This window comes from Daphnia pulicaria, chromosome 4 (assembly GCF_021234035.1).
Source record: "Daphnia pulicaria isolate SC F1-1A chromosome 4, SC_F0-13Bv2, whole genome shotgun sequence".
NCBI classification, from domain to species: domain Eukaryota; kingdom Metazoa; phylum Arthropoda; class Branchiopoda; order Diplostraca; family Daphniidae; genus Daphnia; species Daphnia pulicaria.
The window spans coordinates 9,477,350-9,596,176 of NC_060916.1; the positions used below are offsets into that span (position 1 = coordinate 9,477,350).

Here is a 118,827-nt window from a genome sequence, read left to right on the forward strand (position 1 = left end):
TCCGATTTCTGACATGCGTTGAAGCCATTCGTGACTCGCACATTTTACGTTCATCCCGTTTACATCACACTCACCACGGACTCTCCCTAAAGAGCAAGGATTCGTTGGCTGGTGTTCTATCGTCAACCAGTAACATCTCAAGTCATGGAACTCGGCTGTTAGTCATTTCGGGCGGCGATGGCTACGAGGACTTTCGCCACAGTGGGTTGTCTGATACTGTCGGCCGAGAAGACTCCACCAATCATCTTTTGCTGTGGCAAGTGTAAGAATTGTGCAAGTAATCCACAAAATGTTGCCATTCAATTACACTTGTGATATAACCAATATCCATACCCTATGTAACAGATCATCAGATTTGTATAACTATGTAACTTGGCTTGCGTTTGTTAGCCAGCAGCCAATTCTACTATTTAGAAATGGATCGAATATTGCACCGCTGTGTCAACTGTCGAGAACATAGACCTCTTTTAAAAATAGGAAAAGTTTGATCATTTTTCTTTCTTGTCTTTTATAATGTCTAGTCCATCGGGCATGTAATATAATCTAATCTAACTGATTCATGTTTCCAACCATGCAAATTCGTCGGTCGCTTTCAACTTTGTGCATTTCCCCTTATTCACTGATTCGTTTGCTGATTCATTCATGTACATCGTTTACTGTACTGTACAAGTATTTATATTTTGGTATTGTATGTCACCTTAATTCATATTCTCCGCCAAAAACTATTGTGTATCGATAAATCGATTAAAATTATACGTGGAAAAGCTATTAATGATCACATTTCAACAAACAACCAAAATCACATTCAATTAGTTCTTTGAAGTCCTTGATCCCAAAAGTATCCCCCAACATAGAAGCGAAGATGACTTGTAATCAAGTAAATCACACCTTAAACTCGGAAAGGTATTGGAGTAACTGTGATGATGGCGGAGGTGCGGCTCTTTCAGTCAGTCAGTCGTTTCGGGCAGCATTATTGAGTTTCATCTCGACTGTGTAGAGACCTTCTTCACCGGATTGTGAAAATCTAGACATATGTGAAAATCCGGAACGTTTCCTGTATGTAACAGAAAAAATACAGCGACTGAGAATGAATTTTCCAAGTCCAAAGTGCTACCACCCTCGAAGCTAGCGTTGGTAAGCTTTATGGCTACTGCCAAGCGTTAGACGTTTTAAAATGATCACCTTAGACTGTAAAGCAGAACAGACCCACAAACATGTAGTAGTAGTATACACACGGGGCAACCACACCTCTTTTATGCCCCTCGAAGAAAAACAAATAAATAAATAACCGAAAATGAAAATTTTCGTCGGGAAAAAATCCGTTGGCCCCGGATAGAAAGTTGGAAACACAGCTAAGAATAAGCTATTGCTAAATAAAGAAAAGACAACATATACTACTAGCTAGTTGCAGCAGGTTCTATTCCCTTTGCTGTGTGTCTGCTCTGCTCTCGACCATCCATCGGTGAAAGGGAACACACACAGAACTGGCGGTGCACTGCGTCGTGGTATTCCTATACGCCAGTGGGATTCTTTGTGTTGACGAGTGATCTATGTCAGAAACCTCCTCCGGACTTGATACAATTCTGTAAAAACGACATGCCACGGCCCACGCAAGAGTCTAGAGAAGAGCCGGGTTCTCCAATAGGGAAAACGGTGCGCGAGTTCAAGGGATTTTCGAAGGGAAGACGAGGGTATAAGAGAAGGGAGGATCCTGCCCGTCCACGTCAAGTGAATACAAAAAATACACCCAATGTTTGCCGCCGGATGTCTCTTCTCTGCCGTGGAGCTACAGCCGAGCGACCAACCTAAATATTTAGAGTATCCCACCGAAGGGCCAGCCGTGTCTGGTAACTATGACCGATGTTTGTTCCGCGCGTCATCGCGCCTACAGAGTATACCCTGCGTGTAGTTACGTTCTACCCGACATACCGATATACGTAGCAAAGCAGTCCCAAGTATTCCCCCTCCCCACCACCCCTATCAATAGTTGCATGCGGGAAACAAACGCCACCGTGGGTCGGTCTTTGAGGCCTTTAAGATTTTTTCGAAACTGTTCTATTTCAACCGGAAAATAACCAAAAGAATCCCAAGTTGTGGCTGTGGGTTAAGTGCGGCGGATCGGGGTTGTAAAGTTGGGCGTTGTGGTGGTAAAGTAGAGTACCGGTACCTTACTGTATACAATATTCAATTATTCATTGAGCATCATTAAAATATTAGGTTACAGGTTGGATTAGGAATTTAGGATTACTCTTTATTCATAGAACTCTGGATGCCGAAACTGCTGGAACCGTGCCACTTTACTACCCTCAGATCCATATTTTGCTCACAATTTTTCGTCCCAAGTTTTGAAACGACAAATAATCATTAATCTATGATGAATGAAATTGTATGTCGTTCACTACGTAAACTAACAAAATACTTGCAACCTTGACACCGTTCAAATTGGTTTGTTACCCAATCAAACGAGAGCCAGTCAAATCTGCCAGCGCAGCGCAGTAGGGTCTCTCAACATTTCCGCCGATAGCGATCGCATCCGCTCTGGAATCCCCCAGGAAATGATCCCTCAATGATTTCAGAAATGTAACGAAAAATAAAGGCGGACACCAAATTTCTGGTGATTTTATATTCAAATTCTAAACGTATGTCACACTGCGCACGCGCTTATTGTCGGTATGTGAAGTGCCAGTCGACTAGTAAGAATTTGTGACACGAAATTAAATTGTCTCTTGATGGACAGCATGGCATTATATTCGAACCTTGATTTTTTTTAATAGAAGAAATTACAATTATGGCACAGAAAGCATGAGAAAGATAATCTAAAAAAAAAGACTGGATGTGTAAGTTAGACTTGTTTGTGGCAGGCGACATGAAAGCACGACCAACAAAAGATTGATAGTGCGCGACAACACATTTTGAAAATCGCGTTTCATCTATGCACAATGCACTGTATATATCTAAGTTAATAATACAGGGTTACAAAAGATGATCAACCGTATCAAACACTCGAGGGAGTTGAGGGGCCAGCAGAGTCTTCGCCGTCCCGTTTCCCCAATATATTTCATTTTGATATCTGTCGGGACGAACACAAAGGAGAGAAATAGGGCTACACGGCAATTCAAATAACATGGTCAAAAGTATATCAACGTTTTTTTTTTTGTTTAGATATGCACACAATGTTCATAGATGGAAATGTCGATGCTGTGTTTTGTTTTTTTCTTTTTCACTGACTGGAGACAAGATGGCCACGATTGGAGTTATGCGACAATAAAATCTAATGTACACGTATTTGGTTTAGGGCATAGCGTATATAATCTGCAATCTTTTCCCTTATCTGTTTATTATTAATTTATCTGCTCCCTCCTCTTCTTGCGTCTTTCGTATATGCAACAATGTGACGTTCCAAAAAATAAGCCCCTATGGTCAATTTCAACTGGGCCAAGGAACGGGTTTTTTCATTCTGCCCACTGCTCGATTTTTACACAAAAAGGTGGTAGATTTTCAAAGCGCCAATCCATTTAGAACTGCGAAAATCTGGTGTAGTGTAGGTATGTACTTCCCACTTCTTCTCAGCCTCCCTCCCGGCCAGGTCGAATTTCAACCCAAAATCAACGATCGTTACGTGACTTGAAAAAAAAAAAAGATTTGGCGATGAACTGGCGGATGCGAAAAATCGCCAGCAAGCAGCAAGCTGCATGTGTGCAATAGTGTACACATTTTTGTTGTCTTATTTGCTTTTCGATGAAATAAATAGTGAGTTTCACAAGTGAGGATGATGATATATCTCTAACAAAACGTTTCGTCATCTTTTTCAGTTCAACTTTTGTCGTCATCTAACACGGTCTTTCCCGATGGAGTTGATTGCAAGAGGATGATGATATTATCCCACACGATCCAACGTCACGAGGCATGTCCTGACAAGGTCTCAAATTTACAATGGGGGGGGGGGGCAACATTCAATTGATTTGAGTGTGATCGAGTTGAGTTGTTGCTTGGCGCTGCCTACAAGACGAACGGTGGGTAGGACGTCACGAATGGTTTTCCTTTTGGTGTTGACAAAACAGAGACGAAACTGGCGGTATATAACGAGTGAACGCGTGCTGGACACACCACAACTGTAGGCGTGCCTCTCAAATTGTTTGTACACTATTTACAAGAAATGTTTGTTTTCTATCAGTTACGTATATACACGGATCGCCAAGTCTCAATCCAGAAAATGTGTAGCAAATCGGTGCCGCTGTAGAGTTTCCATGCTCGACTATAGCACGCCCTGGCAGCCCAGGCGCCCAGCCGGGCTCGACTCGTTGACGGCGACAGCCGGCTCGACGCATCTTCCAAAAATTGGCGACGTCAACTGACATTTCTTGCGTCAGAGGCTGCCAAAAGTGTGGAGTTCACTCACTTTAAGACATGGCGTCGAGCTGTTCGGCGAGTTCCGGGTGCGCCCGAATCTTCCTGTACCTGTGCCGTATTAGCCGGCTGTCGCTCTTCCTGTGCGGCAATCGCAAAGTTCGATCTTGGCGACCGCCGTCGGAGCCTCTACTTTTCGACGGATTCGAGATAACGGCGTCGGTCGCCGATCTATCTTCTAGGCTGCTCTTTTTCCCCCGGTGATTTTTCACTTTGTGTCTCTGCGGCTCCGCACTTGCGTCTTGATGCGTCGTCGTCGTCGTCGTCGTCGTCGTCGTCGTCGTCGTCGGTGTCGATTTCTTTGGATTTTTACCGGCAGCAGAGGCCGTTTGCGAGCTGCCGCTCTCTACCATCCACTTGACGGGCGGAGGATCGATTTCGAGACGGTTGACGGGACTGGGTCGGCTCTCGGCGGACGGGAGGTCGGACGAGGCGCTGCTGTTCTCGGTGGTCACTTTTTTTTTGTTGTTTCGACTTTTTTTCTCTCGATGCCGATCGGGTCGCTTCAGCTGGTTCCAGCCGGATTCCGTCGCCATATTGCTGCTGCTGCTGCTGCTGCCACTGCTGCTGCCACTGCTGCTGCTGCTGCCACTGCTTTCTCTGTGGCTCTTTCGGGCGTGCTGGCCGGGGTTTGGCCGGCATTGGCGCGGTCTGCGACATCGCTCCACGTTGCCTCCGCCTTGGGCAGGAGTCTCACTGGAAAGACAGGAACACTTATTTTTCCTCTTGGATTTCTCTTTGCTACTGGCTCGATTGGAGCTGGTCTCTTTTATGGACTGGTCAGACGACTTGGAGCAACGAGGAGCACAACCTGTTGGCTTAACGCTGTTCTTCGCAAAGGGAATCCTTTTGTTCAACTGTATCAGACTAGTTAGGTTCATCCCATCGGGCAATGAGATGTTGCGCACTGGGAAAAACAGAGCGTACTTCTCGTTGCTTCCCAGGGCCACGATCGAGCGCCCGTCACTGGCCGTCTCGCTCTTCAGCCGTAACCGGCACGGAGAGCCCGTGTTGCTGTTGAAGGCCATGTACAACGACTTCTCGGCCGTCGAGTGCTTGATCGACGTGTACGAGTTGTACCAGTTGCCCTCAATATGGTCCTGGAGGATGCAATCCGGCTCCAAATGCTCCTGCAAAAACCAATCAAACAAAAATCAAAACGTTATTTGACAATCGCAAAGATTCCAGCAGCTTCAATTCCATTCCATTCCATTCTAAGGCGACTCAACGTATTCAACGAAGAGTCAGCAGTGTAGTCAACATTAGTAAAAGGCATGACAAAACTGGCCGAATAAGAGGCCTTCTCTTAAGCACACACATTTCAAAAAAAAAAAGGAAAAAGAGGAAAAAAAAGGAAAAAAGGAAAAAGGGAAAAAGAAAGATATTGTCATCGTGCTGGTGCAACAGGTGCGGCGTAGATTCTTGAGACGAGCTCTCTCATCCGTCACTGTCACGACTGCTGAATACCAACTTGGGAGCAAGAGTCTACCTGTTTGCAGGCAGCTATCTGGTCTCTGATAATGACGTTGCCGCCAACAACTCGATTGCGGCTACCTCCTTTTTACATTTACCGGCCACCGCCACAGCAGCACCTCCAACCGATCAATTGCGCAGTCCCTCCTCTTTCTTCCATCCCTTCCCTTATCAAAACTTACTCTCCTCCTAATCCTGGCCCTTTTTTTTCTAACACTCTCCACTTTCCAATTAAACTTTCATAAATTAATATGCGAATACTTTATGGGCATTCCGTGATTTTTTCCCATTTCTATTATTCTCTTTCCCAATGCTATACGAGTACAGATGTCATCAGATTGACTCGCTTTGGTCATTCTATTATTTGAATCGACGATTTGCTAGAATTTTTGGCTTTTTTTTTTTTCATTATTGGCCGGTGATATGCGAATGCCATCGGGCTCAACAACACTCTTCATCGGAACAAGAAGAAGGGTGCCAAGAAAATCAATGGCACAAGTTGATTCGTTCATTACGCGTAGGGTGAAATCTACTGGTTCCATGTTTAGAAAAAGAAAAAAATATGCAAAATGAAATGCTAATCTATGTTTGCTAACGCAGCGAATTTTTGTTATCATTTTTTCTATCAAACAAGTGGTAAGTGGTCTTCTTCTGTTGGCTATACAAACACATGGATCGTATAATCTTCGAGCGAAATTTTACCACCCAATAGAGCTCCTCTGTACCAGCAGCAGTCGAGCTCTATAATTTACGCGAGGTTTTGTATAAATAAAGCAACACGGAGAAACGCCTTTTTCTAATATCCAAGACTTGAAGCTGCTGGAGAATGCATCGTGATGCTTTTATCAACATGGGATCAACAATCAAGCTATTTTTGAATTCTATTTATGTATAGCGTTCCAAGAATTTGTCATTCAATGTGTGTCTTATCTCAACTAATATCTTAACAGTAAAGATAAAAGCACACTCGTTCGGGCCATTCCAACAGGCTCGAACAATAAGTCAGAAACTTGTTTCAATTGCAGTCAAACTGTTCAGATATATAGTGTTGTTGCATTACATCTCCGTAAAGTTGACCTTTTAACACTATACAAAATCCTTGACATCTGGGCGTTTCTATAACACAACACAATTTTGAAGCGTTTAGACATGGGGAAAAATTTTAAAATAGAAATCGACTGGCTTCATAAAGCAATGCAAAAAGCTCGAGGTAAAAAAAAAGTATATTACAGATAATATTGCTATAGGTAGAAAATGGAAAACGCAGGCGTCATATATGGTATTACCATGAACGATGCCACCACCACATGCTAGATGTTTTCTTTTTTAAAATTAGATTAAACTCAACACGACAAAAATTCGGGTATGACAAAAATGAGCAAAAAATAAGCAATTCGGCTCACTAATCAAAATATCTCAGTTTAAAAAATAATTAATAATCATGTAATAAACTACAAGTAATTTATTAGGCTCCAAGAAAAAAAAACCCAGTGAAGTCATTAAAGCATAAAATAGCCTAGGAAAAGAGCACCTATACAAGTGTAAGCTAAAGCGCAGTGAGATGTTGCATTGTCCAAAACGTCAAGCGACCTACTCTTGATCTCTTACTCTATTCTACTATATTGCAGGATGGGGAACTGGCCACTCATCCATGTTACTATAGTCCATAGCCACAGGGTTCCGTTCATGAGTATAGTTTCTGTTGGCTCTTCTCTCGTCGTTAGTCCAATCAAAGAATGGAATGTAAATGTTCTTATTCCTTCACCGACTGCGACTACCCAACACGAAATCTCGTGATTATGCAACTACTACTTCTGGTTGTGATATTTTTATTTAGTCATACCGTTTTTAAAATTCGCGCCACTAAACGAAAAACGGAAAAAGTCCCCAAGAAAAAGAAATGAAAATAAAGGAATAAAAAGGAAAAAACATGGACAAAAATAACGAATATTGCTGAAAATAATTAATAATTTGTTGTGTAAGTGAACGCTAAGTGTAACATCTGTAAGTTAGCGCTGTAACGGTGGTGGTGGTGGTGGTGGGGGAATCGATAGTATTCCTAACTAAGATGAGAGAAAATGTTGGAAAAAAACGAAGACGCTAAACTGGATTGACTAGTGTGTGTGTGTGTGTGTGTGTGTAAGGCCGCCTGCGGGTCAAAAGAAAATCACCGAAAAAAGAGAATAGAATGCAAAGGGATGCATTGACCAAAGTTGACTGCCAACCAGTGCCAGCCAGCCAGCCAGCCAGCCAGCCAGCCCAGCCAGCTAGCGCTAGCTAGCCAGGCTAACGGAGAAGAGTTTTTTTGAAGCCAGCACGTTCCGAGTATACGAGAAAGCCAGCGGGTGCAATCCCGTCCAGCATCTCAAGTAGCTCTGAGACCGGCTTTGGGCTACAGACCACACAGGTTTGTCTGCTGCTCATATGCCTGGTATATATATCCACTATGCAGCCACTGTTACCCCAAAAGGGGACCAAGAGAACAACAACAACAAAAAATAAATAATAAATCAATGTGCCGTGCAACCAACCATTTTCTCTTCCTCCCTTCCACTTCGAAGTAAATAGAGCCTATATAAAGACGCGGATTTTACAAGGCTCTCCAGGCCCCTCCTCCTCCTCCTCCTCCTCCAAGAGAATAATAATGACAAAAGAGCATTTGATTGATTGTTGTAGACTGATGATTGGAAGGAACCAAGAAAAAGAAAAGAATCCGACTGCCAGCCATTGCAGCACGCTACAATGGTGTACACGGTATTCACTCAACCGAGTCAGGTACGGTCAGGTATGTACTATATCCACTGTATCTATACTGTGGAATAAACTCCAAAAGTGCTGTCTTTTTCTCGGATAACAATCAAGTCGCCAAATAAAGAAAGAAAGAAAGAAAGAAAGAAAGAAAGAAAGAAAGAAAGAAAGAAAGAAAGAAAGAAAGAAAGAATGAAATAAATAGAATTGAGCAGAAAAATGTACTTACAGAGCCGTAGAGTCTTCCGCATTCGTTGATGCACAGGTAGAGCCGAGATGCGATTCCTCGGATGTAGATCCTTCCAAAGCCGACTGCACTTTGTTTCAAAACAGCTAGAAAGAAAAGAAAAGAAAAGGTAAAAAATAATCATTGGAGATGTGTGTGTGTGTGCTAAGACATGGAATGTGGTCGGAAACTTTTTGGCTCGTGAGCAAGAGTTAATGCTGTGCTATGCTATGTTTGAGCAGTGTTTGAACGCGTTCATCTGGGTAATTCCCTATTGTCAAATTGTGTAAGCCATGTAAATGGTAACACATTGAAATGAAAGAGACGCGTCACACAGGTATATATATATAAAGGCAGCAACATGTCAACTCGATCCAGCCCAGCAGCTTGGCCGGCCATTTCTTTTTCTTTTTGAGAATGGAATGCCGATTCGGGTTGCATCGACTCTCTAGTTGGGAATCTATGAATGTGAGCTACGTGGGCCAGCGTAATCTAAAGACAAACGAGTTTTTCTAGAGTCACTTCAGTCCTCAGAGACTGGTAGCTAGCTAGCCCAGCACGACCGCTACAATTGTGTTCCATGAGACTCAGTTGAAATCGTAGAAGATCATCCAACGGTGCCAGCCCGTCAAGGGATCCTCAAGGGCTTCAACAACAACACCATTTTCGTTTTCTATGTGTGTACTTTCGATTCTCTGCTGGCCAGTCGCTTGGCTTTTGTTTTTTGTTTTTTTCAAATGGAAATAAACCAAGAGCTCGTTTCAATAGTTTCAGTTTGAGCTCAGGGAAAATATCAAACGAAAACGAAGAAAAGTTAAATAAATAAATAAAAAAAGGAAAAACTTGAAACGAAGAAAAGAAAAAGAAAAAAAAAAAAAAAAGAAGAAGAATTGTAGAGGGCAATATACAGCCAGGATTCTTCGAAACAATGAAGTCATCAATCGAATACACTCGACGTTGGCCATCAGTCGGACGCATCTACTGCTGGGCAACTGGAGTCTCTCGGAGTTGGAAGTTCTTTTTGAGGGGCCTGTCTGGTTTTCTTCTTCTTCTTCCTTCTTCTTCTTTTCTTTGCCTTTCTCTCCCTCTTCTGTTAGAGCGTGGCTAGTTGCGGCTGATTGAGCGCTTAGTCGTCTATGCTTCAACTTATGTTTGTGAGACATCAAAAGGAAAGAAAGAAAAAAAGAAAAGAAAATAGAAGCCTCTGGCACTCGAACACGACCTGCTATGCATTTCTAATGACCTTGTTTGCCTAACCTGCTGCTGCTCCTTGCTGCTGCTGGCCACCACCCCACCTACTACCCATTCCTCCCTCTTTTTCTAGAGGATTGAGGCACTAACAAACTCACAACCTCCTTGCCTTTCATCCCACAAAATTATGACAATTATATGTCTATCCTACATTCCTGGCGGTCAATTTTTTCAAGAGCTTATGCTGTATGCCATCCGCGTGTATAGCCGTGTAGAGCTGGTATGGGAAATCGAAAAGACAAGGTCTGATATATCTTGATTTAGAAATATCTATCATTGGGTTGAAACAAAACAAAACAAAACAAAACAAAAAAACGATGAATTACACCTAATCGGGTAAAAGACCAATTGAATATTTGCCAACTAAATAAAATAGTCCTTAACTTTTACACTATTCCTCGGCTAATCTGTCGTTATATCATCCTGTCCAGCCAAAATGGAATGAGCACTATGCTATACCGATGGCTACTAGCCGAATACTTGGGCTGAAATGGCTGAATAGTTCGTAACTAAGATGTATGATTTTAACTCTTAGCATGTGAAATGAAACGATTTGCTTTACAAAATGCCATATGTTTTCTCGATAATCTAATCTTTTCCGCATGGAAAGTGTTGAGCTGGTTTAATCAGTGCTTCAAGGAGATTTGAAGACGATAAAAAAAAACACAATCTACACGAAACCAATCCACCAAGACCAATCTTTATCGTCCACAGTTTGCTTAAAGAATCTTTCACCCAATCTTTTTGCTTATAAATGTTTGATAGGTTTCTCAGCCTTTTCATCCGTCTTGTGATTCAAAAATATATTTTACGACACATGATAATCAACTGCCGAACGTTTTGCTTCGAGGTCAATCAAAAAAAAGAAAAAGAAAAAGAAAAAAAGAAGAAAATTATCATCTAGATTTACATAAAGACGAGTTCTCCTGTTGTCTGTTAATCAGCTTGCACAACCCAACAACTCGCTTAATTTTCGAGAAAATGAACTCAGCCGAAATAGCCAAGTCTCCAGAGAGAGAGAGAGAGAGAGAGAGAGAGAGAGAGAGAGAGCTAAGGAGGTTCAGTTTCAGTTGGAAAATCAGACAATAGACATCGGATCCTGGAAGCCATATGAGAAAGCCAAAACCTTCCCCTGTACCGTAGCAGCTAGTAATCTTTTTTGTGTAGATAGCCGAGAACCCCTTCCCCTTTTAACACTCGTTCAATTCCGCTGCTCCCATTACGGCACTTCTTTTTCGATGGGCATATAGAATCGCACTCTCCGAGCGACGATCAAAACCTTCTATGTCCGCTGTTGAATAAGCTCCGTGTCAACCGAGAACGCCACTAGGTGTGGACTGCTCCTGTAATGGTGTACTACATCCAGCCGAACCTGACTCGACTTTCAGAGTTTCACGCCACATCTGGCCACAGCAGTACACAGTTCTTCTCCTTTCTTTTGAATGGTTAATCAATTTCCAATTCGTTTTCCGGTAGCGTGCATAATGAGCGAGTAACCACCATCGCGTGTGACGTAACAGAGTGGTCCCAATTAGTTTAATCTATTATTGCGCCAAAAAACAAAACAAAACAAAACAACTAGAAGAAGAAATCCGTGTAAAACGGCTAGTAAAATATACATGGCGGGCTGTTTGGCAGCTGGACGCTGGCCGGCGATGAGGTGTCAACACTTGAATTTGTGCGTCAAGTGACATGTAAAGGCTATTACGAGACAGCAGCCAAGATGAATCGTGCTGGGCAACCGTATGCTTTCAGCGTAAGAAAAAAAGAAGAAGAAAAAAAAAGTTATTTGAACTAACGCTGGAAATGGAACTGACGTGGCCCAGCACAAAGTGGAGAAAGGAGCCAAAAAGGAGAGAACTGACGAGATGGGAGGGGGCCGCCTGTGGATTGGATTGCCTGCTGGCTGCTCACCTGCCTACAAATGAAGATATTGCTGATGGTTGGACAAGATAAACTCAAAGCCGGTCTCGGCTCTTGCCCGCCAGACCTTGTTGTGGCGATAGAGACCTCGAGAGTATTTCTATATTTTTATATTACTATAGACCTTCCCATTCTTTCTCTTGATGCTGCCCTTTTTCTTTCTTACACACACACACACACACACACACACCAGCAGCCGTTGAATGCTCACCTAATGACCGGCTATATAGTCTTTTTTTTCTCTCTCTCTCTCTCTGTGCTATCAACAGTTTTATTCCACATTTTCTTCCGACATTCCTTTCGCCCTGAACTTTGCCAGCCAGCAGATGAAATCTCTATCATCGAAGCAAGTGCCACTGCCTGCACGTGACCAAAAGACTGGCGAGCTCGCAATAACCCTAACATGGCCACCCTCAAAGTTACAAGCACATCAGACAGTATGGAAAGAAGATCCATCAGCCAGATGCGATACGTTTCCCTTCACGTGTCTATGCGGATTAAAAAACACCTTTAGGAAAATAACCAAATAAAAAATATGTGTCGCTTTAAATTGTACCCCGTGTCCTTATAAGTTATTTGAAGTCAGCTTAAAGTCCAGAATCCCTCCCTCTCTCCCTCTTTTAAGGAAGCGTACATAAGAGAACTTGCAATTATAATAAATCAAAACGCATTCACCCTTGTCACAGATAGACAATCCTATGGGGTCGTAGCGTGGCTGTCTCCAACTGCTCAGGATAACCAAGAATTTCTTTGGCGTGTGACTTTTTAAGCCCCGTTCTATTTGAAATACTAACGTTCCGCTTCATCTGAGGCTAATCAAAACATTTAACTGGCTGCAACTTCTATTACCCGTATTGTACTGTACATAACACACAAAATCAGCGTCTTGTACATTTTAAAAACAGTATCTGTTACATTAATTTCTCTTTTTTTTTTTGGTTCAAACCAGAGTTGGTACTGGCCCTCGTTATGCATGTAAACTCGATAAGATCTAGTTGTGGCATTTCAAAAACAAACCGAAACTGCTGTCGCTCATATGGAAAAAAGGAAAATGGTATCCAAAATGATCTGAGGTCATACGGTAACGAATCCTGTTTTTTTCCTTCTTTTTGACCACCTGAGAAACGAGACGTAGAGAGACAACAATTTTTGTTCGACCTGTAATTGTCGCCGTGTGTTGCGCGGCCTCAACTCGTTTCTTGCCCTACGCGGGTTAATATTACTTCCGCAAAAATACGTAGGGAAAAATCAGCAAAATTTCTTCCTGCAGATCTTTGAGAAAATGATTTTAGTCGGTAGGTTAAAACTGGACGAAAACGGGACGAATGTGACAAAAAAAAAACATTTCTCCTACTAAAAACCAGTTTGAGTTTTCTCTGCAATTTATTCATTTGTTTTTCATCCACATGCCTGTGGTCACATTGAACTAACCATTTTTTTTCTCTGTTTCTCTTGCTATAATACATTTTGAATATATTATTTAAGTATGCACGGGGGAGCCAAGGCAGTTTCATTTAATTGCACCGAATCTTATTTTTTTTTTGGTTTATCCAGTTCTCCATTTATCTGTTACAAACTGCCATTTGAAAGATTTTGGGCAGGAAAAATTAAAAAAGAAACAAAATTTCGTTCCAGGACTTTCGAAATTGTAAGCCAAAGTTTCCGAAATTTCAGATTTCCTTGAAGTAATATGAGAAATTCCGGTAAAAATATCTAATTATTGTTGTTTTATCTCAGAAAAACAAATGAACAGCAGGTCAACTTCGATCACTTGCATAACATCCATCAACTCCATCCCGTTACATATTTGTATATGTTAATTGGAAAATAAGAAAAGAGAAAAAAAGAAAAGGTTTTCGATTCGAAAGCTGGCGAGGCATGCGAGCCCACTTAACTATAATACCCGTGAAAATGAAAACGAGACGAAAAACTATAGCCGAATGTGGAGTCGTGGTTCTGTGGCTCAGTTTCAACAAGATGAACACGGATTCTACGGATCATAAAAGACTTGATAAAAGAGCGATACGGGAATAATGGAATATATTTCCGAACGTGGGGAATTCGATGAAAGTAGATAAGATAAGATAAAAGAATGTCGGAGCCGATGCTCTTGAACACACCGAATGTTGTGTGTGTGTGTGTTCTTTTTCCTTCTTCTTTCAGGGGGTAAGAACTTAAATGTGTAGGAACCGTATGTGTTGTCGCCGCAAGCTTAGATATCCGCCTGAATATTTTCGGCGAAATTTTTCCGTCCTGTTGTTGCCAATACCATATTCGAATTTTCTCTACAGCTCTCTCCGCAGTTCTCAGGGGTGATTGGGAAAATGCGTTGTTGGAAATACGTATCTGAATTCTTCTTTGAAAAAAGACTTGCACCTGCAACTTTGCTTGCTTTGCTTCTTCGAAAAAAACAAACAAAATCAAATTTGTTTATTACCATGATGCAAAGCTTTTTGTTTCGAATGTAATTTATTTTTCATCTACGTTGACTATACCACATTTCGTCGAGTTTTTTTCAATTTTTTGGTTCACATGATACTGATCGGAATTCATAAGGAATTATTGGAATCAAGTCATGCTTATTGGAAGACCGGTGCACAACAGCATGTTCACGGTTGCATTGGGCACGGTCGGCCAATTTCATAATCGTCAACGACCATCAACCATCAACCATCACCAAGTTTAACAACTTGCATAACAATTGTATTCTTGGCGACTAAGTGAAACTGAATCAGCTATTGTGAAACGTGGTGAAACGGTCCGAGCGGAATGGCAAGTATGAGGCTGCTGACTATATGTTTGCGGTCGTATAGAATTAGTTAATAATGTTGTGTTATATTTATAGCTAGTAAAAGACTTGTGTCCGTCTGTCGTCTGAGATCTCCGATCCGAGAAAAGAACACGCCATAACTTTTGGGTGAACAAAGCAGCCAGAATTTCAGAGACTCTGGTAGATTGCGATATCACCAGTCACCAACAAAGGAGAGAAACATTCGAGCGATTGATCTATCGAAGATCGGGACGAGGCCTCCGTCGACTGATGGCCTTTTACACACAGCAGAGCGTGACCGGGACCGTTTGGGCCGAAACCTTCTGTTCAGCGAATTCACGATTTCCTTTCCATCTATAATTCTATATAGTCTACATATATAGACTCTGTTTAGACTATACAGTGGCAAGAAGAAGAAGACGATTAGAAAGCCGGTGGGGATCTCCGCATCAAGAGTGAATCAAATTTCGTCTTGCAAAGAGGACGTTTGGTCAGATTAAGTAGCGAGGAGAATGAGGCCAGCTTTTTTGGTTGAAGTTTGAATGTCAAAGTGGGCCATGAGCGGCAGCGGGCGAGAAGTGGGTGGTACGCGCGCGCGGACCACGGCTAGGAAAGAGAATGCTCCGAGATATATACACTACACTACATAAAGGAATGTGATGCTGCTGCCACGGCTGCTCCTGCTGCTGCTGCTGCCTCTTGTCACTATGCCGGCCAGTCGAAAATGTGGAAGACGAAGAAGACGATGATGAAGAATAAGAAGAAGAAGAAGAAGAAGAAGAAGAAGAAGAAGAAGAAGAAGAAGAAGAAGAAGAAGAAGAAGAAGAAGAAGAAGAAGAAGAAGAAGAAGAAGAAGAGGAAGAAGAAAAAAAAAGTGCAATTCATTGCTGTTGGAGAGTCGAACTGGCTTTTAGCGCGTCTGGAAAACCTTTTCGTGTTTTCTCCTTTCTTGCTCTTTTCCTTGCGGTAAACGATGTCTTACTCGGAGCCGAGAGTGGTGGTGGTGGTGCGGCCTTTTCCCTTCTTGGCTGATCTCCTCCCTGCTTTCACGACTGATGGTCTGACCATAACTGCCTTATCCCCTCTGGGGTCTTAGTCAATAAATAAAGACATTTCGACGAAAGTTAATGGGCACAAAAGAAGCGCGAGTTCTCCATTTACATGTTGAACAGTTGCAACCTTCATACCCTCAGCTCCGCCAATAAATTTCCTTTTACCTCTGCCTTTCTTTGTGTATGCCTGCCGAATAACACATTCCATTCCTTACGTAGTTCACCGTGGAAATTAAGAAATACTTCTTCTTTTTCTTTTTCTTCGTCTTCTTTTGCCAGTCGACCAGTCTTCGACAGATGTGGAAAAAAGAAAAAAAGAAAAAAAAAAAACTAACAAAAAAGAAATTCCTTTCATGGGCAGGTCAACTCAAAGTGATTTAACTGGGCTACGAGCTCCCAAAAGAATGCGTCCTTCTTTATTTTTTTCCCAACATTTCCCCCCCACTCTGTGGAGGAGAGTAGATATATAAGAAATCAGAGGCAGCCGCGTCCTCCATTATACAGCGCACGGCAGCTCACCTCTGTTTTATGTCTGATAGAAAAACACCGAGTCTCCTTGTTGTTGTTCCAAGATGTTTTCCCGACTCGTTGCCATTTCAAGTGATTAGTTTCTATAGGTTTCCATTCGGCGAGAATGCCTTACAGTGTGTTACGCAGTCGAGACATACCCCGACTATTCCTCCTTTCGTCGAATTGCATTTTCGTCGTGATCGATCAAGTCCCTTTTCAATCCACCATTGTGATTCCCACGTCTATCTGTGTGTTGGCTATTCTTTCATCAGCACTTCATTTTCTATTTGCTATAGATAGGGTGGCACGAAAAGGACAATGAAAAATTGCCTTCCTAGCCGAGCGGTTGTTTGTTTGTTTGTTTGTTTGTTTGTTTTTCATTTTCAGACAAACCCAAGCAGCATGCGTTGATTGTCTACAGCCTTGACCGGAATTCGGTTGCGTCGTAGCCTGTTGCACACGGATTGACGAGTTTTGAATTTTTTTTCTTTTTTTTCTTCTCCCGACCGTGTACAATTCTTTTCTCTCGACGGCATTCTCTTCTGACAATAATAGCTCACTGCTCACTCTATGAAACATAACCACAACGCTCGTAGTAGGTGAAATCAATTGTTTGTAACTCTAATGCGAATGTTGACGGGGAGAAAAATCAAAAGGAGTCCTCCCAATTACCCGTCGCTTGTTGACGTGTCGATCCGCACTTGCATTGAGCTGTATAATCCTCGCATGTTTGTGTCTAGCTAGACTGCCAGCACGCACACAACCAAAAGAAACATCTGTTTGTGTGCGTGTGCATAACTGCATATATACAACTTCATCTGTCCTGTCTAATCTGAAAATCAGTTCCCCCCCCCCCTTTTCTTTACACAAAAGTTCTATAGGCCGGGAAATCATTTATTCACCAGCCAACCAAACCGTGCGCTATCCATTTTCTCTCTCTTTTTTTTTCTTTCTCGCACATGCACAGCCAAATTATTCATTGAAGAAAAAACTCAAGTGTTCACGACTTGTGCGAGCTTCAAAGACGTCCTGAAAAGGAGCCCTTGGTGGCACACAAAGAGGGGGAAAAAAAACGATAACGAGCGAACCAATGCCATCAAGACAAACCGATTAGTAGCGCATCTTTCATTTCGCCTTGTGTGAATGAAGCACGTCGAAAGCTTGGCGAAGACAAGGCGATACCCAGTAGAGATAGCGACGCACGAAGACGGTGTGTTGGTCGCTGCTCACATGCATATCTGTACATGTCAAATCGTCTGCAGTAGACTTTCTCGCGGGCTCACGCTCGCTCACGCTCGTTGGCGTACGTAATAAAAGGCTTGCTACACTACGACTAGCGATTTCAATCAACAGGAACATTTTCCAGCTTTTGAACTCAAGTCGGACGATGGACGTCGGAGATAACAGCGCTCCCAGAAATAAGATCTTGAATGAAAAAACGACGAATGTGCGAGACACATTTGTGGACGATCAACGGCTGGTATAGGAAACAATGAAATGATCAAAATATCAAAAAAGGCTCAAGTGTCTCAGCCTGGGTTATTATTACTCCGGTAAATCAAAACTGACGTTGATGTCCTATGGTGAATGGAAGAAGAATAACAGTTGTGTACGCCCGACGTGTACGCCACTGTGTGTAACCTAACCTGCGTGTTCCAACTCCTCCACCCCCTCCTCTATAGTCTGTGCTGTTGGGCGCCCATTTGATATACAGTATAGTATAGTGGGAACCATCTGATCCGCTAGCGGACTCGTGCCTGATGGGGCCCGGCCCCATTGGAAGAGATGGGCGAGTCAACGCGCCGATCTAGCCCTGGCAGTGTTTATCCAGTGGGCTGAACAACTCTGCGCGCCTGTGTATTGTGAACAATATAATATCCCCTGTCCTGGGATTATCAAACGGCTGTTGGACATTATATACCCCGTTGGACGTCCGATGCCTCTCCACAAGTAGAGGGACACACACAAAAAGGGGAAGTTGCACACCCTGGATGTACATTGTACACACAATGCATTTCCAGGGGAGGGCTATAACATGGGGGGGGGGGGGGGGGCGGCGGCGGCGGCCGGGGCCGGCAGCCGGAGAGTTAAACTACAAGTACACACACACATACAGAGAGGGGGGGGGGGGGAGAAGGAAAAAAAAAGTAAAAAAAGAGAGGAAGTTGGGAACAGACGCCAGGTTATTCGATCCTTAGTAGACACACTCGCCTTGAGGACAATGCAAGAAAACGAAATACTCGGAGGGGGGAAGAAGAGGAAAAAAAAGAGAAAAACGGCTGTTGGATGAATCGCCGCACTGAAAGCCTCTCTCTCTCTCTGTCCTGGGCTTCCTTTTTTTATTTTTTTATTTATTTTTTTTCGCTTTGATTATATGCCCTGTAGGCCTGGAACATGTACTCACAGTATGGAGCTGCTCCCTCCAAACGTCTCTCCTGCGCTATACTCGCTCGTCCATTGTGATATCACAGAATGAAAGCACAGCGCGCTAAGTCTAATTACCCTAATTATTACAGCGGGATGTCCATCGATCAATTCAGACGGGGCCCGAAACTTTTTCTTTTCACCATGTCAACATGGATTTTTCTCTGGGACACAACAGCAACAACAACAAACAACAGCAGTAGCAGCAGCAGCAACATCACCTCTCTAAGCTGTGAAACCCAATCTAGACAGACAGCCCGCCCTTTTGTATGCGACGACGTTTCGGATAAAAGGTGGAAATCAGCCGGACAAGCGTTTATTGTTTGGTGGCCGCTTAGAGGGAGAGAAAAGAGAGAAAGAAAGAAAGATGCCGAATCATGACGATTAAGAGCCTATGGAGATTCTCATTGTAGCAGCTGCTCAAGTTGGACGATTCACGTTATTATTAATGATCGCGCCGTCTCTACTTCTCTCTCTCTCTCTATTTCCAGTCGATCAAAGAGCACGCCGCTGTTCAGCATCTACGATTATGCTAATATTTGAAAGAAAAGAAGAAAGAAAGAAAGAAAAAAAAGAAAGAAAAAAAGAGCTAGCCAAGTTGTTTTCTTTCTTCTCTTTTCGTCAAAGGGAAAGGGAGGGCGGATCGCTCCGATTAGGCGTGGCTTATAACGACGCATTCCAAATAACTCGCAGCAAGTCAACAATTTCCCATTGGGCTGCGTTTCGATGATTTAAATTAGAATTCTGGCCATAGGCCTACTTATAGTTCTAACAAAATTCGAACCTGTTTGTTTTTTTTTTTTTTTTTTTCTTGCCCCTGTTCTATTATATCCCTTTGATTGTGGGGGGTTCTTCTTCTGCCCACTCTTTATTTGTTGTCTTGCCACTCATCTTACACGTGTCAATTCACAGTCAGCGATCAGCAATGACATGGAATCTGTGTCAACACACACACGCACGCACGCACACAGAAAATGCGAACAAACGGCTGTCGACCCTTTTTCCTTTTTTTTCGGCTGTCGGCAGACGTCATAGACGCCGGTAATAGATAGGCCGGTAATCAATCAATCAAGAAAATCACGACGAAGCATTCATAAGTTAGGCCTATCGGGTGTCCAGAGGAAAAAAGTATAGACGAGTGGATCAAAGCTAGATTTACCGAAGGAAACCAAAAAAGGAAAAAAAAAAAAAAAAAAAAAACCCAAAAAAACCCCAAAAAATGTTCCAAGTCCAGCTTGCGAGTTGCGAGTGAGCTCAAGGTTGTCAATGCTCAATGGTGAGCAAAGCTGCAAACCCGTTGTAGTCAGCCGATCAAATCGTACGATCTCTCAAAGTTGAGCATTGGCCCGTCGTTTTTTGTTATTCGTGAGTTGTGTCTGCTTTGCATAGCTCTTGAATAGACGACAGCCCAATCAGTGTACTGGATGGAGCTGGACTGTTGTGTGGAGAGGCCAGCCAACGGTGCTGAGAGCTAGCTAGCTAGCTAGCTGCTAGCCCTATTCAATGCTGGGCACGAATGTTTTGACCGTAATCAGAGTGAAAATGACCTTTTCCCTTATTTGATCTAATATCCATAGGCGGATCTAGCACAGACATTAGAGATTTTCTTTCTGGCCAGCCGGCCAGGCCACTCTCTACTACTACTAGTCTACTAACTACGACTAACTACTACCAACTACTACTACTACGACTACTACTAAATATACAAACTGCCACACTGGGCAGTCACACTGACAGTAGCCTTTGATCGAAGCAAATGAGAAATGGAGAGGGGTAGCAGTACTCACAATAGAAACTCGAGTCCTGTCCTGTGGCGCTGACGGTGCCGTTGGGGAAACTTTGGATGTAGAGATTGTTTTTGCTCAAGAGTCGCAGGATCGATCCTTCCTCCGTCGCGCTGCTGCTGCCACTGCTGCTGCTCTCCTTGGACGGCGCTGCCGGTTTGTAGCCGCCGTAACCGTGGGCCACCAGCGAGGGGGCGACTTGTTGCTGCTGCTGCTGCTGCTGGGAGCGACTGGGATGCTGCTGCTGCTGCTGCTGGGACGCGCCACTGCTGGCAGAGCTGCCGGCCACCATATTGGCGGGCAGTTGGTGGTGGAAGATGGACACGGTCGCTGGCGGATCAGCCCTGCTGGAAGAGGAAATGTAATTGCCTGCTGGCGTTGACTGATCGGCGGCGGCGGTGGCGGAGGCGGCGGTGACGACGACGACGAGGGAGCCGAACAAAAGCGGAAGGGTCACGAGGAGGAGCGGGAGGATCCAGCGGCAGCAGCGACAGCGGAAGGTCCCGAGGCCACGGCTAGGGCCACGAATCATGACGGCCCCGCCCTCGGCGACCCCAACAGTCGATTTTTCGACGGCAGTTATGGCCGGGGACGAGCACCCACGCTGGAACGAGGCTGCTGGCCGGCCGTGCGAGATGACGGATTGAGCGATGATTTAGCACCCACCAACTAATCAAGTGTCTGGGCACTCAAGGGACTAGGCCGCTCCGCACAAGCTCTGTCTCTCTGTCTCTCCAACTGGGCGTCGCAAGTCACATGTAGAAAAGGACGCGCCGATGGGATATTCAATCGATCGCGATCAATCTTTCCTATTTAGCCGGCGACGGCGATCGTTTCAATTCGCTCATTACCAACCGATCGAAGCAGTTTTTTCTTGGATCAAACAAACAAACCCCCCCAAAAAAAAACAAGCTCGAAATAGCACTTCAGGGTATTTCGACAATCTTTTTTGATTAGTTTCTCTCGGCTCGATTCTTTTACTTTCAAAAAAGAAAGGATTTCCTTTAGATTCCGAATTTTATGGCTGCTTCGTCTTTTTCTTTTCTTCGGGAAGACCCGATGACGCGGGGCCAAGTCTACCGACTCTAATGGTCTGCGCCGCGCTCTTCTTCTCAGATTTCCCCCAAGTCGTTGGGGGTTTCACATGGACGTTTGCCGGAGAGAGAGACACGGACGGACGGACGGACGGACGGACGGACGGACGGATGCAAGTCACTTTGACGCAATTCCAAAGAGTCTCCGCTGTCGCACAATGTTCCCAGTTTCGATGATGGGCGAGAGAAGCTAAACGACACACACTCAGACACAGAGAAAGACACACACACACACAGAGAGAGAGAGAGAGAGAGTTGCAATGCGAGCCACCGTATAAACAAAAGGCCCGGGTTATTTTAGTAGTTGTTGTTTTTCTTTTCTTTTCTTTTCTTGTTTGATGGGGAAGGGGGGGGGGATTATTGGCCACTCTATAGAGGAGACGGGCACGAAGCGGCGAGCAAGAGGAGCTACCGCTGAGACGGTAGCTGAAGAGGAACGACAAAGGGCGGCGCAACTGCGTACGAGGGCGGATAACAAGTGGACGAGTGCGAATGCCTGCCGATGCTGACGCGGAGCAGCAGCAGAGAAGGCTGACCGCTGGCGGAGACGAGCGGCTGTTGCGATGAGCTGGACGGCGGCTGGAGGGACCTGGTTCGGCCCTCGCAGACTGGCAACTCGGCGGGAGTCAAGAGGCACGGCACGGCAATGGGACAAGGAGAGCGGCACGAGTGCAGACTCGGATTGGCTCGGCTCTGCTCCAGGGATAGGCGCCGGAAGAACCGGGACGTGCAGAAGGGCGACGGCAAATGAGCGAATGGGCCAACACTGCTGTGCATGGCTACACGCAAGCCCCACGACTTGGATCCAACTGCTGGTGGGCCCGCCGCTGCCGAGTTTGTGGAAGGCCGCAGTAGGAGTAGGCCAGCGACAACGTCACACGCTGATGAGGGCGACACTCGGCCAAGACGCGCTGCCGGTGCATTGGTCAACACCGACCGACCATTCAAATTCTCAACCGATCACATCCAACACAACGCGACATCGCACACGAAACACTGCCCATTCAAAGTCATTTCTTTTCTTTTCTTTTTTTTCTAGCGGGGGGGGGGGGGGGGGCTTCTCCTAAGAGGTGGAAATGGGTTCGAATGTTTGGTGGCTGTGGGAAACAGAAAGGGGATGGAAGGACAGTTAGTAATAAACCAGAGCGTTATTAGGCTATATCCAACACACCAAGAAAAAAGGCAAAAAAAAGAGAAAAAAAGAAAAAGAAAAGAGTTTTTGATTTTTCACGCAACAACTAGCAACTGTTTAAGGTATCCGTGGTTTGAACTGAGCACATCGCGGGATATCCTCCTCCTTTTGGTTGTCCTGATGACAGGCTGAGTGAATTGGACTCAACTGGCGAATTCACCTCTTTTCTAATTATTTTTCTGATTTTCTTTTCCTCTGCTGTTTAGCGGGACGACGAGGTTATTAAGACGGTGCACAAAACGGAGTGGCAACTTTTGGTAGATCCCATCTAGAGCGCTGCGGCACGACTACTGATTGTGTGTGCCAGTCGCTGTTGAAGAGGGCGCCCTCTGCAACACTGAGCCCGTCGGCCAGCAGATGGTGCAGAGTATTGGGTGGGAATTGAAGGGGGGGGGGGGGGGGGGAGCAAAAGAGGGAGGGCTGGAGAGGAGGGAGGAGGAGGGGGGGGGGGGCCGGCCGGATGGATGGACACACACACACACATACACAAGAGGGAGGGGTTAGCTAGCCGGAGAGAGAGACTCTCTCGACGCTGGGCGATTGTTTTCTATAACTGGGCAAGTTAGAGTCCAGTCTGCTGGGCTCTCCGAGTCTCTCGTCAGAAGGACAAGGACTTGAGGTGGGGTCCGGCAACATGGGCAAAGAAATGGACGGCGAGAGTCTACACCTGCGTTCAGAAACGAGTTGCTGGCCACGCGCTGGCCAGCGAGAGAGAGAGAAAAAAAAGGGCAATAGACAAGAACCCAAAACTCTGAGACAAATCAAAACGAAGAAAGTAGTATTATATAGTGTATTGTTTTCGAGAGTGAGAGAGAGAGAGAGAGAGAGAGATAGCCCACCGTGCCAGTCAGCTATAGCCTTGCTTTGCTACAGTCTCGCTCTTTTGTCAATCGCCTGTAAGACTTGCAGGTCACGTTTGTTGGCTTGTTTTTTCTCAGTCTGGCATTTACTTTTTTTTCCCCTTTTTCTTTCTTTCTCTTCTTCCTCTCTCCCTTTCTTTCCCTTTTCTTCTCTTCTTGATACATATTATACCTGTATTTTGCCAGTAACAAAAACAGAAATAAAAAATTACAAAAAAAAAAAAAAAAACAGTCACTTGGTAAATTTTGTAAGTCTGAATGTTTTCTTTTTTTTTCTTTTGACAAAAGAAGCCGTATTCATTGAAGCCGTCGGAACATTCTTTCTCGTCTGTCTGTCTGTGCTCGCGATTATTATGTCATGTAGTGAGCCTTACCGGGTATTTCTAATAACTTGACTGTTGTCTGAGCTCTGCATTTTTTTTGTTAAAAATTCAAATCCATTTTTGTTTTCCCGTCGTTTTCAGGGCCGTTTCTAGGCCCATTTCGCTGTCAAAATGGTCCAATCCATTTCGCCTTTTAGCCTCAGCAAAATGGACGGCTCGTGCCAAATTGGACGACGTGTCTACGAGCGTCAGGTTTTATCCGCTGCGAAGTGAACACATTTGAATGTCAACGCTCAGTTAAACAAGGGTAGACTACATGCAGCGCTGCTGTTATCACTTGTGAAATCTAGACATCGGTAATTGTACAAGCAGCTAGCTAGACGCAATGGGATATATAGTTGCCTACACACAGCAAGTATCACATTCATAGAGGGTACTAAACGAAGCTTTTAAAGTGTGCAGTTGTTGCAAACAGACAGCTGATAACGTAGACTCTTCACAAAGTGGTTCAAACGAGTCACACTCTCAATGGTCCATTATGTATACTCCATGTTACGTTTGCTCTACAGCGATCATCTCTGGCGATGCAAACCCATTTGAGAACACACAGAAACAAATCACGAAAAAATTGATCTCGCTACATATTTTAAAAAGTTAGATGACACATTGGGTTGTATTTTGAACTCTGCGTCCATCAGTTTCGATTGACTATTCAAAAATAAACAGTTATTTTGTTTTACTGGAACAGTTGACTTCTCGTTTGGTTGCGCAGTGAGATGTGTTTATGCTTTATGGTTTGAAATAATTCTAGAGAAAATTACTAGCTTCCTTGTAAGTATATATGCCATCAATAGTATTATGATTACTAGATTATTTCCGTAAATCGGATGAATAATTTCTGACAATGCAACTGTAATCTTTCCTTAAGTATTTTAATGCTGTTTCATGGAAAACATCAGTCAAAATCCAGAGACGAAAGGTTAATTTAATTACCTGTAGAGTTTTGAATGAAGGGTCCTCCAAAACGGGTTTTGCATAATTTGGAGGAAACTATTTTTTTTTTTTTTTTTTTTTTTTTTTTCAAAATTAAAAAATACTGAGCTTGAGCCGAGGGAATTCAAATTTGACTCATAATAGGATTTTGCACAAGAGTCAAAATCGCAAGCAGGAAAAGTTTATTGAAATTATTTTACGTGTGATTACGAGAATAAAATTTGCCGATGAATTCCTGAACTGAATTCTTCGACTGACGCACCAGAATTTTACGAATTGGAAACTATTTATTAAGAAATGGTTTACAGCGTAGGCTATATAGGCTGCGGATAGTCGTCTTTCTATTGTTTATCGATAATTCATCAGCTTCCACATATAAGAATTTGGTGTACACGTGCAGACTGCAGCCACACCGAGACGGTGGCACAAACCAGTTGACTTGATCTAGACTCGATTTTTTTGTTTAAAACATGCGTCCCAATTTGTTTGAAACCAGTGGAGAAAGAGTTGGCGTGCAGATGTTATTGTGTCGGCGGGATACCCGGCTGTGTTGGTGGTAGACGCTGTTGGCTTTGCGACGTCCGGCGTCGCCGAGGCGCGTCTTGTCGTCGCATTCGATCCAGACCGACCACCGCTTTTTAGAAACTTGGCTTACTTTGGGAGTTTCAGACCAAACAGACAATATCCATGTTTAGTCTGAACCTAGCCAGTCGAAAACACCACCAGCACCACCAGCACCACACGCGCTACAGATAGCAACTCTTTGAAAGATGCAATCGTTTTAGACGACGCTTAAAGATATCAGCTATATATACCGTAGTTTAGCGAATAACATTTATTGATTCTTTCCGGGTTCTTTCCAATTTTTCGTACATGTACGTACATATCTCCAAGTGTTATACAACCAATAGTTGATGGCGTACCGCGGGATCAGCGGATTGCGACCATCGGCCAATCTTCTCAAGTGAAAAAAAAACTAGAGACGTCGTTGGCAAAAGCCAAAAGGAAGCCAAGTTTTTTGGCGGATAAAATGGCCACGATATTCATCAATTGTAAGAGCTTTCGCTGATACGTCCTTCTTCTTTTGTTTTCTTCCCGTTTTTTTAATGGCCACGGATAAGGGTCGAACGAGCAGCAGACTGATGGCTTTGGTGGTTTGGGTTGCCAGCAACAGTTTCATCCATGGATGAAATGAGAATCATTGCCTTGCAGCGTTTCCAGCCTGTTTATTTGCCATCGGTTACTAGACGTTGATTGTTAAGTGGCTAATTGATGGTGAAATAACATCTGACCTGTCGCCTACTAGACGCGTAACACTAGCCCCTCTTACGTCACCCGGAGAAAACGTCTCAGAAATACACCTGAGCTTATTCGCGGTCTCGTATTCACTTTAGGAAATTTCCTAAACAGTTTTTAAATCAGCACTAGCTCTTGGTTTCCAGACTAGAGAGATGACTACATGATGAACTACAACTGATTGATTTCTTTTTTGAAACTTTCTTTCAAGTCATCTTCTTGGCTGTAATACAGCTAGTCATCGTCGTCGTCAAGTTTCCCTATGGCGGTGGCGGTGGTGGCGGGCGATTGGCATTGGAAAGGACTGTGCTGTGCAGCATTCAACTATTCAACTAGTGCTGCGTGTGCTGGCGAGGGGCCTCCAGGGCTGCTGTTGATATGAGCATATGAGCAACCTCAGACTCTGTTGGGTAATACACACAGGGGCAATTGAGCGTCGGATATCAAGCCAGCGACGCATTCTCTATGGAGTGAACCCAGTTGGGTTATATAGTAGTTCTATAGCCCAGGCAGAATCAAGGATCAAGCCGCGCGGAGAAATCAAAAACAGTCAAAAACATTACTGAGCCGAGGTCGTTAGATACAAAGGGGATTCGAATATCGCTAAGCGATAAATCATTGGCCTTTCAATTATATTGTCGGATGTATCAGCTATTTAAGGTAAACACGCGGTCTTTTGTGCACACGGCACTGCTGCTGGTCAGCGTCAACGCGACGATGACTGGCCGAGTCGGCCCGAGTGCGCGCCTCGCGCTCCTAGCGCCTTTTGCCATCCATCTTCGTCGATCGACGATTTTCAAATATTCTGCCATGACACATCAGCCATAAACACTCGTCTGGCGCAAACCATCACTGCCAGTAGTCTCAATTCGGAGGGCAAGGGCAACACAAGACCAACAGCCCTCCACGCTAACACAGACTTAGAATAAACAAACTTATAGCCAACGAAAACTGAGGCTCCTAAATTAATTGCTTAAATGGAACCGAATTTGGCAAGATTTTGGGGGAAATAATCAAATAATAAGTTAACGAACAATTAACCCTATGAGTCAAGAGTCAACATTCTCGTTAATTCAGCATGATTCATCGTGACTCTAACGATGATTTCCTGCTTTTTTAAATCGTTGCGGCAGTATCATAATTTGTTAAATAACGGAATCTTCGCACGTCTTCAGAAAAAACGCAGTCAGCAAAAAAATGTGTAGCTCTTTAGCTCACTTACCACCAACACGTCAATTTTGCAATGTAAAAAAAATTCAAATGAAACATCTATCAGCTTCAGTGATTAAGAAGATTTGAGAATCCCGCTTTTGTCCGCTGGTGGCGCTGGGAGAGCCGAATTCGCTCTTCGTTTTTCCAAAGAGACAAGTTAGATCAGTATAGCTCGCAGGCCATAAACATCTAGTGGACTTTGCGTAAGAAAATCGTAAACAATGGCGGTCTTTTTCCCCACCAAGAGATTTCCTTATTATCTTGCAAATCTCGGCTTTTGCCGACAGTTTAGTAATCCAAGTGGGCCCAGAATTAGAACAGGACTTCAGCTAAAAAAGATATTAACCTTGTCTGGGGCAACCATAGCCGGTGGTGCTTTATTATGGATAGCCTCTCGTGAATATCGTATGCCATCGGTTCACGCAGCTTCAACCAAAATGAGATCAAAGGTAATATAATTTAGTCAACACTTTAAATGTTTAAATTAGTTCTTGGTTAAATATCCAAGATTAATTGTTAGCTAGTCAGAGTAGTACCGTATTAAAATAACAATTGTCTATTTGTATTTTCCCTACACCAACTCTTTGAATGTAGTTTTAAGTAAAGTTTTGATCTCGCTGCTTAACCAACAAGTTTATTGCTTAAGGTCCACTTAAGCTAATGGCAAATTGCCGCATTCTAAGCACAGTGGAGAGAGTGGGTGTGTCCAGTCTCTTCAATAAGTAGAATATACTGTCAGTTACTTTGATTTTTTTCTAGTCCCCGAGCCGATTCTTTTGAATCAAAATTGATATGGAAATGTATGAAATGGAGTGAGGTCGACTGTGCGTGTTTTCCCTCGTTTCTTGTAGTGAATGTCACAGTGAAAATGCTACTATTTTTGGTCGTTAAGTTATTGGTTGTATTTCAGGTCCGTTTCCATGAATATTGGTTTTTAGAAATGCTGTGCTGGCTTATTTTAATCCTCTATCCATTTTTCGTTATCCCTATCAGCCAACAGCTGTGCACTGCAAGTGCATTGAAGCAAGGTAGCAGCTTCCGCATTCGCTCCGGTCTATGCCGACAATGGCGGATTGGGGAAACGAAAAGGTTCAAAAGGAATGAGAACAGCCGGTAGGGGCTTCCGACTTGTTCATATAAACGACCGGTCTGAGCAGAATGCCTTAATCGCAAAACCACATGGCTCGCATTTTCTCATTTCCCATTGTTTGTGCATTGTCCGGATCGACTTTTTTTTTTCTTCTTCCATCGGGTTCTCTCTCCTTAGTGGGTGGGTGTTTATAACTACCGTCTTTTGTATCGAAGTCGATGAGGGAGCTCTACGATGGAACTCGGATTATGATTGTGCCAGCGAAATTTGCTGAGCTTAGGGGTCCCAATTACGAAGAGCTTTCGACAGAATACATGTCCTATCGGTTGTGCCGAAAACAATGAAGGGGATAAAGACACAGCACCATGACAAACAAATCGCAATGGATTGGAAATAGTTTTTCTTTTTTTTTTCCTTTTTTTGTTCGAAAACAAAATCCTGCGCTTTGACCTGAACCTTCATTAACTCTTCAGTTTCCTAACGCTAGAGGAAAAGGTTTAAAAGTTTGTAGTACAGGTATCAGAATAAAAATGCACCTCAGAGGTAGGATTAAAAAAAAGCAAAAGAAACAAAAAAAAAACAAAGAAAAAACAAAGAATACATTGTAATTCAATGCCCATCATTAATGAGTGAGATATGCCTGCAGTGAACCAATTAACAATATTCGCAAAAATCGGCTGTCGGAACTTCTTCAAATTGTCGACTATACCATCGAATTTTGAATGTTCGGTAACATCTCCTGAAGCATGTTTTCAAGTATTTTTAACCTTGACTGGAATGTTGCTGGCATTTCCCATTTGAACGTCTGGTTTATTCTGATACAGAGGGCCGACCCTCAACTCTCACTGTCAACTGTAGTTGACGAGGCATTGCTTTCCCCATGGGAAGGGGGGTGGGGGGTGAGAGTGAGAGATTTGAGCTGTCACCGGTAGAAATATTAGAAGGAATGTATTTTTCCAAGTGCAGGAATACTTCCCACGTCTCTTGTATTCTTTCTTTCTTTTTTTTTTTTTTCATTTACATTTTTTTCTTTTTGGAAGAAGGAAATTAACACATCAGTTTCGGTGTCTTAAAAACGAACGAACCGATCGGCGCTTTGGGTAGTAGAGGACATTCCTTCTCATTCCCGGCAATTCGGTCTGAATGAATGAGGATAGGATGTCATGCTTAAATGACCAAAGGAAAAGAGTATATAAAAATAAATGCTTAGTCCCTTAGATCCCTCGGAATTGGAAAATAATAAAATACAAATTTTTGCTCTTTGAAAGGTTAGGTCGTCTTCACCCAGAGAGGCCTACAAAGCCCTTGTATATTTCGCTCTTTGGAAAAGCGAGAACATCGTTTAGAAATTATGGGAATCGGAATGTTGAAAGAAGGGCTCAACAGACAAAAAAAAAATGTTTTCTTTTTATTGAGCAATGGGAAAATCGGGGGGTTTTGAAAAACAGGTAAGGAACGTAGTTGACTTGTCTCGATTTAAGATATCAAGTTGTAAGGACAACGAAAGAATGCAACTTCAATATTGCACGGTAAGTTGATTTTTTACAGCCGTTCCTAATACAAGAGGAAAGCTTTAGCTGCTGGGCATCCCTAAATAAGCCCCTTTGCAAAGACTGATAAGATTTATTTATTCATCTAGATGTTGTGGTGTGAAAGCTTTAACACCAAGGTCAGCATCCTATTAGGTTACTTTAGCTTAGTGAAGATTGCGCGAGAACTTTCTCCTTTCGAATCTCAAATATTGTGTCAAGTTAATTTTCCAAACAGTTCATTCTAAAATTTCCAAATTGTAAAATACCGAAATTTTTCATTTTTTTAAATTAATTTAAAGAAATTTTTTTGTGTCTTTACCAGAAGTAGGTTTGTCGGAGTTGGAAATGAAAGGAAATGGCTTTTAAGTTACAAGAAAGATCCGGAATTTTTTCATAGATAGATAATCGCAATTTCTGGTCAGGTTAGTCCCCTCAATGACGAAGGATTTATAAATATCTTATCTCTTTATTGTTTGAAAGAGTTGCTTTCGGTCGATATAGAAAAAAACAGTGCATTGGATTTGCCGAATTTGCCAAATCCGGAGAAAAACATTATTTGGATTTGAATTTCATTGATTTGAAAACGCCTCCAAATCCTCCTTTTTTAAAGGAATGGTAAGAAAAAAGGAGGGAAAGGGAAAAGAAAAGGAGGATTTGTAGGCGTTTTCAAATCAATCAAATCCAAATATTTTTTTCTTTCTCTGGATTTGGCAAATCCGGCATGTCTAACACAACGGAAAGAGACAGCGTCTGAATGTGTTATTTCTATTCACAGGGATTGCACTTTTTTTTCCTGGTTCATTGCTGTCCTCCCAGATTGATTGCTCGAATGATTCCAATTAATTTTGTGTTTAAAGCTTGATTTTGTGTAAAATGTCAGATTTGAAACTGAGTTCCTAGTGGTGCAATAAGTTGCGGTTTTGAACTGAAATTAACGTATCGGTAACATAGGTATCGATAGTACGGCTTGGTTCATTTTATAAACTGTTTAGTGATTAAAGTAATACAATTAGATTAAAGAAAACCGCTCAACAGTAATGTCTTAATGACATCTCTTTTTCAAAATGACTTCGAGTTGTAGCGTAGCGCGTGTGAGATGAACATTTATTAAAGCTCTTCTCTCAAACTTCCGTACGAAAAAGGAGTAGTGAAAAATAAGATTCGACAATTATGCTTTGGAAAAATATATAAACACTTCTCCTAATAAATTGAACACTGAATTTATCTTTGCATAGGAAGTTTTTTTTTTTAAATCTTTGACATATCCTATTGACACTTTTAACTACAATCGACTACTATCATGACGAGTACATGTTAATTTTTTGCCTGTATCGATTAAATCTCTGAAAACATTTTTTTATTTATTAGGACGATCCAAAAATCGGAAGTGCAGCTGTTTTATCGCAACTGACTTCGCGTGAGCGTCGCTTCGTTCAGTTTGCTTCTAATGAATTTCGAGGACAGTTGTACATGACTCCTCAGGATTTTTTAGTTAGTACTTTTTTATATTAGGCCTATGTTTAAAATGGATTCTATGTGTAGTTTATTTTTAGGAGTCGGTCATCGAAGGAGAACCTCGACGTAAGTTGTTAAAAAACACGAAATAGTGGAGCAACTGAAGTGAATTAATTTGATACTCGACTATTTCATTATTTCAAAGCTCGTCTGAAACGAAGAAATTTGCAGGAACACAATTTACAAGCATTGCAGAAAGCAACACCTCCCTTGTCAAAAGGGAACTTTCGGACCTTTAGAGACCTTGGGGAACAAGGTAAATCACTAAAAGAAATTTTTAATTATACAGCAGATAAAACTATATTCAAATATTATATTTATAATTTAGGTTTGATATCCTACACTGGTAAATTTGAAAGACTCAATCAGATTTCTAGAAAAATTAATTTTTTATTACTGTTTTAATCTTGCATTCAGAATATTTATTTCTACTATCAATATTGACAAGTAAGTCGTACTATTGACTTTACAACAGAATTCCATTTTTACTGTTTGCTTAAAATATTTGCTGGTTGAATAGAACCAAAATCGGGATTTCACATAGCTTTCAACATGTTCGATACAGATGGAAATGCTCGAGTCGATAAACAAGAATTTATGGTGGTAAGTCTACAGCAACTTCTTTTGATAAACTTATCCATGCCGGGACAATGCTACATAGCTACTATTTTTAATTTGGTTTATAATTTTAAACTTCCACATTACTTTTATTAGTATTATTTTTTTTTTTAAATTTTATTAATTACATTAAATATTTTCAAAGATCTCTCGATCTTGTGTCTACTTCTGTTTTGTTGATGTAATAATTTGGCTCAAAATGAAAATTCCGTTCAAATATTTATTTTCCAAGCACCCGATTTATATAAAATTATGTTGCATGTCTATCTACTAAGTTTTTCTGTTGTAGTTCTTTGGTTTCGTCAACTATTTTGTTTCACATTTTGTTTAGTTGTTGGGTATACTCTGCCAAAAGATTTTTAAAGAAGATATCGTGCGAGGCATCGACCGGGATCTTGTAAGTATAAGACACTATTACCGGCGTACACATAATATAATACTTTCTTAATGTTTGAATCGACATTATTTCTTATTTCAATTAAGCATGACAAAGCATGATAAATATTTCCTTTATCAGGTTTATTTATACGTTTATTTATTTATTTATTTAATTCTGATATTAATATAAATATATATAGATATAAATCGTAATCTGCTACATATAGAAAGTGTAACCAGGAAATATATAATCTAAAATGCAATCTGATGCAGACAGTCTTCCTTTTATGCATCTTTACTGTTCATTTGGGACAACGTAGTTTTAAAATTTTAGAACGACTTTTTACAAATGATTAAATCAAGGCAAAGTAATATGCTTACAGATATCTATATTTTTTGGCTTATAGCAGTATCAACTCTGTAATATTTTCGCTTTTCTTGTATTAATGCTGTGATCAAATTTGGTTTCAGATCACCGGATTTTGCTGTTGTAAATTTTACTTTAGTAGCATTACTTTAGCGATGTCGCTTATTTCCGAATGTATTCTTTCTAATTGTAAAATTTTCCACATAAAAAATTCGTGATCCTGACCGTAACACAGAGAATATGTTCAACATAAATACAATAGAATTAATTTGATGGTGGTGCAATCTAGTAATTAATAAATGTAATGCTTATCGACATTTTAAACATTTTGTAATAATTAGCTGGAGCGGATTTTTAGTCATGCGTACCGCGATAGGCGTGGATTGCCTGTTGCGGCAGGCGACCCAAAAAGCAGTTCAAACGATTTGGTTGTGACGGCAGCCCAGCAGTCACCATCTGGGCAAAACTCCCCGGAAGGAGATGGCCTGCTTAAACGTAATGATTTGGATACAACTTTACTGCTCCATCTATTTGGTAAAGATGGAAACCTGAGTTTGAGTTTCGAGGAGTTTGCCCGGTTTATGCAGAATTTACAGACAGAAGTTCTCGAACTTGAATTTCAGGAATTCTCTAAAGGTGACGCTTTTGGTACTTTCATATTTTACACAATTAAATCCTGAATTTCTTTTGCAGGCTTAGGAACCATTACTGAACAGGATTTTGCTAAAATTTTACTTCGATACACTCAACTAGACACAGCCGCGTAAGTACACTTAGAGCACCGACGTAGGACTTAACATGATTGAAATCACCTGAAATGAGCTAAACGAATCCAAACTTGAAAATTAATTATAGTTTAACCAGTGTTGGATGATGTTCATTTTGTAAGTTTACATTGTTATTATTATGTGTGCTAGATATGACGAATTTCTGGAACGCTTAGTTCAAGGGGATCCTGAAGAAAAGGGAATAACCTTTCCGGAATTCCATGATTTCTGCACATTTCTTAACAACTTAGACGACTTCGCCATTGCAATGAAAATGTACACACTTGCTGATCGTCCGGTTTCGGAAAGTAGGACTGAAATGAAATATTGGTTAACATAATTTTCAAAAACTTAATTCATTTATTTTGAAACATTCCAATTGGTTATTGTAGGTGAATTCCAACGAGCCGTGAAAATTTGCACTGGTGCTTCATTAAGTGAGCATGTTGTACGGATCGTCTTTCTGATTTTCGACCAAGATGGTGATGGCAGATTATCGGATCGCGAGTTCATTGCGATAATGCGTGACCGAATTCATCGTGGATTACAGGTAAACGGAATGCCTCTAAACTCAGTTAACCCTTTATTAAACCGTAAACTTGTTTGCTTGTCGCAGTCACATACGCGTAACGAGGGATGGGACGCTTTCAAACACTGTGTCAAGCAGGAAATAAAATCCCTTAATTAAAATTTGAATTTGAAGATCGAACAAACAAAGGGAAAACAATTATTTCCTTGTTAGGAACGTTCGAATTGCTTTGCATATAATTTCACACTTTAGATTCATATTCTGTACATTTTTTAAACATCTACGTTAAATTATTGATGTGAAGCTTTTTCGATCCACATTCGTCTCTTTACTCCATTTCGAATCAATTTAAGATATTTTTATTTTAAGACTGTGTATTTAGTTATATGAATTTGTTTTGAGTTATAAGCACAGCCTTATTTGTAGGCACTGTAACAATTTACAAAAGTTGTGGTTTTATGAATTTCAATAAATGGTAATGCATAGTTAGAGAATACTTAAACAAATGATTTTCCTTTTGAATTTATTTCCTTGCTTGTAAATCAATCGAGTATGTACGCAGTACGAGGCGAAAGTACATAGTTGGCAGTGCTCAAATGAGGTAGTCTATTTTACATGTCAAACCAAAAGAACTAATACGGCAAACCTTCATCACGCATCATCATAATAATTCTTCATTACTATGAAAGTCATTCGGTCTTGTTAAAATTAGTCGTTTTTCAACAAATTTCACAATTACAAAGGCGGAAAAAACGGCGAATTTTTGAGATCACATGACAGTTCATTGAAAACACAATAATTACGACCCAGTCATTACAGTCAATTGCTCGAGCACCACATAGAAGTTATCCTTGGCTAATTATTTCTGCCAAACATTTCTTTCACATAACTTCCCATAGTTATTTTTATTAGACAAATGGTGAGCAAAACGATGTGAGGCACACGCCAGAAAAAAATAAATCAATCATCATCAAGTGAGGTGGGGAAAACGCGCTAAATCATTTTTGTACATTGCGTCCAATTTGCTGTACAATAGGTTTTCTTTTCCACACTTTCTGGAAACAAATTAATATTTCGAAAAGTGAATCTTCCTGAAATAAACGCGAGAATTGGCAGTAAAAATAAAGTTAAGAAAAATACACGAAAAAATGCTTTAAAAAAATAAGTCTCCCTTTTAAAGACTAACACATGAACACAAATCCGAGAGTCAAGGATATTATTTCGTCGAGTAACTTCACCAACGATTTTCTTCACACACATTCTAAACGCATCTAGTTGTTTTAAGATTGAATTGACTAGGTTACGAAAAAAAAAAAAAAATATTGATGGAAGTATTTGCTTCTAAAAGCCGGAAATTTAACGAATACGGATAGGCAGAAGATTGTACATGCACTCTCGAAAATCCAACAATCGCCAAATTTAAGATAAAGTTCAGTCAATCGTGGGCGTGTGTGATATTGGAAGAAAAAGAACGCCGATGAGGAAAAATTCGCCAAAATGATCAATCGACGATGTAGGCGAATTTTTGATCCGCGATAAATAAATGAAGGCAGAAAGGCTGGAATAACCCTGTTTTCCCTTATTATCTTTATCGGAAAAAGGCTCCTCAAAATTAGCATTAGAGTGTGCAAGCTGCGACGCTTCGGAAAATTTTGGATGTCTTTTGTCATTTGAGGGGACGTCAACGTCAGTGAAACAAAAAGTAATACCCAGATAAGTCAGATACATAATAACGGTAGCTTCAAAATCGGACACATTCATCTCTCGGGGGGGAAACGAAGATATAGTACAAGTAAAAGCGCTTGAGTTGACATGAAGTAAGAAAAAGAAAAACAGACTATCTTTTGCGACGGTGTTTCGATTCATTTTCTTTTGATATTGCTGGTCGGATCAACAATTTCTGCAATTCTATCTGAACAGCGCTACTTAGGTTGCGCACAGCAACCGTTTTATGCGTAACCACTTCTTCTTCCAGCACCCATTGATCAGGTAACCTGTGAATAATCAAACGCGGGATCATATTCACTGTTGAGACCCGTGGGCTAATATAAAAATTTTAGCCTAAACAAGAGGGTAAACTTACACATCTTCGGGAATCCATCGTAAGAGAACTCTTGATTTTCCATTTGCATCCAAGCGTCGGGCAATTATCTACAGAGTCAAAGAAAGCATAAGTTGAATGACAAATAGGAAGACTTGCGTCGTGTTTAATTCACCTGGCTGCGAACAATGAGATCATTGGTTATACAAGAAACACCAACTCGATTTTGGGTCACTTGGGAATTTATCAACTGATGACGTAAGCGTTCCATAACTCCGGAGTCGAAAAAGTCGAACAAACGAGCTAAAGAAATACAAGAGCAATTTGAAAAATACTTTTTTAACGACAACTGTTTTCTTCTTACGGACAAAGCACCTTTTAAGAGCTCCTTAACATAAAATATTAATAACTAAAAATATTCGGTGGGACTAAGTAGGAAAATAATACCTGGTGCAACTTTATTTCGACGGTGTTTGAGCTTCTTAGAATTGCGACGCATAATTTTAGCTGGGGCACTATCACGTTTGATACCATGACCATTACTGCTTTGACCAGCTTCCTGGTTGAAATGTGCATTGACGTGACGTTGAAGAGCAGCCTAACAAAATAGAAAAAGTAGAAAATGTCAATACTTTTGTTTACGGTGGACATGAAATGCGTATATTACCTGTGAATTAAACCGTTGCTCACATAAATCAACGATACAGCGAAATGGCTTGTGACCTCCGTGCAACAGGACATGCCTTTCAAGCCATGCTCTCGACGAAGAAGTTCTGCCCTGAACTTTGCAGCCTTCCCATTGGCAAGAATACAGTTCATCGCAACTTGTAACACCACCAGCAGTTTCTGCAGCAGCATCAGAGCCAGACAATAACGACAATGAAACTGGTCTTGCAGATTGAGAAACAACGTGAACATTTTGAATGTGCTCGAGAAGCGATTGGCCTGACGTCAGTCTGGATTTACAGTGCTGCCAAAGACACTGCAATACACTTACACCAATAGGCAGTGAGAGACCGTTTTTATGGCACGAAGTGACCTGATCGATCGGGAAACGAATCGGAACAGGCCCAGGGGCCTTAGCGGGGAAACCGCAATCAGGGGAGGGTCTAGTGGCAGGCACCGACCTTTCAAATCCTGTATTTTCCGGGAGAGACCGCGGGTTGAAAGAAACGTCGTCACTGTGGTGGTCCACCTGTGCAACAGAAACGATGGCTACTCGTGATGCTGGTAGACGCCAATTGGAATTGCTGAGACAAATTGGAAGTTTGACGTCCTTGTTATCTACATCTGAAAACCTAGTATAATTCCAATGCTGTTTCACTTGAGATGAGAAGAATTCCGTGATCTTCAACTGGCCACTTTTCTGTTGAAGGTGTTTAGCTAGTGGCCAGGATTGGCGCTGATTAGACGAATTCAGTTGCTTAAAACTTTGATTTTTCTCTTCACTTAAAGCATTGCTTCCATTTTTCCTCCATAGTAAAGCGAACCATTTCTGTTTAGCTGCCAAGTCGCCTACGTCTGTACTGGGTCTCTCTTTGATATTTGCAAATGAGTTGCAGTTGGAAATTGATTCTCCAGATGAATGACGGGCACGCTTGCCACGCTCTTGGGCATAAGGGCCATCTGACTTGTGATAACGAGACATTTCTGTCGACGTAGAATCGCTATGTCGGCGACACCTCTTTTGGCTAGTGATACAGGGAAATGGCGACAATACCGACACAGAGGTGCTCCCTAACTGCTTATCGTGAACACCGTTGAGACGACATTTCTTTTTTGAATCGGTTTTTTGTTCTTTTCGGGTCGAATTGATTGCTAAACAATGGTTGGTAGCACTATTGTCCAGCAATGTTGGACTGATTGGGCTTGATTGCGATGAAGAGGGTGAAGCGGGCGAAACTGGTTCTGTGATGTCACTGCTGCTACTCCAAGAAGACGCGTCAGAGCAAGTCAGAGATGCCACTCCACTGGAACATATGAAATTACAAAGACGTACACAAAATCATTAAAAAAATATCAATTTTCATGAACAAGCTTTCATTTTTCAATGGAATCAACATCGCACAATTCAACAATGACATTTTTGGTGGAAACAACGCCCCGGTGAAACAACGGAAATAACTGACATGAATATATCAAACTTGGCAAAATATGACCAACCGTGAAAAGAAAAGAATTGCAACCAAGCAAAATGAGACGAAAATTTATCCAAAACTAACCACTAAATTTGATTTCATCTTTTTTTTTAAGGTTTTTAACCAGTCTTTGTCCACATCGATAACGACCAAAACAATGATAAGCTGTTTAAATGAGTCTTTTTTGTCAGAACAAGATAAACTGTTTGTGTTTAAATATTTAAGCAAATTTACAAATAACTAATAATTTTTTTAACTATAATCGGCATGACTTTTACTGTTTGAATTCTGAAACTATTGATTGAAGAATTGGTCGATTTAACGATTTCTGATCGAACTTATTGAGAGCAAGAGAATTCAAATCATGTACATTTAGCAATGAAGAGAGATTATCTTTAATCCATTATTATTCAATTACATTGTGTATACTTAAGATTTTATAGGAATGTTACTAGTGAATAATATTAGCTGTGCCATACAGAATGCCAAATTTTATCATGCAATGATTCGAATTCAGTTCAGACACAAATGTCTACGTTAATATAGCCGAATTAATAAGAGGCGAAGCATTATTTTGGTTTGGGGCAGCGGGCATCTTAAACACGATAGCATTTTGCAAACGCGACAAAAAAAGAGTAAAAGAATCAGAAATAGAGGATGCTAAGAACAAAAGTTCCCCAGACAAACACCCTAACAAGCTAAAGACAAATCAATTCTCCAAGTATGGCATTCTATTCAAGATCAAACATTGGAACTAGTGGAATGCGAATGTGACACTAACCATAAAAAACGAATTAAAACGAAAATAGCTAATATTTTAAGAAAATGATGAAAAAAATTTACCAAATTTTCATTAACACTATATTGCACAGAATTGGGTACAATGTTGTAATTACAGAATTCATCTTCCAGTTATTGCAAAGAGAATTATTTCATTTGTGTTATTGTTACTTTCATTAATTATCTTTTAGATTTACTGACCTGTCTGAACTTTCTGAACTGTCGTATCTATCTGAGCGCCGACGTTTCTTTTCATCATTGACGAGAGCCGATGTTATGAGTGACCGACGTTGTTGACCATCAAAATGTTCGTTAACAGACATTTCTCGAGTTTCACCACCACTAGTCAGTCGGATTGCTTCATACGCCCGTGAATTGCTTCTAGCCTCATCGGCCATCTTACTCTTTTTCTTCTTGTCAGAATCCGCTGTTTTCTTTGTTGTAGAGGCCGCTTGGTTGTCTAACGGCACGTTGCCCGTTGCCACACCATCCATTATTCGACTGGGTGACGATGGATGCAAGCTGCCACAAGCAGGGGTTTTCACGTTAGTAGTAGAAGAACTTTCGTTTTCATCGTTGTCTTTAACTTTGGATTGATACGAAAGAGTCACAATCTTTGCTGATTCCAACGCTGAATCTGCCATCTTGAATGACGCTAGGAAAAATCCTCTACCACGACTACACAAACCAGTCCCTATTTGACACTTCAGACTACACACACACACACACACACGCGATTTAAGGGTACCTCGACTATCCACAATGCCCACCCCACACAGAGAAAAAACTCCCAGCGTAGAGCACTCTAGCGGTCGAAAAGCGAATATTTTTAATATCTCGTTTCGTTCCTAACTTTAAATTGATTTAGTGTAAAGAGGAATAAGAAAAAAAACTTTGTGTGTCCATAAATTTTGCATTTTTTTATTAAGTAACAAAAATAACAAAATACTATATTGCTGTGTTTGAGTTTCCTGCAACTTCAAGCGACTTCAAGGCATCTGAGAAACAGGACTCCTGGTGTTATGTTGATAATTCCTCATAGAGGGCCTTGCTATCTTCCGGCGCTACTGTCGGAAAAGTTTTCAAGTATTTCCAATTGTTGATGAATTGCCTAAATATTGAAAGATTGCAATCATTATGTAAATAGAAAAGAATCATACAGAATTACAGATCTTATAAAAACAAACTGACCGTTGAATGCGTCCAGACCTGTTCTGTATCTGTAATCTGTATCCATTGTTTTTCAATTGGTCTACTATATTTTGATGGCCTTAAAGTTCTCAGTACACACCAGGGTTGCACGCATCTATTTTTTTACACTCGACCAAGTATTTTACATGTCTGGAATAATGGGACATTTTGCCAGAAGCTGCCAGAACAAACCTGGTAAATTTGTTAACAAGAAAAACAAACAACCTAAGAAAAAACGCACAAGTTTTTTTCCTGTTTGGGGATGAAAATTAATGAAGATTAGAAAGAGAGCCCGACCATCTTTAATGTGAAAACATCCAAATATAAAACAAAAGGGTATTCTAAGGTGCAACATCATGGGTAGTGGTGGGCATCGACATTCGCAATTCGTAACAAGAAGCAAATATGTTACTAATTGCTGCTAATTGTGGAAAAAGTTGTTGAGAATTGTAAAATGGCAACGCAGAATAACCTAGGGACGATTTCTATCAAACACATTGCAGGGCCATGCGCTTTGTGGCCCGTAGCTGAAGTCAGCTTGAATAGTTAACCAGTTAACCAAACCCAACCACAGTTGTCTAAAAACTTGGACGGCCATTTTCTTGCCCCAGCCACGTTGCTTGAGCAATTGCCAGCGAAGAGAAGCGTTCTGATTGCTGATCGACGTGTTATGAGAATATAAAAATGTCGCGTTTCTATCAACGACCTGAAAATGCACTCAAAAGAGCAAATGGTCTGTATTTTGTTATTCACGAGTACTTTACTAATTACTACTCAAGTTGATTTCTTAAATGTTGTGTTCACCGGTTTATATCGCTCGCTTATTGACAAAATGCTGTTACTTCTGTTACAGAGTTCATTGAAGTGGGGAAACCTATTCGAGCCTTGGATGCCCTAGCTGAAGTTATTAAGAGCAAGAAATATCGGTCAACAACTTATTCAGAAAAAGTGCTAGAACCCATAATGATCAAATACTTGGAACTTTGTGTGGATTTGAAAAAGGCGTACATGGCTAAGGAAGGCTTGTTCCAATACCGTAACATGTGTCAATCTGTAAGGATTAACTTGTTTCATGTTTTCCTTCTTACAAACTCATGATGATTGTTGTTTATTTACAGGTAAATGTTGCATCATTAGAAAATGTTGTACGATTCTACCTTAATTTAGCTGAGGAAAAAACAGAAGCAGCACGTCAAGAATCCCATCAAGCTGTTGTGGATATTGATGATCTGGACAATGTTGCTACTCCTGAAAGTATACTTCTGAGGTAGTCAATTCATTGCATTTTTTTCTGGTTGATTATGTTATCATGATTTCTTTGTGCTCAGTGCTGTCAGTGGAGAAGATGCCCAAGACAGGTCTGACCGTGTGATTTTGACTCCATGGGTCAAATTTCTTTGGGAGTCATACAGACAGTGTTTAGAGTTGCTTCGAACTAATTCGAGGGTTGAGAAACTGTACCATGATACTGCTCAACATGCCTTCAAGTTTTGTCTGAAGTATGCTCGGAAAACCGAGTTTCGTAAGCTCTGCGAGAATCTAAGGTCTCATCTTGCTTTGATGGTAAGAAAATTATTTTTTAAATTATTATTTGTTTAGAAATGTGTTAAAAGACAATATTTATATCATAGGTGAAAGGAACCCCATCTGTAACTGCTGTTAATTTGAGTAATCCTGAGACTCAACAAATGAATTTGGAAACCAGACTCTTGCAACTTGATTTCGCCATTCAAATGGAGTTGTGGCAAGAAGCATATAAAGCCATTGAAGACATTCACGGATTAATGATATTGGCTAAGAAAATGCCCCGTCCTCAACAAATGGCTCAATACTATCAGAAAATTGCCCTCGTTTTCGGAAAGTCTGGAAATCATTTGTTCCACGCTGCAGCTCTGTTTCGGCTTTTCCAACTGTCACGGGACTTGAAAAAAAATATTACGACTGAAGAACTTCAAAAACTTGGATCGCGCGTACTTGTTGCAACTTTAGCAGTACCATTACCCTCTGCACACCCTGAATTTGATCGTTTCATTGAAACCGAGAAAAGTGCTATGGAAAAAACGCAAAAACTAGCTACTCTTCTTCATTTGAATCAGCCTCCTACACGTAATGGATTGATTAAAGATTTGGTTCGCCTTGGTGTGGTAGCTACTGCAATGCCTCAGTTGCAGCAGTTGTATCATTTCTTGGAGGTAGAGTTCGACCCATTACATTTATGTAACAAAGTCAAGAACATTCTAGCGTTTATGGCCGAAGTCGAAGAGACATCTTATTTGAACCAATATATTCATGCCTTGGAAGAAATCACGCTTACCAGATTGGTAAAGCAAATAGCCCAGCTCTACTCGACTATCCGATTCGAACGTTTGGTGCAATTGGCTCCCTTTGCATCTCCATTTGACTTGGAACGCATTGTTGTTAATGCAGTCCGTCATACCGATATGCAAATAAGGATTGATCACCGTAACAATTGTCTTCACTTCGGCACTGAATTATTTGAAGCTCAACGCGAAGATTTACCAGAAGGACCGACTCTACAGGTAGAAATGTTAAAAAGTCATGACCAATGAAATGTTAGCTTTATCTTTTTTTTTGTGTTTTTTTTAATTCTTTCTGATTTTATAACTTTTCTAGGCTATGCCTTCTGAACAGATACGTACGCATTTGATTACAATGTACTGCGTTCTCAACAAAGCGACAATTGCTGTTGTTGGTAATGCTCCTACTAAAGAAGAAAGACAGTTGAAAGTCCAGATCGCTGCACTTTATCATCAAAATAAAGTAATTATAACTCCATTCGTTACGTTGTTAGCAATTTGTTTAATGTGATTATTTTAGGCTAGAGACCACCACCAACTTCTTAGCCGTCAAAAGATTATTGAAGATCGCAAGGAATACCTTGAAAAATTGAATACTGAACGTGAAGAAGAAGAAGGTCGTCGTCAGGAGGAGCTGATAAGGCAGCAGTTGCTAGCAGAACAACGCCGTCTTGAAGCTGAGCGACAAGAACGAGAGAGGCTTCGTCAAGAAGCAGAACTTCGCCAAGTTCAAGCAAGGCATCTCAAAGAGAAGGTTGCTCAGTTTAGCCAAACAGCAATTGGGCAAAAAGTAATTCAACTTGCTTACCACCTGCTATGTGACGACATATTTTCATTTCATTATCTTTTTTGTAGGTTATTAAAAAAATGGAAGATGAAGATATATCAAAATTAGATCCAGACTTGATAATGGCGCGCCAATTGGAAGAATTGGAAAAAGAAAGAAAGGAATTACAAGTATGACATCTATTAATTAACCGTATTCGACACTTAAATGTTTATTGGTGGGTCTTCTGCAGACTAAGTTGAGGAGCCAGGAAAAAAAAATTGATCACTTGGAACGCGCCAAACGTATTGAAGAGATTCCTCTTTTGGAGAAATATCTAGCTGAACGTAAGGTCCAAGATAAATTGTTATGGAAACAGCAAGAAGAAGAAAGAATTGCCCAACTTCAAGAAGAACGCAAAGTGGCAATGTTACATCGTGACCGTTTGATGCGTATGCGAGTCGACAAAGAAAAGTTTATAGATAACTTGAAATCGGCTCGTAGAAGCGTTTTTAAAGAGAAATTGGCTGAATTTGAAACCATGTATGATACGGTGAGATCTGACCGTTTAAAACAACGCCGAGAACAGAGACGGGAACAGCGGCGCATTCAATGGATTAAAGGTTTGCATCTTTAAATTCGTTTCTTATAAAACAAAACTAAATCACATTGATAAATTAACAAACAAATCATTGCGGTATTAGAAAAAGAAGAAGCGGAACAAAGAAAGCGTGATGAAGAATTGAAAAGACAGAGAGAAGAAGCTGAGCGCATTGAACAAGAACGCCGCCAGGCAGAACTTGATGAACTTCGTAAACGACGTGAAGCTGCTGATCAAGTTTTGTTGAAGCAACGCGAACGCGAACGTGAAATAGAGGAAAAGCAAAAGCGGCGAGAAGAAGAGGAACGTGAACGGGAGCGTGAAGTCCGTGATAAAGAAAGAGAGGTAGATATTGCTGTGCACAAGTCCTGGTTTTTCCAATTTCCAGTTGGTAGCTTAGTATATTTTGATATATTTTTAACATTTCAGCATTAATATGCTAAAGTAAGAAATTCATATCTTTTTCTGTCTGACGAATTATGTTGAACAGCCTCGACAATTTTTATGTTAAAACTTGAATTGTAGGAATTTTCTTTGTTGTTTAGCATTTTTGCGTTTATAGGAACGAATTAACTTTTTTTTTTTGTGTGGAGTAGCATGTGAATCCATCGTTGAAAGAACGCCCTTCGGAATCTAGTTGGCGCAGAGGCCCAGCTGAAAATTCGGATGGGAGACAGGCAGAGCCCTACAAACCACCCAAAGAGGCGAAGTGGCGGAATAATCGGAGTGAAAAGTATTCTTCTCGTCCGGAAGCTGATGATGTTGAACGTCGTGATAGGGACGACAGAGATCGCCGAGAAGTTGAGGAACGTCGTGATCGTGAAGATCGTCAAGATTGGAGGAGTTCCAAGGAAGTGGAACGTCCTCGCGAGATTCGACAAGACAGAGGTGGGCGCGATTTCGCTGCTCTTAGAGATCCTGCTAGAAAAAATATGGACATGGATCGTCAACCGCAATTTCGAGATGAAGAAAAACCTCGTAGAGATGAACGCGAAATCCGTCGTGCAGCTCCACCATTCGCTTCTCGAGACGGCGAATCGAATTGGAGAGTTTCTCGTGGGCCGGTAGAACGTCAACCGGACAGAGGAGATCGCGATCGTCAACCGGACAGGGGAGATCGTGATCGTCAACTGCGATCTGATCGAGAGGATGTAAGTGGGCGTTCTTCACGCCCGGTTACTGATCGTGAAGATCGTGAGCGACCTTTAATTCGCTCAAACGATCGGGAACGCGAAAAGCCCAAAAGTAAGTCAATAATTTTTTTCTTTTCTCTTACACTATTAAATTTTACATTTATTATATCTAGTTGAACGAAAAGAGATCGACGACGAAGGATTTACTAAAGTGAGTAATCGACGATAAACTTTTCACAACAATTTTGATGTCTTCCTGAGGAAACTTGATAAAATTGGGAGTTTTTCGGTATTCAGTATATATTTTTTCTTCATTTCTGTTAGAATCTTAACATTAATCATCAGCTTTGCCTCAATCATTGGAACAGCCAAATGGTTATCGAATACACAAGTTTCCTCAGTTTTGCGTTTTATGTAGAATTCAATTTGTGTTCACAATGCAAAGGAAATTAAATAACGGTTCAAAAAATTACGTTTGTCAAAGTTTATGTCAGTACTGCTATGGCGACATATTTCATCCACATGGTTTACAGACTTCCCGCCACCCCCCAGCTTGGAGTTATTCTTGGTCGTCCTTGATTTTCTAAAATAGGAATCGAAACATGTGAACTGTGTAATGAACTAAAAGAAGGGTATGAAATTAAATTTATAACAGTTAATAGGGGTATCATGTTTTTTTTTCATGGCCTACTTAACATCCCGGTATTATAGCACGATAACGGATAGGTATAGGGACATTCCAAGCCAAAACGACAAAAACTTGCTGCGGCCACATCTCAAAATTATTATTTTTTTTAAATAATTCTTTAATATAGGCCAAAATAAGACTTTGCCGAAGTGTTTTGAAAAATAAGGGGATGGGCGTGGCATCGATTTTTATTTTAAGTACCCTGCTGATACCGTATTTATTTTAATTACATTTTTTGTATTTTAAACTAAAATAAAGGGGAAATTGTTGATCAGAATGTGTTAACGGAATGATAACCTAATTTTAGAAAAGATCGCGTAGGTATCGGACAATCCAGGTGGCAGCACCATCGATCTTTCCGAAAGCTAAAAACCCCCTTACTTTTTACTATGCGCTAGGTATGATGTCACAAGTTTTTTTGCAGTCTTTATTCGATTATTATACAGTCAGATATTGATATTCTAAGTATACTAAAGAAGTTAATCCCAACTTTAGTAGAAAATATTAAATTTAATGCAGAAAATCCAAAAAGTGTCAAATTTGCTTTTTTTTTGAAAATTCGCAGAAAGTGTTGACATTTTTTTTCTTGAAAATTGCACATTATATAGCTTAATATGCCCTCAACAACATACAAAATTTGGATGTGTATTATTTTTTGTTTTCGAGAAATCTTCCTTTTCCCATGACACTCTAAAATTGAATTTTTAATCAGAATTTTCGCTGCCCAAAATCAATCCAAAAATATGCGTATGGTTAAAGGATTGTCTAACACTTCATAGTAAACAAAATTTAAAAACAAAATAAGTGAAAAATAACAAAACCTTGCAATTATCGGTGTTTTAAATTTTTTCTAACTAAGTGAGGACCCCTGAAAACATCTTATTTAGAAAAAAATTAAGTACACCCATAATTGCTGGGTTTTATTTTTTTCACTTATTTGAGTTTTTTCTTTTTTAAAATTGTGTTTGCTTTGAAGTGTTAGATAACCCTTTAACCATTTAACCACCCCAAACCAGCATTTAAAATTTCTTCGGTTTTTGCCATGCCGACCTTAATCCTGTAAGCCACCTAGCGCTGGCGATAACAACATTTTCCCCCAAGAAATGTTTAGAAATTTATCCAGAATTTTAATCGTTAATATCTCGGCTTCAAAGCCGAGTGTTGAAAAAATATTAAATGGTTTGTTGAGATGGGCTATTCCGTCACTTGAAAACAATTAGATTATTTTAGGTGCAGAAGTTGATGAGATAACTGCTGCAAAAAAACAAAAAAAAGTCACAATTTTGGCTACCCTCCCCCCCCACGGTTTTTTTTTAAATATCTCTCAAATTAAAAAAAATAAACGATTGCGGTTTTTACCAATCAACTTAGCGAAAAATTTTGCACAAAAACCATATATTTGTTAATTTTTAGGACCCCTAGCGATGATTTCCGCAAAATCGAAAACCCGCAAACGGTCTGTTTGAGTGGCGGACGGCTTGTTAAAGTAAAATGTTTCACGGTTGACTTATTTATTTTTAGCATAGTTAGAAATTATCTGTAATATATAAAATAGTTTTTCCGAGGAACGGATAAAACTAGACAAGAAGATGAGGACTAGGCAATGTTGTGAAAGGCACAAGAAGGAGAAGAAAAATGAAAATTTCGAAAGGTCGAAACAAAAGAAATATTACGAAGGTTTTTTGGATCCCTCGATTGTCGGTTCGTTTTCATGGTTGCAATATTGACAAGAGATAATGTTATCGGTTACTGATATGAAAAATATATATATATATATTCGTCGAGTTGTTCCTGGCGTACCAAGGGATACAGTCAGAGGAGTTCCACAAAAGACTAGAAGTGCGTTACCTGCTATTCAAATCTTCGCACTGTCAAACTACGAACTAAGTTTTCTATTCGTTGGCAGACATCAAAATAATTTGTGAGTTATATTTTTGATAATTTTTAATTAAATACTATTAATTACATTTATCTTTGCTGTTTTACAAATTATGCATTCCAATTTATAAAATGTATTGAAATCACAATGACAAAGGCCCAGGAATTTCCCCGAGAGTGTTTTTAAAGTATAAAATTGTGAAGGCTTTTAACATAGGGGAGAGTTGTACTAGTTGGCCCTTTTTTTGTTTTTGAGCCCCCATTTCTTTATTTCACAATATTTTTTATCCCCGCTAGGCTTAAAAAAAGAGGAAAAAATTAGCTATCAAAAGTGTATTTTTAGTTTGTGACAATTTGCTTTGTTCAAATCCAAAAGCGCTTTGAAAATGAAGGAGGGTGGGTCGAATCGGGGGGCAACATGCTCATGTACGCGAGGTAGGACGGCCCATGTTATTCTTACGGGCTAAAAGAACATCTGGCGATGGCGTCATCAACTAAATTTTCCGAAAAATTTTCCCTCCCATGTCTAACTCAGCAACACAAGTTGCCCCGAGAAAAAGGTTTCTTTGTATTATTGCGTTTTCAAGTAACAATTTTATCAATAAAAATAAATAAAAATTGGTTTCTGAAAGAAGAAAGAATTTACTTTTAGAAACATATTTTTGATAAATTTTTAGCTAACTTGGGAAGTCCACAAAAGAAAAAAGAAAACGAAATAGACGACACGATTCAAGGGCCAAAAAAATATTTTAGATGGACTATTTCCGTAATTTTTTAAAAAAGATGCGCATTATTAAAAACTATAACTGGTAATTTTTAAAATGCAATCCCTCGATCGCGAGAGGACGAAAAACGGTTGGTGCTAAGTTACACACTACCTCAATTGCCCCGTTCTCCCCTATTTATTTGCATGCCCAATCCTTTATTATATCATATTGGGATTTCAAGGTCTCTTCAAGGATCTTGCGTTTAGGGTTGTCACTTTTAATTAGTCAGGACATATTTGATTTTTTGCAGAAATCACGAATAGGTATTTCAGACGGTCACAATGCACATATGAGAGGTTATGGAATTCCGACAGTTGATTAAGTTACTACTACTAGAAATTTACTGAAGTTACTTTTCAAGTTCAGCTTAGCTCCACTCAATTCTTGTCTACGTATGTTAAAAGTCCAAGTTTGAACAAAAAAACTTAGCTGAACTTTGACACTCACTAAGATAAACAGATTGCTCACTCTATTAAGCTAAAAACCTATTTTCCCCACCTTCAGATTTCAGTGCCCCTTATTTACTTTAGAATTTTCTTGATATTTTATAATAGCGGATGACAGACGAAGCTACGCTTTCCTGGCCTTCACTTTAGACCGGGGGACATACTGTAGGCCTTTTCATATAGTCTAGTGGCCGGCAATATGAAGCCCGAGGTGTAGAGAACTTGTTTGCTTCGTCTGTCATCCGCTAGGAACGCGAGGGAGAGTCATAAAAAATGGCGACTAGGCTGGGTGGGAAACTGGTCAAAATTACACTTTACTAGATTGGGAATAACTCGGCCAATCTTATTCGGAATGTAAATTCCTTTTGGATTGGTATTAAGGGATGGCCGAGCAAACTTTTGGTTGAATTTGTTTTTTTTTAAAGGTTAGCATTTACCCAAAAAGCGATGCCAAAGACCCCCTAAAATTGTTAAAATTTGAAAAACTCAAACTTTAACATTAAATATCTCCCGAACGGCAGGGAATATTTAAATTCTGCAAAAACAGGTGAATCCGGAATAAAAAACTGGATATGTCTGAATTATTTCAGATTTCTTGGTCCCATAGCGGAATGGGAAAAAAGTGGGGTCCATGGATTTGGTGCGGTTGAGTGGTGGATTGCTTGTTAAAACTAAAAGCGCTTTGAAAATGAAGGAGGGTTGGTCGAGTTGAGAGGACAAATGCTCGTGTACGCGGAGTAGAATGGCACAAGTTATCCTTATGGGTCAAAAGAACACCTCGCGATGGCGTTATGAACTAAGTTTTCCGAAAAATTTTCACTCCTATCTCTAAACCAACATTACAATTTTCCCCGAGAAAAGGTGTTTTTGTTAATGTAATGTTTCTTTCAACCAATAATATGGATTTAAATAAATTAAAATTATTTTCTGAAAATTTCCTTTTAGAAATGATTTTTTCTAAATTTTTAGGGTCCACATAAAAAAAAAATGGCAAAAAAATTATTTTATTTGCTGTTCCCATACTACTTGAATTATTTCAGTAATTTGTTTTTAAAGATGCGCATTAGTAAATACTATAACAGGTAATTTTTAAAATGTAATCCCTCGATCGCAAGATAACGAAAAATGTGGGTGCCAACTAGCACACTACTTAATAGACTCTTCCTTACTAAGCCACCTTAGAAAATAACATCGTGCAACCAAACAAAAATTCCAAAGTTATTTTTAAGAATAAAAATACCTGGTTTCCGATGTTGGACAACACGAAAAAACAGCTCCACTTGGTGGCAGAGTGTGGGATTGGTTAACTAGATAGCCAGGATACGCATCATGCACTAGGACTATATTTCAATATTTTTGTACTGAAAAATGAGGATTTGGATGTACATTTTTATGAAACAATTTCAAGAACATATTTGATTAACTAATATTTTCCGGTTGAATAGCATAATGGATTTCGTGAGCAACTATCCTTCTATAACCGGAGAAGAAGATTCGTCGTTTGTGAGCACCCATTCAACACTGCATGATTATGATAAACAAATAACAGCAAGAAGTATACCAAATCAAAGCTGTTTTGAAGATCAGCATGGTTTTTTATTGAAAAACGAATCTGAAGAAGAGGGTAAGAAAGTTATTTTATCCGCAATTTTAAGCAGTTCACCACTAAAAAAGACCAAAAGTGGGGGTTTTATTTTGAGAAAACAAGCGCTGCACGTTAAAAAAACTAATTGAAAAACACGATTGATGCAAAAATTGATGCTGTGAGTCCTGTAGTTTAGAATGTATTTGTAAAAAAAGAAGAGTAGAAAATCCGAGCAAATTTTTTAAAATAAGTTTTTTGGGACAACTCCCAAAAATACTATTTGTGAGAGATTAAAACCATTCCCCATCTATTCAGACATTTTTACCGTTTTGTTTATTTGACTTATAAGCCTAATTGGGTTAGTCTTGATCTTGTACGCATTATCCTGTACGTGTACAGTCTAAACCGTGTGCTCTACCGTGTATTCGCATTTTCTCAACTCGATCCGCTAGGGGAGGGGCTTAGGACCGTTTGTACACGATTTAGACCTATCAGACGACAGCAGAAGCTGTCAATTGTTTTACTCATTGCCTCGTATTCTATTTTAGAATATTCACATCGATTTCGATTATTAACTTGATTTTGGAAAATCTATTATATTTATTCGAATTGTTATATTTTTAGGTAAATATTCGTTTAAAATTACATGAGTATCCACGAATATTTATGTCGATATGCCAGTCAAATTTGACTAGAAAAGTCTTAAAAAGTTGGAATATTTGGACTTTTTTTTTTAGTTTAAATCACGATGTACAGTGGGTACCGAAAGTATCCGTACGGCTGAGAGGATCAGTAGGGAAAACGCGTTTTTCAAAACGCTCCCAAAAATAGAATTCTTGGTGGAATTCGATAAAAATTTTTTCAAAGATTAATATTAGGGCGGGGTATCATGTGATTTTTTTTGGGAATTTTTCGACAACGCGATATGTGGTTTTTATCGCGTTGCGTAAGTATCCGTACGACCGAGAGGCCTAGTAGGGAATGGGCTTATTTTGGAGGCCTGTCATTCGGTATCTACGTAATATTATAGGGTGGGAAAGTTCTTAAAAAAAAGAGCTGCATTAGCTCTATGTGTGGTCATAAGATCACATTTTTCAAATTTCATTTATAGTAATGAAATCGAAATTGAAAACACGAATTATAAGTTTTCCGTTTTCTTCCCCTCGATTCCCCATCACCAGTGTTGCCATATCTCAAAATCCCTTGGATCTTCCCTTGGACGGAAGAGGGAGAAAGAGAAAGGATAAATATTTTTTGATATGGCAACACTGGTGATGGGGAATCGAGGGGAAGAAAACGGAAAACTTATAATTCGTGTTTTCAATTTCGATTTCATTACTATAAATGAAATTTGAAAAATGTGATCTTATGACCACACATAGAGCTAATGCAGCTCTTTTTTTTAAGAACTTTCCCACCCTATAATATTACGTAGATACCGAATGACAGGCCTCCAAAGTAAGCCCATTCCCTACTAGGCCTCTCGGCCGTACGGATACTTACGCAACGCGATAAAAACCACATATCGCGTTGTCGAAAAATTCCCAAAAAAAATCACATGATACCCCGCCCTAATATTAACCTTTGAAAAAAATTTTATCGAATTCCACCGAGAATTCTATTTTTGGGAGCGTTTTGAAAAACGCGTTTCCCCTACTGATCCTCTCAGCCGTACGGATACTTTCGGTACCCACTGTATAATAGACAGGTAGGGCGACGGCTATAGAGACATAGGGCTTTAACACGTCCCCAAAAGGTTCTAGTTTGCTTTGACGTCGTTCTTCGGGGCCTTATGGCGCAAAACGTTTTTTTCAATAGAAATTCAACAAAGGGCGTGTTAACTTATGGCATGGTAGAAGAGGGGCTGGTATGTTCACGCAATAGAAATTTCCCATAAGCTAGATCCTCGGTTTTTCAGTTTTTTTCAAAGTAATTTTCCACGATGTATGGTGTGGCCACCAAGCGTAGCGTTACTGAATCGTGTGTTCTTGAATTGTACTTACAAAAAGGGCTTATTATTAGCAATTTTTGAAATTCTGCAAGCAATTGGTAGCTAAGTTGGAAAAGCGTTGAGCATCCATGTGAGACGACGTAGGTTGAAATCAAAAGTAATTTTTTTAATTTTCCTTTTTTCTATATTTTTAAAGCAAAATTGATAGAATACCTAGATTCTGTAAAAAATGCGAGTTTTTTCACATTTTTTTTGCAAAATCCAAATTTGTTTTCTTTCGCAAGAACTATCTAAACTAACGAAAAAAAGTGTTCAGACATATTTCTGGAGAAAATCCGCTTAGTGTCACTAGCATTCATCAACCTGGGATCCAGCCTTATGGAAAATTTCTAGTGCGTGAACATACCATTCCCTCTTCTACCATGATTATTTTAGCATTAAGCTAATTTTTTTTTAGATTTTCCGTTCAAGGGAAGGGTAGGTTCAAAATGGTTCCCTAAGATTGGGAACACTCTATAGAGCTCCATGCAAATTAGGGTACCTTAAAGGGGGATAACTACAGAACGGGTAAATGTAGGAAACGTGGAAAACTCTGAAATGAAGAGCTTCAAAAGCTCAACAACAGTCTTCATTTTCAGATTTTTCGCGTAATATTTAATGTAGTCAATTGTAATTGAAAAAAGAATTTATTTTTCCCCCATGATTTTCCCTTTCTTCTTATTTTTCTTTAAATTTTGTTATAGGTATAGTCCCTTATCCATCAATATATTATTCACATGCTGTTCTGCTAAAAGGAAATTTGAAAGTGAAAATTCTCAGTTATGAAAGAAGCGGTTCTACAATAAGGGCAAATCCAAATTTGTAAGGAATTATTAAGTAGTGGGTAGACGACAATGCTACCAAATTTCATTAAAACTGCACCTGAAAAACTACAACAGACACTTCAACATTTTTATATAACTTTTACTAAAAGAATGAACACTGAAAAATAAAAGAATTTTGTTTTGATTGATTTGGGGTAAAATACCGTAGAAGCTATGGAAAGTATTGCCGCCACAATAACACAAGACATTAGATCCTTATTATAAAAATTGAACTTCACCTAATCTACAAGTTCTTATGTGTAACATAAAGGATTTTTTTATTTATTGGGTTCTAGTGTCTATTGCTGTAGTTACGATAATACTTGCTTTAGGGTCTACTTTTCTCTATTCCAAACAAGTTATTTAAAAAAATAATTGTTGTTGTTTTTTTTTTTTTTTTTTTTTTTTTCGTGGCTATTTTTAGAAGCAGTTTTTAATTTATTTGTCCTAGTGTTACAATTTAGTAATTCAACCACCGTTTTACTGTCTTCTGGTAGCAGTGGCGCTAACCGAACTTAAATGTTTTGTCGAATAATTTAACTGCCATTTGATTCAACAATTCTTATTTTTAACTGGATCATAACGCTTTCCAATTTTAAATTAATTTCGACGACAACATATAACGGTTGAATTTTTCGACAACATTTTTACGGTTCCCGTACTATATAATATACACAAATTTCGGAACATAATATTTTTTCAATTACCATTAAGATATTTGATCGAGGTGGAATACCAACATTCAAAATGGATTCTACGACGGCGTTATAAACATTTCCAACATCTTCATAATCAACTTCAGTTATTACGGTAAAAGCTAGGAAATAAAATTAATTCTGCATTTTTTCTTTGGGCATGGTACTTCCGGCAAGTTTTGACAGTTTTCATCAAACATCGTATCGATACATCAATATCCACATCTGTTTTATATCAAAGTTCATATCCCTTTCGTTTACCTTAATTGACCTTATTGGTGCACAAAAAAACTGACTGGCAATTTCTTAAATAGTGCTATCTAGGATCAAGGATTCTTATTGGGAGAGACCTTAGCAAAAAAAGGCTATGTGGGACACTTTTTTTACGCTGCCAATTTTTTAACAACGAGTCCATGACTCAACCAGGCCAAACTAGGCCAACTTTGAGGTTTTTTTTTGGAAATCGTGACTAAGAATCAGAGCCGGTCGCGATATAGATCATTCGAAGACAAAATTTTCGGAAAATTGAATGGAACAATCGGCGATTTCGTAGCTGTCATAGTTTTTAAGACATTAATTAAAAACTTACAGGGGGTCGCCGAAAATCATGATTTTTTTTTTGTTTTGTACAGCAGGTGTCTGCCAAACAAAACCATAAAAAAATCGAATTTTCTACAAATGTAGATCTAGCTCCCCTCTAAAGTTTTCTAAAACCGTTTTATTATCTGCCGAGATATTAATAGTTGAATTTTGAAAACAAAATCTTCCATTTTATGTTGTGTTCTGGCTTTATCCTCCTAGCAACCTAGCGAAAGATGTTGAAAACGCGCCAACTAAAAGCTCGGTCGAAGTAGAGGGGAGCTAGATCTAAATTTGTCGAAAATTAGATTTTGGAAAAATGGTTTTGTTTGGCAATACAAAACCCGAAAAATTTCACGATTTTCGGCTACCCCGAAGTGGAGATGCAATAAAAAAGTTAAGATGTGGTCGTTTACCTGGCAACAGTAGCTGCACCACTTAACCCGGACCCAAACAACATGAAATATTTTTTCCGGTTCCCAATTTTTTGTTTTTCCCATAATTAATGAGAAATTCAAAAAAAAGTTTATAGGATAGATAAAACATAATTTTAAATACGCTGTATTTATTTCATAATTTTTTAACAAATTGCAAATATGAAAATTGCCGTGTACATTTAAGCCCATAGTCCCACATAGCCCCGGTCTCCCCTACTAGGTTAATCTTAAAATTTAAAAAAAGGAAGGTGAGGAATATTCCAATTGGGGGGGGGGGGGGGGGGGGGGTTTAAAAAAGGGTTTTGTCTCACCTAACTTTTTTGTATGATAAAAACGGATACAATTAAAGAAAATCCTGCAAAGTTGATAGCTAGAATGCTACATTTTCATATATATTTTTTTAATACAAACAAAAAAGTTGCGCGAAGATGAACGTTCCTGAATCTATTTATTTTTACGTTTCTTTTCGGATTTTGGTGCAGTTTATTGAGAAAGATCCTCGCTCTCCGCTTTTTCATACGCTCGAGAAAAAGCGAGCCTTAATAAAACCCTAGGTGGCACTTTAAAAAATTGCACATCACGAAGTGTTCTTCTGAATAAACATTTAGATGCTGCTTCCCTTTGATTCAACCCAAACTTCTTGTTAAACAGAGGAGAATTGCTTACCCTTCCTTCTTCTGGTGTAAAAACTACCGTTAAAAATAAGAAAGGCAGCACCTAAAAGTTTATTCGGAAAAGCACGTACTGACAGGTGGTATGGGTAGATAATTCTCGAAAAAACATTTTATTTTTTTACATTAAAAAACTATTTGATGTAACCATCAAATATCAAATAGAAAATTCCTACAAGGCAATCAGAAAAGTGATGGAAGATAATAACGTTTAACCTCGTTTTTTTAAATCGTGGCACGCATCATTTTGCACACAAATTAATAATTTTAGTACGGAAAAATAACCATTTCTCATAAATGTTTCCATGTTTTAGTGTGTCGAAGTAAAATAAATAAATTTTTACTTTCATAAGCGGTAGATGTACACATTTATCATGATTAAGTTGGCATTTCAACAACTCTTTGATAATGAAATATTTTACTTCAAAATTTCACCATGGAACTATACAATTTTAGAACTTCATTAAACATCCCATTTCCTTCGAAGACACACCGCGAGCAGAGAGCAAGCTTCAAGGCGGAACTTAATAAAAGAAAAATCAAACAAAATAGTATTCCTCGGTGAGCCAAAATCTGAATTCATCACATTACGAGTAACTTTTAACAAATGTACATTTATTTTTAAAGGTTTCCTTTAGTACCTGAAGCCTTAGTATCTTTAGATCAAATGGAACTGAGAATGTCGCAGTTAGAAAATTATTTAAACGCTGTTCTGGAAAACGTTGTCTATCGCAATCACTTCGAAACGGTACATTTTCCAATCAGAATTCTTATACATTCTGGTATTGTAAAAGTAGTTGTTTCGCCGTTTCAAGATGAAACATGTAAATTACCCAGAAATTCATCCAATTAATTATCTGACATCAATAATCTATTAACACTTTGAATGCCAGACATAGCCTAACGAATTTATAAGTGCATATTCGAGTATCTCCATAAATCCAAGCTGAGAGAGTTTTTAAAGACATTATGAAGGGTACTAAAAGAAATATTCTATACTTCCAATCGTCCTTTTTATTCCTTAAGTCAAATGTATCTTAAAATTCAATCCTTGTCATTCTAATTCATTATAGGCATTACCAGCAAACGGTTTTTACCGTTAAATAATGTACTTTCTGACAAAGAAAATTAATTTAATTTATAAAGCTTTTGATGTTGATTTGTCCAATATTGTAAATTCTGAGCCATGCCTTTTTACGAAATATGTCATTTCTTAGTTGCATAGAAATGTGGCATTGTAAAATATCGATGTTTCATTTATTCTAGTTTGAAACTAGGCATAAAATATTTTTTAAACTGCTTTGTGTAAGTTTTTGAAAATTTGTTATCCATGTTATTCAGATGCGTTTTTTAGAGATCAGTCAATTTTCATTCGTTGACCAACTTGGGGTGAAACGAAAGGAAGGATTGGTGAAAAAACACAATGGGGATAATTCGTCAGTCAAGTATAATATTTACTGCAGAGAAGAAGACGGACAGGCAGGATGCTGTTGTTACATCATCTGCTGTGAAAGGTAAAGAGAAATCGCATTATTTACTTTAAAAATTTGCTTTCGGTTAAAATGACCTTTTTGATTAAATTCTTAATTGAACTTTAATTGATACTATTAAGAATGGATACAAAACTATAAATATCGAAATATTATTTTACTTAGTAAATGCCAAAATTCAAAGGTTTCATTTTAGAAGAATGTAAAACATACCCGTATCAGGAATCTGGTACGGGAATTAATATGTGTTTTTAGATTGGTGCCTACCACTAATAAATAAAGTTAAAGTTAAAGGGTTGCACTATGGTTGACTATTTATGGAAAAAGAAGATAAAACTATTCGCTGTAATTGTATAAATTTATGTAAAACTGTTATTTGCATTATCCAAATTCGTTCAGGTTTAGAAAATCTATTTTAAGTAAACACTAAACGAAACTTGAACAAAAGTTAACATTGTTAATAAGTGGAAGTCATACATATTATGATGTTTAAAATGTTATTACCGTTATTATGTTTATATTATGTTTTATTATATTATGTTATTATATTTTTTAGAAACTGACTGGGAACAGATAGTTGTAAAACAACTTTTGCCTCGACGTTAACTCCCTTAGGAAGCTGCCAAGCTGTCAAAAGTAGTAACTAGGAATCTGAAAGGAAATTTTGCTAGCTGGTTGTCAGGAATATTGAAACGTCATGGCTGAATTTGTCAGATTGGACAATTCACAACCAATCATTTTTTTCCTTCCTAACCTGCTCCGAACATTAAGCAGTAAAAACGAAGGGTGTAACCTACATGATCGAACCAGATTTTATGCGAATAACCAGAAAATGCGATAATTATGTAGGGGACACATTTTTTCCTTAAAACTACTTAATAGTTATTTAATAAAATGCCAAGAAGAAAAAATGTAAAAAATAAAAGGATTACAATTTAGGGGGGGGGAGTACGCAAACGAAAAGGAAATTCCTTTCTCTTTCAGAAATGCTGTATTTTTATGTATTATATTAAGTATAAGCGAAGATACAATAAAAACAGTTGAGATGTCTTTTTTTTAAATCTCTTTTGGTCGTTTACCTAGAAAAATTGATTGTACCATTTAACCCGAACCCAAACAACATCAAATAAACTAAATTATAAAATACTTAGGAACACATATTTTATAAAATAAAATATAGACATACCACATCCATATAAGATTTCAAGAAAAAAAGTTTATGGGATAAAAAAACATGATTTAACATACGATGTATTTATTTCAGAATTTTTAAACAAATTATCGTTATAAAAATTGCCCTGCACGTTAGCCCCGGTCTCCTTTAGATGATAATAGATCATAGATAATAGATAAATTTCAATCGCAGTCGAAACAAAAAAAATGCATTTTCCAAGAAAATGTTAAGTAATTTATTGATTTTCTTCAATAAGAATTTGCAAATTTGTGGCTGAAATTGTGAAATTTCAAACTAAAAATGCCTACATTTTGGTGGCTTATTTTATTTAAAATTTGGCATAAGTGCATAAAACTATTTTATTTCTTGTTTAAGATTTGGATTTTCTGGATTTTGGAAAAGAAGATGGATTTTCGTCAAAGATTCGTTTTTTGGTTATTTTCGACCTGCAACAAATGAAATACGATGTATACTTCTTATGGACCAGGAGTTTCAAGTGCGAACAGGATATTCTGAAACCGGTTTAAAATATGGAATGATCGTATCTAACTCCTGTCGAAAACTTGTCATCAAAGGCTTAACGAAGAGAGAGACAAATGAATGGATAGACTGCATTCAACAAGTCATGAACACTACTGGTATTTATCGTCGGTTTCCATACCTACCAAACACACATAACTAATAAGGTTACATTAAAGGCAGTGATTTTGTCCAACTGAAAGGGGAAAACCGTTTCAGAAGTTTTGTACCAGCAAGAGAAAATGCGGTTTGTGGTTGGTTTGTTGATGGTGCAGATTTCATGTCTACTGTTGCAGATTTCATCGAGAATGCAAAAGAAGAAATTATGATTTCTGACTGGTTTAAAAAAATTTCTTTATGACTTAGGTTTTTATAATCTAATCCAATTTTCTTTTTAGGTGGTTGAGTCCTGAAATATACATGAAAAGACCCGTTGTTGATGGTAAGTTTTTTTTTTAAATTTCCATACATACGTATAATTAAAATATAAATATAGGTAACAAATGGCGACTTGATACAATTCTTCGTCGGAAAGCTGTACGTATACTTCATATTTATATTTCTCATTTCATCTCCATATTTTGTTTACCGCATAGCAGTGATCTTATGAATATTGAAAATTATATTAAAATTCTAGTTGAACAATATGGAGAGGTTTGCTCCTATAGCTTTATTTCCCTATATCCAGGATTCTAATTGATTCTATTTTAGCTGAACTGGTTTATCTATACGTAATTTAAACGTAGAAAATTTTAGGCGTTAGACACCGTCTGTTTACTTTTTGATCGTCAATTTGGTTTAAGCAACACCCTTATATTCGACTGAAATGGCGTACCCCCTCTGCACAAAAGACGCGACAACAACTTGCGTTCACATATCTTCTTCTTAAAGAAAAACATTAATAGAATAATTAATAATAACTTATGTTTGAGATATTTTTATCGCTATTTCTTAATATTTAATATTGGATATGGGTAGGCAAGTAAAGTGCGTTTTTGGTGCAGTGTGGGGGCGATTCCCGGCCATCCCTTTGATACCGATACGTGAGCAGGGTTGTTAATATCGCAAAAAATAAGTATTTCCGATTGCGATATCGATATTGGTGTTTTTTTTATTGCCGACTATCGAGCGATGAAGTTTCAAAAAAGTATCGGTGCGATAATCGCCGATAGTCGCCGATACTTTTTACAACGTTGCAAAATTTCAAAAAACGATTATAAAATATTTTTTTGCATATTTTTTTTTAAAGCAGAAAAACTATATTAACAATTTCCCTTGTTTTCCAGCTCGGACGTGGTATTAAAAAAACTTGGATGGGCGAATACACCACTGTAGTGCTCATCCATTTTCAGCTGTAACTTAATGCTATTTTTAAGCAGTCTGCAGTTTAAAAAACACTATCGCTATCGCGTCATCGGCGATGAAAACGCGATTATCGATCGATACTCATTTTGAAACCTATCGCGCGATAATCGCTCGAACAAAAAATTTCATTCCGATGACGATTTCATCGTTCATCGCGGCGATATTAACAACCCTGTACGTGAGTAAGGTTTCGTAGACAAGTAAATGAACATAGTATCCTGTACAAAACATAAAACTCTTTAAATACGCATTTACAAAATAAATTTCAATAATTTTATATTAAAGCTATTCTGAATTTCAATTTTGTAGAACCTTCCATAAAACCCATCGTTTACCAATAGATTTTTACTACAAATAAATATTTTCAGTGAAAGTTCGAGTTATTTAGAAAAGAACCAGTTTGACTAAAGTAAGACCAATCGAAAATCAGAATGGGGGAATAATAAATTTAGATTCTTCCTATAAAACGGTTAAGGATACTTTTATGTATTCTGATATATACTTATTTTATGTTTATAGAACCCTTATGTATACATTTTGGTGGGCGTCAAGGAAGTAAGCTGATTTTTTGGCATAGACTTTTTTTTTGTTAGAAATAGCCTTATTTTTGCCCATGTCCCCTTCTTTCCCACCCCATGGTTTTGTCAAGATTTCTTCTTGTTTTTATTTTCTTAGGAACGGTAACTATCCCCCACTTGAACAAAAACGAAATCCACCCCCTCCGAAAACAAGACAAAGGAGAACACGCGAAAATTTATTTATACCTATCCTCCTTTTTAATATAAAATTCTGAAAAAAAAATCGTTGACCTCCGTCGAAACCTGTTTTTGAGAGTGCCACGAAAATAACCTTTTACATAAGATTCACGCGTTCCCAATTTTCTGTTAGGCACTGTATGATAAAATGAAATGGGTAGTCAAAAGCTTCGGTGTATTTGAAATAAGATTCCGGGCTACAATAAAATGCGCCATAAAAAATGTTATTCGTTAAAAAAATATATGTAGTCGTCCTAACAAAAATGGAAAAAAACAATCAAAATGTATCATGTGATTGAATTACAGGAAGAAGGTGTTCGTGTATTTGTTTTACTCTACAAAGAGGTTGAAATGGCGCTTGGCATCAACAGCTTTTATTCAAAAAAGATTTTGTCCCAATTACATCCAAATATTAGAGTTCTTCGTCATCCAGATCATATTGCCGGAACAGGAACGTTATTATGGGTAACTTATTACGATATAGTATTCCGGTTTATTTTTAACTTCTCTTTATACATTTAAATTAAGGCGCACCATGAAAAATTAGTTGTAATTGATCAAGCTACTGCTTTTGTTGGTGGAATAGATCTTTGCTTTGGAAGATGGGACGATGAAAAACACAGGTAGCAAGGATAAATAGGTGGATCACCCTAAGTAAATAATATTTTAAAACGTTGGTATCTTTCTTAGATTGACAGATTTAGGAAGTGCAAGTTGGTCAAATTCCGCCATTGGAATGTTAAATATTACCTCAAGTCACACGAAAGGACAGCAAAAACCAGGTGCTGTTTTTCATTTGGCAAAAACAGCAAATCAAGTTACCCTTGGAACTGTTACTTCAGAGTATAACCTAAAATAATTATTTTTTTATAAATAAGTTCATGATATTTGTTTTCAGTGACCTGAAAGTAATCGTATAGAATCCCTTCCTAAAATATCTGTTCAGGCTGATACCTGGTACAGAAGATAACTCACACATGTTTAATAATGGGGAATAGTTTGTTTGCTATAGCACCTCTCATTTTTTTTATCCATTACTGTGACACTATATTTTACTGTAGAAATTCAGATATTCTTTCTACTGTACAAGAATCGTGCAGCTTGTCGAGTGGGTCTGCATCTTTTGAAATTTTGTTTAATTAATAAGTTAGAAGAAAATTAAGGAATTCGTAAGACCAATTTTGATGTGGACAGCAAATCTGTTTAATGGTTTATCACATGGTCTATATGCTTTACGAGTCACTTCTTGAGGTACGTTGGGAGTACAGCCTTTTTTTATTGTTTTGGGAATTATTTTTATGCGTTTTTTTGTTCAAGCATCCGTAATGTGGAAGAAAAGTGGTTTTCGTTTGTGAAAAACTTTTTAACCCCTTTGATACATAAAACGATTCCAAAGCCAGTACTCTGGACGTACCTTTATGTTCATCCTGGCTACAATAATATAGTACGAGCGGATTTTGTTTAAAAAGATAGCTTGCTCACGAGATCACATTGCAACGCCACTATTTATACATGAGCTAAGCTATACAGGGATCATTCAGTTTCTTTTCTTACAATTTTTCGATAGTCTTTATATCGATTTTTAATGGCTTTAAATTCACAATATCTTATGATGAATTTAAAAATATGATTAATGAAAATTTTCTTCAAGTGGAATTAATATTTGACATAAAAATGGGTTTAATTTACATATTGTTTTCCATATATTGTTATTTGTACATTTAAGTCGAAATTCGTTTTATTCACAAACTCTAAGAACATTAATTGATTATCATATTTCTGCCACTTTCTCTTCCCTAATTCACATTCGTTTATTTTTGAAGAGCAACAAGGTTTGATTGTGTTTCAAAAGAGGATAATACAGATAAATTGGAAGAACAGGAAGAAAACCCAAGCACTACAAAAAAATCAAGAAAACATAAAATTGTACATTTTCATGGTAATAACCCACTGGAATACTCATATTTTGTTTGTTTTCCATAAGATAACAATATGTTGGGTCTACTTTTTTCATTTTTTTATAATTGTAGTATTATGAGCCTATTTAGGAAACCGAAACAAATAACTTTTTAATAATTTCAGATGTGAAATCTAAGGACAACGTACTTCAATCCAATATCCTTAAAAAAACATTTTACAGAGAAGTTAGTAACAAAAATAAGTAAGTATTTGAGATATTTTAATATCCATTTTACAGTGTTTCCCCTAAATTAGGCTAACTTAGTCGAAGATTTCTTATGAATTATTTTGAATGAATCATTAGTAAATTCGCAATTTTTTTATGGTTTTCATAATTTAAGAAACCAGAACGAAGAACCCGCTAGTAACCTAAATGTTGCAAATGAAACACATAAGGAATGTGAAGGTTCTACAAAATTATGGGTCGGAAAGGACTACACAAATTTCATAGTTAAAGATTCTGATCACTTAGATGAACCACTAACAGGTTAGTTTCTTAAAAATGAAAGAAAAAATATTTAAATAATTTAACTGGGTTTAAAAGTTACGGATCGTCATTCTTTTCCTATTTAAGATTCTGTTGATCGTACAACTACACCAAGAATGCCTTGGCATGATATTGGAGTAAGCAGTAGTAACAAAGTGATAAATTATCGTTTTTAACAAAAAGTGTAAAATATCTCCCATTTGAAAATTTTCAGTGTGTGGTTTCAGGAAAATCAGCTCGTGATGTTGCACGTCATTTCATTCAAAGATGGAATGCTACAAAGGTATAATAATGAAATGGTTGAAATAAATCAAATATTTACAAAAATTGCAAATTTGACAAATCAGGTTGAAAAGGCAAAGGAAAACATCGATTTCCCGTTTTTAGTACCAAAATCATACAGTATTTGTGATCCTTGTTTGAAGACAAACAACCTTACGACTTTTGCGAACTGTCAAGTAATCAAACATAGACATATATTCTATTGTAATATTTTAACACTTAAGTCAGGTCCTTCGAAGCAGCAGTACATGGAGTGTAGGGTCTCGGATTACAGAAGATTCAATTCATTCGGCGTACATTCATGCCATTGAGAATTCAGAACATTTTATTTACATGTACATAAATATAGAAACAAATTGTTTTTAGATTTTTAACCAAACTAAATTTGTAATGCAGTGAAAATCAATTTTTCATCACGTTAGCTAGTGATTCTGGAGTCAGTAATCGTGTGGGAGCGGCTCTCTATGATCGAATTGTTTTAGCTGCAGAGTAAGAAATTTATCTATTTATTATTGAAAATGCCATAATTTTACCTTATGTATTTTTTAGAAGAAAATCTCGATTTCGTGTGATAGTCGTTCTTCCATTGCTACCTGGCTTTGAAGGTCAAATAGGAACAAAATCGGGTATTGCCATGCATGCCATAATGCATTGGAATTACGCCTCCATTTCTAGGTAGATTTATTCTCATTCTCGTACGAAAATTTTACTTTCATTAAATTTTTCGCCATAGATTTCAATTTGACTTTTTTATCCTTCCAATTTCATCCTGATAGCTTAGAGATCGTCTACAATTCCTTCGCTCTAGATGATTTTTTCAAAGACGACATTCCATTCAAACAGACAACTTTTTGCCGTTTTTCTGACCAAAGAAATGCGATTTAAAAAGTTGTAAAATAGCTAAATTAGTAAGTGTTGTAAACCGCTGACAGCTCAGGTCCCCCCCCCCCAACAAAAAAAATCGTCACTTCGTCTGTCTTGTTTTTCCATCCTCTAAGCCACCTTCCCTTGAAAATAAATGAATGATATTTCTCTTTTGCGGTAGGGTTCTGCATTTTCCACCCTCCAAAGGACCCCTCTAAAGATTTAACATAGGCTAAATAATGATTTAGAGGGAGAGAGGGAAATAAAAGAATGAAAAATAAAGCAATGACGTTGATGTAAACCGTGTTTAAATAAAATTTATGTTGTAGAGGAAAACATTCTTTATTGGAAAGATTAAGATTAACGAAGATTGATCCAATGGAATACGTATCGTTTTATGGTCTTCGAACTCATTCGCAACTAAATCAGCAACTGGTATTATGTGTTTGTTATTCTTATCAAATTACTCAATATTAACTTGAATTTTTCTATTGATGAATTGCAGGTTACTGAGTTGATTTATGTTCATTCTAAATTAATGATTGTTGATGATAAACTAGTAATTTGTGGGTAAGTAATATTTTAAAACGATTTTATGAAATGAAATTAGTAGAATACTAACTAAAACTTTTTCAAGTTCTGCTAACATCAATGATCGCAGTTTGTTAGGAAAGCGAGATTCTGAGATAGCGACAATTATTGAAGTGAGTCCAAAAAAATAATTGTGATAACATTTTAAGATTCAAAAATGTTTTGAATAGGATTCCTCGTTTGTCGAATCATTTATGGATGGGAAACCTTATTTAGCTGGAAAATTTGCATTATCACTCAGGAAGAGACTTTTCCGTGAGCATTTAGGTTTATTAAATATGGAAAATGGATCTAAACAGGATGTTCGGGATCCAATTACCGATTCATTTTATAAAGACACTTGGATTCGAATCGCAGCACTTAATACAAAAATATACGAAGAAGTCTTCCGTTGCATCCCATGTAATATTAAAATTTGAAATGGTTTATTGTATTTATTATATTCAGAATTTTGTAGGTGACGAGGTTACCTCCTTCGAAAAACTAAGGGAATTCCAATCTGTCTTGCCATTATCATTGACAGACCCAGTTGTTGCTGAACAAAAATTAAAAAAAATTCAGGTGAAAAATTTTCCTTTTCACAAATTGTTGTTTTAATATATAATTATATTATTCAAAATTTAGGGACATCTTGTACTTCTTCCATTAAATTTCATGAATCAAGAAGATTTGACTCCGGCTTCTGGCACCCCGGAAGCTTTAATGCCAATGTCTTTATGGACGTAGCCATATTTTTAAACCACTTCCATGAGGTGTTAATGGAATGTGTTCCTCTTTCGAGTCCGTATTAGAATTACACATTTTAGTTGTAATATAAATCAACTCAACTTTATGGTTTTAATGTCTGGTTGGGAAGAGCCGAAATGCCTTAAGAAACTATATTTGATCTGTCCCTTAAATCAATAACTATCTTTTAAAAAAGAAAATTTTGGGAATGCTTTAACAAAGTTTCATCCGTTATCTGTTACTATTATAGAATTGGCTTTAGCACTCGACGTAGCAAGATGAAATCTGTCACAACACCATCTATCATTTCAGCTATTCTATCATACGTATAATGTCCTATTGCAGTTATCAAGATATATAACTATAACTCATTTGAAAGGAAAGTGAAATAATAATGAATGTCACCTTCATAACGTTTACACTTTATCCCAGCTGAGTTTCTGGTCGACAGACTCGTCTTAGTTCTAGCCAATGAGGCGTAATACCCAAAAAGCTTCGTTTAAGCGAGTCCCAGACGTCAGCAGTCAAACAAACCAAAACAGCTGATTGGAATTTAACCTTCAATTTTGTCTTAAAATCTAGGTACGATTTTGCAACAATTTGTTTAAGAGTTTAACACAACAGATATTTACCCTCATGTCAATCTCTTTCAAAATATTTCTTTAATACGTCGAATCAGCTGTGGAAATAGTTAGGAAGGGTAAATATCGCCTACTAGAGCAAAGGAAAATTTCCCACCTCCAAAAATGAAACAAAGGGGAAAACGCGACAAAACCGCGGGGTGGGATAGAAGGGAAGAAATGGGCAAAAATGACAAATCTCATTTTCAATTCGAAATTCATTATATTAAATGAAACTGAAAAAATTTGAAAATGACACTTGTCATAGAACTAACGAAGCTCTTTATTTTGCACTTTTTGGCGTCTTCGAAGGGTTATTTTTCCCTATTATTAGATAGCGGCAAAGTAGCCAACCATTATGGTTACTTCCAAAAAATTCAATGCCCTCCGTCAAAAACCCAATTTTTTAGAACGCGGCGAAAATCGGCTTTTTACATAAACTTCTTTCGCGCGTTTCCAATCTTCTCGTAGGTACTGTACAACAACTAATCAAAATAATGATCTTAAACAAATAAAGAATGCGTATTACCTTAAGGTGTGGAACCCCGGACCCCGGGCCCCGGGTGCAAAATGAACCTTGGATTTTCATCCACAACTTTAACAACTACCATGTACGTATTATTTTTGTTAGGCAGCGAAAGCTTCCTTACTCACTGCAACACTTGATTTAGGAGGCCTTAGGAGGCCACTGGTGACCACAATAAAAATCCCAGCCACAGCTATTGAGAAGGAAGTGGTCACCCGAACTTTTATGCAATCTCCTCCATTTGCTTCCTCAGCCTATACCAGTAGCAGGCAGCCGACTCTCTATTCTCTCCCCTATTCTCCCTCTCTATTCTCTCTCTCTATTCTCCCTCTCTATTCTCCCTCTCTACTCCCCCTCTCTATGCTCCCTCTCTACTCTCCCTCTCAGTTCTCCGGTTCTCCCTCTAGCATCCCCGCTTGTTTTTGTGTTCAGTCCTTTCAATACATCGTTAAACTATAAAGTAGAACGCTCAATTTACCTCGCGTTCCTGGTGGATGACAGCCGAAGCTACGCTTTCCTGGCCTTCACTTTAGACCGGGGGACATACTGTAGGCCCTTTCATATAGTCTAGTGGCCGGCAATATGAAGCCCGAGGTGCAGAGAACTCGTATGCTTCGGCTGTCATCCGCCAGGAACGCGAGGGAGAGTGATAAAAAATGGCGACTAGGCTGGGTGGGAAACTTGTCAAAATTACATTTTACTAGATTGGGAATAAATCGACCAATCTAATCCAGAATGTAAATTCCTTTTGGATTCGTAATGAGGGATGGCCGAGCAAACTTTTGGGAGAATTTGTTTTTGTTTCAAGATTAGCATTTACCCAAAAAGTGTTACCAAAATCCCCAAAAATTGTTAAAATTTGAAAAACCCAGACTTTAACATTAAATATCTCCCGAACGGCAGGGAATATTGAAATTCTGCAAAAACAGGTGAATCCGGAGTAAAAAACTGGATATGCCTGAATTATTTCAGATTTTTAGGTTCCATATGGGAATGGGAAAAAAGAGGGGTCCATGGATTTGGTGCGCTTGAGTGGTGGATTGCTTGTTAATATGTCCCTTACTCTGTCTATGGAGGTAGACCCCCCCCACTGCTCTAGATGCCAATACTGGAGCCATTGCGTTAGCTAACAAATCGTTACAAATCACAACCCTGACGCACGACAACGTCCTTGACGCGTCGTATACCAAATCCCCAAGTCTTGTTTTCCATTGGATTGGAGACGAAGCCCGACGACCCAGCCCTCGTCAAAAACCACCCACCCACCCAACTTCAAAGTTGAGTAGGTGGGTGAAAGGGTGACGAGATAATAGAGAGAGAGAGATAAGACTTGGGGATTTTGCATACGACGCGTAATGGACGTTGCCGTGCGTCAGGGTTGACACCTTAGTGATTTTGTACCAAAACGCAACAGACGCTTCGGTCCCAACCCTACTCACCCGATGAAGGACTAAAAAACATCTAGACCTCTCAGAGAAAAGATTCCCTATTTCGAGAGAGTCGATTTTAAAGAACAGATAAAACGTTATTTTTCTGAACAATTCAAAAAATTAGCTCTGCCATTCCAGGAACATTTAGCCAACCTGAAAACCCAGAACCCGTTACTGGATACAATGAATGGAAAGATTTAATCATAGAACCATTTAAGGACCCATCTGAGAATCAATTTTTTAAGAACGAACTGTCTGAAATTGAACAAAAAGCTAACGAACGAGTAAGAGAATTTCGCCCACGTTTAGAAACATGATTTGTTAAAGCCTACAACGGAATGCTTTTTTCCATAGTACAAATGAAGATATGACTCTCAAAAGAAACGACATTCGAAGGAAAAAAAGAATGCATTTGAAGGAGGACTCAAAAGGGAGTTACTCCCAGGTGAAAACAGAGTACTGCGCGATGCTGACTACGCAACATGTGAAGTCACAGCAACAGATATAGAAAGAAGTTTAGCACGCAAAAAATCAACTTCTCACAAAAACCGTCATTCACAAATAAGCGCTATTAGTTTACACAAAAAATTACTTTTAGTATTATTCGAATTACTTTAATTGTCTTTTAATGATTTATTTTAAGTTTATGGTAACCGCCATAAACTCCGTGTTAAACACGGCTCGAAGCCTCGAACATTTTGTCGCGCTGTTAAATTAATTCTAAAATAATAAATGTTAACGAAAATGTAAAAAATTTGTAACACATTTTTATCAACAGTGTTGTGGCCGATATTTTTTTTTTACCGCGAGCCCGGCCCGATTAACAGAAACAAACATCATGTCAAGGTCGTGATCTTTTTTGCGATCGCCGCTAGATGGCAAGGGGAAATGATTACCAACGTTTTCAAGAATCAAGACAAAGCACAAAGCAATTTGCAAAAATACATTTAATCACTGAAACTTTATAAACTTTAATGTATAACAATAATTTTTTATATAAAAATAAAAACAATAATTTATTGGTGGTGCTATTTAAAAAAAGGGTTTTTTTATTAATTAAAGATAGCGACGATCGCAAATCTGATCGAGCGATTTCTGGCCTGCAATTCCGATCCCGGTCGCGTTTTTCAGTTTGGATCGCGATCGCTAAAAATTTACCGTGGTCGTGATCGCACGATCGAACGATTGCAATCGTCACGACATTTTTTATTAATAAAATAAGTATCAGTTTATAATGAATAAATTTTTTGAATTAAGACCCCTATTTCCCTTATATAAATGTTTAATGGTTCATTTCTTTAAGATCCCACGCTACGATTTTGTCCGGGTTTTATTATGTAAATAGTGTGTAATGTGTCAATAATGTTCATTTTTCCTAAAACTAAAACCCCCCTTTTTTTAGCTAAAATGGCCTTAGTAGAGACGAAGTTGCTTTAGTCCATTCAGGAACAAGCTCCACCCATCGCCAGAGGGGTGTACCTCTTTGGAGTTATCACTTAGGCAAAGGTTCAGTTTTCTGCCACCACTCTGTCGAGTCTACAATCGTAGATTCGTAGTGTTAGCGTTTAGATAATCTGTCACTTTCCACTTTTCCAGTAAGTTCTTAACTTTATCGCGAATAAAATGGTAGACTACAGCAAATGGAAAAATATCGAGGTAAATTGTTGCTTCAAAAATGTTGTGTTGTTATTTTACCATATTTTTGCGGGTTCTCTAACCTTCTATTTATTGTCAGTATAGTATTTAATCGAAGTATTCGTTATTTATATGTTTCATTTAAACACTCACGTACTTCATAATACTTTACAGATATCTGACGATGAGGATGATACACATCCTAACGTTGACACGCCTTCTCTGTTCAAATGGCGACACGAAGCTAGATTAGAAAAAATGAAGGAAATGGAACAAGAAAAAGCTCTGTTTCTCAAAGCAAAAAATGAGTAATGCTAAATAACTAGCTTTAATGTTTTTGTTAAAGTTTACATTAAATCAAACTTTTCTAACAAAGGAACACTGCCAAACTAAAAGAAGTTAAAAGTAAGTATGAACAGGTGATGAAAGAAGGTATTGATGTGACAGATTTGAAAAAGCAATTGAGTGAATTAGAATCGAAAAAAATTGAACTCGAAGATCATGAAGAACAAATGAAAAAAAAGGAAAAGTTGATGCCATGGTATTTAAAAGATTCACTTCAATATATCCTAATGTGATGTCTAATTTCAAAGTTTAATTGTGGTTTTTTTGCATATTTTTTTTAGGAATGTAGATACAATTAGTCAACCTGGATTTTCAAAAACTGTGGTCAATGTTGACCAACCCAAAAAAGTGAAAGAGCTCACTGAAGAGGAGAAAGAAATCAAAACACGTGAATTTTTCAAGAAACATGAGAAAAATCTGAAGGCATATGGAATGCTACAAAAGTATGATGATAGTAAGCGTTTCCTTCAAGAAAATCCAGAGCTGGTTTGTGAAGAAACAGCAAACTATCTCGTGATTTGGTGTATTAATTTAGAAATGGAAGAGAAAACAAGTTTAATGGAACATGTTGCCCATCAGTGCATTTGCATGCAATTCATTCTTGAATTATCCAGGCACCTTAACAGAGATCCAAGATCATGTGTGTCTTCATTCTTTTCAAGGTTTATCTTTATATTAAGTTGTCCTTTATGTAGCTATAACTAAATGAATTGTTTACTATTTTTTCTCTTTTAGAATTCAAATCGCAGATGTTGAGTATCGTAAAGGATTTGAAGACGAACTTGTAGCTTTCAAAGACCGTATACAACGGCGGGCAAAAGAGAAAATAGAAGCTGCAATTGCCGAAGCTGAGGAGGAAGAAAAGAAAAAACGACTTGGTCCTGGAGGGTTGGATCCCGTTGAAGTATTTGAAAGTTTACCGGAGGTATAATTGAGCAAGACACATAAAGTTCCTTCCACATATATGAATCATGTGTTTTGTTGTGTAGGTTCTTAAGGATTGTTTTGAAAAACAAAACATTGAGCTTCTTCAACAAGCAATTTCAACACTACCTGAAGAAGAAGCACGGTTTCATATGAAAAGATGTGTTGACTCCGGATTGTGGGTACCCGACGGAAATGTTGCTGGAAATATTGCAGAAAATGTTGCAGAAAATTAAAATACTAGTTTGGATTATTATATTCATAAATAATGAATTAATACACTGGGGCTTTTGAATAACGTGTATTTGACGTTTTACCTCCAGTTTCATACTCACCTCACTTTAAAATTGTAAAGTTAAAAAGCCTTAAGAACAGACAAGTTACTGCTATAAAAACATACGCTAGTATTCTTCAGTCTGGAATTGCGACTCTTCCACTTCGTATTTAATGTTGTCAGGATCATATTGATTATAGCCATCATATTGTTGGGCCGTATAGTCATAATCTGCAAATTTCAATTCCACAAATTAGTAATAGATATTTTTCATTAACAGCTAATTCCAATACCATCAGGCGGTTCTTCCTTCACTCGCACCTGTTCACCATCCTCCCGAACATAGTCCCTACGCTCTCGTTCCCTGTGAAAAATTATTCATTAAATTCTGAAGTTGAATTCGATAATTTGATTGCTTACTTATCCTTGTAACGATCGCGACGTTCCCGGCGATCCTTGTTCTTGTCTTTAACTCGATCTTTTTCTTTGCGACGCTCATCGCCAGAAGCGACTTGACCAGCACCCTCAGAACCTCCCAAATTTTCGACATGTCCATCGTTACGTCTGGTTCTTTTCCTATCGCGACTTCATAAAAACCGTTAGTTTCGTGACGGTAGAATAAAAAGAAAGGGAAATGGTTTTACCTTCGCGAACGTTTTCTTCTCTCATGATCCCGAGATCGCGACCTTCTCCTTTCTTTATCCCGCTCTTTATCTTTACGGCGTTCATCACCTGATGTAGCAGGGCCATTGTTTTCGGAGGCACTCACCGAAACGTCACCTCTGTCTTCACTCCTCCGAATGCGTTTTCTTTCACGGCTAATAAAATAAAAAATTTAGCATGCATTACCATACTAGGGCAGCTTGTAATTACCTTCTTGATCTTCGGCGACGGTCACGATCTCTACCATCCCTTTCTTTATCACGTTCCTTTTCACGATCTACCCCCCGATCTCTATCCCGTTCTCTCTCCCTTTCCCTCTCTTGACCCCTATCCCGTTCACCACGCTCAGGCACACCACGTTCTCTTTCTCTTTCGCGATCCAAATAGCGTTGCCTTTCGCGCTCGTTGTCCTCTCGTCCTGAATGTTTTACGTTTACATCTGGTCCTCCACGACGAGTCCCACCCAAGCCTCCACCCAAACGGCGAGGAAGCCAACCTGGAATGCAATAGTTTAGGTACTTAGAAACCATGGCGGCATGATTATAATATCTAACAAGAAGAAAAAAATTTTGTGCACTTATTTACACTGATTAATCAAAATAAAAAACCTATGGATTTTCAAAACAAATTTTAAAATTTGCCTTCGAAAAAAAGGGCAGCAAACTATAAACATAAAACTTATTTAATTAAAATAATTACCTTTGACAGTCCTTGCCCTTTCTACGTCTACAAGAACTCTGCGGCCGTCTATTTTCTTTCCGTCGGCGTGTTTGTACGCAGCTGGTATTTTAAAACAACAAACCAGTATTTCGGCGCCGTCGGCAAAACGAACAAATCGTAAATACGGGTAGTACAGCAGGCAGAGAAGACGAAAAATTCAGCGTGTATAACATGGAGAAGGAGAGTTCCAACAATTAGTATCACAAACCTAATATCACCTACCGAAGGATCTCCATTACCTACCCCTCCCAGCAATTTCGAAAAATATTTACCGTGAATTAACAAATAACGAAAAATGCAATGATTTCAAGTATGACCAATCATAACACTTGGAAAATGCATAAAAAACCAACGCCACGGCCGTTTACCAGATTACGGCTATGTTCACGTAACATCCAGATCTATTAATAAGCGATCAAATGTTGCCAATCACAGAAGCAGATCCATTCCCTCTTCAAGCTGTCCCCATCTTTACCTGTGAATCCTCTTAACGCGCAGCAGCACTCGAAGAATCTGATCGAATTGAAATGGCCCTAATTTTTAGTGGCGCTAGAAAGCCTAGTAACCGACTTACCAGGATACTTACTACCATCAAGGGGAAGGGAGGGTGAAAACGAAAAGATACTTTCTTTGAAGCTAATTTGAACCTGCAGTCGATTTCAAAGGGATTTTGGTTTAACTTTAACCAAACGAAACCTTACCAATTGACCATACAAACCTAGCATCAAGAGACAAAAAGCGACAAAGGCCACATGACCGTCCAAATAGTCGGAGGCCGCGACTGTGACCGGAAACGACAAAATGAAATATAGGAAAACTTTAAGGTACAAATCAATCACAGATTTTCCCCACCTCACCCCCACCCCTTTCATCATCATACAAATTGGTGGTGCGACGATTAATTGAACAGTGAAAGCTATCGCAGGCCTTACTAATTAGCCCACTACCCTCAGTTACCACACGACTTAGGTATAATAGAAAAGAAATACTTACAATGCATGTCTCGCTCATGTTCATACTCGATGAATGCATAACCGCGTGGCTTACTAGTCCTCTTGTCATGCACCAACACAATCTGTAACATTAAAAAGCGTGGTAAGCGTGTGATTAAATTTCACATGGTGCTTGTAAGTTACCTTCCGAACAACTCCGTACACTTCAAACTCCCTGCGCAATTTAGATTCCGAAGTATCAAAATTCTGAGAGAAAATGTTTCAAGAATTATCGTTTCATTCATGCGGATTACTAGTTATAACTTAGCACTCATTATTCATTAAGCTCGAAATAAAATAAAAGTGATGAGAAAAAAAAATTATAGTATGAGTATTGACACTTACAATGCGAGCAACGAACAGCGTTTTGAAGGGGTCCATGGTAGAAACACCATTACTGTGTGGATCCCCTATGAATGCCAGAGAAAAGGGAAATTGATAAAAGAAATTGTAGAAACACACCAAAAATTAGAACTTACACATTGCAATTTCCTGTTCAAGTTTATAGGCAACTTGTTCTGCCTTTTCGCGACGTTTTCTTTCGCGCCGTTCATCCCGTGTTTCTGCTCGCGTAGGAGGGGGTGTATCTTTAGGATCCTGTTAAGAATATAAAATGATATTAAAAATTTTGTTATGTTTGAAAGCTCAGTACTTAGTTCATCAGAATGCTTCTAGTATGCAATGTTTCGTTCCACATCTCTCATTTAAAACTTTGTGAAACAATGACTACTTTACACCCCTCAGACATATGCTAACATTAAATTGTCAACCTGATAAAAAGGCTCAGCTGGAAACACTGTGCTTCCAGAAAATTAAGACACTTTCACAACATTTTCACAAAATATTTTGCATCTCACATGTCACACATGAAAACTTGGGATTCTCATCGACACATCTAGAGGAGAATGAATAAACGAACCAAAACTGTTCCATAAATTGGGATTGGGACCCGTGCATTAGTAAATTAAGACATACATTACTTCCCAAATCAATCAAATTAGATCAAATTGCAATACTTACCTTGACTACTATATCAATTTTTAATTTTTAATGGAATCAAATACTAACCTCAAACAGATTTGTATACTGCGCTATACCAATGTATGGCGTTCTTTTTTTTTCATGAGTCAATTTATCAGGTGGTGGTAAAAATGGAGGGGGATCGCGTGGCGCAAAAAGAGCCAAAAGATTTGGAGGCAAAAACTGCGTCATTTCACAAATATTTCAATGAGCATGGACCTTTCAAAAAGCTTCTCGGTCGAGCGTCTTAGCTGTCGGCCATTAGTCCATTACTGTCTATCTATTGCTCGGCAGGGCTGCCACTTTGGTCTTTGGTGGGATTTTCCCACTTTTGAAATTTTCAAGTTTTTAAAATTGAAAATACCCGTTTTAAAAAACGGGTATTGTGGGATGAGATGGGATTGAGATTTTAGGAAAAACAGCGGGATTTTGTCATTTCTAATTTATCTGACCAATTTCATAAATTTTTTTTGAGCCGTAAATAGGCTAGCAACAAAATATATATTTGGCAACTAGAAATAAAACTAAATTTAAAAAAGCAGACGAATCAATACCAGATCAGAATCAGACATATATAAAAGTAAATAGTCACTACAGTCAAAAACAGCGTTTTGGCCCCAACCAATTTGTATCAGTTTTTACTTTTTATATTGTTTTAAATATTATAATCGTAATACTAGACCCCCGGCCCTTTAGTTTGCTTGTTGCTTATTGCTTATTGGATTCTAATGGGTTTGGCGCTGATATTTTTCATTAAATTTCTTGAAAGTGGAGTCTAGTAAGTAGGTAGTAGGTAACTTATAACATTTAAATTAATGCTCTTTAAGGAAAAAAAACTATAAATACTACATAAAAATAGACATAATTAGGTTTCAAATGAGACTAAGGGGGAATTTCTACGTGTATTTTTGACAAGGTTTAATATATGGTAAACATATTTTATACGGTAAGATTTATTTCATTACTGCATCTCAAAAGATTCAAGTTGTACAGCATCTTTCAATTACATCCAAGTCCCAAATATTGGTAAATAAATAAATTAGTTCTTTTCTTTCTTACAAAGCCTTTTCGGCCTTTTCTTAAATACATTGCTGATGCGGTTAAGTTCGGTTAATGTTATTGTGGTTTTCAAAAATCAGCTTGGATTTCAACTTCTACTTGCAGACAAACCAAAACAAAGTAAAAAAAACTGTTCGATATTATTTGGCCTCTTGATGGCGTAGAATTCAATTATTGAATTAATTGAAATTAATGGTTTCTTAGGAATGTCTTTAATCTTGATGTATTTATCGTCTGAAAGTTGAGAGGGTATCGTCTGAAAGTTGAGACGGTGTCTCTAGCTCTCTACTTTAAGACCATAACAAAATTTTACTTTAGTTAGCTAAATTTTTTGCGCCAAAAAACTCATACTGTTTCGTCCTTCATGCTTAACTCAGCTTAAGGATAGGCCTTTTTATCGTTAGCACATGCAAAAAAATAAACAAACAAAACGCGGCAAAGTCTGATACACACGACATGATTCTGAATCGAGTTTCCATCATCACGTGACCGCAAGCACTCCGCCGGTCCGCCCACAAAAATAAACCCAAAAATGGAACCATACAATCTGTGAACATGTTTCCATAGTTCTACTAAGGCAGATTGCCCGAGATACCTAGATGGGAAAACCTCCTAAACTGAATAATTTGGATATATTATCCACAATTCCGCTACACCAAAACGCCAGTTGCTAATACATGTCGGCCCCAGCGGATTTGTCAGTGCAATTTTTCGAATTTTCTATAGGCTTTGCTCAAGAAATCATGCAGTGTGATCGGAAGAATGTGTGAAGTCTAAAACGAAGAAAGCACCTCTGGTGCGTCAAGGACAAAACCCTAGCTGTGTGTCCTAAAACGGAACAGCTACTTTGGTTCCCCTACTGACCCGATAAAAAAAGGAATAAATATTCTGGAATATCTATTCTATATGGGCGTAATGCCGTAATCTGTCAGCTGTGCCAAAAGAAAAACACATTTTTCAGATGTCATATAAATGGTAAGAACACCAGACAATCACTTTGCATTAAATGATGACATGCAGTCTTTCAAGCATTCCACCACATATATGTAAATATTAAATGTTGCTTGTACTTTATCAAATTAAGAAAAAAATTATTTTCACAATTAAATTGAGTAAAACCTATAATTGGAATTAGTTAACCGACATATCGTAAATTCAGAATGAATCTGTGATGTTCATGCATGCCTTATTTGATAGATAGAATTATGATGTAGCCTAAAACTTGATAGCAGTTTGGTGGGAATATTCAAAAATTTGAGCTGCATTCTGATTCAACACATTAAACCCCCTAACGGTGATTTTTTTTTCAATTTCTACAATATAAATGGAGCAGAGTCTGCTTATAGGAGGCAACAGACAACTATCTAGGTTGCATCATGGGTTGCATATATTCCGAAAACCAAACGTCCTTTGACATTGACAAACCTATCCAACTCTCGGTGCAGCCAAGTCGTGCATATCACTGTTTTTTTTTTTCTATTTTACAGCTTGATAGTTGATACGATACAAGAGAGGAAGCAAAAAGAAGTGAATGCCAAAAATATGCACAGGTCACAGATTCTCACCATTGGCATCGTCATTGCCCTGTAGTCTGCAGGAATTCTCCTTCCGGGGGCTACTCTAAATTGTAATAACTGTCTGCTGATTTCCTCATACAAATTCGATTACCTAATTTACTACTAAGAATTCATTAAAAAGTTTATTTATTGTATTCAATTTTGAATTTGCTCAGTTTTTATGTAGAACTACTCACTACCCCTGGATGATTAGCCAGGGAGTCAGGGACTGCTGTCAGAACCACTGTACCGTTATTTTATTGTTTTATTTTTTTCACTTCCTTAGACTTTGAGTATACATCGTGCAATGCCCTTATATCAGTTAAGGATAACTTGTAGAAATATAATTTCCTTTGTTAATACGATTCTTCCCAGTTCCTACCTACGCATCTAACAATCGAAAATTTCTGTTTGGATGGCGCAGAAGATGCCTCTAGAACTAGGAGAAAAAGCTACAGTTTCTTATGAAGATGGCGTTTATGAATAGCTCGCTAGGGGGTGAGGGTGGGGGCGGGGTGGGGTCGGGATCGTCCACCAGAGAAAAAAAAACAATTGCGGGATTTTTATTAAAAGTCAGATTTTTTCGATAAGTTGGAGAAAAAATTTCGTTATCGTTGTTGCAAAAGTTGCTATAGAATATAGATTTATCGATATCGATGTTTATTTCCTTCAATCGAAAAAATACCACCAAATGACTTACAAAAAAATAGAAATAAAACATACTTCTTTGTTTTTTTCTTATCTAGTATCTAGCTCTATATAGACTCCACCATACCTTAGAGCCATTCCAACTCGTGCAGCTGATTAAAGAGATTTGAAAATCGTTGAACAAGAAGAAACGAAAAGGGTTTCGTTAGTCGGTTGTTGGCAGCTGTAGACGGGAGAAGTGTTTTCATTTCCTACCCGGTGCGTTAGCAATAGACTTGTGGACTTTCTATTGTTAGATTTTTTTTTTCAAATTGCTTCATGACATACCGATTTTTCACGAATCAAATTTGTTACCTTAATTTCGTCACCATTGATTTGTTTAAATCTTTTTCTTCGATTCAATGGTCTACAATGGTGTGGTGTTTCATTGTGCGGTTAGTTTTCAATGCCGAATGATACTAGGCGTGAGTGTTATGGACTTCGATCAACCTTTCGCCTTATTAAAAGGCGCAAAGACGTGTTGAAATATTAAACAGATCAATCTACAGGTCATTCTCATCATCATGTGGCAAAGTGGTGGTATGGGCGGAAGCGCCCAAGGTGCCAAAGTTCCAACGTCGGAAAATCCAATAACAAAGATGTTAGCAGGCCTAATATGTCGACGGGCGAGTGAAAGGTAAAAGGTTTCACTTAATCATTTTAAATTTGCGTTCCTGTTTAAATGATCAAATGAAGATGTTAACCTACTCATAGCTTAGTTAGGAAACTATAAAATTTTTTAACACTATAGCTGTATAATACAAAGTGATATGTGTGATAAGTCAATTAAATTATGTCTGCAATCAGAAATTTACCATATATTTCTCCTCTCCTTCTGACAACAACACGACAAACACATGGAAAATGAAAAATCAATAACGTCCATAGTGTTTCATAAATGATACTTATGGTTTAATAAGTAACCCGTAGATAACAGTTCAACTGCATTCTTGAAAAAAGTGCAAAACAATGCCTAATGAAAACAAAACAAAGTTGTGACCTGAAGAGTGCAAATAAACTATTGAATCATTGAGTTCCTTAATCTGTTCCAGGGACAAAAAGTATTGCTTTAATCATAGGTTATATCTAGATTCAGTCATTCGTTTCTGGGTGACTTTTTGGTAGACTTCCCGCCTGTCCCATGTGTGTGCGTTTAAACGCGTGGTTATGTCCTCGGTTCTTCTCGCCTCCACCTTCCAGTGCAACTGCTAATTTTAGGACTGTCTCTGAAATACTCGTATCCTTTTTTTGGCTTGCGAACAGATTCAGAGGTACGGTACGAAAACTACAAGGTCCCGAAAAAAGATCGAGCACGCACGCAGACAAGAAATAAAAAAAGAGAGAACCAGATAGCAAGGTTTCAACAGGAAAAACAATCACGCTCATTTTTCCTTTTCTATTCGTTATGCAGCCTTTACTCTTGTCACTTTTAAATGAGTTAGATTAGCTAGGCATAGAGAGAATTTCGTGTATTAAGAACCCAAGAATTCAGTGTATAAACCTCACCATAGTTAAAATCTTTCCATCATTTGGATACCGTTGTTTCCATTAATAGACGCTATGCTTAAAGGGAAACATTGATTGCGTTTCTCTACTCTACACTGTATAGCCTATTTATATCACCATATTAACAAATGTCGGGCAAGTGCAGTATGCGTCTCATAAATAAAATCGAAGGAATTTTATATTTGCTTCGGCAATATAGACGAAACAAATCTGATATGACTGACAACCGCATCATTTAATATTATGTAAAACACAACCGTAGCTGGATTATTTTGCTAGAATTCCTAACATGGGGCACTCTTTCTGTTACTATGTTTTGCAAGGCTGCCAGCTTTAAGTCTATGTTCAGTCAGATGTTGGTTGTCCTGACTACAATCTATACATCCGACTTTTTCCAATTTTGTAACTTGAACCGTGCAGCGAAAGAATTTTTATGCAAAAATACAACTCTGCGTTTTCATTCAAGATTTTTTTCAGCTTCAAAATTAGCCCACTGTTGAGGCTTGGCTGTTGACTACGGTTGACTACCTGAAAACTTATTTCTACTCTGATATACAGCCTTATCTACAGTAGCGTTATTCCCTTAAAGAATCACATCGATCAAAAACTGTCTTCAGCTTCTTCATGGAATTCAAACGAATAAAAAAGGAAGAAAAACAAAATAATTATAAATCGGGTTATCGACTTGTTATTTGGGTGTACGAATAAAAAATAAAAAATAAATGTATTTTAAATATTTTTTTTTATTTTTTATTTTTGGACTAAAATATAGGGGTTTAAAATGTTTTTTAGTTTTCCGCGGTAGGGTTTAAGAAGTAATCCTTATTTTTTCATTAATGTTGCTGGTCAGCACTCGATTGCCAACAAGATTGATAATAAACAAATCAATTGGGACAACACTTAGTTTTTCTTTTACAAATTCCAAAAATTCTTGGAAAATTTTGTGGAAAATCTTGAAAAAACCCAAAAGCTAAATTTTTGAATTGAATTTTCGTTTTTTCTTAAATATTTTTCCCATTTTTATTTTTAAATTTTCCGCATTTTTTTTTTTTTTTTAACTAAAAATATGGGGGGTGTACGAATATTTTTCGAGTTGACAACTTCCCGTTATAAATATTTTACATCGAACCTATATTGACAAAAAAAAGGGACATCGGAAAACAAGATGCTAGAACAATTATATAGTGTGTGCTGGCTTTTTGTTTTTTAATTCAATATTACAGTATAAAGTAGAAAAATGGAAAAAAATCAAATCGGATGAAATAAACAGCAAAAAATGAGACAGAAATAAGAAAGAGGAAGAAATATAAATGGATTAATTAATTTTTAGAAAAATCGCTATTCTTTGTTCTGGTAGGTGTTTAATATGCAACGCATTTGTGAGAAAGGGAAGAATTCAGAATTACCGAAAAGAAACTACTAAAGAAAAATGAAAGCATTAAAATTTTAACAGATGATAATACAAATATTTTCAGAATATTTGTAGTTGATAATAAGGTGCTAAGTGGTTTAGAATGATCACATTCAGTGATTAATATTGTCCCTCTTACAAGATTCCCACACCATTCCACGTCAATTGGCGAGGAAAGGTTTGCTTCACAAGATGGTCACGTAAAGCCTTGAATGCTTTCGCTTTTTTCTGAAATGTAACGTTTAGATACACGCTACACGCTACACGCTGGATACTTCCAAACGACATTTTTTTTTTTAAATTTAAGTTTTTAGCCGAAACGTTAACTAGATATTTAAGTAACAGGACGACGTTATTAATTTAAAACTTACATATTTGGATTGAAAAAATGAAATTATATCATGTATTTAAATGACATTTTAATTATTTTTTTATTTTTATTTTCATACATACGGACACTTACAAAGGACACTTAGACCGAACTAGTTTGTATTTAATAACAGAGTTATTAACGGGTACACGCTTACCCAGAGGGGGATCGAGCAGTTCTACACGTCACTTTGGTACACACCAAATACACAGTCTGACAAGGAAACTGCGGGTTTATATATTCCAAGTCGGCCTAGCCTTCCGAGAAGAATTCCCGAAAGCTAGGCCGGGCCGCATATAAGGATTGCTGGGGACGACAGGTTGGCAGCAATATTGGGACGACTTTAGTGATGGGGACGAGATGCTGTAGTAGCACGGAGCTCGGTTTGTATAGCGCCCCGTTACATTTAGGGAAATAAGGGAGACGAGAGCTGATCTATAGAAGGGGAAAGTGTAGGGTTCTAGTGCTATAAGATGGAACGGAGAGAAGGGCTATCAGAGAGAAAGATAGGGACTCCCGCAGACATAAGGGCTACTGGTACATGCGTTTCAGTACAGCCAGAATACGCGCATTACAGTACATAGATTATGGTATGGAATGGTTCAACACAATTATCGGGGTATTTTTTTAAAGTGCCATGTAGGGGAGGGTGGGGGTTATTTGGACCAATTTTGGTTTTTCTCGTGTAGGGCCTTTTCTAATCATCTGATTTGTAAAATACAGGTTTTATTGTACTTGTCTCACTTTTTTCTATCTCCAGTATTTTTTATTTTATTTTAGAGTTGTTAGTTTACCCGCTACCGATTTTAAAAGTTGCGAAAAAAAAGTGGGCGTGGAAATTCGGGGTTTTTATGGGACAGGGTGAAACACTCTAAATTTAGCACTAAAATATTGTTATAAATTAATTTAAAAAATATCATTCTATTATAATATTTGCCACCTAGTATTTGTTTTTCGCTATGTATTTAGGTTATTGCTAAATTTAAAAAATAAATTGTTTAAAATTTATTATTTTCTCAGGGTTGCCACTGAGCTAAGCTCCGCTCATTACAGACTCCCTTTTAGTCCCAATTTACCCCACAGTTTCGTCCCAAATATCCCCCAAATAACGCTTTTGGGAAAGCTTGAATTATAAAACACATTTTTAAAGTAAAAAATTTTATTTTTGGTGATTAAAGATAAAAGGTATACCTACACTTTTGCTATCTCACTTTTCTTTTAAAATTTAGGAATTTTGAGTAATTTCCAAAAAATCCTGTGTTTGTTTAAGAATTTTAGAGGGCATTTCTTATTTATTAAAAAACTAAAAAACTTTAAGTACAGAAGTAATAATTTTTTAGGGAATAAAGTAGATACTTATGAACAACATCATGTATTAATTTTAGAATTTTAGAACTAAATTAAATATTTTTTAACTTGCTGTTTCACTTTTCACATAGTACCTAATGTGGACTATATAACCCCACCCTCCCCTAGGTGACGTTGGCTTTTATAAATACTAGTTTTTTTTTCTGAATGTTGGGTGAAAGGGGAGTGCATGATGAAGTCGTACTCTCTAAAATAGTTCTTTATATTGTTAAAATGATCTAACAGCGTATGTGTGCTACATCCTACATGGTAAAATAAGAATCTTGGGACATGGCAATGGATTTAAGAAAAATGACACTAGGGGAGAACTGGCCAGGATATGACAAATAATTGTTTCTGAATTTTATTCTCACCAGATAGACTCCACCAATAATGGGGTTATTGAATTGTCCCCTCCCCCCCCCCCCTAAAAAAAGCGAAACATTGAAAACCTTCTGAACGGGAAATAGGTAATATATCAGTGTTCAAATCTTGTCAAAAAGAGGAGACTGAATCCTCCTTGCAAAGTTCCGGTTTTTTCCCCATATCTCTCCTCCTCTTTGCGAAAGTGTTTTTTAATAAAATGCAACCAGAAATCTTCCCCACTCCTCTTGATTTTTTTCCAGCGATGTAACTTAAATTATAGAAATAACATCTATTATTTCTACTTTTTTTCACGAAATGGATTGGAATTGGACAGACGACTGCACCTGGTTACACGGGGTGAAAAATGTTTTTTGCAAAGATTAGCCAATTTTCATATTTATTCTTAACGCTATAACTGTAAATAAAACATTTTCCCCACATTGAATTAAACTGTCCGATTTGGCCCCCATACTGCTAAAAATCGCATTACATCCAAACTACACCACTTCAAAACAATTAAACTATGTTACGTTGGACAGACTATGGAGTATGTAGAGGAATGATTAGTGACACTTTTTTTGTTTCTTTTATATCAAGCAAAATATGAATTGCGTGAAATTTTACGCAGTTGAAGATAACATGAATACAAATATTGAGCTTTTGAAAGTTACAATGGTTCCGCAGAACCAAAAGTCGTGTGACTTCTCAACTAATGCGCACCGTTGTGGGAATTGGTGGTACCATAGCGCACCGTAGTGGAGATTTGCGGAACAACGGTAATTAAAAAAAAATCATATTTATAAAATGTATTTAATTGTTTTTTTTTCGGTTTTCAAGATGAGTCCGGTCTCTTCTATAGCAATTAATCTAAATTGAGAAATTACTTTATAAGACCTACAAGTCTTTTAATTTCTAATCTCATGCTCACTGCAAGGCTCTTTTGAAATACCAAAAGTTCAACTGATGTTGTTCAACAGGTGGAAGAACATTTGCTAGATTGGGAACTTAAGAAAAGTACGGATAGTGTAGTGTCTATGGATAGTGTCTATGGACCATCACATCTAGCCCGTGCCAACTTTGACAAGTAACAATCTTTTGCCTCGTTTCAGTTGAGTAATTTCAGAAATAAAATTACTACTCAACTGCATTATCGAACATTTTTGTTACAGTATGGAATATTTTCAGAATAAAAACATGTTACATATTGCTGTAAACCCAACATTAAATTAGGGGAGAAAAGGAAAGTATGGGTCCCCCCTTTTTCATACTTTCCTTTTCTCCCTTTTCTTCCCTCGGGCCAATTCTCTGAAGATTCGGTCGCGAAAAAAGTAAACAACAGGGGAAAACATTTTTTTAAATACAAGGAATGTGATCTGGAGACACAAATTGCTACACATACTAACCATGATGCATAGCAATTAACTGACACAAAAAAAAAATTAAAAAAATAACACACTGATACACAAAATCCACTTTGTATTTGGAAAACAACCTTTCAGCCGATACAGACAACCAAAACAAAAGCACAAAATGGCGGATATCGAAACAATTGACTCGGGAAACTGCGAGGTGAATAGCCTCTATTGCTAAGCATGAAGGCAACTTGTAGCCATCTATCATATTTTTTAGAAACTTTGTGGGGCTATTTGGGCTATATTTCAAAACTTTTAAAGGTAAAATATCACCCAGAGCTTTATAGTTCTTCGTCATTTTCTAACCGATACGTATATCCTAATGTAACCTCAAGTTCTGACGGAGGGATCTTTTGACAAACTACGTATTCCGTATTGCAATTTCGTTTCGGCGTAAAAATATCTGCGTTTTAATTTTTGTTTTCTTATGTAAAATTCTCGGGACATCTGTTCAACAAACTGAAGATGCTTATCAGGCATTTATTTATTTATTAATAATGAATCCTGTTTTTTGTTGTCAATCCTGTTTCAAATTGCCAACACTCTGACAATTATAAATAATTTTATACGTATGTGGTTCTTGCAATCTACATAGGGGAGGGGGGGGGTACTTGGGACGCGTTCATAATTTGACAAATGATTTTATAACAATGGTTTACAAAAAATGATTATATTCAAAAAGTTTCCAATTTTTGTCACTCCCAAGAAAAGAATAAAAATAAAAAATGCGGCTTTCTTTCGAGGATTTTTAAACAATAATTTGGTATTGTTCTACGAGTCAAGAAAGGAACAAAAAATTAATATTAGATAATGTCCATTGTTTTATTGATTACAATAATAATTCTGCCATGGTATATGTTTTTTTACCAATTTATTATGAGGACTATCGTCTGGGGAATCTGGGGTGGAATTTGACTGCAAGAGGAATACGAAACTGGTCCGTCGGGGAAACACCCTCTTTTTAATGGCGTCACCCCAAATTGTCTAGTACCCCTCTTTTCATTTCTGAATTTGTGCTACTATTAGGCCCACTGGAATTCAAAAATTGTTTTTAGACAAAAGAAGAAAATAAATATTAAAAAATTTAAATGTTTTTTTTTAATTCAATCAAACTGCAGAATAGATTGTGTTTTTGGTGGTTGTCCAATCTTTCAGACTTTCACTCGAATCGTCCTATTTCACCTCGTCTTTCAAAAACTCAATTTTAAAATTTTTGGAAAAACACTTAATATAATGAATATTGAATTGAAAATAAGATTTATTATTTTAGACTATTTCCCCCCTTCTATTCCACCCCACGGTGTTTTCACCATTTTCTTTTGTTTCATTTTCGTAGGAAGGGTAAATATTGCTTACTATAACAAAGGCGAAATTTTTCCACCTCCAGAATAAAAAATTAAAAAATCTAACGTGATATTCATGTAGTATAATTGAACGTGTATAACTTTTTTCATGGGCGAGTGGAAGGGAAGGGAAGAAAAGGGTTCATGTAATTTTCCCGTCCCCGCAAAAATAGATAGAAAATGAAAAAAAAAAGAAATGTAAAATAATATTTTACATAGTGCCGTAATTCTTCAGAGAAAAAATCAAGTAAAAAAAAATAAACCCTGCTTTACAATCAAAATTTGTTAGGATAGTAAAAATAATAAAAATTGTCCTTCGATTCGAAATAAATATAAATAATTTAAAAAATTTCTTTCCCTTATAGATAGGATAAAAAATACTATAAGATTACGTTTGTGATCACCGTCTGGGTTTTTAATCGGGATGGCAAAAGAATCATGCAAAACTATTAGAAAATTCAAAAGATTTTCAACGTTTACAACAACCCCAAGAAAAACTGGAAACGATTTGAAAAACTATTTTTCTTGTAAGGATTATTTCGCAGTTTCCGCACATAAAGAAGTGTCCTTGTCGATGCCATCATTGCTGAATTGGGGAGATCGCACTCTTGTTTATTTTTGTAGAGCAAAAAATAGCGTTCTGTAAGTTCCTCCCAACTCTGCTAAGCTATTATAATTCATTATCACAGTTCAATAGCTTATAGGCATTTAGCATTTATTCTAACATTGTGAGGTCTTATGTTGTCTATTTCTTCCGCTAGGAGGCTAGTTTAATTTCTCGGATAGTATTCAAATTATACGTATAGTGGCACCATTGTACAAAAACAACTCACAAAATAATTTCAATGAATGGATTAATTTCTCGAAATTTGTTGCGGTCATATTTTGTGCTCATTCTCCTTATAACTGACTTGATTTTCAATTCACTCATTGCATAATGCAAAAAGGATTGCCTTGTGCCCATAAACCTAAGTTATTTGATAGAGCTTTTGTTTGATATGGAAGATTTATCTTGTAAGATTTTTAAAATATAACACTATGATGGTTTCTTTAAAAAAAAGTTTACTGGTGATTTTAACATTCAATACGTCTGGTATATTAACTATTACTAAGAAGAAACACAAAGGTCAACTTCTCGTCCTTTTTCGAACAATGCAAAAAATAAAGTAAGAAAATTCTGTATTTTGTTCCTCCGTTGCTATTTAGAAGGGTTATAATATTATATAGTTGTACGATCCCTACTGCACTCGTTACGTTTACTACTTGGTGCTTACCCAGGTTAGTCCAAGTCGGCGCTCCGCCCTTCTCCTTTGCTGCCACGCCACGTTCCCTGACGCCTGTATGTGTCGGTTCGATCGGGTAAGTTTTGCTCTGCGACGACGACCGACGGGCGGCGACTGACGATAGCGACGTTGCAGTAGAGCAGTGGGGCAGCAGGGGGAGAAGTAGTGGCTGTTTAACGTTGGCGGGCCAACAGCCGTCTCGTTGTTGAACGTGTCAGAGAATTGGTGTGAAAGAGAGGTGGAAAGAGTCTGGAGGGTAGAAGGGTAGAAGAGGGAGTGTGGAGATCAAGTTGGCGCAGCAAAGTAATAAGACTGCAATCATTCACTGAAAAGTGCGAAATCCTTTCAATATCGTATAGTGCGTTCAGTTCAGTGTTCAAATCTGCTGTGTGTCAACATTTCATACAACGACGATAAAAAATCCTGTGGTCTAGATAATGATCTTTCATACAACATATGATCTCATAAAATGCCAACAATAATTTTTCATAGTGTGCAACTGGCATTAAAATTGGCAGGATACTCTATTTTTTCATTCAAGTAAACATTACTAGGGATGTTTCGCTATGGGATCCAGTTGGTAAGTGATTTTTGCATTCTCTTCTCTTTGTTTATTTTTCCGCTTCACTCTTCTTGTTTTAATGGAAGGTTTAAGGGTGGTCATCATAATTGCGTCAAAAACCAATCTTAATCTACCTGTCTGTTATGGAAAGCCCCTTCGGTTACGATGACATTTCATTTTCGTTGAATAGTAATTCCGTCTCTCGACCATCCTCGTCTGCATCTTTTGCCGCAGTGGCTTTACACACACACACCCACACACGCACAGACAGACATACGGCGACGTTATCGCTGCAGTGTTCCCTCAGTCCCTCTTCGTGCCTCCTGAACAGAGCTCTATAGAATATATAGTGCACACTACTGAACTGAACTAACCTCACTGAGGCGCACACAAGCGCTGCGTACACGTAAAGTACCATATAGCATAGTCAATCGAGTGTGTACAGAAAAGTGTTAGTCATCAAGACGGCCAAGTCGAATCCCAAACAGGGTTGCAGTTATCTACTGGCATGTTAGCAACACATAAAGAACCGTACACGCATTTAGGTAAAAAAGCACTAGAAAACATCAGCGGTGAGCAGACTTTATTAGCAAGGAAAGCAAGGCAAGGACGCGAATCCCCCACTGGTGTTTTAACACAAAAACAACAACTGTGGTAGCTCCCTCAAACTTATACAGATAACCGTCCTCCTATTTTCGTCCTTATTTGTATTGTGTATATAGTTATACAAGTATAGAGATAAATACATATGAAATTTATATATAAGTTCGTCTTTGTATACGCTTCTGTGTGTACATTTGGGACTGCGGGTACCTTGTTGTAGACATGCGCGTGCGCATCATCCTAACTGTGAATCTAAAGAATAAAACTGAACTTGATGCAGCAGTTGTGAGTTGTTGGATGTACTGCTGTACCCATTGCAAATGAATAATGGTAGCAGTGCACGTTAATATAAAAAAATAAGATTATTCAACATGCTGTAATGAACATTGCATAAGAATGTCATGAAGTTACTTTCCCAGGTACAAAATCCATTATAACATTAATATCGACCACAATTAAAATAATCGTAAATTACTTGCTGATATGTGCAGTAATCCAATGCATTAAACAGGGCGTTCGATATATGCGTATGATACGACTGCTTCAATATCCTTAAATAGTATTGAGTACTTTATAGATCGAATAAAAGTAAAAACGTGCGGATAAATTTTTTTCCAGGGAATCACGCGGTGACGAATCGCTGAATTCATCACGATTTCCCAGTTCAGCAACAGTAGACCAAGACAGAGTTGCTCTTTCTTCTCTATTTTTAACTCAAGTTGCCCCATATTATGAACTGGTCCACAGCATGCGTGAGGGACTAGATATTAATCGATAAACAAAATGGTACGGAGATTTCCAAACATTTCCGTATTAATGATATAGCCCACCGTCAAAAACATTTTAACAAGGAAATAAAAAAAGCAGGGCGTAGGAATTCGAATTTGTTGGTTGAGATTAGGTTTTCCTAAAAACAACAAAGTTGATCATTCAAAAAGATTCTGTCTGGTCTTTTATTTCAGAGTGTGACATACATGTATCCAATATTTTTCTTGGGTAGGCTAGTGTTGAGTTATAGAATATGAACGTTTGTATAAACGAAGCTTAAAAAATCATGTGTTGTCTTCAAATTACTTTCTTTTCAAATTAAATTGAACTTTGATACTATATGTTTTATTATGTTTGAAGTTCTTATTGTTTATAAATCCCAGTATAAAATAACTGAAACGTTGCTGACATCTTGTGGAATGGTTACATGGCACAGCTTAACGCAAGATCACACTAAAACAAGTTTAAACATTATTCTTTATTTGAATTCAGGCTACGAATCCATCCATGGGAGAATTTCTCACTTTGAAATCAATACGCTTGACATTAAATAGATAGTAATGTGTAGTTTGTTAGCAGCGCAAGACAAAAACAGTTTGATTACGGAAATAGTAATAAAAATGTAAGGACTATCCAACTATTGTAGTGGGTACAAGTTACATAATTATAAGATTATAGAAATGATAAGACAGAATTTCCAACTTCGTAGTAAGCGATTTGGCGATAACTCTGTACGAAGTTAACATGATTAAAGACATTATCACATCGCAACATCAATCGTCACATTGTATCAAATCAAAAGCAACATGTATATTAATTTTTTACAATTCGGCTCAACACTAATCCTGGTTCTGGCAACATCATTACAAGGATCGGGGTTGCGAATTTAACTGAAATTACCACAACTAAATAATGTATGTTTTATATTTGTAACTATTACATTAAACAGAACGTGTTTCCACTCACGAACGTTCGGTGCCGATTATTGAATCCCTCATGACGGTAAAATTGTTGGGGTTATGTTGACATTTGTCATCCAAGAATCAAGGAGACAGCGATCTTTTATATGATACCCTGTAGACTGCTATGCTGGACCAACACTGGTTTGCGGCTCCTGCGCAGTAGTATTGATTTAGACACTCTGCCTATGCATCGTTCAGACCGTTCAGAAGCGTAAAGCGCTCTTCTTTTCCATTGAAAAACATGAATCACGCTCCTATTATCAGTCCTATTTATTTTTATTTCATAACACTTCAAGTGAAAAATATGGCGTACATTTTTTTACATTGTTGGTTGTAAAATTTTCTAGGTATCCCTATCCCTTATTGTTGAACTCTTAACCAGGTTATAATTATGTCCTAGAAATTACTAATACCAGATCTAAGAGTACAAGAATTTACAATGAAAGCGTTCTTTATAATGTATAGTAGTTTGATTTCAAAAATTTCATTTTCGAACAATTCCCACATATCATGTGATAGAATACAAACGCATTCTTAGTTCATATGACGAGCATAGGTCTTTTTTCTGATAACTTTTTAATATGGTAATCATTACTGCGCGTATTTTTAATTTATTACTTTCGTCTTTAATTTAAGGTGTAAATCACGATACTATAGTAGAGACAAGTTATCACTTTACTGTTGAAAACATCAAGACTGATCAATAGGGCTACCGTAACTCCGTTTGACAAAAAGATATGGATCCGAGCCACGTCCCTTGATCCTCAAAGGTAAGGTATGCGAGATCCTGCAACGGACGCGTATGGACGTATTACTTTAAGTTACTAGAAGTCTATCGAAAAATTATCTAGAGCGACTATAAGTCCGAAAACAATATAAATTGGTCCATATTGTTTCATTTTCAAAATTTCAATAATCTACTTGGTTTAACATTGAAGTGCTCTTTCTGGGAGAAATATAATTCCGACATACATATTAATAAGTTTAATCTATCATGAACGAGACTATGATATTCCACGTCCATATATTATTCCACAAAAAAGTCGGGACTCAAGTCAGTTAAATGCGCTTTTCATCTATATATTGAAATTAATTTTGATAAATTTGGCCACTAATTAACTGAAAAAGAAGTGCTAGTGAAATTAGTGTGAAGGGAAATGCATTGTTTCACCATTAGCTTGCCTACTAATCACAGGGTCATCGAAAAGTTAGCATTTGTGTCGTTAGATGGTGTAGCGCTCTAGTTTTCCAACTTTCCAAGCATAAGAGACCCTTAGATACAAGGTTGGTCCAAACGATCGTTATTGATGTTTGAGAACACAGCTTTCGTAGGCCGTGGAGCGACTGTTAATAGTAACCAATTTAACAAAATCATTTGTTTTTTATCAAAGCCGATTACGACCCACTACTGAGGGTTTTCGGGATTGACGTGAAACAATTGTTACTGTTTCTTGTTTTATGTTCTTATGATCTTTTCTGTGGTTCATATTTTTAGACAACAATTACCAAGTTTATGATAAAACGTTGTCCTTTTTTAGGTCAACTTTTGTAGCTATGTACTCCTAATTACTTAGAAAAGGATTGGATATGGCTATACTGTTCACACTGTAGAACTCTTTCATAGTATTATCGTATTTTTGGAATCGGGTGACAACAGGAACGAAGGCGTCGCTTCGGGTCGGTTCTTTTCTCGTTTAAACCGACTTCCATTACACGTGCATAGTGTGACGTTTCGCACCTCTTTGGTCCATCACTGTTGTCCGGCCGCTTATATTTAGCCTCGCTTTCACTTTAGGTCCAGAGCTTCAGGACAAAAAAAAATAAGTAGTTTTCAGTCTAATGTACTTCAACTCGGTCATGGTTTGAAAATCCCTAGCGCATTTAAAGTATTCATGTTGGAATCGGAAAACGTGTGTTCAAAGCAAAGGAATTGATCTTTGAATATCCATTCTGATGTTATATTTACTGCAACGTTACCATAATTGCCTTACATCAAGGACATGACTAAGACCAATACGACATTGACTTAAAGTTGTATTAAGGATTCCTTATAACAATGTCCGTTTGATATATTTAGTATATTGTTCAGAATAAAAAAATCAAATTTGTGACTCATTAATGTTGTTCTTGTATGGTAGTATTAGCATTTTTTGGAATCCAAAAGTAGTCAGAGATGAGAAAGGAAAGGTTTTTACCTTTTCACTACTAAGCAATACAATTTTAAACTGATCAAATAGGAACACTGGGCGATAAAGCGGGAGTGTGTACAACGATTGCAACTTGTATGCGCGATTCTAGTATGGTTTGTGTGTTTGTTTGAGCAAGTGTGCTGCCCACAGCCACTTGCTTCCTTCTGGGCATGTGTCGAATAGCAGACTAGGGCGGTAGAACACCACCCAACTGGGGTCTAGAGCAGGAGCAATGGCGCTATGTGAATAGGTCTCGTCAGTCGTATCCCTGCTTCGTGCTGTTCCAACCGGCAAGTTGCAGTTTCCCGATCCTCAATCCGTCGCTCTTTCATAAAGATTGACAGGGTAAAGTTGTAGATTTATTTCCTTTTTCTTATTTCGGCTGGTTTTCAGGGGTGGGGTGGAGGGAAGGCGAAAAAGAAGTGAAACTCCAGCATCAGTTTATCTATTAGACAGTGGGAGTATTAATGGCGAAACCATTTCCCCTTCCCCGCATCACGTTATATTAAAAGAAAAAAACGAGATCAACATACTACAGTTTAAAAAAAAGTCAAACTACATTGGTGGAATTACATTTATTTCTCATTCCCTACGATCATTTGGTTTTTTCAGACTTTCGTTGTATTTATGTGATGTTCTTCTACTCGGTACACACACAGCGAGCTAGACCGCGCCGGAGCGCGGAGGTGTGTCGTTGAGGCGAAACGATTGTCAGAGATGGCAGTATTTCTGAGGCTGCCATTGAGGCAAGTCGGGTCACAACAGCACATGGTGTAAAAGGTGGCAAAACTATCGACCTGACCAAGCCACTACATCTAAGTGCCCCGTGTATCTATGTGCCTATGTGTTTGTGAGTGCTGTGCCATTTTACCATGCTGATCGAGGTTAGGTTTCGTGACACTTTCGGTTACGTCAGACTAGCTGTCGGATGATGTATAAGGTGACAGTTGAACAAAAGAATGCAGCAGCAGCATCGGCTCCCAAGCTAGTTTTGTGTTCTCACTCTGTCTAACACTTGGACTGATAGTCGTCGCGCCAACCCGTCTGGTTGGAGAAACCGTCAATACGGTACAACCAGAGGCGGAGCAGTCCTACTGTCTGCTGCATCTGTGCCGTATTTCTTTCCCTCTTTGTTTTATTCTGTTATAAAAAATACGCGCACGAGCTACGTCACAGCTTCATTTTCGTCCACCCCTTTTAATTGTGCGTTAGAATTCGACATCAATATGATCATAGTGCTAAATCTGCAAGTGAAAGTCGTTGCTGTTGGCACCGACTTTTGCCTTCGAATCTCAAGGGCGTAGCTATTGGCCCCCTTGCCCCACGTTTTGGCCGTCACTGTCGTCGCAATGCAGGCTTTTATTATGGTTGGCGGGTAAGTCTCTTAATCTAATATTTCATATTAATAGATTACTTCTATGTCAGGTCTATAAACAACTGAATAAAGTCTTATCAAAATAAAGAGAAAAGAAAATAGTCCATGAATGTTTTGGCTTGCTTCTCTAACAATGTACCGCGTCATCCACGAGCTAATCCACCTGTTATGTGGGGAACTGTTGTACAACTATATGGAACGAGAGTCAGGATGGGACGGATTGGTATTTTGGATTCGTGCCGAGAGTCACACGTACATAGAACGCGCCTCGTCAGCCCAAATACAAACAACCAGTAGTCAAACGTGGCCAAATTTTCACAGTACTGGAAACGATTCAAAAACTAATACTCTATGCTTTCCACAGTCAAGCCTTTCAACTCTATAGCTTCCAAACAGAAGTTGAAAGCCGAAACAGTTATTTTCGCTTTGAAAGCTTCGACCGCAGTCCAGGACTGTGACTTGAGGAGATGCAATCAAGCCACAGCTTGCCTTAGGTTATATTTAGATGTATGACAGTGGCGAGGAAACAGAAGCTAAAAAAAATGGGAAGAAGGCACATACAGACACTTTCTGGCACAGTTTGACGTTAAATGTTGAAATAGCTCGTTCTTTTCGATTCATCATCGATCGCTACACACTGGTGTCACACTGGTTTGTTCGTTACCTGCAACAAAAAACTTTAGGACAATTACGCGTACTGTCTATTGGCTTATTGACGACCTAATTTTTCGGATGAGTCGTCCATACCTCTTCTCAACACTCTCTAGATGTCGGGGATGAAATTAACCTAAATTCACAGTCTCTATAAAACTCGACGACTGCCAAACGATACCCTAAACAGAGTACAACAAATAGGTCGAGAACAAGACGAAAGCTCAAAGCAATGTTAATTTTGCATAGTCTAAGCCTATGATAGCTCCAACGAGTATTTGTACGCATAGACACATAGTTCAACATTCGAAAGACAAATCGATAGTATAGTTTTAAGTCAGCAGTTTGGGTAATTATTATAATTATTGACCACCGCCATTTAAAGTGGTAAATATCAATCGTGAAATCCCAATACATTTATCTAGAAGGATTTTTAAATTTGGACGATGTAGTTGGATGTTACCCGAGTGAGAATATTCTAAAAAAAGGTGATTTAGCCAAAATATGACGTTCGGCATCGCTCATTTTAAGTAGCATTGCATGTAAAGGGTTATTTAAATCACTCGGCAATGTGAACCAGACTGAATCAACTAATGATCAAGTTTCATGATAATTAATCTAAAGCATACAATTTGGTAGATAGCAACACGAAAGTAAACCAAGTCACGATTTGTTCTTCGATCGTGTAACAATAAATTAACAAAAATGCAATCTACGTGTTCCCCGCATTAATACCGATAAAAGCGTCACTAGCCATTGATTTGTTTACGTATTCAAATACCAATGATATTTCAGAAGCAAAAATACGGCGAACTAAGTTATGGTCCATCGAATCTACTGAAACTGTTTCTAAGTTATCCTTGTGTTTGTTTTGTTGTACTTTCTAACAACACACAAATAATTGTACGCAGGAATTTTAAATAAGGGTTGCTGGTCATCTATCTTATTCCATTGCAAATCTTTTCGGATTTTACTTACGTAAATTTTACTTTCGTGTGCTACCTGATTTATTGACGTATTACACAAATAGGACAAATTTACTTATTGGTGCAATTCAATGTTTCTTTTTTAAGAAGTTTCTTTAATATTTTTGGTGGCTGGGTTAGCTTATAGATGTATAATCTGATTTTGGGGTTAGTAAAAAATTGTGGGTTTGCCATTTGTACTGTCGAGATAAAGACGAGTATAGCTTATATGTAATTAGTGGTTTCCCAAGCTCCTTATGGGGTTCTTAAGTTTTTCCTCGTAACCGTTCGTATGATGCGGACGTCTTACTAAGCTCGCTGAGATAGGAACAACCAATCTCAGTTCATTACTTTGGACGAACTACATGGAATTACGATTTGATTTACAACAATAAACTTGTAAATGAATGTTTTTATATCTCGCACAACAGAAGAAAATAATAACACTCTAAGTGTTCATATAATCAGGGGGAAAACGCGAAGTAATAAAGTGCTAAAATAAATTCAGATTGCTCGCTTTTGTAAGCAACAATCTACAAACTCGAAGCACATTGAAAGAGCCAAGAAATTTCTGCTCGCTTTGCATTCCATATGATCGCGTTGGCACGAGAGCCATTCCTACAGCTCCCCTTAAACATGACTTTTTTGTCGACCATCTCGAACAGAAGACATCACAGCATATACAAGGTTGATGGATAAGGTTGTCTCTGGGCATCTTGCCGATGAAGGCTACTATGATGACGATGAAACTACTAGCACCGCCTACCTCGTGTTTTACAAAATTTCTCGTTCACTGAATCTATGTTTTTCTATTTCCCAATTCGTTTACCTGATTTTGCTAAAGTAAGCAAAGCAAATAAAGCAATAAAGCAAAAGTAATAAAATCAGATTTTTTTCTACTTGTAAAAATATTATTGCTCCTCTGTGACTTGGGGTTGAGAAAATATCCTTTAGAAAATTTTCGAATTCCGATTCCAAGGCACCATGACGGGGATGGGAGCCTAGAGCTCATTTGTGAAAGCTATGCGACGGTAACTATGGGTGCCAGACCTCGTGACACATTGGCTATGATCTGGCATTCATAATATAGAGAGCGAGATTGGGGACCAGAAATCCTGGGGCAAGAGAGACCGTAACGTACAACACCCTCCCCTTATCCTTCAGCGTTCACGACGTCTTTTTTGTCCCAATTATTTTTCTTAGCATTCCTCTTTTCCTTTTTTATTTCATTCACTTATTAATCTTGTTCGATTTCCAACTTTGCAGACACAGCTATAGAAATTCCTTTCTATATCATTTTAATATCTAAAATAACAGCACCAGCAAGCGTGTCGGCCAATCCAAATAGTAGATCTTGTTGTGGTTGGCTGATGCAGGGCTTGCGTTCAGCCGATTGAACAAAATAACTCAACAAAGTCAAGATAGATAAAATGAAAGATTGTCGGGACTTTTGGCACGCGGGTAGAGCGTTGGTGGCGGTACTAGCGGTAGCAAACGGCATCGTAACGGGTTCAAAAACTCGGTATACGAGGAACCTCTGAGCGGATTAGACACGCGATCTACCTATCGTTGACTATATATTTCTCTTCCTGGCACGTTGGGAGCCCCAGTCGTCATCTGCACTCGTCGCTGTGTACTGTTAAGGTGCTCAGCTGTTACTGCGAAACTCTTTCCGTCAACCGTGCCATGTCAAATTCAACAGAATTCGTTCCGGACTCTTATTACATTCCTTAACTCTGTTACTCCGTTACTGTATTACCCAACTCCAACACACCTTACAAGAACGGGAAGGCTTCTCAGAGTTGAGCTGAATCGCGTGTTGATGTCTGGCAAAATATTGCTGCCCTATTTTTCCTTGACGAATCAACAGCCTCCACCCCACCTCTACCCTACCTCTTTCGACCTAGACTTTTCATGGGCAGTATCAGCAGTGGTATACTAAGGAAATTGGGAGTGTATTCAAAATCAACACGACGGTGGTGGGCAAAAGCAGCTGTTCGTCTGGCGGATATGGATGTGGCCCAGGTGACGTTGAAGATAACTGTTTAGTGGCTGAGTGGGCGACGTTTGGTCGTCACTCTCTATTTCGAGGCCCCTTGATCGTTGGGAACTATGCTTCAACCAACCAAGCGATCCATATTTGAAGATCCATACAGGAAAAATTGTGTCCTAGTGGTTCTGTTGGGAATCTATTGTGCGTTGTGCCATAATCTTGGTGACTTTTCCTAGCTTTTTGTGATATTGTGACATTGTGACCTTTATCTCACACAAAGACAACGCAGTGCAGTAGGCGCATAAAATACTCTGAAGTTGGGGTAACTGTGTCATTAACATTTGAATTTTGAATTCGAATCATAGAGAACTGAAGCAGTGTCATTTGCTTTTCAGTCTATTGTTCACTGGTGTTCGTAAAAATAATAATTTTAAAAGTCATAAACGAGAAAACAAGATCTTCAAAACACATCAAAATTCAAAATGTTGTGTTTGAGAGAAGAGCTCTGTGTTGCCCCATTAAATACCTCCACATCGCCCATCCGGATGCTCTAATTCTCATATTGATGTGAGAGGGTGAATGGGAATCAAGTGACCACCGCATAATGGCTGCTGCTGTGGCTGGCTTGTACGGATTAGGTGACGAGCATGCACGTTACTCGCGATTTGTGTAAGTACCGTGGTACCAAGACTAAACCAAATATCTGAATTCTTCATTCGTCCGTAGACACTCACTGCCACATTTCTTATTTGTTTTAATTTTTGGTGATTCATGATTCTTCTCCAATTCTTTAAATTAGTAAAAAAAAATCTGTTAAGTACTATCCATTTATTTTTAGTAGATAATGATATTTTAAATTTTTATTGGGCAACATTACGTATTTTATCTTGGCAGTTTTGTTAAAGCAGAGCGATGAAAGCGAAGTCCAATGTTGCCAGTGAAAAAGCGTGGTTGCCACTGTTAGCAGACAGCAATGCGGCACAGTACTTTGTGTGTAAATCAGCGCATGATACATAGTCAATACCCCTAACATTACAAACCAAAACCAAAAGGGTGGGTCTTGTTGTAGTATCACTGCAAAGCTCATTTCAGTGTAAGTAAATAGTATTGAGCAAAACGACGATGCGGTCTAGCGCTGCTAGATCTCAGTTCCATATCACTTGTAGACTCTTTTCAATCCATCCGTAGTTGGCTCTTAGTTCTGCATAGAAAACAGCATCGAATATGGAAGCGAAATGGGTTATAGGAAATTGATTTAGTTTTCATTTTTATTTTGCTTTATGCCTCAGGTGCAATTACAACTCAAAAATTAAACCTAATTTATCTAATACTCCTGCTAGCCCTAATTTAAAAAGTAATCATCCCAGTCAACATGTTCCATTCAATAATATCCATAAATCCTGGCTTTTGCTTCTCACCAACTGCACGATTGGATTGTGGATTCCTGTTTGTGCCTATGTCTACGTCCATCACGCGTAGCAACATAGTGTAATACTGCAATTCCACATACCCCGCACTATGGTGCAATTTTGAATTAAATTTCGTCATGCTAATCATGTGAACTAGAAATGCAGTCTATCGTCACAACTCTGTAGACTGGTACTTTCTTGGGCTGACCCCGGTTGGAACCGACGAGGATCGCGAGTGTGGAGAACAGTGAAGGACGCCAATCGAGGTGCATGTCATTTTTATGGTATAAAAAATCGTGTGCACATAATAGTGCATGCGGTGGCTTGCGTGTATTCGGCAAAGAAGCGCAGAGGGAATGCGGATGAACTGAGTTGAGTGTGTGCTTCGTGGATAGCCAGGAATAAATATGTACTATGTTTTATTTATACAGCATGCATACTGTAGGACTTTGGCCATGAAGGCTGCAATGGTTGTATCCACAGCGCACATAGCAGTCTGCAGTATATTCGACCAGTTGAAAGCAAATCCGTACTTTGGAGACCATCTAGTCCAAAAGTGATTTCCCTCAATTTTTAGGAATGAATTCAGTGTAATCGTTTAGTGTATTATTTGAGCTTCCTCGCTGCAAGACGCTGTGTCGCTTGATTTCGCTGCTCATTGTTTTCAAGCATAGCGCTCTAAGTAACCACACACCTCCTTGCGTGTAATGTAAGTCTGTTGCACAGGTGTTATAGTTCCGAAAAATAAAGAAAAGCCAAGGGAGGCAGACTTCTATGTTGGTACATGCATATCTGCATACAATCGCAGAGATAAGCAATCGTGAATGTGTCAGAAACACTGCATATTTCATTTCACTAGTGGGACAACAACGTTTAGCACTTGAAAGATGAAGTTTGTCTGATAAAAGACGGAATTTAAAAAAAAGAATTTCCACCAGATAAAAACATCCTTACACAGCCCTATACAATCTTTTGTCAAGAGAAAAAATTTTGAAATGGTTCATCAGAACGATCACTAGTCAGTGAATCCTGTTAGCACTTTGCAACATCATCTCAGAGCGGCAGAACTGAACGAGTTAGTATAAGGTTAGAGTGATATATCTACTCTGATGCAATGACAGTACTAAGAACCATAGCGATACGACGGCATTTTTTCTTAGGGCTCAAGTATCACTGTACATCAGATAGAAGCGAGACTAAGTGGCCATGGTGCTGATGATTCCAGCCTTCCAAGTTCTGAGCTGAAATCCTCCAGTCTGGAAATTTTCTCCTTGCAGCTGCAGTCTGTTTTGCTGATCGATAATAGAGGAGAGCTTCCAGCCAACCCAGAAAAACTCGCCGGATGCCGCTAGGGCGGGGCTAACGTTAGTTTCGTGTCTAAACAGATAGATGGTGCTCATGAAAACTGAAACATTCTCACATTCTAAATTCATGTTGAAATTCAGCAATACAAAAGTTCAAAAATGTTAAAATGTATGAGGAACCCGAGAAACTATTGTTATTTCTTCTTCATAACATTCGGATAAACTATGAAAATTGTACGTTGTAGTCAGCCAGCAGATTCAAGGAACTTAACGACGCAGGATTTAAAGGATTGACAAAAAATAAGATAGTGAGACATATTTCTAAAAAAAATACGATGGAAAAAAGCTTGTTTTGAGCAGTTGGTCACTCCATGTCTTGCTTCAGAGCACAACTTGTCGATCAGCAGGATTTTGCTACTGAATGAATTTGATAGAGACCCGAGGTTCTACGAGACAAGAGATAAACAGAGCGATTCTTTTCTAAATAAAAAAAGAAGTTCTAGTTCTTGTTCCATCTTCCGATTCCGCACCCCAACCTCTTCCCGCTCCCTTACTCGTTCCACAACTCTTCGGTCTCCGCCCTCTCGCGATTTTCGTCCTAGCACTGCTAGTAATAAGATGCTGAACGACTGGACGCCAACAGCTGCAGTTCATCTGCACTGCAGCAGATTTCGTCCCCTTCCTTTTCTCCCTCTCTTTGGCTGTCTACAATACTAACACTGTACCTCCCTTCCCCACAATCGTTTGCCTCTGCACTCACGCTACAGTTAGAAGTAGTGACTAGAACTCGATGACTAGAACTCATACACTGTTACTCTTCTCATCCACTCTACCATTTGTCTACTTATAATTTACCTATTTCTCATTCCAAATATCCCTAGTTCTGATATTTATAGTTATTACTGCAATCCAAATTTCATTTATTTACTTTTTAGAATCTTGTCAAATCTGTCTTTCGCTTATTAATTGCAGAATCTTATCTGAAATTTGGAATAGCACCACCACTGAAAAATTATTCAACTTTTGTGTTCTCTCAAGTTATTTATTGTTTTAATTGAAATTCCATAATTTTTTTTATATCGGTAGGGGTATAGCTTCTAGATCAACAGCAGTATTCAACTGAATCAATTTAAACTTTAAAAAATTATTTAAAATATGTAAATTTTTAATTCTATTTTGATCATAATGTTTCCGGTTAAAAGTTAAATCTTCTATCAGGTCAGCAATTGTCACATACACGAAAAACATTATGTATGTATGTGACAATATTTATGGTCATTTGCTTATTCATTCATTTCCAATACATTAAACCTTAGGATTTTAGTATTATACATAGTTGTCCACTTAATTTATGATTTCTTTTTATGGTTATGATACTTTTGTGTCGTAACGAAGCTAACCACATTACACATAATAAGGGCACACAAAAGCAATGTAGGGAAACCGTCAATTTGTTCGATTGATCGATTTCTTTAACCTATTGTGACTTTTAACAACATTAAAGGAACACATCACTCTTTTACCTCCGATGTCAATGTTCAATAACACGGTGAACCGCAAAACCTTCGTCCTTTTCATACTTCCTGTCTACAGTGTCTATTCGTTATTCTCTGTCTACCTTCTTGTCTCCCTTTCCTATCTTACACTCTTTTTACTACGCATGTTTGTCGTACTAAGCGGCAAAATCGATGACAGCAGCGAAGGAAAGAGGAGACAGTAAGATCTAGAAACAAGAGGTCGGTTGAGAGAGCACGTGCAAAAGTTGCACAGGATCCGCAAGTCCATGACTCTAAACAAACGCAGGGCAGAATCGAATAAGGACCAACCCGTTTTTCTAAGTGTGTCCTTACAAGTTTTGAAACAAGAGGGTGGTGAAAAGAGGTACATGAAGAGCTAAGGGTAGAAGGAGGTGCTGTATGTCTGGAAGAACAGAATAATAATAAGAAATTGAGATAAAGAAGGTTAAAAGAGAAAAAGGAATTGGTGGCAGCTGCATTATTGTAAGCTGGATCAATGCTAGCGACATGCATCCTGTATCATCCTGCTCAATTGAACCCCGCTTCGCTTTCCCGCCTATTGCATACTTACGTGAAAACAGACCGCCCCTTATCGCAGTGGCAGCAAACCTCTCAGTCTTCCATATGCCATATTTCTCTTGCATACAACAGATCGGATGGGATTTCTCGACCCGCCGACTGTGCACCATCCTCTACAGTCGATGCTATGCGTCTATGCAGGGGCTATGCATCGATTCGCTCTCATACAACAAGGAGAACGGCTGCAAGAGTAGCTGCCAACAGAACTTGGAAACCGACAAACCGTAGCTCCCTGCACAGTACACACACGCACGCATATGCCAACGGCCTCCTATAATCAGCAGTTCTGTGAAGGGAACAAGACCATGTGAACGTATCTAGAACCAGCGCTCCAGGTGGCAAGTGGTTGATGGTGCACTGGTGCAGTGGTGCCTTTAATCATAGAATTTTAATCAACTTTTCGATTTATTTAATCATTGTATTACTCGTTATTTTGAATTTGACATTATATTAAAACATTCAGCACATTCCGGTGACCAGCGGTGGTGTATTCGTAATGGTGACAACTATTTTACCCGAAAGTACAGAAATCAGAATCTATTGATAGAGAATCACGAAATGATTCAACAACGGTTTTGTAGAGTTTATCTCTTTACTTGTGATGACTTTCTCCATTCAGTACGGTGACACGAATTTATACTGAAAAAAAGCTACAGAATATACAGTCTCTTAACGGCCTCATCTCTATCATGTGCGACATGTTGTTGGTTATTACATTAAGTCATCGATTATTTTTTGACGCCCATGCCAGTTATGGAGGGGGGAAGAAATTGCCTAAACTTCGTAAAGTAATGTTTACCCACAAATGATATATTTAACATGGATGGATGCTACCCAGTTCACCGTCGGCACAGGTATTAAATGTCATGTTTTCAAGCAAGGAAACTGTCTCTTATTGCGTGTTGATAAGACCTCTGGATTCCTGGGTTTATCAAGGAAGGACATAGTGCCCACATTAAGATACATTCGTCATTATCTTGGTAACTTTATCCTTTAACATACAAGTTTTAAGCCCCCTACGTTTATCGAAAACAACGAAGTAAAAGTGAAGAAATATCTCTTGATTACAAAATCATCCAGTCAATATACTTTTAATTTCATTTATTATTCCTTTGATCTGCAGCGTATCGAGTGAAAAAAATTATTAAATAGTGCTTTCTAACATACTCCACCCAAACCAATACACCCAATATATGTCGTATCTAAATATAGGGCGGTAAATCTGGACTGGCAACTTGTACAGTATATACACTATTGTGAAGCATAGATCGATTATTGTGTTTCGAACGGGTATCAAAAACAGACAAGAGTACAAAACCCACACGTTGGTCTAGATCGTATACATGCTGTATTGTCAATATTATTAATCAAACAAACGCTATCCGCTATCGCTGTTCGAAGTAATGTAATAATAAACTATACATTCTTTAAAAAATATAATTCTTCCAATTCTGACAGAAAAATAATTCAGCCCCTCCTTAGCTTGGACTTGAAGTAGCAGCAAAGTTTAATTTTTCTATTTCGCTTAGCTCCATTAAAGAAGAATATAATTTTCTTTTTGGCACAATAATTTACAAAGGGGTTAGTTATATTTTCTTATTTTTACGCTTTATAATATTATCTAGAGTCTAGACTGCCAAATTATTTCTTTCTTGCTATTGAGATTCGGATTTAAAGGATTTTTAAAAAAATTTTCAACTTATTCTGTCTTAAATATTAAAATACAGAATATTACCGATAAAAAAGTTTTTCGTAAAAATTTTTTTAGGAAAATGATTTTTTCAAATAAACGGAAGATTATAATTAAATTTTGTGTAAGTAGTTATACACGTAATAAATAAATGGTAATATATAAATTTTTGAAATAAACTGAATGATTTGCCGTTACAAATAATATTATTTAGTAAAACTTTGAGCCTAACTTAGAAACACGAAAAAACGAAAAAAAAACAAGAAATATCATTTCTGTTGTATTCTCGCGATTCACTAAAACTAAAAATTCACAAACAGTAAAATGTAAAAAGCAACAACAACAATAAAAAGACTTCCAAAATCGAAAACTCTTTGAGGTTTAACCACGCAATCGCATATATTTATTTAGTTGGAAATATTTAGAAGAAGAGAAAGAAATTTTTTCCAATATAGGAAAAAATTACGAATGTAAAAAAATATTTTGATGAAATGGAAATGTGAAAGAAATTAAACCACTGAACTGAAGAAATTATAAATTATATTCAGGTCTCTGCCCAAATTGGCAAGTCACGACGACGACGATGGACTTAACCCAAATGGCCAATTCCCAGGGGTAGGAACCTTTGAGCCCATTCCACATGACCACGATTTTTGTGAACGCGTCGTTATCAATGTGAGTAACTTGTTACAATTTAAAATTATTTCTTTGTGTTTTTCAGTAAGTCGATAACCTTTTCAAAATCAATAAATTTCTGGAATTCCTTTAATCATATATTTTCTAGTACTATTTTTCCAATGAAGTAAAGAGTACTAAATTTCAAAGTGATTTACCATTTTTATACCTTTTCTTAATAAAATCAAAGTCAAACTTCAGATATTTTTTTAATTTGGATGGTTGCCTGAGTTCTGATTACTTCTGAATTACGTTTCCTGCATTTGTATTTTAAATTCTTCTACTTTTGGTGAAAATTTCCTGTATTGAAATAGGTGAGTGGACTAAGATTCGAAACCCAACTTCGTACTCTTAACCAGTTTCCTGAAACACTTTTGGGTGATCCTGCTCGACGGATTCGCTATTTTGATCCACTGAGGAACGAATATTTTTTCGATCGCAACCGGCCTTGTTTCGATGCTATTCTGTATTATTATCAGAGTGGTGGCAGATTGCGGAGACCTGTCAATGTTCCACTTGATGTTTTCTCCGAAGAAATCAAATTCTACGAACTTGGTGAAACAGCCATCAGTAAATTCAGGTAGAATTGAGCCAGTCGGCTGGAATTCTCGGCTTTTATCAAAATTTTATCACCATTTATTCCTTCAAAACTCCGATATAGATTAATGGTTATAGTTTTAATCTAATAAGCATGTCCTTTTTCGATTATTTTAGGGAGGACGAAGGCTTCATCAAAGAAGAGGAGAGACCACTACCAGAAAAAGAATGGAAAAGGAAAGTGTGGTTGCTTTTTGAATATCCGGAAAGTTCACAAGCTGCTCGTGTGGTAGCCATTATCTCCGTAGTGGTCATCCTCCTTTCGATTGTTATATTTTGCCTTGAAACTTTGCCGGAGTTCAAGCATTACAAACTTTTCAACGCCACCAACAATCGGACGCGAATCGAGGAGGACGAAGTGCCCGACTTCACAGACCCTTTCTTTCTCATCGAAACAATCTGCATAGTGTGGTTTACTTTTGAAATCATCGTGCGCATCATATGTTGTCCAAACCAACGAAACTTTTTTAAAGATATGATGAATGTTATCGACATAATGGCTATCATTCCTTACTTCATAACGTTGGCCACTGTCCTAGCAGAAGAAGAGGACATTGACGACGGTATTCAACGAGGGCCGCCTCAAGAGAGGAGTAGCAATCAGGCCATGTCATTGGCAATTCTTCGAGTCATCCGACTTGTTCGAGTGTTTCGAATTTTCAAACTCTCTCGCCACTCCAAGGGACTCCAGATTCTAGGTCGCACGCTCAAGGCCTCAATGAGAGAACTAGGACTTTTGATTTTTTTCTTATTTATAGGTAAGCAAATTGATTCTATAACAGTCTATATTTCAGGGATTATTGACAGAAATATAAATTTCTGTACATTTTACTGGAAATTTTCCACATTACATAGTCTAAATTTTTTAAATACGATATTAACTAACAATAGTTTTTCGCCAAATAAAAAGTTGCTAACTAACTATTTTAAGTAATTAGACATTCTGCTTATTTCGAGAATTAGAAAAATAGTATTTACTTATGCGTTTCGTTAAAGATACGGATTATTTCAGAAAACAAAAAAAACGCTTCATTTTGAGGAGTATCTACGCACACAAACAAACATAAATACGGGTAGCATTGTATGTAAATTTCGTTGATTCCTGTTTCCAGATTTCCAGATCCCCATAATTTCGGAGCAAATTTGTGGGTCTTTAAAATGATCACGGTTTTAAAAATGAGGTTGCTCTTACCCAAACTAGACTACCCTACAATTTTATTTTGGTTGTTTTCGTTGTTGCTTACGGTGTATATTGCCAGGTGTTATATTATTTTCGAGTGCCGTCTACTTTGCTGAGGCGGGCTCGGAATATTCCTACTTCAAATCCATCCCGGACGCATTTTGGTGGGCTGTGGTTACCATGACCACCGTCGGTTACGGGGATATGAGGTATTTCCAGCAGTGTAATATTTACACTCTCATCGACTCAAGCCAATACGAGTTCTTTTATAATATTTTTAACGAATCAACAAACATGCTCTGTTGGTTCGTTTATTTTTCAGTTTGTAATTTCTTTCACTGAATCGTTTTTTCTTCGCAAAAAATAATTTTCGTCATCCCGATGTGTCTAGTGTACTACTTTATTCAATCTTCTATTTGGTTCAATTTATCGATCGTCAAAATGTTCGTTGTGTAGATGTTTTTGGATAGTTGAGCACACCGCAGCAGCTCGTGCGTCTGTGTCAACCTTTTCATTGTTTCTTGCTTTGTTCGTCGTCCACACATACCGAGGCCTCTTCGTCATCTTTCGTGTTCTTTTTCTCTACTCGTCTTTCGACTCTTCATATCCCTTTCCTTCACCACACAAATCTAATTAATAGACAACGAGAAGAATCTGGTTCGCGTAGCTTTGTTTTAAGTTAATTTATTGTCGTAGGTTAGATAATTCGGCCAAGGAGTTGACAAATATGATTGTTGCTTTGCAATCTGGTGTTCAAATGTTAAATCAGTTCTTCTGATTGACGAAGTATAATAATAATTCATATTGTCATGTAGCTCTAATGAATGACGGACCAAAACTGTAACGTAATTATCGCCAAACGTTGTCAACTCCTAAACTGTTGCAATTTATCTAGCTAGATTACATCCAGAAGAAGGATTATTTGCAATTGTTTTAGTCTTGTTAGCTGGCACATCGACTTTTACTTTTTACTAGGCCTACCTTTTTTTACATTTCCCCCTCAAATTTTTTTTATAAAAAGTTCAATATTTGAGTATAAGTATTTTAGTGTGCTATTTTTTGTGGCAATATTGCTATTCTTTTAGTGTAGGCGTACTATTAAAGTTTTTGTCACACATTTGAGTGGACCGCTATAATAAAACAATCTTTGATTGATTGAAGTTATTTTTAAGGAAATGTTTTGGGTCCAAAAGGTTGGCAATTGGTGTTGAAATAAGTTGTCCCATTCTTCTGTATTTTTTTCTACTGACTAATTTTACACTTACGTCAAAGTAAGATATTTCTTAAAACGAATTGGGTAGTTTTAAAATTTTAAACCCGCGGCACCGGGTACTTTTTTCTGTTTATTTATAAATTATGTATTCCAAACAACTTTTATATAAAAATAGATAGACTAGATTACAGTACAGTATATGTTAAAGAAATAAAATCGTAAGAAATTTCAAAGAAAATTCATGGATACCTTCAATGCAAAGGCAGGACAAAAATTAAAACTAAAATTGAAAATGAAACCTTTGCTAGCGCAAGTTCACCAATTTATACTGTATAGAGAGCGTTCATATGTATTTAGATTTGTGTTCATTTTGAGTAAAAATCTTTGTCGTTGTAGAACTATGAATCAATCAAGTTTGTTGTTTGCTTTAGAGAACACAGACATTGATCCGTTGATCACCGGTGGATTTTTAGTCGTCAATGTTTAAGAAGTTATATCCTTTTGAGAAATACTAGAGAATTCGAAAGAAAATTAGAAATCATACAGTACAGCTTATTGGTACTTTACTAATTGAATCCGTTTGTCAGTAAGCAAAGAAAGAATTTCAAAATACTAAGGGAAATAATCCAAGTGTCTGTAGCAAGTTTAAGATTTATATTAAAGCATCGATGTTTTGCTGTTTAAAGTTTATTATTTTTTAAATATTTTATCTTCTAGAAGACTGTTGGTAGATAGAAATGACTGATTCACTTTTGATAACTGATTGCCGCTCAAATTGATTGTGAGGAGTTGTTAAGTTAATTTGCATCTCATAATACTATATGGCATTAGACATAGATTCCAACAAACTACAAAGGATTACTTTGACCCGAAACTCCGCCTCATTTTGCAGGCGTAATATTATTTTCAAGTGCCGTCTATTTTGCCGAGGCTGGCTCGGAGGTATCCCACTTCAAATCCATCCCGGATGCTTTCTGGTGGGCCGTAGTCACGATGACCACCGTCGGCTATGGTGACATGACGTACGATGTACTTGCCTGCCCTTCAATTTCTTTCTCCTTTTTCATCCCTTTCCTTCAACTTATCTGCATTGACCAGCTTGGTGTATTTCATCTTTGTCTTAATATCTTTTATCTTTTTCAGTTTGTCCTTTTTCTTTTTCAATTCTCTATTAACATGAACCCTTATTATTTGGTGTGCATCAAGGGAACTTCGCTAAGTTATCCTATTCACACCAGCTTTTCTGAATATTTATTGGCAAACAATGCCTGCTACGGACTTTTGCTGTATTTCCTGATTTTTTTAATACTATCTACAACGTAATAGTACCACCTATTATTTAGTCACCGTACCCAGAGAAATCTTTAATAAAGTATTGGTAATGAAATTAGATTTATTTTCCTGAATCATGTCAATTTCATAGCAATTGTAGAATTTGCTGGTTAGAATTAGATTTCCTTTCCTTGGTGAGGGAATACATTGTTTTCGTTGCTCTGCATGTTTCATGGCTTGTTGTATTGCATTATTATTCGTCTGCATTTTTCTTCTTGCTAGTACATAACAAATAATCGTCGAAAAGGGAAAGAAGAATACGACGATAATGAAGTGTTTCATTCGCTTGGAGAGTAAACCAAATATTAAATGTGAAACGTATGATAGACAGTTTTTCAACACGATTCCTTGATTTGAAATAGACAATTCCTCAAATTAAACTTTTTCGGTTTCACAAATTTTTGAGTTGCTTCCCATTCAAATTAAGCTTCACTTTATAACTGTGTATGATATTCGATATTTCCTAGTGAAAATCTTTGACTATTAATGTGCGTTTTTTTTTGTTTGATTGGTGAAATCCTTAACAGGCCAGTGGGAGTATGGGGGAAAATCGTGGGCTCACTTTGCGCAATTGCTGGTGTGCTTACCATAGCCCTTCCCGTACCTGTGATTGTCTCAAACTTCAATTATTTTTACCACCGAGAGACAGATCAAGAAGAAATGCAATCACAAAACTTCAATCATGTCACCAGCTGTCCTTACCTTCCTGGTACTTTAGGTATGTTTTTTATTGTTTGTTTGCTTTTTCTGAAAATTTTGGCCATTACATTAACTTAATGTAATAAGCATTCAACCATTAGTGGGGTTGTGTTTGTTAAAAGAACAAACCATCACATTAAATTTAGAACAGAAGTCAGACCAACCCAATTCGAAAATTTTAACAATTTGGCATAATGGCATGATTAACGATTTAAGAAAAAAAACCATTTAATTGCAAAGATTATGTGCTCTTATTTTTATTCTTGTTTATTATTTGAACGACAAGTTAAAAAAAAACACGAATTTACTGTTACAATTGCCACATCAGACAACGGGGTGATTTTGAATATTTCAGAATATTAAATTTTTCTTTTCAAATTCTCATCCCCTTCGTAGAAGGAGTTTGCAATATCGATTAAAAACTGAATGAAAAACGACTTAAAACACCATAAAATATTCAGTCAAATACCTGTTTCATAAAAACAGATCGTAAGGATTTAAACCGATAACATTAAATCAAATTGATAGAATGTACCCTACGGAATAGGACAGAAACATTAGTATGAGGAGTTTTTAAGAAGAAATTTTACTTCGGTGTTATGGGAGAGCAACTTCATATCATTCTATCATTCAGCTAACTACTCTTGCGCTATTTACCAAAATTTTGGAAAAGTCAAACTCAAATTCGAATCAACCATAGTTGACCAAACAGGGGATGTATGACTGCTTCGGTGTGTGAATCGTCTATGTAAGCGGTATGATACAATTACATGAATGTCTGAACCTCACTGGACCTCACATCACAGGTGGTCAAATCAATCAAATGCACAGTGGAAAAGTTAGGATTTTCTTCTCTTGATCGGAAAATAATTTTTATTAAATGCGAAGTTACTTTTTAAATGTTATTCATATCAGCATTGCTTTAATGAATACTATTTCAGTACATTAACTAATTTTTATTTTTCTATTTACGGCAGGCCATTCGCGTAACAAGAGAGATTCATTATCCGATTCTGGGGGTTCAGATATTATGGACTTGGAGGAAGGCTTGCTGCTAGAGACGCCACTGACCAAGAAACAAAACTGCAGCACCCGATATAATAACAACATCAGTAACACCAATGTTTTTACAGTTGAGACGGATGTTTGATTATCGCAACTAAGTGACGTACCATCCTCTTTGTTCGGTGTAATTTTCTCACAACGAGTTAGCTGGTACACTGTTATTCAGTGGAACCAGATTTTTAGTTGTGCATCTCTAGTCTTCCGGTCCTGAAGAAGTGAAACTATACAACCAGAAAGATTTTAATCTTTCATCAAGATATCTTTTATCTTGCAATGTCAAATACCACTATAGAATGAAAAATAGGAAGAAATGCAAACGAATCCTAACATTAGTTGCCCTACACGCCTTCATTACTGCGCCAAGCCACAAAATTTAGTCATGATACTATCTTTGAAGAAGATACTTTGGTCACTTATAGCGCTTGAATAGATGGGAAACAAGCAAAATTGAGACTTTTGTTATTCAAATACTGGTAGTTCGTTGAACGCCATGAAGATGGAAAACTTTATGGTGAAGTCTGGAGACATTTGTCACACACGGAACCACGGAAGTTGTTAAAGCAATACTTAATAGCACTCTAAATGAAATTCAAGTCCTAATATAACTCGTTTTTATCTTTTCTTGAAAGTTCTTTTGCTATTTTAGCATCTCTATTTTTAAATCTTCTGCTGGAATTTGATCTTTGAGAAATTAGTTAGGTCTACTATTGTTCCTCAGCTTTGTCTTTTTCTAGTGATTGTGACCACATTGTTCTTATTATAGAATTGGTCAAATTAGTTGTGGTCTAAAGAATCTTCAATTAGATGTGAAAGTCGCCGACCGATTTGTTTTTATTTTGTTGTTTGTCTTACTACACATGAGGCATACAACATAGAACTAAAATCCAATTAAATAACAATGAAAATAATGTTTTGAAATCGATAATTTCCTTACACAAATCCAAGCTAATTTGACATTTGTCGGTTATTTTACAATCAGTACAAATGCCGTCCATTCAATGATCACGAAAAAACGAGGATTTCTTTTAAAAAACTCGAAGTATCTCACTAACCGCAATGTTGTGAAGAGTGAAGGATCAGGGCATCTGGCTTACATTCACCTTAGATAAAACACTTCATAGTAAGAAAGGATATTTAATAATCTTAAACAGAATTGATTATGGAGCAGGGTATATCTAATAAAATGAAATCTGCTAAAAGAAGAAAACTTTAAAACCCATGGAAAAGTCAAGCGATGTAAATATTACGAATTTGGAGTGTATGCTGTATTTCCGGTGCCTTATGTCTTAATGCTTTGTCCTAATGACAGCAAAAAAAGACTATCGAAAAAACGTTTGTAATAGTGATAGACCATTAATACGATTTATGAGAAAACTTTTTGCACCTATATTTGTTATCACCTTTACTACATTTACTAGAATGCGACTTGCATGATTATCCCTCTGGAAACCATTTTTTATTAAGCTTTGAATCTTGAATAAGGTAATTGATGTATGTATAGTTACAAAAGGTAACTTATTTTGTGTGATCTTGAAACCCTACATTTACATTCAGATGTAAGTCATTAACGGGGTACATTTGTTTATCTTAACCCAACAGCACAATATTGGTTGTTTGGTGCAATATAGTTTTTTCATTCTTTTTCGTAGTTATATTATTGACATACAAAGTAAATTAGTACACTTTACAAATAGTTTTTTTCTTGTTTGAAATTTTTCAATCGCTAATGCATCTTTCGTCTGTATACGTCTAACCTCTATATCTTCTTCTATCCATTATAAAATTCTTCGACGTTATCCCTCTTTCTACCTCTCTCTTAAACAATATTTAGCTGTTGATCTAAGTCTATCTGTATACCTAGCATTTTCGTGTTGCAATCGTATATCTTAAACGTTACTGGTATTAGTATTTCGATGCTCTATATGGTTCTACTCCATTTTACATCGTAGCATTGATACCAAGTAAATTTCTTCTTGCTATATTTTCTTCTGCTCTCTTCATTCTTGTTACAGGCATTTCTTCTTACTATCTTTCCTTCCACCCTATACATCGTCACGATAGTGCTTTTTTGGTTGCAAACTTGTTCTTTATTTTTTAACTTGATCAATTGTTTTTCTTTCTAAAAACGGCGATTAATAACTCCATATATTTTAATTTTTATTTCTGTGTTGAATTTCACTTCTTATTATTATGTTTATATTCAATTTAAACACAATTCAACTTACCCTCTGATTTTATTATTATTATACTACAACAATACTAATAAGTAGCCTTTGGAAATGAATTCATCGGAATGAATGACAAAAGAAAATGATTGGTCCAAGAATAATCTTGACATATCATTTCCACGCTGTAAGCGGAAATTCGAACACGAAGTGGTATAATATTTTATAGAAAACTTTCAAATAGTTGATTTTATGAGCACATTCTGACACCTCCCAATTTGGTTTATCTTGTGTTTCATTGGTCTTCATCTACACAGTGTCATGGGGAATGTTATGTGGATGTTCTTGACAATCTAATGATATTGCCATGTAAAATAAATAATATTTGCTGTCGTATAGTTTGCAATCTTAGTTACACCTCACGAAACAATCCCTAACTTTTATCTCCCCACGCCGATGATCCATTGATACCCTGTAATTTAATTCATTTATCCATATCTTACGTGTTGTATTATATTAATGATCTGATTGACTTTCCGTTGAATTTCCTCCGATCCCAATCCAGTTTAAACTCAACAAATGCTCATCTTCAAGGTCTACGTGTTGTGCATTCATTGTTATACCATAAAATCCTTGAATACTCTTAGTACGTATATAGGTTGACCCAAATGTAACTGTACATTTTTATGATTATATTGAAATGAATTTCTGATTGATGAAGTATTTTATGACTCAGTTCTGCTTGAATGGCGGCTTTTATTTGGTCTTCAGTCGAAGGATACTCATAATAATAATTTTTAATTACTTCGTATATTTGCTGTGCATGTAAAGAAACAAATTATACACAACATGCATATACCTTTTTAAGAACGGAAAGGTGAAAACGCCAGTGTAACAAATTAAGGTTAAGAAATTATAAAGACCAAAGAATATTATCATTTGAATAGGTCTAAACAAAAAAAAGTATGCGAAATACAGTCACAGTTCATGGGTTTCTTGGGCAGAATTAAGATTAAAAACCATATGTTTAAGCGTGTTGACATAACGTATACTGACATGTTGCCTTCTCTCTCTTTTTCTTGTTTTCTCTTTCCATTTCTAGCCAAAAAAGGAAACATTTAAGGGGGCTACAATTTTTTCCATAAGGGTTAGTTTTTTTTTGCTTGTTTAAGAAAAGTTTTAGAAAAGAGAAGAGAACCCATAAAAAATTGCAAAGTTCAGGAATATCTTTTATTCATTCCTTTTTTTTCGTTCATCTCTTTATCTCATCCTGTAAATATGCAAATAGCTCAAGAAATAAATATAAAGTTAGCATGTAATATCAAGGAAAAAGATTAAACGTGGATGAATTGAAGTGACGTGAAAAATTAAATGATTTGGAATTTTGGATGAATAACATCCCTAAACAAGTTCGGATTTAAGGGAACAATATTATTTTTTAATGTTCGTTTGTTACATTATAAGAAATATAACAAAGGCATTACACACATTCACACAACTTGGTTTAGTATTTGTAGAGGAGAAATCAGATTGGTGAAAATCGTATAAAGGATACAAAATATTTTTTAAATTGAAAATCCAAAGAACATAGAATAAATAACACAGCACCTTAATCATATAAAAAATTACAACTAAATCGATGATTAAATTTGAGCAAACAGGGATTTTTTTCGGGGGAGTAATTTAGCAATGTTGATGATGTCGACCAAAAGTTTGGTTTCTCGCTTCTTCAGTTGATTACAAATTAAAAAATAATATGATAGGCCTATACATTTTTAAGGCAGAAAAATAGATACAAAAGGATTAGCGAGTCATCTGTATGTACGACATGGCCCTAGTGGATACACAGTAGCAAAGTTGGTGACGTCATTCATTATATGTGCCCTGGCACCAATATACATATATGTGTCAAAGAATGAATTATTGTTTTTATGAAGAAAACGCTAATTATTTTTGAATTATGAATAAAGTAACAAAAATGCCGATATAAAACAAGAATGTTTTATTTTCGGAAAATTAGTGTCGTTTCTATACGCCCCTTAAGTAAAAAAGGAAGCAGAGCGCCAGTGGTGTATAGAAACGACACGAATTTTCCGGCCTACGCCAGCTGATAGAGGTTGTAAACCGTAAATGAAGTCTTCTGCAGTCTCTTATTTCAGAAACTCGGGAAACGAATAAATCTGGGAAAATTCGAAAATAATTCAGATCATCATGAAAAACTCACAGTTAATTTATGAAAGGGTATTGTATACACGGTTTGAAAATAAAAATTCCTTCTGGAAAATTAAATATATAAAAAGCAATATGAAAAACAAGTTTGGCCCATAAGATAACACAGTGGGCGTCGGAGTGATCCGATACTTTTGGAGCCACTTTTAGAGGCCTAACCCATGAACGAAAAAATCTGAAAAAAATTCAGACAAAACATAAGAGATTAAATGACATAAATTCCAAGTTTTGTGAATTTATGTCATTTTTTCACTTTTTGCCACCCGAAAAACCAACTAGGAAAATACACGCCGCCTTATGGAACGGCGTGGGGTGATCCCATACTTATGGAGGAGACTGTATGTCAAAACTTGTAGAGCTATCAACACGCACAAGTGGGTTTTATGGCTTAGGGTGCAAGCAATTTTAAGAATTAAAAAAAATCTTCTTTTAAAAAATAACTGATTAATCAAAATGGGCTATGGGGACATAGCAATTCCCAATCCCAATCGGCTAAAACTAGTGCTGCGTAATGCACATCCTCACGTGTCTGTAACCATTACAACTGTAAAAATTTTTTTTTTCTCTGTATCCCAGCATTATTACAGTTCTGTTTTCATCCTGTAAAAATGAATACTGCTTTGGCTCTGTATTCCTGGTCTGCCTCCGGTCTGTTTTACCTTTTTCCCGTGTTGAAGTCACTTTCGTTTTTACCTCGTCCCAGTGCCGCCTATAGCTTCACTATCCATCGTCGGGACTTAGAAGATGCAAATTCGAAATGAATGGACCACCATTAAAGATATGAAGACCAACGAACAGTGCAAAACAATTCTGGCGCAGGTTTTGGACAGGTCTGTGATACAGTCTTTTGCCAAATGTTCTATGTGTCTCTTATCAAGCAGGATTAAGGTGACTGTTAAATAAATGGTAAATTTGACTTGGATTACAGTAGTGAATACCACATTTTATCATCTGGATGGACAATTATCACCTAAATGGGTATAAAACTATGTAATTGGTGTGGGGCTGATCTCAGGTTTGGGCTTGTGACTAGAGGAGAGCGGAGTTGAACCGAACGCGGGTTTGACCAGACAAATTAAATAACTCTTAAGAATTATTTTAGATTTACCCCAAAAATACTGGACGTTAGTATTATATTACCGAAGCCGTGCACTTTTTGGTATCTGTCGGTGGTTCTGGCTTCAAGATATTTACATTTAACTTAACTTACTAAAATATTGATCTTTGCTTTTTTGGATTTTGTAAAGATTAGTTTACACATTGTAATAAAAACTTTGCCAGCAATTCTACATTCAATTGCGTAATTTTTTCGTAAAGAAAATGAAAATTGATTTATTCGTTATTTTGTTATAATTTTTTGGTATAGGGGTGGGTTAGTCGGGATACTTTTGGTTTGGTATGCTACGAATAAGGCGCACTGTCGTGCGTCACGGTTGGCATCCTAGTGGTGCAGTACCATGAAGGCGGAACAGCCGCTTCGGTCCCAAACAGACTCATCCCATAGAAGGAGTGAAAAACATCTATATTGATATTTTTAGTCACTAGGACCTACACAATACTGAAAGGAGCGACAAAAGCGAGAATAGGACGTAGAATCAGGGAAAGGATAGGGGAGACTGGAGTATACCGGGACACCGGGTCAAAAGGGACAGTGGGGGGAAAAATAGTAGATGTTCATAAAATTTAAAAAAATTTTCATATGTTATTTAAATACGTGGCATGAAATTTGGTTGAGTTTTGTCAATAACTGCATGAGTTATTGACAAAACTAAAAAAACGGTTTTTTTTTGAAATTTTTGTCTCCGCCATTTTATGTTTATAGAAACAAATAAACGATAATGGCATGTAAATGTAGTATGGAAATGAAGCTGAATCATTTCTTGATCGTTAGAAACAAAAATTAGAATTTTAGATTAATTAGTTTAGACAGTATTAACTTTTTAAAAAAAGTGTCTAAACCGGGAAATCGGGACAGCTGTTTTTGGCTAATTTGGGACAGTTACGGACCAATCAGCGTACAGCATTTTTAAGAGGCTCAATTTCCTGACCTAGCAACGCAGGATGTCCTACTGCTCAATAAGGAATTTTGTTTACATAAGAAAAAAGGTTCATTAACAAAATAATCAAATGGAAACATTTATAAACTCAAAGAGTCTATGCAGTGGAACACTTTTTCAATTTTTTTCAATTTTATTAATGAATTTTAAGGCGAAAACGGAGGACGTCCCTCACCACCCACCCCAGTGTCCTCACTTACCCCAAAAATAGGCTCCTCCCATAAATCTGAGTAAACTTTAAAGGTCTTTTATGGGGAAATGGTTTATTATAAATTATACAAAAAATATGAGGGGTACATTACAATAGGGAATACATAAAAAAAAATTTTAAAGAAATTAAATGATTAGTTGGGGAGATATAGGGGGCAAACGAAAACCGTCCCGTTTTACTCCAGTCTCCCCTATAAGACAAAATAAGGGATATAAGGTGAAATAAAAAAATGACAAGCGGGAGAATAAGGCGAAGAATATGATGAGAGGGAAGATAAGCGATCCATTGAGGGAGAGAGTAAGAATACGGGGAACATACGAAAAACACATTGAAGGGATTTCTTGAACAAATACTCATAGAGAAGATGTCATGTTTAAATCCACTACGACATGAAAAAGCAAAGTTTTCAGCTTTACATGCCTTTTAATAACATGACCTTTTTAAAACAATTAATTCTTCGCATAATATAAAATTTTGAAAGTAAAAAATAACAGAATTTTACATTAAATTGGTTTTTTTGAAAAAAATTGCATTCGGATTTTTTAGCAGGATACTGTATGTATTTGCACCACAGAGGTATACATTCAGTGCGTATTTTCAATGTTACCCTTATTCTTCCTCCCTCCCTTAATGTACCGCTGCTTTTCCCTCTTGATGCCCTATTCTTTCCTTATTCTACTGCTTATCCCTTCCGCTATTCTACCTCCTATTTTCTCACTTGTCCTACCTCCTATTCTCTCCCTTTTTCGTTATTCTACCTCATATTCTCCCTCTTAGAGGTTTTCTCCAATTCTGGTCATTCTCGGATTGGTTTTGCAGTGTGACGAATTTTCTCAAGTAGGATATCCATCGGTAACATTTTTTTTTTTTTTTTCGAAAGAACATTGTTAAAAGTGAGCTTGTCTAAATTATGGAAACGAAACTTCTAAAACGGAAGGCTAAAACATGGAATTCGACCGACAACTCTGGAATTCGCTGAATGGTGCTATATAAGCTATATGTCATTTCCAATTGTTTTACTACACTAAAATACGTAAATACATTAACATTACCGAATATGTAAGGAAAAATTATCTCTCTAAAGCTCATAAATAACAATTTCTTGCGAATAAATAAATCCAGGGGAACTTCTTTCACAAGTATAGCACTAAATAAATTATATACAGTAACTACCCAATTAAGATTGCCGACAGTCGAATAAAGTAATTTGGCTACTTTGGTTTTCTTGTACAGGACGGGAAACACGGCTATGAGGGCATAGCTTATTAGGGCTT

At 37.7% G+C, this 118,827-nt stretch overlaps 9 protein-coding genes across 23 annotated transcripts in view; 6 read left to right on the plus strand and 3 right to left on the minus strand.

Moving 5' to 3' along the window:
• LOC124338515 overlaps positions 1-768 on the plus strand; it is a 13,548-nt gene extending 12,780 nt beyond the window's left edge. For all 4 annotated transcript variants that reach the window (XM_046792598.1, XM_046792600.1, XM_046792601.1 and 1 more), the window contains one exon: positions 1-768. This exon is cut by the window's left edge and continues 27 nt beyond it. In XM_046792598.1, coding sequence (XP_046648554.1) covers positions 1-266 — 266 coding nt within the window. In that variant the 3' untranslated portion in view covers positions 267-768.
• A 1,946-nt stretch (positions 769-2,714) lies between these two features.
• Positions 2,715-23,171, minus strand: LOC124338571 (uncharacterized protein DDB_G0271670-like). The gene is made up of 3 exons (XM_046792667.1): positions 20,572-23,171; positions 8,858-8,961; positions 2,715-5,537 (listed from the first exon to the last, which is right to left on the minus strand). Exons 1-3 carry the CDS (start codon positions 21,098-21,100, stop codon positions 4,401-4,403), a joined length of 1,770 nt encoding a protein of 589 aa, XP_046648623.1. The 5' UTR covers positions 21,101-23,171; the 3' UTR covers positions 2,715-4,400.
• A 4,539-nt stretch (positions 23,172-27,710) lies between these two features.
• Positions 27,711-34,830, plus strand: LOC124338040 (calcium uptake protein 3, mitochondrial-like). Of its 3 annotated transcripts, XM_046792073.1 has the most exons (14): positions 27,711-27,987; positions 30,483-30,582; positions 31,529-31,651; positions 31,714-31,741; positions 31,821-31,931; positions 32,004-32,021; positions 32,093-32,122; positions 32,196-32,278; positions 32,625-32,690; positions 33,380-33,674; positions 33,732-33,801; positions 33,956-34,113; positions 34,198-34,355; positions 34,422-34,830. In XM_046792073.1, the coding sequence occupies exons 3-14, from the start codon at positions 31,631-31,633 to the stop codon at positions 34,491-34,493; spliced, it is 1,110 nt and encodes a 369-aa protein (XP_046648029.1). In that variant the 5' UTR covers positions 27,711-27,987; positions 30,483-30,582; positions 31,529-31,630; the 3' UTR covers positions 34,494-34,830. The 3 variants fall into 3 exon arrangements, with proteins under 3 accessions (XP_046648029.1, XP_046648027.1, XP_046648028.1); XM_046792071.1 differs by lacking the exon at positions 30,483-30,582; XM_046792072.1 differs by lacking the exons at positions 30,483-30,582; positions 32,625-32,690.
• A 1,060-nt stretch (positions 34,831-35,890) lies between these two features.
• LOC124338039 (zinc finger protein jing-like) lies at positions 35,891-40,048 on the minus strand. Its single transcript, XM_046792070.1, has 6 exons — positions 39,495-40,048; positions 37,043-38,345; positions 36,823-36,973; positions 36,551-36,678; positions 36,418-36,485; positions 35,891-36,328 (listed from the first exon to the last, which is right to left on the minus strand). Exons 1-6 carry the CDS (start codon positions 39,935-39,937, stop codon positions 36,172-36,174), a joined length of 2,250 nt encoding a protein of 749 aa, XP_046648026.1. The 5' UTR covers positions 39,938-40,048; the 3' UTR covers positions 35,891-36,171.
• A 988-nt stretch (positions 40,049-41,036) lies between these two features.
• On the plus strand, positions 41,037-45,703 carry LOC124337504 (eukaryotic translation initiation factor 3 subunit A-like). The gene is made up of 12 exons (XM_046791517.1): positions 41,037-41,217; positions 41,338-41,537; positions 41,603-41,751; positions 41,813-42,047; positions 42,116-43,024; positions 43,119-43,265; positions 43,323-43,592; positions 43,658-43,759; positions 43,822-44,191; positions 44,273-44,514; positions 44,766-45,414; positions 45,476-45,703. Exons 1-12 carry the CDS (start codon positions 41,169-41,171, stop codon positions 45,529-45,531), a joined length of 3,378 nt encoding a protein of 1,125 aa, XP_046647473.1. The 5' UTR covers positions 41,037-41,168; the 3' UTR covers positions 45,532-45,703.
• A 1,640-nt stretch (positions 45,704-47,343) lies between these two features.
• On the plus strand, positions 47,344-66,166 carry LOC124337503 (phospholipase D1-like). Of its 3 annotated transcripts, XM_046791514.1 has the most exons (29): positions 47,352-47,911; positions 50,527-50,705; positions 53,361-53,478; positions 54,195-54,290; positions 56,319-56,423; positions 56,490-56,610; positions 57,204-57,376; positions 58,902-59,164; positions 59,225-59,384; positions 59,444-59,487; positions 59,542-59,582; positions 61,472-61,630; positions 61,694-61,788; positions 61,856-62,008; positions 62,989-63,104; positions 63,248-63,326; positions 63,466-63,611; positions 63,699-63,748; positions 63,826-63,894; positions 63,959-64,069; positions 64,122-64,228; positions 64,290-64,382; positions 64,443-64,568; positions 65,087-65,192; positions 65,263-65,327; positions 65,395-65,461; positions 65,519-65,750; positions 65,806-65,909; positions 65,973-66,166. In XM_046791514.1, the coding sequence occupies exons 1-29, from the start codon at positions 47,727-47,729 to the stop codon at positions 66,072-66,074; spliced, it is 3,465 nt and encodes a 1,154-aa protein (XP_046647470.1). In that variant the 5' UTR covers positions 47,352-47,726; the 3' UTR covers positions 66,075-66,166. The 3 variants fall into 3 exon arrangements, with proteins under 3 accessions (XP_046647471.1, XP_046647470.1, XP_046647472.1); XM_046791516.1 differs by lacking the exons at positions 53,361-53,478; positions 54,195-54,290 and having other exon boundaries at positions 47,353-47,911; XM_046791515.1 differs by lacking the exons at positions 65,087-65,192; positions 65,263-65,327; positions 65,395-65,461; ... (1 more) ...; positions 65,806-65,909; positions 65,973-66,166 and adding an exon at positions 64,627-65,039 and having other exon boundaries at positions 47,344-47,911.
• A 3,982-nt stretch (positions 66,167-70,148) lies between these two features.
• Positions 70,149-71,856, plus strand: LOC124338451 (hsp90 co-chaperone Cdc37-like). The gene is made up of 6 exons (XM_046792525.1): positions 70,149-70,306; positions 70,460-70,593; positions 70,662-70,826; positions 70,912-71,292; positions 71,366-71,555; positions 71,620-71,856. Exons 1-6 carry the CDS (start codon positions 70,274-70,276, stop codon positions 71,788-71,790), a joined length of 1,074 nt encoding a protein of 357 aa, XP_046648481.1. The 5' UTR covers positions 70,149-70,273; the 3' UTR covers positions 71,791-71,856.
• Positions 71,840-75,504, minus strand: LOC124338450 (U1 small nuclear ribonucleoprotein 70 kDa-like). Its single transcript, XM_046792524.1, has 11 exons — positions 75,272-75,504; positions 74,683-74,800; positions 74,549-74,613; positions 74,348-74,410; positions 74,205-74,286; positions 73,191-73,271; positions 72,702-72,987; positions 72,473-72,646; positions 72,249-72,413; positions 72,122-72,192; positions 71,840-72,059 (listed from the first exon to the last, which is right to left on the minus strand). The coding sequence occupies exons 1-11, from the start codon at positions 75,413-75,415 to the stop codon at positions 71,956-71,958; spliced, it is 1,353 nt and encodes a 450-aa protein (XP_046648480.1). The 5' UTR covers positions 75,416-75,504; the 3' UTR covers positions 71,840-71,955.
• A 2,873-nt stretch (positions 75,505-78,377) lies between these two features.
• Positions 78,378-113,779, plus strand: LOC124338019 (potassium voltage-gated channel protein Shaker-like). 8 transcript variants are annotated; one of them, XM_046792045.1, is made up of 7 exons: positions 78,378-79,162; positions 104,679-104,805; positions 105,120-105,385; positions 105,520-106,160; positions 106,662-106,791; positions 108,688-108,824; positions 109,655-109,740. In XM_046792045.1, the coding sequence occupies exons 1-6, from the start codon at positions 79,050-79,052 to the stop codon at positions 108,809-108,811; spliced, it is 1,401 nt and encodes a 466-aa protein (XP_046648001.1). In that variant the 5' UTR covers positions 78,378-79,049; the 3' UTR covers positions 108,812-108,824; positions 109,655-109,740. The 8 variants fall into 8 exon arrangements, with proteins under 8 accessions (XP_046648001.1, XP_046648000.1, XP_046647999.1 ...); XM_046792044.1 differs by having other exon boundaries at positions 78,379-79,162; positions 108,688-108,817; positions 109,655-109,781; XM_046792043.1 differs by lacking the exon at positions 106,662-106,791 and adding an exon at positions 110,804-110,937 and having other exon boundaries at positions 78,382-79,162; positions 109,655-109,845.
• The last annotated feature ends 5,048 nt before the right edge of the window (positions 113,780-118,827 follow it).

Bases quoted from the DNA above. Each gene is read 5' to 3' on its own strand.
- LOC124338571 (XM_046792667.1), bottom strand. From the start codon at position 21,100: ATGATTCGTGGCCCTAGCCGTGGCCTCGGGACCTTCCGCTGTCGCTGC. The intron at 8,962-20,571 runs GTGAGTACTGCT...TTTTCTTTCTAG, and splicing joins ACAGGACTCGAGTTTCTATT to CTGTTTTGAAACAAAGTGCA. The intron at 5,538-8,857 runs GTAAGTACATTT...TGGTTTTTGCAG, and splicing joins GCGGAAGACTCTACGGCTCT to GAGCATTTGGAGCCGGATTG.
- LOC124338040 (XM_046792071.1), top strand. From the start codon at position 27,760: ATGGCGGTCTTTTTCCCCACCAAGAGATTTCCTTATTATCTTGCAAAT. The intron at 31,742-31,820 runs GTAAGTTGTTAA...ATTATTTCAAAG, and splicing joins CATCGAAGGAGAACCTCGAC to CTCGTCTGAAACGAAGAAAT. The intron at 34,114-34,197 runs GTAGGACTGAAA...TGGTTATTGTAG, and splicing joins TGATCGTCCGGTTTCGGAAA to GTGAATTCCAACGAGCCGTG.
- LOC124338039 (XM_046792070.1), bottom strand. From the start codon at position 39,937: ATGGCAGATTCAGCGTTGGAATCAGCAAAGATTGTGACTCTTTCGTAT. The intron at 36,974-37,042 runs GTAATATACGCA...CTATTTTGTTAG, and splicing joins AGCAACGGTTTAATTCACAG to GCTGCTCTTCAACGTCACGT. The intron at 36,679-36,822 runs GTATTATTTTCC...GTATTTCTTTAG, and splicing joins TCGAAATAAAGTTGCACCAG to CTCGTTTGTTCGACTTTTTC.
- LOC124337504 (XM_046791517.1), top strand. From the start codon at position 41,169: ATGTCGCGTTTCTATCAACGACCTGAAAATGCACTCAAAAGAGCAAAT. The intron at 42,048-42,115 runs GTAAGAAAATTA...TTTATATCATAG, and splicing joins GGTCTCATCTTGCTTTGATG to GTGAAAGGAACCCCATCTGT. The intron at 43,266-43,322 runs GTAATTATAACT...TGATTATTTTAG, and splicing joins CACTTTATCATCAAAATAAA to GCTAGAGACCACCACCAACT.
- LOC124337503 (XM_046791514.1), top strand. From the start codon at position 47,727: ATGTTATCGGTTACTGATATGAAAAATATATATATATATATTCGTCGA. The intron at 59,385-59,443 runs GTTTAAAAAAAT...TTTTCTTTTTAG, and splicing joins GAAATTATGATTTCTGACTG to GTGGTTGAGTCCTGAAATAT. The intron at 63,749-63,825 runs GTAAGCAGTAGT...GAAAATTTTCAG, and splicing joins TGCCTTGGCATGATATTGGA to TGTGTGGTTTCAGGAAAATC.
- LOC124338451 (XM_046792525.1), top strand. From the start codon at position 70,274: ATGGTAGACTACAGCAAATGGAAAAATATCGAG. The intron at 70,594-70,661 runs GTAATGCTAAAT...TTTCTAACAAAG, and splicing joins TTTCTCAAAGCAAAAAATGA to GAACACTGCCAAACTAAAAG. The intron at 71,556-71,619 runs GTATAATTGAGC...TTTGTTGTGTAG, and splicing joins TATTTGAAAGTTTACCGGAG to GTTCTTAAGGATTGTTTTGA.
- LOC124338450 (XM_046792524.1), bottom strand. From the start codon at position 75,415: ATGACGCAGTTTTTGCCTCCAAATCTTTTGGCTCTTTTTGCGCCACGC. The intron at 74,614-74,682 runs GTAAGTTCTAAT...TGGCATTCATAG, and splicing joins TGAACAGGAAATTGCAATGT to GGGATCCACACAGTAATGGT. The intron at 74,411-74,548 runs GTAAGTGTCAAT...ATTTTCTCTCAG, and splicing joins CGCTGTTCGTTGCTCGCATT to AATTTTGATACTTCGGAATC.
- LOC124338019 (XM_046792039.1), top strand. From the start codon at position 79,050: ATGTGGCAAAGTGGTGGTATGGGCGGAAGCGCCCAAGGTGCCAAAGTT. The intron at 79,163-104,678 runs GTAAAAGGTTTC...AATTATATTCAG, and splicing joins TGTCGACGGGCGAGTGAAAG to GTCTCTGCCCAAATTGGCAA. The intron at 109,846-110,803 runs GTATGTTTTTTA...TATTTACGGCAG, and splicing joins TTACCTTCCTGGTACTTTAG to GCCATTCGCGTAACAAGAGA.